This window comes from Cinclus cinclus, chromosome 20, assembly GCF_963662255.1.
Source record: "Cinclus cinclus chromosome 20, bCinCin1.1, whole genome shotgun sequence".
NCBI lineage: Eukaryota > Metazoa > Chordata > Aves > Passeriformes > Cinclidae > Cinclus > Cinclus cinclus.
This window is the reverse complement of record NC_085065.1, coordinates 5,763,728-5,867,631: the sequence shown is the minus strand read 5'-3', so window position 1 is coordinate 5,867,631 and position 103,904 is coordinate 5,763,728. Positions and strand designations below refer to the sequence as shown.

General features: G+C 46.0%; 4 protein-coding genes across 12 annotated transcripts; 3 read left to right on the top strand and 1 right to left on the bottom strand.

Moving 5' to 3' along the window:
- The first annotated feature begins 10,733 nt into the window (after positions 1-10,733).
- MYO15B (myosin XVB) lies at positions 10,734-34,063 on the top strand. Its single transcript, XM_062506555.1, has 41 exons — positions 10,734-11,898; positions 13,425-13,555; positions 13,661-13,756; positions 15,304-15,539; positions 15,612-15,790; positions 16,473-16,545; positions 16,945-17,151; positions 17,242-17,321; positions 17,508-17,605; positions 17,789-17,876; positions 19,165-19,275; positions 19,448-19,542; positions 20,094-20,318; positions 20,802-20,898; positions 21,246-21,425; positions 21,677-21,866; positions 21,984-22,074; positions 22,589-22,796; positions 24,228-24,343; positions 24,876-24,935; positions 25,169-25,244; positions 25,727-25,845; positions 26,048-26,166; positions 26,580-26,721; positions 26,858-26,969; positions 27,248-27,408; positions 27,651-27,763; positions 27,870-27,933; positions 28,173-28,245; positions 28,573-28,649; positions 29,014-29,090; positions 29,671-29,801; positions 30,042-30,136; positions 30,454-30,531; positions 30,675-30,783; positions 31,094-31,242; positions 31,581-31,708; positions 32,437-32,570; positions 33,058-33,191; positions 33,591-33,731; positions 34,004-34,063. The coding sequence occupies exons 1-41, from the start codon at positions 11,583-11,585 to the stop codon at positions 34,061-34,063; spliced, it is 5,169 nt and encodes a 1,722-aa protein (XP_062362539.1). The 5' UTR covers positions 10,734-11,582.
- Positions 34,064-35,214: 1,151 nt separating this feature from the next.
- Positions 35,215-72,878, bottom strand: RECQL5 (RecQ like helicase 5). 5 transcript variants are annotated; one of them, XM_062506032.1, is made up of 19 exons: positions 72,847-72,878; positions 72,235-72,365; positions 70,952-71,073; positions 68,752-69,270; positions 68,085-68,190; positions 67,387-67,498; positions 65,076-65,238; positions 64,625-64,707; positions 43,751-43,978; positions 42,227-42,326; positions 41,687-41,723; positions 40,868-40,926; positions 40,669-40,745; positions 40,094-40,187; positions 39,491-39,631; positions 38,416-39,077; positions 38,141-38,219; positions 37,033-37,284; positions 35,215-36,552 (listed from the first exon to the last, which is right to left on the bottom strand). In XM_062506032.1, the coding sequence occupies exons 2-19, from the start codon at positions 72,353-72,355 to the stop codon at positions 36,322-36,324; spliced, it is 3,186 nt and encodes a 1,061-aa protein (XP_062362016.1). In that variant the 5' UTR covers positions 72,356-72,365; positions 72,847-72,878; the 3' UTR covers positions 35,215-36,321. The 5 variants fall into 5 exon arrangements, with proteins under 5 accessions (XP_062362016.1, XP_062362014.1, XP_062362018.1 ...); XM_062506030.1 differs by lacking the exon at positions 72,847-72,878 and adding an exon at positions 72,772-72,789; XM_062506034.1 differs by lacking the exon at positions 72,847-72,878 and having other exon boundaries at positions 35,215-36,379; positions 36,480-36,552; positions 40,094-40,199; positions 72,235-72,398.
- SMIM5 (small integral membrane protein 5) lies at positions 46,926-62,468 on the top strand. Of its 2 annotated transcripts, XR_009933827.1 has the most exons (7): positions 46,926-47,713; positions 53,544-53,684; positions 54,047-54,187; positions 55,806-55,959; positions 57,348-57,649; positions 61,061-61,195; positions 62,456-62,468. XR_009933827.1 is itself a non-coding variant. In XM_062506036.1 (5 exons), exons 4-5 carry the CDS (start codon positions 55,833-55,835, stop codon positions 57,467-57,469), a joined length of 249 nt encoding a protein of 82 aa, XP_062362020.1. In that variant the 5' UTR covers positions 46,926-47,713; positions 53,544-53,684; positions 54,047-54,187; positions 55,806-55,832; the 3' UTR covers positions 57,470-59,657. The 2 variants fall into 2 exon arrangements, 1 of the variants encoding a protein (XP_062362020.1); XM_062506036.1 differs by lacking the exons at positions 61,061-61,195; positions 62,456-62,468 and having other exon boundaries at positions 57,348-59,657.
- A 157-nt stretch (positions 72,879-73,035) lies between the features above and the next one.
- On the top strand, positions 73,036-102,676 carry SAP30BP (SAP30 binding protein). Of its 4 annotated transcripts, none has more exons than XM_062506243.1 (11): positions 73,036-73,185; positions 73,345-73,454; positions 76,339-76,386; positions 89,015-89,057; positions 95,035-95,123; positions 97,516-97,607; positions 98,057-98,117; positions 98,624-98,675; positions 99,080-99,138; positions 100,316-100,400; positions 101,079-102,676. In XM_062506243.1, exons 1-11 carry the CDS (start codon positions 73,071-73,073, stop codon positions 101,258-101,260), a joined length of 936 nt encoding a protein of 311 aa, XP_062362227.1. In that variant the 5' UTR covers positions 73,036-73,070; the 3' UTR covers positions 101,261-102,676. The 4 variants fall into 4 exon arrangements, with proteins under 4 accessions (XP_062362227.1, XP_062362225.1, XP_062362224.1 ...); XM_062506240.1 differs by having other exon boundaries at positions 73,066-73,191; positions 73,348-73,454; XM_062506241.1 differs by lacking the exon at positions 76,339-76,386 and having other exon boundaries at positions 73,061-73,185.
- Positions 102,677-103,904: the final 1,228 nt, after the last annotated feature.

Sequence of the window (103,904 nt, the reverse complement as noted above, 5' to 3'; positions counted from 1 at the left end):
AGCTGGGTCTGTACCCATCCCTTCACATTTATCCACAGTGGGTTTCATGTGCCATTTTCTTGCTCGCTCACCCTGCACTATAAGGTCTATCTGCATTTATTCACAGCTGGCCTTCATCCTCACTACCCTGAATCATTTCATACAAGCAGGAAGCTTTGTCCCATTGCTGTTCAGCTCCTCTTCTAGGTCACCTATCAAATCCTCAGTTGCACTCCCAGGTCACTTTGTGGAACTCTGATAGTTGTTTCAGAGTGTTAAGAGAATCCACCTTTATTCCTACCCACATTAGGACTTTCCTTCTTATTCTGTGCTTGCTTGGTTTCCTAAGACGCACAGCTTTGTAAAAATATTTTGGAAATTCACGTAGCTTATGTCCCTAAGATCATTCTTACCTGCAGAGACACAAGTCTGCAGAAAACTTGTCCCCATCTTCTGACAGGATCTGTTGTCTTATGCTCAGTGGCATCGTGGTGGGAACATCCATCTCCCAGTACCTGCTGGAGAAGTCTCGTGTGGTGTTTCAGGTGAGGACCAGTGCCCCCCACTTCCTTATTAACATTTAATCTTAAATTTATTGTTAAATAACAGGGGTGGGAATTAGTATGAGAATTGCTTTTCATTTCTTCTACTAGCAAGAACTATGTCCCCTCCATGTAGCACAGGGTCATCAATAATTTGAATAAAACAGGTTTCTCTGTCTCAAAGAGAGTTGAATTAAGCCACTTAGTAGGGATTGCTGAAAGTTGAATCTCCCCTCAATTAGTTGTTTTAAATGTTAAGTTGTGGAAATTATCAAATATTAGAGCTGTGTGAAAAGGACTTCTCTCAGATGGAATATTCTTAAGGTAACAGTGGGAAACCCTGGAAACCTTTCAAATTAAGTGGTTCTGACTTTATCCTGCTGACCCCAGAGTCTGTGTCCAGCTCTGTGAGTGTGTTCTGGAGGAGTTTGGGGCTGGATATGGATCATCTCCATCAATGTGTCCCATCAGGCCCATGGTGAGAGGAATTACCACGTGTTTTACGAGCTGCTGGCAGGGCTGCCCCTGGAGCAGAAAGAGGAGATGTACTTGCAGGAGGCAGAGTCCTACTTTTACCTGAACCAGGTGAGTGAGCTGAGGGTGCTCTGCAGCTGCTGGCAGAGAGAAGTGGCCCAGACATCCTTTCTGTTTAGTTAGAGAGGCACCAACCACTTTTCTCCCCTTCCAAGGATACTCAGGACTGTGCTAGAGTCAGCTCTGCTCCTTCTCATACCTAAGAATCTTCTGTGATCACTTTCTCACCTTTCAGGCCCCTTCTGGTCCGAAAGGACAGACTTTAACGAGGAGTCCTTGTGCAGACTCATGGCTCCATCGTGTGGTGTAAAACCCCTTTTCTCATTGCCTTGGCAATTTACTGCGGGACTGCTAAAAGCAGGGGGGATTCCTTTCTGTCTTCTGCAAAACACTTGATTTATTGACTCATTCAATGGGTGCAGATTTTAAATCACTGAAATACAGTACTGATTGCAGTTGTTTAAATCGAATTTGTCAGACTTACATCAGGTCATAATTTTGGAACACATTTTTTTCTTTTTTCTTTTTTTTTTTTGGGGGGGGGGTAGGGGGTAAGTATGTGGTTTGCTTTGTTTGAATTTTTTAAGGATTGCTTTCCATAACCAAGGAGGTCACAACAGTAGCAAGAGATTTTTCCTATTTCAGCTTGAGTCAGCTCTCCCAGGTGGCAAATTCAAATTCTTCTCAGCAGCTGCGGTCAGGAGGAATCCTCGATAGTGATTGCGATCACCTCGGCCCCAGGCGAGGAATGGACAATTACCATTAATGACTCAAGGATGGAGGGCAATTAAGGGCCCAGCCCTTAATGGGTGATTAATGGCTCCTGGCTGGCAAAGTCTTCGAGGTGATAATTAGCAGGAATATCCCAGCTTGCTGCAGAGAAGGAAAGGGAAAAAGATCAGGTTAGGCACAAAAGAGTTAGCAGAGACTGACAAAATCTATCTTGGATCTTGGCAAGAAGAAGCCAAGGGCTGCCTGGACCTCATCCTTGTCTCACCAAAATCCGCTGGGAGCTGAGAACTATGGTGAAAGAATGTCCTTGAACACAGAGGTTCTGCAGAACTCCCTGACCCAAAATTTGTGTGAAATCTTTAGGGTCACAGGACACCAAGAGTGTCAGAAGCAGAGCAGTGATAAACCCATGCTGTAGTGGAGCTCCGTGGCTGAGGCTGTAACCCTGGGTGCACAGACCCCATCTGGGGCAACAACCCTGCCATGATTTACTTGGGAGTCCACTCAGGCACCACTTCTCTCAAATTCTGCCCGAGCAGGGGGATCCTGGGGAGCTTGTTCTGGAATTCCAGCAGAAACTTGGCACGTGTGGGTAAAAGAGATCTTAATCTCAAAACTCCTGAGAGTGAAGAGACTGACCCCTTACAAATGCTGAGTTTCCACTAGTGGTGTCTTCCATCTCTTCAGATTCCTCCAGTCCTTAAAACATTGAACTACTTCTCTGCAGATTCCTGATTCCTTAACCCCTGCCTGAGGCTAAAGGGGCTGACCACGATTCTCTGTCCCTTTTGTCTCAGGGCAGAGCGTGTGACGTCGTGGGGAAAGAGGACAGTCAGGATTTTCTGGTCTTGGTGCAAGCTCTGGAGGGAATCAGCCTCTCAGATGATCAGCTGAGCTCCACCTGGGCTGTCCTGGCTGCCGTTCTGCAGCTGGGGAACATCTGCTTTACCTCCTATGAGGTACAGTAACCCCAATAGCTTGGGAACGGGATATTTATGTTGAGTATTGCTGTTATCCCATGTGGTGGGACCAAGGATGTGATTCCTGACTGAGGATAACATCCTTTGAAGACCTTTCAGTGTTGGGCTCTAGGCAGGGACAGAAGGGAGGCAACCAGTGGTCATTAGAGCTTGGGTGGCTTTTTAAGGAGCCAGAATGAACCTGGTGTTCTGCCCAGGCTGTGACCAGCTCTGTGCAGCTGACACGCTGTTGGGAAGATTAATACAAGAGGGACCTTGTATCCCATCCATTGTTCCTATCTATAATATAGAGCAATACAGATAGTAATATATAATAAAGAAGGCTTTATTATTTAGAAAGAATCCTTTGAGCACGCAGCCATCGCCAGTGCCACTGAGATTCAGATTGTGGCCAATCTGCTGCGTGTGTCAGCCGAGCTCCTGCAGAGTGCTGTCACTCACCGTGTCACTGTGAGTACCTTCCTGGGCATTTCTCATTGCTCCTGCAGCACTGAATGTCCTGCCCCACTGCCCTAAACTTAGAAAGCACAAAATCTGGGAGGTAACAGCAGGAATAAAATGGTTGGGATGGGCTGAGCCCCTCAAGGCAGCTCTGTAAAGGTGGCAGAGCTCACATCTAGGAGGGCTCTTTTCTCACACGAGTGGCTTCAGGTTTATCACTTCAGCTAATTGACTCCCACCTCTGGCAGCAAAATTCTGGGTTTAGTTTGTCTTTTGATATCTGGGTAAATTCTGAGCCAAATAGAAAAAAAAATATCAGTTTATTAACTGGGTTGACTTCCTTGTGGATTAAAAAAAAAAAAAGAAAGAGAAAAGGTGGTTTTGTGAGATAATAAGAGTAAATTCTGTCTCTTTATGTATCCAGGTTACATCTTATGATCGGATCTTCACCCCTCTGTCTGTAGAAGAAGCCATTGATGCCAGGTGACTCCTGCTGATGTCTGGGTGGGTGAGATGCACCCAGAGGTGCTGTCTTTGCAGTAACTGGTCCTTCCCCCCCCTCCCACTCAGGGACTCCATTGCCAAGGCTCTGTACTACCTGCTCTTTGAGTGGCTGCTGCTGAGGATCAACGAGTGGTTGGCTCCCTGGGAGTCTGACTGTGCCGTGGGCATTGTGGATATCCATGGGTTTGAGGTCATTTTTAATGTTCTTTTGGTATGGCCTGGGCAGTGAGGACATGTGCTCACCAAGGCCTTGGAGTATTTTACTTAGGGCTCCTGTTAAAACCTGTGTGTCCCAATCAATGCTGAAAACTATGGAATACAGAGCTGTATTGGCTGTGCATCCAATGGAATACAGAGGTGGGGCTGTGCATCCAAGAGTAGATTTTTTTTCTTTATGCTGCTTCACAGCTTGTCTCACCTCTGGCTGCTCAGGCTAGTCAGTAAGCCAGGCTGAGAGCTGAGGGCTTGCAAACCAGACAGAAGATGGCTTGAATTGTCTGGGTTCTTTCACACCAGCCAGAACCAGCAGCTCAGCACAGCTCAGCCTGTGCAGCATTTAGAGGGAGCCACAGCTCCCTGAGCCTTGGGAGGGATGATCCCTTTTTGTCTTTGCAGGATCTGGGAGTGAACAGCTTAGAGCAGCTCTGCATCAACTTTGCCAATGAGCACCTCCAGTGGTTCTTCAGCCAGACTGTCATTGCCCAGGAAGAGGTAAGTGGAACAGTAGAATTCACACCACCTTAAGGCATCCTCAGAGTATCCCTCAGCAGGGAACAGGAAACTGAAGGGTCCTCTAAGCAATATCCATGGAATCCTAGTCCAAAGAGCTGCCTATTTAATACCTTTTATTAATTCTACAGTAAATTAAGGGAAGGAGATTTTGTCAGTACTTTGCTCCCTTTTCCAGATTTTTAAGTGAACTGATCTGGGCCAAAGAGCCCAGACCTCAGTGGGTAGTTTTAAAGCCTGTTTGGCTTCTTCATAGCAATTTTCTGTACCACTTATGTCAGGAAAATCATTAGTGGCTTTAGAGGAAGCTGCTGTTTTGTGAGACAAAACCAGGCAGTTCTAGGCAAGTTCCTAACAGGAGAGAAACACTAACTTCCTGATAAACAACCCAAATCCCTCTCTTAATTCTCTCCATTTGTCCTTGTTTGCATGACTGGATTTGGCCTTTAACATGCAGGAGGAATACAGCCAGGAGCAGTTAGCTTGGATTCCTATTTCCAAGATGTACAGCAAATCGTGCCTAGATTTCCTTACTGCAAAGCCCCACGGCATCCTGTGCATCCTGGATGACCAGACATCCCTGACTCAGGTGAGGAGCTCTCAGCCTCTCATGGGATCCCTTTCAAAGGATGGTTAAGGTGGGGCTGTTTTCCAGAATGACTGCATAAATATTCAATGTTTTTACCTTCAGTTTAACAGCAGCTTTGCAGCCTACTGAGTGTATAGCAGCATCAGGAAATTTCTTTTGCAGGCCACAGACCACACTTTCCTCCAGAAGTGTCATTACCACCATGGAAACAGCCCTTGGTACACCAAGCCCAAGCTGCCTTTGCCAGAGTTCACTGTGCAGCACTATGCTGGTCCTGTCACCTACCAGGTGAGCTGGCAGGGGCTCAGAGCAGCTGGAGAAATAATCCACCCTGAGGGTGTCCTGATGGACCAGCTCTGTGATCAAAGCTCTCCCCCTGTGGCTGCACATCCCTCCAGAGCATCAGTTCATCAGAGGAGAGGAGGTTGTTATTAAAAGAGCCAAGTAAGCTGCCTCTGGGCAGAAGCAAAATTGCAATTGCCCTCAGTGACACAACAGCCTCAGAGCCCTGGAAATGCAGGGAAGTTCTTGCTGCTGGAAAAAATAAAAAAGAAAAAGAAAAAAACGGAGGTGAAAGCCTGCTGAGTGATGTGATGTGATGGAGAAAAGGAGCAATCTCTTCTCAAAGCAGAAGTCATTGTGCTCTCTATCCTGGTGGCAGCAGGAAGAACCAGCTCCATTCTCCAGGGCTTTCCCCTTGTTCCACCTCTCCAGCTGCCTTTCCCCAGTCCCAGTGTGTGTAGCAGGGGTGTTTGCCTCTCTGAGTGGTCTGAATGGTGCTTTAAATCAGACTTTGCCTCTGCAGGTCCACAAGTTTCTCAATAAAAACCGTGACCAGCTGCGGCCAGAGGTGCTGGATATCTTCTCCCAGAGCAGCCTCAAGGTACAGCAGTGGATAAGGAGGAAGATCTCTATTGCAGACCCCCAATGATTCACTCATTGTCTTTATGTGAGAAGCAGAAAGCTGCTGATCAGGTGTCAGGAGAACCTGGAGAACCAACAGGTTTTATTTTACTGAATTTACTTGGGAACTGGGCAAATTGCCTTTGCCTGCAATTGATGCACTTCATATATAAAACACACAGACTGCCTGAGGATGCAGCTGCATTCCTGACACTGCCAGGGGCAAGGGAAATTGCCCCCCTTAAGTTTTAGATAGAAGATATCGTTCTTTCCACGTAGTTCGGTGAGTTTTGGTAATTTCTTTGTATTTGCAAGTGGTGTCTCACATTTTCCAGAGGGCTAAAGCTGCCTATGGTGAGCAGAGGGAGCTGGGGGGCAGGGGCAAAGGGCTCAGGCCTCAGACCTCCACACTGGTGTCCAAATTCCAGCAGTCTTTGCAGGATCTGACAGCCAAGCTCAGAGGGTGAGGGATGCTGTTGGCACACAGAAGTGTGAAGTCTTCCAGGGACAGCACAGAGAGGAGGGTGACCCAAGGCTCTTCCTTCTGTTTTGCAGGAGCCATGCTTTCTTCATCCGGTGCATCACCCCTAATTCCAGGAAGGTAGGGCAGCACCCCCAGCTCCTTATGGAGTCCTTCAGTTCCTTCATTCTTCTCCAACAGCTCTCCTTTCACAGCTGGGATTTAAACTTCTTTGTTTCATTTGATAGCTTGAGATTTTTCTTCCCCCTTCTCTGTCCCACCCTTTCTTGTGGCCATGTGAGCTAATCCTGTTCTGCAGAAGCAGAACCAGGGTCAGCTGGACAGGAAAGTATTCCTTGGGCTTTGTGTTCCATGGCATGATCCAATCCAAGGACAGGACAGGAGAAGGAGAACCTTTCTAAACTCCCTAAAATATAAACTCTAAACTCCCTAAACTCTAAAGTTTTTTTTGTTTGTTTGTTTGATTTCTTTTTTTTTTTATTTTCATTTTTTCTTCTGCTTTATCTTTGCAGCTGTCAAATATCTTTGATGTGGAGTATGTCAACTGTCAGCTGAGACATTCTGGGATACTGGAGGCCATCCACATTCAAAAGGAGGGGTTCCCAGTCCGTCTGCCCTTCCACAGCTTCCTGGCCAGGTACAGGGGTGTCCTGGCTTGGGATCCCCCAGCCCTGGATGATTTGCTCTCTGGGGGCTCCACGTAGAGCCCTGGTTTTTGTCACTCCTCCTGTCCCAGGTATGGACTCCTGGCTGGGGGCAGGCCCAGCAGCTTGGAGCAGAGAGAAGGCTGTGCAGCAGTGCTGGCTCACGTGGTGGGCAACCCCTCGGATCTCTATCAGATTGGAGTGACAAAGGTGATGCCTGCAGAGAATCCCATCCGGATTGCACAGCCCCACCCAGCCATTCCCAGGCTGGCAAAGCACAGAGAGGAGCTCAGCCTTGCACGCCTTCCCCTCTCACCTTTGCCTCTTGTCTCAAGTACTAAGGAGGCATTTTTAGCACTTCAGATTAACAGGACACTCCAGCTCCAGGCTGTTGTAGCACAGCCAAGTCGTCAAGTACATCAAACATTCCTGGGCTTCTGCTTTTGCTGCCTGCTAACCTCCATCACTCCTTGATTCCTTGTCCACCCCAAGTGCATCCATCTCTGTCACCTGCACCTGTGCCCTCCCCAGTTTCCTTAGCAAGAACCCTTAAAGGCAACAAAGGGATAAAGCAGCAGTTTTTGTTATTGATCAGCTCTGGGAGAAGCTGCTGCTTCCCTCATGGGTCAGCAGCTGTGCCTTTTTCCAGGTGTTTCTGAAGGAGGAGGCCAGGCAGCTGCTGGAGAGGAGATGGCTCCAGAGGCAGAGCTGGGCTGTTGTCACCCTGCAGAGGAAATTCCGACGTCTCCTTCACCGCCGGCGCCTCCGCGTCCTCCAGGAGAAGGTCACGGTGATCCAGGCTCACTTCCGAGGCTACCAGGCAAGGTCAGGAGTCAAAGGCCAGCCAAGGGACCCCCTTTTGGTCTTGCCAAGGGACAGCCAGGTGGGGATGTCCAGGTCTCTCCTCATATTAGTTCCTGGCCCACTCCATGGGTATTTGTGTGGCTGATGCATCCCTCGCTAGACGATTCTTTTCTTTTTTCATCCTCTAGGAAGCATTACAGGAGGCTGAAGAAGACTTTGGTGCAATTTAAAACCATGATTTTAATCTCCAGACCTTTGATTCAAAGGAGGAAGCGCTGCCAGGTAACAACAGTTCTCTGAGAGCAAGGTGTACAGGAGGGGCTATTTCTGCCCTGAGCAGGGCGAGCTGGGGACTGGGTGAGGCCAGGGCAGGGATGGCTTTGGAAGGTTTGCTGGGGATGACACAGTGAGGTGTCCTTCACCCTCTGTCTGCCATAGATGTAGTCAAATGAAGGAACCACAGAGGCTGGAGCCTTCTCTCTCTAAATGACATTCAGAATTTGCACAGGTATTGCAAACACAGCTGATTCACGTGTCTAGTTGTGTGAGCCAGGGTGGGAAAGATGCCTTAAGAGTTTAGTTTTTATATTTTTCAGATCCTGCATTAGGGTATAACTGTTAACTCCAATGTAGCATGTTAGCAAGCTGTCTTCACATTTTGGCCAGACAAAACAATCCTGACTGAATAGGCCTGAGAACCAAGGTCACCATCACAGCCTCAGGCCCCAAAAAGTAAAAACAAAAGTGAACTGGGGGGAGCAAACTGGGGGAATGTGACTTCATTACCTGAAGGTGCAATTGAAGGATTAATCCCTGATATGCAGATAGACCAAACTTAATTCTACCTGAAAAACTCATGACTGTTGTCCATTTTGGGTGTAGCTTCTGGAAGGCTTTGCACTGCCCAAGCTATATCTGTTAAAGACCTTTAATAAATACCCACTTTATTCTCTAACTCTGTCTAGCCTCTGTTCTAGGGAGCCATTCCAGGCATTACTCCAGGCTGCCCTACATGAGATAAGAGCTAGTTCCATCTGTGGTCTTCAGAGCTGCTGTTCTGCTCAAGCTGTAAGGGGCCATCCATCTTGCTTTTTTTGTTGCCCAGTTCAATTTCTGACGGTGACTGAAATGCAAGATTTTTTTCAGTCCACGATGATCCTGCCCTGATCCCTTACAGCTGCCTCTGGCTGCTTGAGCCCTTGGCCTTTGGAAATCAACTAGGGCAGATTTTTGACAGGATGAAAAATAATGTACAGGAGAGAGCTGTGGTTCTGTCAAATGGATATAAAGTACTCTGAACAAATTATTAGAATAAAATTGGAAAGAGGAAATCAGACCACTCATCCTTAGAGTAGAAATGAACATCTCATAGCTGCCAGCTCTACAAGGGAAGGACCCAGCACAGCTCCTGGCATGGCTGAGGACATGGTGGGGCAGAGGTTAAGGACACTGGTGTTGATACAAACCTGCAGAGGTGCCTCCTCTCCTGCCATGTTTAGTACAGCGTGAGTTTCTATTGTTTCTTGCCCTTCCCACTTGGCCAGGATCCAGCTTTTTTTCTCTCAGGTAACCACAACAGTGCAGCTCTTTTGAATCTGTTTCTATTCCTTCAGTGTTTGTTTGCTGAGGTCTCTTTACAAGCAATAGGAGCAGCAAAGGTATCAAAGTTCATCTGCTGCTAAGTTCCTCCTTTCCCCCACCCCACAGCCCTGCCCTTTGGACTTTAGCTTGTCACTTGTCTTTCTCAGCCCAGCCCTCCCAAGCTCCCATGTAGTCACACTGCTCTGCACAGCTGACAGGCAGGAGAGAGCAGAGACAGAGACCCTCCTTCCCCATCTCGAGTGGGACTCAGGTGAGTGATGAGGCTGGGGAACAAGAGAACGGATGGGGAAGGACAGAGCTGTGAGGGACTTTAGCTTTTGGTATCCCTCCCACCTTTCTAAGGGGTTTCCCCTCCACGGACGAATTCATCTGTCCGTGTTCAGGCTGTTATCCTGTGCTTTGATGCTGAAGGAGGCAGGTAGATACTTCTGGCAGCTGCTGGGTGCTTTAGTCCTGAGCCACATCAAATGTTCAGCAAGGGAAGGTGTGTCAGGGTGCTGGGCAGGTGCTGGAGGCTCTTGCTGTTGAATTGTGAAGGGCAGGAGGTGTTTCAGCAAAGCTCAAGTCTGTGCCTGGGCAGCCCCTTCTCAAGACACTGTGTTGGGGTCTCAAGAAGGCTCTGTAGCTGCTCTGACATTTTATCTGCTGCAGCAGGACACCATCTCCTGCCCACCCACAGCATCCGCCCCAGAATAGCTGGACTCGACTTCACACTCATCTTTTCCCACCTTCCATCCCCTTTTCATCTCTAGCAGCAGGAGTTAGAGGAAAGGAAACAAAGAAGGAGCTCCCTGGCCTGTGGTGACACAGAGAATAGTCCCAGCCAAGGAATGGTGAGTTGTCAAACGTTCTGGGAGGGGCCGAGATCAGAAACATCAGGTTCTCCAGGTGTTCTCCCTCCCTTGTTCCTCCTCAGCCAAGATTTGCTGGGGAACAGCAGAACATCTGGAGGGGGCACAGGTGTGTGGAACCCAGTACAGAATGCAGGTTAGATGGCATAAAAGGCCTTCTAATACAGAAATATATAATTGGTTCAGTGTTTCCCAAACAGTAAATCAGTCCTGAGTCAGAGCACTGTGTTTGTTCACAGCACTGGATCTGGTCTTCAGAGGTGGAGGGAAGATTATTTTTGGTGATCATCTTCTAATGGGAGGGGTGGGAATGAGACATTTCTGCATAAGTATATTAACAGAAGCTGATGTAGAGGAAGGGATGTATTAAAGGCTTCATAACACATTTAGCCTGGATCAACACTTCTAACTAGTGCCATTATTTATGTGTCTAGACTGGACACACATTTGCTGCAGTGTCTGTATCAAGGGAATCAGAAAGGGTATTCTCCACAATTATGTGTAGATCTGTCAGTAACAATAATTAGCCCCGGGTGCTCTTGTATCACCTGCTTCCTTAGGTGTTGATCCAGAACTCTGGAATTTCACAGTCCACTTCCTGAATATACCATTGAAAAGCCACACTTGGAGTCAAGTATCTTCTCATGAGCAAAATCGAACTGATAAAAAATGCTATGAATCTGTCTTTGAGTTTTATGTGGAGAGAGAGATGCCAGAGTAATGTTCTGGTGATAAGAGGCTTTACTGTGCAGATCTTAAAAAAAAACAAAAACCAAAAACACACATAAACAAAAAAAAAAAAAAAAAAAAAAAAGGAAGAAGAAACCAAAACCCCCCCAAAGCTCCAGTTTTGGCTTGGTTTTATAGTGCCTTAATCTGAGTAGTTCTGTCTGAAATGCCCTGAGCTGAGTCTACATGCAGTGATGCTGACACACTGTCTTGTATTGGCCCATTTGCTTCCTATCCGGCAGCAGTGTAAGGTGCAAACCAGTGAAAAATCAAGACTCATTGGCCAGATTCTCATCTGGATTTCCCAGGTAGAGATCTGAGCTTTCTTGGGAGCCTCCAACATATATCAAAGATCAGAATCTCAGGTCTCATTTTATGCTGTAGCACTTGTGGATACTGAAAAATCAAAAGAAAAATGTCAGGAAAGTGCAGGAAGAAATGGCCCTTACCCTTCAGGTGCAATCTCTGCAGTGCAATATGCCAGACTTGATAGGAATGAGGGAAAAGTCAAGGAAAGCCAACTTTCCTGTCACTCCCCATGTGGCAGTTGATTTTTTTTTTTTTTAAGGAATTGCTCCCTTTTCCCTCCTTTGCAGACCCATGTCACACAGCTGTGTTCATGCAATGCCTCCCTATTTCCAATGGTTCTGAATGTTGTGGAGGCAGAAGTCACTGCTTTGGCTCAGATGCTCCATCCCTGTCCTGGCAGCTTTTCCCAAGCAGTTTCACCCAGTCTCAGCTCAGGGGTTTTATGTTGTTTCTCTGCTGGCAGCCACTGATTTTTTTCTCTCTCCAGGACGTGGGGCTGCTGGAGATCCCCGCAGAGCTCTCAGCCCTCCTGCACTTTGTTGAAGGTGAGGCATCCTCTTCCTTCCCTCCCTTCCCTGCACTGTTTCACTGAGTATTTCCTTGTTTATATCAATGTATGTGTTTGTTCTCCCCACTGCCTGTCACTGGGTTGGATTTGGTTCATTATCATTGCAGTGTAAATATGGTAAAGGCAAATGATGGATGTTTCCTGACATGGTAGGGAGGAAAAGCAAATTGGGCCAGAGGGGCAGAACACCAGCTTAAAAATCAGTATCTTAGTTAATTTTTCATCTCTTCTTTTGAAATGGGCTGGTAGAACTGATGGCAGGGATGGTGCAAAACTCTTTGGTCAAAGTTCTGTGACAGCAAACTGCTTAATGAATGCAGGTCTCTGGCAAAGATGAGTATCTGGGGTGGAAGAACTTAAACCCATCTTTTACCTACTCTAAAATCTTTAAGGAAATTGAAGAAAATGACAGTTTTGACAATTTCAAAGAAATATTTTTAGTTTTCATTAAAAATTACTTCCTCAAAAGGAAGTTTAAAATAGAAGGAAAAACAGGGCAACAACTTGATTGTGGAACAACGTATTAACTTGAGGTATAACAATTTATCAGTCCAAGGATATAACAATATAATAACTTAAGGATGTAACAAGTTGAGCATGTGTTAATATATTAATTTAAGGATGCACTAATTGGTTTTCAAATCACCAAAATACCACTAACTGCAATAATTTCACAAGCTGTTGGTCTGACCTTGAGCATTAAGTTAGGGGCAGTTGTGTTTCCTCTGTAGCCCTCTGTACAATGTGAATATTTCAGCTGCAAATAGGTTGAGGCAGGATTTGCCTCTCTCTGTCCGTGTGGTGTCAAACCCAAAGCCAGCAGTGCCTGTGGCCTTCTGTGGAGGACAGGAAGGGAGACAATCAGTCTGGTGAACTGGAGCAGAACTGTTCTGGATCCCCAAATACCTCACATTTCATGGCAGAGCCCTCCAGGGACTATCAGCTGGTCTAGTGAGCAATGTAAGCCAGAGGGGCTCAGGGAACAGTGAGACTGCTGGAAATGAAAGCTGCTGGGATGTAAATGGGGAGGATGGGAGAGCATCAGGGGACACGCTGGAGATAGAGGAAAGCACAGGAGCTGTGCTGCACTGAGGAAATCCCTTCATTTAGTGATGTTTGCTCCTCTCTTATCTGTGATAAATCACTCATTACAAAGACCTCTCATTTCCTTGTGGACTGGGCAGTTGTCAGCAGTATCCCTGCATGGGCTCAGCATTTCCTGCCTGTAAATGCTGCGGAGCAGACTTGACTCTCCAGGTGTTCCCTGGGGAGAAGGCTCTGAAAGATCAGAGCTGTAAAATCTCCCTCCTGAAGAGAGTCCTTGTGGTCTCAGGGTGGTGAGGCTGTGCCTGCTGGGGGGGTCTGAGGCAGCAGGGCTGGGCTGGGTGTCCCTGGAGCTGGGGGATGCTCCAGGAGCTCGGCAGGGTGAGGTGCAGGTGAGCCAGGAGCTGCTGTGGGAATTGTTTGTGTCCTGCCACCACAGCAGACCTCCTTCCCTTGCAGGTCGACACCGAGCCCAGGCCAACCAGATAACTGAGACACAGCCCCCAGAAGTCAAGGTCAAGGATGACCTTTCCCTCCCAGCCACCATCAACAGCTATCCCTTCTCCTCCTTCATCAAATCACACTTCCAGGTGGGAACTCTTTTTAGCCCTCTTCACTGCCTCCCCTGTGGGCAGACACACTGGTTTTAGCAACACCAGGAGCAAATATTTCCATCCTTTTTTGTTTCTTTGTAGAAACCAGATTTCCCTGCCCCTGGTCAGCCTCTGCAGCACCCTTTAACCCACCTGGATGCTGAACACCAGGAGAGTGCACTTGAGATAAACAAACTGGTAAGAGATGTCGTTCTTGACCTTACTGAACAATAGGTGGGCACAGACAATGTTTTGATGCCTTTATACAACAAGTTGTTGGTGATGGATACTGTTCCTACAATTAAAAAAAAAAAGCAGAATAAATTGCTCCCTCTAGGCTCTGGAGCAGCCTGACAGAGCCCCTTAGGATTGCTGTGTTTTTGGGGAGGCACAGACCAGCCACAGACTACTGGGATCAAAGTGAATTGCCTGGTGATGGAGTCTCAGAATTTGGCAGGACATATAGCAATAGGACTGCTAAACTTTAATATCCCACTATTCCAGACTCTAGCAATGATAAGGGAAGTCTGTCTTCTCAACCACTTACTCATCTATCAGTCACAAAAGAAGTTTCAATTAACCCAGATCTTTTCCATGGTGTGGTTTATAGCAAACATCTCGATTGCACCTCGGGCTCACAGATGTGTCAGTTCCCAAGAGGGGACAGTGAACTGTTGTGTAAAGGCTGGAAAAGGGCAGGAACTTTGTCATCAGGAAAAGTACCCTTGTAATCACACCCTCACTGTGTAGTGTTTGTGTGAAGGGGATGGTGCTATTTCAACTCTGTGGATGTGAAACCTATATGTCTTTATATTTCCTCTTTAAAATGGTTGAAAATAGAATGAAAATCCAGATTTACTCTACTTTCTAAGTAAATCTGGTAATCTTTTTGGGAATTACGTAGAATTAAATAAACCCATTAAGAAAGTTAATACCTAAAACAGTCTCTTGTTTTGTCCTTGTGATCCCAATTATAGAAGAGCATAAGCTTCAATAAAATCTTGTGAATAGGATTGTGTTTAAGCAGAATATTATTATTTTTTTAAAGATCAAAGGCAGTTTTTCTCACTTGCTAATGAAGCAGGGATTTTCTACAAAGAATCCCATGAGAACTAAACAACTACCATCCCCTGTTTTTCTCAGTGACTCTCCGACACTCTTGGTACCATTAAATGTTTTTAGAAGTGTTGTTACTCTTAAATGTTCTTTCCAAAGCTGTACATTTTAGAAAAAAGTTAATTTGTGACATACTGAAGTGTAGAGGATGAAAGAAATAATTCTGTACCTAAGGGTGAGAAACACAAACTAAAAAAAAGCATTAAAGGTGTCGATATGCATAGCCAAGAAGCTGAATCATTTCTTCAGTGAGTGTATTGAGACACCACATCCCATAGTACTTGGTGTAATATTAACTGTACCAAAGGCTTTTAAACACTCAGTGAGCTCAGCAGCAAGTATCCTGTGGTAATTTACTTGTGTTTCTGAGCCCTGCCCAAGCGGAAATATTTTGCCCTAGACCAAATTCTCAGTCAAACCTCCGAAGAGACTGAAGTCACCCTGACTTTTAGTCAGGATCCATCCTCTGAAAACACTTCAGTGGTGCACAAAAACCTGAGGACAGACCCCAGTCTGAGTGTTGGCTGCTCAGCCTCACAGACATCCTGGCGTCTATAGCTCCTTACAGCACAGGTTGGGACACAGGGTTACAGCTCCAGTTCTCTCTTTCTTGCCACGAATTCTCCCAGATTTTACGGTTCATTGGTGACAAGAGCCTCCGTGGCTGGCAGGAGATCCTGCTGGGCAACTACATTGCTGGGAGAGGTTTGAGTGATGCTGCTCTGCGCAACGAAATCTTCAGCCAGGTGGTTTCCCAGACCTGGAGGAACCCAGACACGGAGCACAGCCGGCGAGGCTGGGTCCTGATGGCAACTCTGCTGAGCTGCTTTGGCCCCTCACCAGCACTGGAGAAGCCGCTGCTGAAGTAAGAGGAGAAAAGGCTAAGCCAGGTTTACAGGGGTTAAGAGCATTGCTACATGCAGTTTCCTTCCCCTAGGTTTGTGTCAGACCATGGCATGGAGGGCTACAGCGCTGTTTGCCAGCGCAAGATGCTGACAGCAGCTCAGGGCACAGAGACAGAGCCTGCACCCTCTCGGGCTTACCCTCCCACCCAGCTGGAGTGGACAGCAAACCAGAGGAGAGGGAAGATGGTGCTGGATGTTCATACCTTCAATGGTAACTCAGTCTTCTGCCCTCCTGCTGTCTTCTAGCCTCTAAGGACTTTTCCAAAGCAGAAATCAGCATTTGGGAAATACCCTCAGCTAAGTAAAGTGGATCAGAACACTGATTGCTGGTACAACCATGGGGGAAATAAGCATCTGAATTTAGACCCAAAACTTGCAAAGTCTAGGCCTGGTGGGACCTGCTTCTCATGCTGAGGGATGAGATTGGTCCTGACTTTGGAGCCTGCTTAATAGAGGGTTGTTCAGGCTGTGCATCTCTATAGGGCTGTTATCTATTATAGCACAGCCCATGCAGCAGTATTTTGTACAGGGACTTTCTGCCCTTCTCCCTTCTCAAATATTACCTGAAGCTGCTTCTTGAGCAGCCAGCAGCTCTGTGAGTTGAACCCAGAACATCCCTACTCTGGGTCCCTGTGAGTGGAGTGATCCCCAAGCACACCAGGACACTGCAAGGGTTTTCACCTGTCAGGTTGGAAATGCCAACCTGTGCCATCAAACAGATGTTTTAGATGTGAATGTGTCTATGTGAAGTCTTCCATGAGTTTCCAGTCCTCCTGTGGCCCTGCTCCAGGGAAAACTTTCCAGCTGGGCTCTGCCTGTGTCCCGTGGAATGCGGGTGTTACTTTGGGTCCTGCCAGGGAGGCTGTGGGTACTGACTTTGCTCTCTGTGCCAGAGGAGAAATTCTCAGCTGAGGTGGAGTCCTGGATGACTGGGGAGCAGTATGCAGCCTGGATCCTGAGTGCAAGGTACTACCAGAGGACAGGAGAACATCTGGGGGTTCAGACTGGTTTGGTCTGCAGGCTGGGATTTATGTGATCACATGTAGAATACTCACTTCTTGCCCACTCCAGCTTGTGCTCCCTTCTTCACCCTTAACATAACCCTCAGCCATAAATAATGGGCTCCTGTAGGAACAGAGGAACCACCCGTGTGATCTGTGAGAGCAGCTTCAGAGAAAAAAAATAATACAAAGGACAAATCTTGAATGAATCTTGTTTTTTTTCTAACCCATGGCACTTAATAGTTGACTCACACCCTAAATCTACAGGACTTAAGCCAGGATAGACAAGGCAAGAAGAAACTGCATGTGATGTTTTCCTTCTTCTCCCTTTCCCCTGCCTGCCTGGACACCTTTCCTCTCCCAGGGGCTGTGAGAAGAAGGCTCGAGGGTGGTCTATCTCCATGTTCACTGGCAACACATGGCAGGACCTGCTGGGCTGTGACTTTGTGCTGGACCTAATTGGAGAGATGGAGGACACCAGCAACTTCAGCAGCTCCTCCCAGGCCCCCACTGAGTACCCCATCACTCCAGAAAGGGACAGGAGCATCCCCCAGGCCTCTGACCTGGACATGTGAGCCACCTATTTCTGCTACTCCACCGCTTGTAGCCCTGTCATCCATCTTTCAGCACTGTGGTCCTCATCTCATTTTCCTTTTCTCAGGATCCCTCCTGCTCCAGGTATCCAGGCCCCTGCCTTCCCCCCACCCAGCCTTCCTCCAGAACTTATTGGTCTCCATCCAGGTGAGTTTTAGCCCAGGACTGTGGCTGACACTGGGAAGGGCCAGGTGGGTCCCAGCCAGAGCATCAGGGCAGAGAGGGAGTCAGGGGATTCTTCTTGTTGTAGAGCTCCACTCTGAAACATGACTAGGGACTGGAGCAGGGGAATATTTCTTGCCTGCCTTGTCACCAGACTTCTCTCTGTCCCAGATCCAAGGTTTAGAGATGACCTGAGGACCCCTGTAGGCTTGGATCACTATGTGGATGATCTCTTCAGCCCTGTGCTGCATCAGGGCTCCAGAGTGCCTGTAAGTCCCCTGATGTTCCCTCCTGCCTTCTCTCTGCAGCTCTCCTGTCCCTGTGAGTCCTTCAAGCTTTTTCCTGCCTATTCCCTGCTCCTCTTCAGCTCAGACATACCTTTGAATGTCTTTCCCTCTGGGAAGTCTGTCCCTCTGAGCTCAGATAAGTGTTTTGGGTTTCTTTTGATGCAGGAGATGGAGAACAGGGAGATTCTCAGCAGACGCATGAAAGGAGGGGGGAAGATTGGACCCACACAGAGAGGAATCCTTCCTTCTGCAGGTCTGTAAGGGCATGGAACACCTGGGAACACCTGGCACCACATGACCTTCAGTGAGCACAAGTCAGGGAGCCCTTTGAATGCTAATTATTGCATGTTCAGCTGCTCCATGCAGACCACTGGGCTTTAGCACAGGCTGCACTCCTCACTCCCTCTGAGACAGATTCTTTGGGGAAGGTGTTAGATAAGGCAACTGCTTTTTTGTGCTTTTCATTTCTCTTTTGAGCTGGTCTTGGGGTCAAGGCAGCAAGTAGCTTGTTTCTGACCCAGGCCACCTTTTCCCTAGAAAAATACTTGTAAGTCATGTATTCACCTTCTATTCACCCCATGCTTTCACAGAGCAGCTGGTGCCTTTATCAAGGGTGGTTTTAATCTTTCTTATTACTTCCTTACAGAACTTCCCATCATCTGTAGATATTCCGCGGGTTAGTAAGTCTGAACCCTGAAAAGGTTCTGGTTTGTGTGTTTGGTTTCTTTTCCTCATTTCTGTGGAGCTAAGACTCTGGCATTTGCAGCAGGGTGGAGTCAAACTCCAATATATTCATGGCACTGACAAATCTGCATGGGTAGGAACACACCCAGCAGTCTCAGAGAGGTGGGGAATGTCCAGTTCAGTCACTCCTGAGACAAGGACTACTTCTGGCTATTGGAGAGGCTCTGGGGCATGACAAGCCCTATTACAGATCACTGGCCTGAGGCTTCTTAGATGAGTGAGGTACATGATGATCTTCCCATTGGCATCCCAGGGCCATTTTCACTGGTGAGGGCATCACGATTCAGTAGATTTGTGCTGTGTGCTGACTCCTCCCAGCTGAGTCTGACCCCCACACCTCTTGCTCTGCTGGCTTTGCACTCAGTGGGGTTTGTTTGTGACCCCATATGGGACTTGACTGCTGAGAGCAGAGGAATTCCTTTCTCCCCACAGCTCCTCCCCATGACACACAATGTCATCCAGGCCAGGGCTCATTGTTCATTCAGCCTTGCCACCCACTGCAAAGAGACCAATATGGATGTAATTCTGTAATCATACACAGGCAGGAATTTTTTATAAGTTTAATCATGAAGAATGGTGGTGTCCTAAGCTAGGCTGCGAAAACAGAGTCTGGATACTGCTCTTTAAAATCTGGCAGGCCACACATTTTTCTTAGGTTTCCTTTTTCCATCTGAGCTTTGCTGTGTCCTGCCATGGTTGGTGCATGTGGAGAGCACCAGAAGTGCTCTCTGGGATTGCTCAGGATATTCCCCTTTGGGATTCTCCAAAGCACTGTGCACTTGGTATTTTGCCTCTAGGCTTCTCTGGAATGACTCAAACACCAGTTTACCAGCCCATGCCCTCCATGGTGGGGATGCCAGCAGCCATGCCCATGATGCCAGGGGCTGCTGGGATTGCACCTATGCCAGGTAATAGCAGCATTTCTGTAACTGCAGAGGGGAGGGGGTGGAAGGGAGTCAGAGGAGCCTGTGCATTTCAATGTCAGGTCAAGGTCTCAGTGAACACTCCAGGCTGATGCTCAGGCTCTGTAGGGAATGTTGACCTGTAGGATTTTGAAGATGTGTGTGTTGTCTTCCATAGCCATGGTGATGCCCCAGCCCATGGTGCCAGCTGTAGATCCCAGCCAGTTGGCAGCACAGCAGCAAGCCTTTATCAACCAGCAAGCCATGCTCATGGTGAGTGCAAGGAACTGGGGAAGAGCCACACACTGGTGTTTGTGCCTTGGGGGGGAGCCCAGCTCTCCTCCCCTTTGTGCCTGCTCTGTGCCATTCCATGCTCATGTGCTGTGATGAAAGTGGGCATTATTTAAGACCACAAAACTGGGAACCCTGGTTTTGCCCCTTTATGTCCATGGGGATACTGAGGCAGCCTCAATGAGTGAGGAGCAGGGACAAGAGCATGCTGTAATTCCCATGGGGTTTTTAGCTGGGATTTGCTACACATGCAGGTCTGCAGTGTTCTGCTTTCTGTGCAAAGTCCTGTGAGTGCCTGGCAGCCTCAGGATGGCAGCTGAGCCTTTGGGGGGTGTTAGGAGCTCTGCATTCTTGGCCAGGTGGGAGAAGACTCCCTGGGCATGCCTTGCCCACACACTGGGAAATTTGCCGTGCACTATGTGGATGTTTTGGGGTTGATTAACAGTGAAAAAAACAAAAAAACAGGACAGCCTGTGCCTGATGGCTGGGTTTGTGTAGCCTAGAGCTCATGGACATTGCAATTCCTTCCCCAGGCCCAGCAGATGACCCTTCAAGCCATGAGCATTTCCCAGCAGCAGCAGCAGCAGCAGGAGCTGCAGAAGCGACAAAAGTCTCTTGAGAATGCAAAGCCAAGAGTCTCAAGCCCAGCACAAGCCTCAGCCCCAGCCACTCTCCCAAAACCCAAGAATTCTTCCAGCAGCCAGGCTGCTGCAACACCATCAAATTCTCCAGAGCCAGCAGCTAAGGCAAAAGAGCCGGTATGAGAAACAAACAGCTGTGGTGGATTTGGTTTGGATTTTGTGTTTGGTGTTTGCTCTGTGTTCATCCATGTGTGGCTGTGGTTTGGCAGAGAGGAGAGCAGAGATTTGTGCTTACTCATGATGCTGAGACCTTTCAGACTCCGCTTGCTGAGACTTTAAGGATCAAACCCTAGTGGCTTTTGCTCTGTGGAGGTTTGGCTGCAGGGTTGGCCAATTCATTTCTAGTTAAGATGAATTTTTCCACAGGAGAATTGATTACTCCGAGTTCTTCATCTTCCAGCAAGCTGTGTTAGATCTCTAACATAATGCCCCTTCTCTGTGCTTGGCTGAGGGTTCCTTGTGACCTACTGGGACACTCCTGGATGTGGAGAGGTTCTAGATCAGAACTTTTTTTGAGACAAAATCACCCCTGAGCTGAAGGGCACTGCAGAGGTGTACTGCTGGCTGGTGCCAACTAAACAAGTTGTGCACTGTCTGCAGGATTATGACTACATGGAAGAGGAGTTCTCCAGCAATGAGGATGATGACTATCCTCGGGAAACCTTCCAGCAGAAGAGAGAATACTTCCAAAAGATGGGTGAGCATCTGCTACTTTGGGAATTTCACCCATCATAACACCTGGTTCTGCAGCCTTCCTGGCATGTCCAGGTGTTCTTGTCTCCCTGTCTGGAATTCAGCTAATCCCTGCAGGAGCTGCTGGTGATGTGTGTACAGGAGTTTGGGGTTCTTGTTCTGCTAGCTACAATTCAGACTGTGAGCTGTTGTGGGGCTGGTTTTCTAGAAATCTCTGGGCTTGTGACTGCCACATTCTCCCTCATTCTAGAAAAAGAGGTTTTTGCTGACTGAGGCAAGAGTGGGAACTGTGCCATCAGTGCTAGGTTTTCGGTGTGGGTTTGACTAGCTCAAGTCCCCCTTTCTATGCAGGAGAGCAGCACATTCGAGTGAAGAAAGTCAGACCTAGCAAAACCTGGACTCCTCCAGCAAAACCCCAGCCAGAGGAGGAGGAGGAGGAGGAAGAAGAAGAAAGAGAGGATCTGGAGAAGAGGAAAAGAGAGGAGCTGGAGAAGAAAAAAGAAGTGAAGCCTGTCCCTAAACCAGAGTCAGGTAAGATGCTGTGCAGCAGAGACACAAGCAGGCTGACAATAAAGAACATTTCAGGTACATCAGGCCAGGATTTAGGCAGAGAAGCAAAGGATCTGGCTCTTCTAGAAGTCTGCATCTTGACAAGAGAGGAAAGAAAAATGTCAGGCCATTGCCAGTCAGCATCAGAGGGAAAGAAAGGGAAGGTCAAATGAGATAAAGGGATTTCTCCTGTGTCTTTGCTGGTCTGTTGATTAAAGCTGTCATCCCAATAGCTCCTGCTTCCCCTCTGCCACCTCCTGAGCCAAAGCCAAAAAAAGAGACACCAAAACCAAAGAAGCAGCCAACTGTAGTGAAGCCTTCAGGCCCTGAGTCACGTCCTGCACCCAGCCGTGAGATTGGGAACATCATCAAAATGTACCAGAGCAGACCAGCCCCCGAGCCCCTGCCCATCGAGCCTGCCAGGTGAGAGTGTGGGATCCCCCCTCTGGGCAGGAGGGAGATGGGGGTTCTCTGTCTCAGCTCTGCCACGTGGCTCCATTGTGCCCAAACCCCATAATGCTTTTCCCTGTTCCCTTGCAGGCGAGTATCCAAACCATTTATAAAGAAGAACGACCCCAAAAATGAGGCTCTGGCCAAGCTGGGAATGATGAAACCCTCACCTCAGCCATCAGTGAGTTTTTTGCTCTCTGGTTACTTCAGGAGCCTGTCCATGCCATTTCCAGCAGGCTGGGATCTCCCTGGTGCTGCAGTAGCAGCCAGGTGATTCCTGCTCCTGTTGGGAGCTCACACCATGGTGCTGTCCACCCTGGACTGGGTTCCAGTCTGTAAAGTCATCTGAGATCCTGAAGAAAAGGCTCTGGAGCACAAGTCCTATTGTGAGATGCTTAAGGCTGGTCTGGAAGCAAGCAACTCATGTTTTCCATGTTTGGCACCAAGGCTTTGGCTTGTTAACATCCTTTTTCCTTTTCCAAAATGGAGGCTTTGATCTCAAATACTTGGTCCTCTCAGTTTGGTTGATCATCTCTTTGCAGATTTTGTGTTGATCTAAAGGCAGTGGTGGGCTGTTCACACAGACCTTGCTCCAGGGGAGGGCTGCTGCCCTACGATGATTTAGAACAGCAGTGTCAGGACAGAGCCCAGGAATGCAGGGAAAGACTGGCTCAAATGTTTTTGCCATCTTGCAGCCATCTCCTGTGCCACAGGAGAAGAAAACACCTCCACCTGTCAAGCCCAAGCCAAGCCCAGCTTCCAGCTCTATCAAGGAAAAGCAGTTGCCTCTCCTGTCCATCTTCAAACCAGAGGGTGCCCCACCAGCTCCCCAGGTCCCTTGTGCTCCCCCTCATCCCCCACCAGCACCTGAGGACCAAGGCAGGCAGGAATCCACAGGGAAAGGTGAGTATTGATTTCACCTATGTGGGGTTTGGTAGCAGGGCAGGGAGGGGATGGGGCTGGAATCAATCAGCCCAGGAGAGTCATGGCACAGGTCCTGGCACAGCCAGTGGGCAGGGACTAAGTGAGCTGTGTGAGACCAGGGAGATGGTGCAATCTGACCTGTGAGCAATCAGAGAGATGACACAGCTCCAGCCTGGCCCAGCAACCAGCATGGCACTTCCCAGTTCTTAACTCTTCAGCTGAAAAATGCAGCTTAAAATAGAAAGATCCTTTGGGCTACAGCTTTATCAAAGTCCGGCCCACAACACTTTTATTGTTTACCTGCAGCATAATTATCAAAGTGGCAATTAGTGGGTGGACTTCAGACCAGGGAGGGATGGGAAGCCAGGTCTTTCACCTTACAAACCTCTGGAGGGATCTTAGAGACAGGCTGCAGAATGAGGGAATGTTTCTCAGAGGGAGGCTGAGCCTGGGAGACCTTGGACACATAAAGAGTGTTTGGATGCTGCCCACTTTAAAAAAGTAGAGCTAATGCTTGTCAGCAGTAGTTTGCAAGTGTTATTCTGTCTTAGTTTTTCCTCTGAATTTCAGTGTGAGTCTGAATTAATTTTATACATTGGATACCTGTACCAATGTATTTTAAATTCTCATCAGCATCACATTTCGTGACCTGCAAGGAGCAGTCAGCCAAACACATGACTGAAGGACTCCATCCTTGCAGCAACTTCCCTGGTCAAAAAGAATTTCCCTGTTAACACCTCCTCTCTTAAAAATGATTCTTTAGGAAGTCCTGTGAAAGTAAATCAAAGTAACTGGATTAACCTGAAAAATTATTCCATGCTTTGGAATAGAGATATAGAAACAGCTGAAGTATGGGAATTACTACATTATTTATCTATGAACTCTGAAGTTTTGAAAGTTTGAAGTGCTTAAATGAAGACATTCCTACCTCATGAAGCAACAACTTTGAACAGTTGGCTTCAGACAGAGCCCATCTTTAACACATCTGCAGAGAGACAATCCAGTCCTAGTTTTGGGTGCCCTGTACCAGAACCTTCCAGCCTCCGAGCTCTGGGAAGAATTTTTATGTCCCTTTGAAACTTTCAGCAGCCTGTTTATAATGACATAAAATGGAACCTGTGTCTTCAACCTCAAGCACCAGGGGAGTATTTTGCATGTTAGGCTGAGTGCTCCCCATGCCTGGAGTGTTTCTGTTCTTAGCAATGAACTTACAGGAAATGTAAATGGTACCAGAAATTCTGGGCATGACTGGCTTTTGTGCTCACATGAGCTGGTCACTGACCTTTAGGAGATTCTCTGACAGGGATATTCCATCAGGAACTGTCCCCTTTCTCCCAGCAGGTCTTTGGTGCATGGAAAGGACCTTGTAACCCTCACAGCCCATCTTCACTGCTTTTTCTCCCCACACAGACTCTGCTGTGACAGTGGCAGGTGATGATGAGATCAAGACCCAGCTGTACAAGCTCACCACCAGTGTCAGCTTTTCCTATCTCGACCCTGCCTGGAAAATTTTTCTGCGCAAAGAGGTTCAGTTCCTTAGCTGAGGATTGGCTGTGGGGGGGAGCTTGTCCCATTTTTGGTTCAAATGGGGATTTTTGGTCATGGGCACTCAATGTAAGATAAGAGCACAAAGATAATTCTGGGGTCACGGACACAGGAGCTGGAGACAGGGGATCATGTCATGGGGAATCCTGCTCTGCCTTACTGACACTTGTGTCTCAGTTTCTCTACCTCTCCTTTCCTTCCTCTGTAGACCACTGAGAAATCTAAAACTGAATTTGTTGTTGCCCGGTGCTTTTCTGTTAAAATAGTACAAATGTGTTTAAAACAAATTACTGGAGAGTGAGCTAAACTCACCAGGATTTATCCCTTGGTCTGACTGCTCAGGTTTTGGTCCTTCACTCCTGGTCCTTCTGTTCACATTTACAATGTCTTCTCTCTGCCTATCTCTGGAGATGAACTCACTCCTCCCTGGCAGCAGGGCATATGGATTGCAAAACATCCCTGGAGAGCTCTTTCTGCAGTATCTGTAACACCACTATTGCCCTCCTCTTGCAGGTGTTTTATCCCAAAGAAAATTTCAGCCACCCTTATTGTCTGAACTTGCTGTGTGAACAGGTAAGCACTGGAGTGTGGCTCAAGGCCAGTTACCTCTCTGGAGACAAAACACTCCATAATTACCTTGCGCCAATCATCTTCACTTCTCCATCCTGAGCAGGTCTCTTCTCCAGATCCATCCAGTCCAGTCCCTGTTCACTGCTCTCTGAGACTCAGTTTAACAACCCCATATGCTCCAACACAGCCAGGTGTGGCCTTTGCAATGGAATCCTCTCTGTTCTCTTCCCCTGCAGATCATCCGTGACACCTTCTCTGAGTCCAGCTTTCGGATCTCCAGGGAGGAGAGGCGCAAGATGAAAGACCTGCTGAGTAATTAACAGCCCCATCACCCCTTCCCCTCTGTGCCCATCCCAGCATCTGGTCTGGAATGAGAAACTGGCCTCCAAGCCTTTCAGTCAGCACTTAGGGCAGAGGAGAGATGTTTGTCACTGCTGCAGGAAAGCATATTTGTAGAGTGCAGTGTAGGAATGTTTGTTTATTCCAAATGGCCCTGAAACTTCTGTGAGTCAGAAAAACTTAGTTATGAAATGTTTATTGTGGAGAGAGGAAACTGAAGCCCAAGGATAGGATTTTGCTTTGTTTCAAATTCCAACTGTCATCTCTGACATGATCTTCATGGAGAAAGGGATGGAAACCAGTAATAGACTGGTATGTGCAAACATCCTTTCCCCTCTGCATGTGGTTTGTTGTGCTGTGAACACAGAGGGATTGCTGGGAATGAACCCCTGGGAAGAGGGAGACTTGGCCACCTTTGTCTTTCTGAGCAAGTAACTGTTTTGTAACCTTGCTAGTGGAGTTCCGAGTTGGCAACAATGTCCAGTCCATTCAGGAGGAGGGGATAAAGAAGAGGATTGTCGTGGCTGCTCGGGACAACTGGGCCAACTATTTCTCCCGTCTTTTCCCTGTTCATGTGAGTCTTAATTCTCTCACCAGACCCTGGGCTTGTTTCAGCTGTGGCTCCAGTTCACTCTTTCTGTCACACTGCCGTGATTCTGTACTTTCCATGCATTTCAGGGTTTCACACCTCTTTTGTGGCATCTCCTTCCTCTGGTGCCACCACCTGTGCAGATGGGATGGAGGCTTTGATTCTCTGTGCTGCACTTCCCTTACAGGGTGAAAAGGGAAGTGATGTGCAGATCCTGGGTGTTTCTCACCGGGGCATGAGGCTGCTGAAGGTGGAGAAAGCAGCTGGATACCATCCTGAGCACCTTAAAATCCTGCGCAGCTACTGGTGAGCAGAAGGGCCTTGGCTGCTGCAGGAGGACAGTTTGTGTCTAGCGGTGTGTTGGTGGCAAACTGAATAGGAGAGCTGAAAATTCCCAGTTGTGCTGTGCTCTCTAGGATTATCCTAGGCTGGCTGTGACTCACTGACCCTCCTTTCAATGAGTCTGGCTTCTCCTTTTCCTTCCCACCTCGACCTTTGCTTACAACAAGTGAGCGCTGGGGGTGAGTCAGCTCTGTGTGTGTCATCACAGGGAGCTCCTCAGGGTGAAAGCCATGAGCAGCTAGTGGAAGGTCAACATGGAGAATGTTGAGGCATGTCCTTGGAACGGGCTTCCCAGTCCTTGGAATGGGCTCCCATCCCACATTCTGCATCCCAAGCTCTGGCAGAAGGAGCCTGAGCATGCTGGCTTGTGTTTCCAGCTTTGCAGATGTGCTGTCAGTGGAGATGAAAGGCAGCAATTTCCTGGAGTTCTCCCTGAAGACAGAGCAGCTCATCCTGCAGTCTCCAAAGGCTCCGTGCATCAAGGCCATGGTGGAACTCTTCATGCAGGAGCTGAGGCAGGTGAGGCAGCAGCTGGAGTGCAGTAGGGAATGAAGGTGGTTTCCCAGATGAACCTGAGAGTGCCCAGGGGATGACATGATCCCACCCCTTCACATCCTTGGGATGAGATCTGACCTGCCCACGGCCTTTTCCCCAGGACACCAACTATGTGGTGGCTCTGCGCAGCTACATTGTGGATGACAAGAGCCTGCTCAGCTTCAAGAAGGGAGACCTCATCGAGCTGCTGCCCATGCAGGGCGTGGAGCCAGGTGAGGGCGTGTACCGGGATTGGCAGGACCAGGATCAAGGGCCTGCTGGATCCATGGTCCCCAGAACCAGAGGAATACAGTGCAGGCTGGCATCATCAGCCTGCAGCTCTGCCCAACAAGCCTTGTCCCAGTTGCCTCAGTTATGGGAATATATGTTATATGTTTCATTAGGATGCAGGAAATCCTGGTGAGCCTGATGCTGTCCTTTGCCAGCAGAGAGCTTCAGTTCTCATTCCTCTGAGCAGCTGCCCTGGTTCCTGACTCTGTTTCTTTTCCAGGGTGGCAGTTTGGCTCCACTGGCGGTCGCTGTGGTCTCTTCCCCACCAGCCTGGTGCAGCTGGCTCCTGCCCCTGACTACCTCAGCACCAGCATGGACAGACGGGGAGAGCAGCAGAAGAGCATGAGGGCGTCCCCAGAGAGCAAGAACACCAGCAGGGAGGTGAGCAGTCCTGGGGAGGAGCACCCCGGGGACATGGCTGGGATCTGTGGGAGCTGCCAGGGTGGGTCCATGGCTCTGGTAGTGTCTGACCTCTGAGGGCAGAGGGGAGATGGTGAGTGCCTAGTCTTTGCAGATGAGACACTCAAATCCATCACAGTGTTGGAGGGGAGGCACCACGTACAGAATACACACTGCAGTTCCTCAGCTGATGTTTTAGGGTGGGTTTGGTGGTGTTCCTGCAGAGTTCTGTCCTCAGTCTGACACCAGGAGCCACCAGCACCACGTTAGTCCCTGCTGGTGACCATTACACAATGATTGACTTTGCCAGCGCCTACTTCCGAGAGGCTCCGTCCATGTGAGTAGGCTGTGCTCCTTCCCAAACAGGACCTGGACAGCCTGACCCACACCAGGCCGTTTCTGGGGCTATTTCTTGGACTGCATGTTCCCTCTCCTCTGTCTAGGCAGGGCCTGAAGGGGACCTCTGCTGAGAAGAAGAGTGTCACTGACCTGGTGCGGCACACCAAGGTGAGCTCAGCCTCTCCCCCTGGCCACAGCCAGAACCCCAGCTCCAGCACTGCCTCTGGCTTTGTCCCCACATGACCAAAGAACAGATCCTTGGCTGCAGTCTCTGGACAAGTGTAGGTGTCCCCTGCTCTTTGGTGCTGCCTGTGGGACCCTGGGAGCTCAAGTGTCTGGTGCAGCCTGCAGAGCACGGCTCTGTATGATCCACAGCTCTGGTTTATCCCTGTGCTCTGGCCCTGTAGGTCCCAATCCAGGCGTCTTTGCTCCGCTTCTCTGACAGTGAGCTGAACGAGCTGGCTACAAAGAACTTCCAGAGTAAGGCTCTCCCTGGGACACAGCACTGCAGAGGGGAGGAGTGGGAGTGGTGTGGTCAGGGTGGGCACACACAGACACTGTGGGGCTCTGTGGATGTGGAACCTGCAGTTCATAACCCCCTGTGTGCATGCTGAAAGCTTCCAGCAAATGGACTTTGCCTTGAGTGCAAAGTGTCCCAGAACACTCTGCCTGGGCTTTGGGCTGACTCCATATGTCCAGTGCAAGCCTTGTAACAGCAGAGAAGCTTTCAGGACATTTCCTTTCCCACTGCCAGCACCATGGCAGAACCACCCCTGCTCAGACTAAAGGCCAGGCTTTGCCTTGCAGCGCTGATGCGGTTCATGGGAGATCAGCAAAAACACAAGCACCAGACTGAGGTCCAATGCATCTATGAAATCCTTCAGGTTTGTGGGCTTCCCCTGGGAAAAGTGCAGAAGCACCAATGGGAATGGAGGGTCAAGACTTTGCTGGGAATGGGAAGAGCAGGGACAGCCAGGATGGCACCTCCTACTTGAAGAAGGGAGCTGAAACAGACTGTGGGGAGGGCTTGCATGTAAATGGTTTCCCTGGATATCACAGTCTGGATGAGAGCACAGCCTGCCTCTTCTCTTTCCCCCTTTGAGCCTAAATAGCATTAGAGACCAGAGGCTGCAAAGCCCAAGCTGTCAGAGCTCTGAAGCTGGGAGAGGGAGAGCACAGAGATGACCTGGGGGTATCTCTAATGTTCTCATCCCCTATTTGATGTTGTTTTCTCTTATCTGGGTGCAGCTGTGCAAGGAGAAGGAGGATTTGCATGATGAGATCTACTGCCAGGTCTTCAAACAGGTCACCCACAACCCTCAGCAGTGAGTACCAGCACTGCCAGCTCCTGTGTGTGCACAGCTGGAGAGGAACCATCTGCTGCAGGGACACCAGGGCCAGGGGAGATGGTGTCCCCTCGTGATGGGTTGTCCCCAGCTGCTCCTGTGCTGAAGCTCCTGCTGAGCACTCGGGAAATTTTGCCAGTCACTGGATCTGGCATTTTCACTTTAGTGGATATTTTTTTCCTTATATTTCTGGTTGCTGCTGATCTATCTGGGCACCAGTAAACATTCCTGGTGGCTCCTGATTGTGGTGCTGCCCAGAGTGCTGCCCTGATTTCCTCCTGCCAGCCTTGGGGAATTGATAAACACCAGTCAAGGACTGGCTTGGTCCCACTCTGCCCCGTGAGGTGGCAACAGTGGTATCAGAGTTGTTCCCTTTCCTTGCTTGCTGTTGAAATAACCGAATCAATCTCTTGCTGAGCACAGAAACCTCTGACCAAGGGCTGATACCTCCTTTTCTGCCACCTGCCAGAGGTGCTCAGAAGGGCACAAACTCACTTTGAGCTGCTCAGAGTAGGAATTGTCTTGTCCCAAGGTGCCCACAGTCCTTTCTGATCCACAGGGAGAGTGAGATGCGGGGCTGGCTGCTCCTAAACCTGCTCACTGGGTACTTCCTACCTTCCAAAACCCTGTTGCCCTATGCCACCAAGTTCCTGCAGCTGGCCAGCAGTGATCCATCCAGCACCCACCATGGTGAGACTATTTGTGTCCTGTAAAGCAAATATTCCACATCTAATCCCCCCATCCTGTCATTCCTCTTTCCTGGACACTGTCATGGTTTGGATGTGTCCGGGAAGGCTGGGAGGTGAGGTCAAGTCTCTTTGTTCCCCTAGCAGGTTAAATTCAACCCAGCCAGGATGACCCAACACCACAGGACACAATGTTCAGTTCTCTGTTTGGCTTAGCACATGGAGCTTTTTCTTTTTCCTGCAGATATAGCCAAGATCTGCCAGAGCAACCTGCGTAAAAACTTCCTGTACGGGGGCCGTCGGCACCTCCCCTTCACTGTGGAGATGGAGGCACTGCTGGTGTGGAGGGGCAGGAAAAGGGGGGAGATGGTGGGAAGGGGGAGAGGGAAGAGGCTTTGTTGGAGGTGCCACATGCAGTATGACAGGAGCAGCTGGTGGAGGAGCAGCAGCAGGAGCAGCAGCAGAGGAAGGGGAGCAGCAGCAGAGGAAGGGGAGCGTGTGGATGGATGGAGGGATGGATGGATGGAGCTTGGGAAATGCAGTGCCATGGGGGAGAGGCAGGTGCTGTGAACCAGCAGTGGAAGGCAGGGATGAGGAAGGAGAGGGAGAAACACACGTGGGGTTGATGGGACCTGCCTGAACATTGTCCTTTGCAGAAGGGACACGGTGCTCGGCGGCTGGTGGTGCTGATGCCTGGAGGCATGGAGTATGTCACCAGGATCAGGACATTCACTGTGAGTTTCCAGCTGTGAATTCCTTCATTGGTCTGCACTCTGAGCCACACCACAGAAATCCCTTATCTGTCAAGGAATGATGTGTCTACCTGCTCTTGGGCTTGCCTGCTCATGGTATTCATTTCCTTCTTTCCTTGCTTCAGGTGGCCAAGGAGCTCTTGCAGGAGATTTGTGAGCAGATGGGAATAGGTGAACAGCAAGAGATACAGGACTTTATTCTCTTTGCTGTGAGGAGTGATGACAAAAATCTTGGTAAGTAGAGACCAGCATGGAGCTTCTCTCTTCCAGCAGCCTTTGCAACAGGGAGCATCAGAGCTCCTGCTTGGAATAGTTCCTTCACCCTTGCTGGCTCCTGGGAGGGTCCTCTTAAGCAGTTTCCCTCTGTATTATGGTTAAGGACTCATCCTTCTCAGGGGCTGCATTGCTTGTTCCAGAAAGAGGTGTGTGTTTCTGTGTCTCTGGAATGGCTGATGGTTGGAGTCCAGGGCAGGGTAGAACTGAGGTGTGCAGCAAGACTCCTGTCCCAGCCTCTCCACCATGATCCCCTCTCTGTGTCATGTAGGTAAAATGGTGAGGCCAATAAAACTGGAGGAGTATCTCCATGATTACCTGCTGGAGGACAAGCTGGTCTCTGTGACCTTACGCAGGCTCACCTGGGGGACACCTCTGCACTTTGACAACCAAGTTTACACAGATGTCCATTACGGGCAGGTAAGCAAGTGCAGGACCCTCCCTAGCAGGTCCCAGCCAACAGGAAGGTCCTCAGGGGGTTGGAAAAGCAGAAGGGCTTTGGGTGATAGGCTTTGTGTGCTGTTTCTGGGAGTGACTAAACACTGAAGCTATGGATGGCAAGAAGGCTCTGTGCCTGTGGCCTCAGCCTGAAGCAGTGCTATTCTATGAATTGTGCAGCTCCCCAGGCTCTTCCTGAGAGCCTTTGTTTTGCATTATCAGCAAGGCAGGATGTGGGTCTGTGCAGCCTGGCACTGCCCAGACTTGCCTGTACCCTCTGGAAGGTTTAACAAAGGTCTCTTTGGTGTGCTGTCCCTCAGGTGCTGTGGGATTACCTGAATGGGAGGATCCTGCTGAATCAGAGTAAAGAAATGGAGACGGAGGTGGGCCTTTTGGCAGTGTTCCAGCACTGGGCCAAAGGGGACCAGCAGAACTCTGCTCCCTCCAGGTATGTCTGTGGTAGAAGGGATCTCCCTGTGATGGCCATAGGCACCACAGGAGATAGGAACAGGTACCTGGAGGTTCTCTCCGAATAATTAAGAAATGTCCAGTTCTGGAGAACAGAGAGGGTCGTGAGGGTGCCATGGTCATTTCATTTGATTGCCATGGATTTGTAACACCAAGAAGGAAGGGTATGAGCTCATGGTTTGGGTGAATCCTCCTTTGTTCTCTCTCACAAGTGCCAGAGGTTTCAACCCTGGACATCTGAAAACTGTAGTGAGATCCCCAATGGGAACAAAACTGTCCCTGGATACTAGAAACCTTCAGCCCTGCAGTTCCAAGCTGTACTTTGCCACTCCTTCTTTTCCTTATGCACTTTGGAGTTTAGGTAATGCCTCTATCAGATTCCCTTAAAGCACCAGCAGCAGGGTAATGGCATAACCCTCCTGGTCACTGAGGAGCTCTTGCTGTCTGCAGAAAGGAGGGATTTCTTTCCATGGTCAGTGGTGCACAGCTGAATTCTCTGTGGACAAGGGTGGTCTCACTGTCTCTGATGGCTCCTTCCACCTTACCCAATGCAGGCATCACCTGCTGTGCTATTCCTCTCCCCCTTCACCCTTGTTCCCAGATATATAATGGAAAATTGTTACCCCATCCCCTCCTTCCTAAATCCCCTGGCTGTTGTTTGATTTTTAGCTGGGCAGGGGGTAAAATGGAATCTGATTTTTGGCACAGGGAAGAGCTGAAGGAATACACTCCAAAGACCCTGCAGGCCTCCATCAGCCCCAAGGCTCTGCACAACAACGTGGCCACACTGCTGAGAACAAGGCAGCCTCTCCAGCCACTGGATGCAAAAATCCAGTTCATAGGTGAGGAGGCATCCAGATCTGCTTCAGTTTCTATGCTGTTTCAATTTCTGGAAGCTGCTCTGAACGCATTTTTGGGACAATTCAAGAGCTTGTTGATGATTCTTGGAGCCTGGAATGGGCCATGAGAATGGAATTATTCCCTGACAGCTCCTCACTGTGGATTAGATCTTGTACTCAAGAATGGTGATCATGGTAGAAGTTTCATCTCCTGTAGGAGTCTGCAATGGATTTTCAGAGCTTTGTATAAGCTGTGTTTTAATTGATATTCTGACTGCATGTCTGTTTTCAGGTCAGGAAAGGACAGGACATACACTCAGGCTGCTGAGAATTGAGTCTCAGAGGCCAGGGAGGGAGGCAGAAGTTGTCAATATTACTTTTTATTGTAGAAAATCTTGGGAACACTGGCAGCTTTGACCACCCCAGGCTGGTGCAGTAAATTGCTGGCTGAAAGCTGCTGCCCTCAGGCCACTTTTTGCTCTCTTTTTAGAGCATGTGATGAAATTGCCTTTCTTTGGCTACACCATCTTCCTCGTGGAGAGAATCAGTGATGAGATGGTCCCTGTGCCCTGTTTCTTTGGTGTGAACAAGGAGGAGATCATTATGGTGGATGGCACCAGCCAGGTATGCCAGACAATTCCCCCTGATGTCTGTCAGATACTAACTGTGACTTTAGAAGAATTGTGCAGGAAGAGGCTGGACTTATCACAGCCACTCTGACAACAGCCCTGGCCCAAAGAAAGACAGTGTAGAACAGGCATTACTGCCATGGGCTCTTTTCTAAGTCCAGTGTTCATGCTGACAATCCACAGTAAAACTAAACGTAGAGCACATTCCTGTTTGTCCCAATCCTGTGGGAGATCCAGGGCAGTGCTGGGCAGCCAGAGCCTGCTCTGTATCCTGCACACACCACCCTTCCACACAACCACAGACCTTTCCTGAGCTTTCACCAGCTCTTGAGGTGAGAATCAGATGGTTTCACTTGCAGGGACTGCTCTTGAGAGTGGCTCTTCCCTTTGGCAGGTGGTGTCCCGGGCCATTCCCCTGCAGGAGCTGCAGAAGATGCGCACCCTGAGGCCGGTCTCTGATGGGGGCCTCCCTGGCCTGGAGCTCCTCTATGGCTCCCCTGACAGCCCCAGGGCCATGTGGGTGGAACTGTCACAGGTGAGATCTGCCTGGACCTGCAGCTTCTTCCTGGCACCTCTCAAATTGCCCTCTCTTGCCCAGCTGAGCCTCTGCTAAGGCATGGTGCTACTGCTCCTCTCCCCTGTCCCAAAGGAGGAGGGGGACACTGCATTTCCAGGCTCCAAAGTGCAGCTTGGTCCCAGCACATGGCTGATATTTAATAATGGGAAGTGATTTATGGGGATATTTAATTAGGGGAAGCAGGTCTTTCTGGGCCAAAGAGTGATTGATCCTGGTTTGTGTTCTGACAGGCCAAAGAACTGTACCACACGATTGTTGTCATCCTGGATAAAACAGAGCTGCACTCCTAGAGCCTAAACGGAGGAGACTGGCCTAGGAAAACAGCACTGCTTCCCTTTCTCTGAACTTGATCAGTGCTCCCTGACCTGTCTTTGGGAGACAACTCTTCCAGAAGACACCCATGGCCTCAGCCAGCTGCTTTCTAAGAATGCCACCACAGTGTTTGTTGATGGAGTGACCATAACCCTCGTGACCTGCCCTTCAGTCCCCAAGCACTTCCTTGAAACAATCCACCCTGTGGCTAAACAAACCCCAAGGGCCTCTCCACACCACAGCCCGTTCCAACAAAAAGCAGCTGACCCAAAGCAAGCACTTGCCTTCAAGCTTTGCACTGTGCAATACCTCCTTTCTGTTTTGAATTAATTATTATGAGCAAAGCCTGGTGCTTGCTAGAGATTTTTGTATCCTGATGCCCAGCTGAGGCTGTGCAATGCCTGCATGGGCTACTGGTGTTTTCCAGGAGCCTGATTTTTTTCTGAATTGATATGCAGAGGTCCTGTAGCAGGACTTATGAAGCAGGAGTTTGTAGAAAGCATCCTAATAGAAAAGCAGATCAGTGTTAATCATGCAATTAACACATATGCTGGGGCACAGATTGAGCTGCAATGGTAAGGAAGTTTATTGTTAATTAATTTCTCACTGACATAATTATATGCATATGCTACCCTCTGCTACAAAGAAGTCAGTCATGGCTGTGCAGCTGTCAGGCTTCAATGATGGCTCCATGCCCCTGGAGGAAGCATCTTCAAACAGAACTTGTATTATACTGAAGTGTTCTGGGTTGTACAAAAATATTTATATTTATTGACACAGCTTTCCTAATGACCTGAGGAGTAACTGCCCTTTGGCAAATTGCAATAAAACAATCACAGACGTTTTGAAAGTATGATATGATAGATCTTACATCTAACCTGGGAAAACTTGACTGCAGGTAATGGGCAAAGCTTGTGGAAAATGTTGTCACTGTTGGCAAGGAAGGGGGATAGATCTGAGGGTGCTCAGTGCAAGCCCTAATGTACAATTAGACTTTTGTTGGTGAGCTGATGCCAGTGGGAACTACAGCATCTTCCCTGGCAAGGGCTTCCCTTTGAGTGCTGCTTAACATACCTCTGACCCGTCTGTGTGACTGAGTGGCAAGAAAAAGCTTCCAGGAACAATCCACAGCAGTTGTAATATTGCTTTATTGTCAGTTCTGCATATACCCTTCAGAACATTTTAAAAAATACAACTGTGGAATATAGTGATCCAAACCCCTGGGCAGCCTCTGAGGCTGTACATTCCTCTGGCAGCACTAGAGCCTGAGGCCACCAGCCCCTGTAGGTATGGAACAGAGGCAGAACCCAAGAGAAATCCAACAGGAAGGCTTATGCCAGGGATTGAGGTTCAGGTTCCATATAAACACAGCAGCAGAGGTACCACAATGTCAATTTGAGGGTCACAGCAGAACCTTGCCCAGCTGTAACAGCAGCACTGCTCCCTGTACTGCAGACTTTTGGTAAGGCACAGGGAGCAAATATGGCTTTAGGGATTACAAGCAAAGGCTGGAAGTGTTGCAGAGGTTAATAGTGAGAGAGTACCACTACTTAAATTAATGGGCAAACAGAACTGGACAAAGTTAAAGAAGTTCACATTAAAAGAAAAAGAATCCAAGATTTTTGTCCTTTAGAAAGGAAGCACTGCCTCCATGGTAATTACAAAGTTACCCTGCCCTGCCCCTCAAATGAAAATATTCCATCCAGGAACTCAAACACTGAGTTTGTTACTAGCAGCCCTGAGCAAAGCATGAGAACCTGTAGCATATTGGTGACACTGAAATAAGAGTAGGAGAGGGGAGCAAGGGGAGGAGCCATTTAGAAAGCAAGGTGCCATCCCAAAGCAGAGTCCCAGCTGGAATGTCTGAGCCCTGCCCAGACTGCTGCAGGTAGTAGAGGTTGGACACAGTGCAGAACATCCAAGGCAGCAGGGCCTAACAAACACAGCAGGTACAACTTCACACCTCTTGGTCCTTGAGGTTTCAGCACCCCATTTAGTGGGGAAACACCATGAGTTCACAAAAACTGGTTCCCTGGGAATGTGTGTCACTAAGGACAGAAATGAGCAAAAATGCAGTGGGGAAAAGAAAAATAAATCTCATTTCTGTAGTCTCATAAAATCTGCCATGGCTGAGTTCTTCCACATCCCCTGGTGGTGCTGCTGCAGGAAGGGAGAGCCAACAAGCAGCAGGGATCAGCTCTCCCAGCTTTGCAGCTCCTCCCAGTCTGCCTCACTCTCACACCTGAGCCTTGTTTTGAAAAATTCCTTGATGAGTCTCTGTGCTTCCTCCTTCACTGCAAGAGAGGAAACACCACCTTTTTGAGTTGATACTTAAGATATCTGCCCCCTCTGAAGCCATGAACCCATCTGGCATTGAAATAACTCCAGACACACCTGTTTTGCGGGAAGAGCTCTGCTCCTGGGTCAGTAAGTGAGACAGGTGCCTGGCAAAGCCCTTGAAGAGATCCTGCAGCATTGGGGAAGACAAAGAGCAGAAAGCAAACACCAGTCACCTCACCAGTCTGTTTTCATGTCTGTCTTGCCCTTAGCACAGACTGGCTGTAGCACAAACCCCTCCGAGACTGAACACGCACAGCTGGCCCTGCAGTGCTGGAGAAACCCAGGCACACACATCCTGCCTTGCAGGGCACAGCAAGGAAACTACACCAGCACTGAACCTAAGCTGTTCTACTCTACAGGTGGGAGTTAAAAACATGCCAGGGTTTAATGTGAAAATATGAACAATCACAAGGAAGCGTGGAACCAACACACACCAACCCTTTTGTGGGAGAGGGGAGTTGCTGCACCTGAAGTCACTAAAACTGCACATACCAAAACACAACTTGGAAATAAAAGGTGGGATCCAGATCATCTCCCCCTTCCCAGAGCCTCAGATCCCTAGAGAGATGAATTCTCCTGCTAAAGAGGGCCTTGAGCTATACCCTACCTTGGAAGCAAATTTGCCCCCCTTGTAGAATGGTGTCAAATACTTGACAACGATGTCTGCAGTCTCTTTGAGGGACATGCCTTTGGTCACTGGCTGAATGGTCTTGCTGCTTCCTTCTTTATCACACTGTACTAAGTTTGAGTCAAATGTCACCTTCTTCTTTGTTGAACCAACACCTTTGCTCTCTGGCTGGGTCAGAATTGAAGATTTTGCTGCTGTTCGGAGCCGCTTTTTTGCAGGACTTTCCATATCCTGGAGAGGGGACAGAAGAAAACCAAACCTTACCAATTCCTGTGGCAGCATTGCCCTTCCAAGCAGCCACCATCTTCCCAGAAAATGAATCTTTACAGCATCCTGCAGCCTCTTCCTCCAGTGAATACCAAGTAGGATTCTCTGTAACTCCTTTTGATCTGCTGTGCAGACACTATTTCCCACACGAAGGGACTTTGAAAAACAACCCTTTAAAGAATACCACATTTAGAACTACCCTGTGCTCCTATTGGGCCAGTTAATTGCTAGAGCCTGTCCTACAGAGGAAAACTGATTGGAAAAGATTTCTCAGGATGCCTGCTGAGAATACATCCCTCAGGAAGAATGAGCCACATCAGGAGAGCCACACTCCTGCTCAGTTTGAAAGAGAAAGGAAACTGCAGTGTTGCAGAGACAGCTGCCAGGCAGTCTCAGCTGCCAAATGCAGAAGCACAGACTGAATGGCAAAGCAGGCTGTGAGCAGGAGTAACTCCCTAATGGTCCCATGTGTCTCTAGCCTGTGGTTGTGCCCTTGCCTTGAGAAAGCAGCTCCCTAATTTTAGTTAGTGACAGATCTCAGGGGGTGGAGACACTCATTCCAGGCAAGTCACCAGCAAGGGCACAGTCACGAGTTGCACAGAGGAGGGAACAAAGCAGTGGAGGGGGAGCTCTCCACTGCAGCCCAAGGTGCTGGCACAGCAGTGAGGGCAGCAGGGAAACACCAGGAATGCAAGAAAACTGGGATTCTCCTTTCTGCTGCAACTGCAGCTGGGCCCTCCCCAGATAAATGACACTCTGAGAAAGAAATTTGGCACCAGATAAGCAGAATAGAGGAAATCAGCATTCATTGAAATCTTACCTCTTCTGATCCTGGCCGCTTCCCACTGTCACTTTCCCCAACAACAGGCAGCTCAGATTCTGCAACATTTTCAGCAACACTAGTGGGAAGAGTGGAGAGAAGGCCAATTGTAATCATTCCACAGTGAAAATATTTCTGCATTCACTGTCAGAGGCCATGAGACTGCATGGTAAAGCAAGAGTCTCCTTCACTCACCCGGAGACCTCATACAGGTTTCCAGAACAAGGCTGGTGGGGCTCTGGACAACACAGGGAACAGAGAAGTAGAGATTTTACCTGGACTTCATAACCACTTCCTCCTCAAGGAATTCAGATTCAACAGCCTGCTGGGTCTTAGAATTCTCCCCTCTCTCAGTCAGTGTTACTTCTGTTTCTCTCAGTTCTTTATTCTCGGCCTGGAACTGCCCAGTCAGATCTCCAGAGCCATCTTTGTTTTCCTGAGGTGTTAGTTTCTCTTGACACATGCTTTGAGAAGAAACCTGAGGTAGTGTGCTTGCAGAACAGCCATCTTCCTTTGCAGCACTGCAGCTTTGAGCTTTAGAGCCACTTTTGGGGAGGGAGAAGAATTTGGAAATATCTTGTGATTCCTTTTTGGCTGCTTCTGCGAGCATTTGCTGCTTCTTGCTAAGTTTGGACTTCTTAGCAGGGCTGACCCCAAGGGCAGTTTTTGTGTCTGGACTGGGTTGCTGCCCCTTCTTTTCTGCGGGTAGTTCTACCCTTGCACTCTCATCCACTGCTTTGGTTGCAGTTTCTTCCCTCTGGAGAACAGGGGTTCTGGTGTCCAGCTCCAGACTGCAGCTGCTGTTGTCTTTCCCACTTGGGCAGTCTTTTTTGACAGGCTTTGCATCACTCTCCTCCTTGATCTTCAGCAGTTCTGATGCTGTCTGGAACAAGCTGGATTTCTTTGGGAATCCTGCTCCCACACGCTTGGGTTTGAACTGGGGAGACAGGAAGAAGAAATTTTGGTTGTGAGACCCCTGTGTGCAGCACCATAAAAGCAGCTAAGTTTCTGCATACAATACATCAGTTTGGGCAGCTGTAAGCTGGAGGAGATTCTAAATCTGACTGATCATCACATCCTTTGACAGACACATGAGAGAAATGCACTAGGTGGAAGTCCTAGCCAGCAATAAGAAAACAAGGCAGCATCCTTGGATAGAGCAAGATGAGAAAAAACTTACTTAAGATGTGGCCTGCACACAGATTATATTCACTAATAACAACATGACAGACAGGAAAAAGCAATTACAATAGAAATATGCAGTTGTGGCCACAGAAAGGACACAAAATAAATGTATAAAAAGGCAGACAAAACACACCATTCCCTCATGTCTACCCCACCAGTACTTACCGAGGGAACCTGGGATGCAGGGACAAAGTCCCCTTCTGCTAGAGACACAGATTTTATTTCCAAATTGCTGTTACCACCCCTTCCAGATCCAAAGACTGAGAACAATTCCCCTTGTTTGGAGGCTTTATTGATTTCTGCCACCTAAAAAGAAAACAGAAATATTCTTTAATGGCCAGAAATCCTTATGTATTCCTGCCTTTGTACATACTAAAAGCCATAGTAACAAAGCAAGTATCTGCCCTGGAGAAGCACCTGCCTCAAGAACAGAAACATCTTCAGAGAGAATGATGGCAACCAGATAATCTAAACCAAGGCTTCTCTAGTGTCAGCAGCAGCCTGAGGAATTCCCAAAGCCCTGTATTGCTAGAACATATCTGGATAAACTTGCACTACTGTGTAAGTTTTCAGAGCCTGTAAAGCCAACAAAGATGTGAACCTGAGGTGATTCTGAGCCCTCCTGGAAACAAAATCAAGAGGAGAGATTTGTAAGATACTCAAGGACAAAACAGAGCTTTTCCTCCACCTTTTCCACACAAACTCTGCCATATTTACCTTGAAGCTCCCACATGCCAGGGAGCAGGAGATGTAGATGTTTGTCCCTACCTTCTTTAGCACAGCTGCCTTGTAGGAATTTGCCATTTTGCTGGACTGGAAAGCTTCATATTCCATTTCCACTGCACAGGCACCAGGGTCTGACCTGAAACACAGGCTGGGGTGATTCCTGGCAAGACACACTTGTGCATCTGCAAAGGGAACACTAATGCTTAAGTATCTCCCAGAATGTACAAAATCCATTCCCTCCGGTGCAAGAATAAGTGATAACTTCCAGTTAAGTCCCAAGGGATGTAGTGGTGAGTTGATGGAGAATAGAAAGGGTGATGACAACGGTTTTTAATGAAGATTCTTGCCCACTTCTCCGTTGAGAAGTACACTATCCCCATCTTGTGGGACAGACAAGAACTGCCGCTCCTGGGATCAAGCTGATAACATCGACCAGTCACAGGAATCCTCAGGTCTGATCTTCAACATCACTGCCACAAAGATGCTGTTAAGTAAAACTACACCCTTGGACAAAATAACTTAAAAAAAGCATTCCCTGAGAACGGTAATTGTGCTCAGGGAAGAGCAGGCCCTGTGCTAAGGGACTCAGTATACACCCCTTTTTCCTCATCTCATACCATTTTCCTTCTGCTGCTGGAATATTTTGGTTGTTGCTCAAAGCTTCTTCCAGCATCTTCAGGCAGTGTTCCCGGGCCTAGGAAACATGGGATACTCAGACATGCTCTACAGAAGTGTCAGTGCCTCTTGGACTTCCACCCCTGAAGGAGTAAGGACAGGCCAGGCAGAAGCCTTGCTGTTCTTTGCAACATCACTTACCTTCACAGTGAGCTTGGAGATCCTCCTGCTGGCAGCATCCTTCAGGGGACAGTCTGCACCTGCCACAGGAGAGGAATTTGGGAAAGGAGCCATGGCAGGGCTAGGCTGATGGAGAACATCTCAGCTGTCACAGGGAGGTGCAGGTCCAGGACTGCCTGGCTTTCTCCTCCCTGAATTGTCACCCCAAGGAACACTGTGGTCACCCTTTCTACCTGGAGAAGCTACTCCAAAAGAATAGGCAGAAATCAAAGTGAGAATGTTTTCTCTGATTGAGAACATCTACTTTGGAGTTTAGGACTAACAGCTTTCCAAAATCTTCCCACCTCAGAAAACCTTTCTTTAAGGCTCTTAGGAAACTCTAATCTTTTCTGCTTCCCACAACATCAACCAAAAAAAAAATCAGGCTGGACAGAGTAACCTATCAAGTGTTCTTTTGCAACAGTGCCAGACAGGGCCCCAAGCAGTTACTAACAGCAAAGGTTTTCAACAGTTTCCTTATAGCATTATTATTACTATTATTATTATTACTGCATAACCTCTGCAGAAACAGCCAACACTACAACGTCAGGTTAGACAGTTTTCCCTTTCTCTTGCTTATTTGGAAATGTTGTTTAGAAAGATTCATTCCATATCTTCACCCCAACCAAAGCTAAGCTGTGGTCCATCTGCTCCAGCCAAGTTTTCACAGTCAAAAACCTGACCTCTGTGCCTAGGGACTGATCCCTCCAGTGGTAATGCTGTACAAATTGCATGCAGCTGCAAAATGCAAGACTTTCTTCTCCCAAAGAAAACCCATTATAAATCAAAGAAGATATTTACTTGGAGGAACAAAATCTTCCTTTTCTGGTTCTTTGCCCTTGAAGAAAACAAAGATCAGTCAAACATTTCCATTCCTACGACACACATGCAGATCTAGAAGCACAAAAGACATGTTTTATATCCCTGCTCCAGGGAAAATTAAAGCTGAAGTTATAAAGGCATTGAATAAGTGCCAGAACAGGGCCGAGAAGACAAAGAATGAGAATCAAAGCCAAAAGTTCACCTCGGCTGTAGGAATATTTAAGAGAAGCTGAATGGGAAAATCTGTTTTTACTACTACCACGGGCATTAAAACCAACAGGCTCCTCTTGCTTAGCACTGCAGAGAAACCAGCACATGAATAAGCTGCATTTCTTCCTATTATGGGACTGGCCCAGAATATGGAGAACACAGCAAAAGCAGAGGTACAAGAAGTGAAAGACATCAAACAACACCAAGATGAAATAATTTACTGTCATTGATGCCAGGAAGCCTTTATGGCTGTCAGACAAGCTCACAGCAAACCCTCTGTGCAGCCCTTAAAAACTGACCCCAACTCACCTTGCGCAGACTCATCTGTTTCTTGTAGAAGTTGTCCCACTCCCGTTTCCGACGCTCCTCGTTGTCTTCATCCCAATTCCCACCACCCTCTTCATCATACCTGCATAAGGCACGAAAGCAAGTGGAACAAGCTTTTCTGTAGCTGCAGCATTAACTGGGGGACAAGTTTGGGAAGCCACCCCAGTGATGCGTCCCACATCCTTTCTGAACATGTCTCCACTTTGAGTTTCTCTGCCATTCCCCAACCAAAACAGCAGTGAGTGTCCTCCAAAAATTCACAGCATTTGTTAATCCCATAAACTAGTAGGCAGTGGCATGAACTAAGAACATGTAACTAGTGCCCTGAGAATGGAGGGCTCCATTTCAGAAGCTCTGCCAGATCCTCCCAAGGGTCATGTATCCCATCTGTCAGTCCCTCCTGCCCAGGGAGCAGAGATGGCAGAAAGGGCCATTCCTCAGTCTCACTTGTTCATAGGCTGCTGCAATAAATGAAATCCCCATCTCTAATACACTGAAATGCAGCAGCTGATCTTCACCAGATGTAGCCCAGGTGAACCCCACTGCTTCCTACAGCTGCCAGACTTACAGGTATCACAAATCTGAGCTTTAGAGCTGCTGACTACTACAACTTCCAAGGCAAAACTACAATCAGGTCATGAAAAGGTTCAATAAACCAAGTGGCAAACACTGTTCTGTACAACAGCACTGCCTCTGGCTTCTCAGGTCCTGAGACCAAACACAGGCTTAAGTCACAAGTCCTGGTTTCCTCTGACTCAGCTGGACTTGGCCAAAGAACAAAGGTACCAATCTCGAGCTTTTTAAGGTAAAGCAGAGGGCCTGGCCAGCCTACAGGACTGTGTATCCTGGCACAGCTTCATGGGCAGTGCCAGCAGAGAAATTTCATCCTGACACAGCTGCACAGTCACTGCAACTCTGCCAGGGAACAAGGGCAAAGAGAAGTTGTCACCTGCACACTGCCAAGCATTTTACAGAATTCATCGTGTTTCCCACTGCACATCTTCCTTTAGATGTCAACCTGATAGGAAAACACAGCAATCTGCAGAAGAATCTGACACTGGCACTTCATAACATCTGTGGTGACTAAGTCCTGTCAGTGGCCCCTGGCCTGCTGGCCCACAGACAGTTGTGTTAAATCAGGAATGAGCTCTGGACCATGTCATCTTGGTCTCAATTTTAAACACTTTTTGATCCTTCTGACTATGAACAGGCTGAGCCCACTTGCTGCTTTCAAAAATTTCAGGCTAGTTTCTTGAGCCAATTACATTGTGCAGGGCAATTCTTAGCACTGTCAAAACAGCTTTTGGTTCTCTGGGACACGAATGTGAACGAGGCTGCCAAAGTGTGTGGAAAATGAAATTCCAGCTGCTGCTGCCAGAAAGTTACAGGAAAATACCATCCACACAGAAACATGTGCTGAAAATAGGAGTGTCTGGGCCTGCAGCTGGTGGATGCTCTTCTCTCTGATGGCTCCTATGAGATGAGTGTAACCTCTCTGGTACAAACCTGCTGAAGCCTCTGCAGCCTCTCCTGCCGCCCTCGTACAGCTCTGGGTCGTAGCTATCCCAGGAGGATCCCGTGGGCCTGATGCAGGTATTGCTCCAGCTGTTGCTGCAGCGTTCCAGTTCCTCCAGTTGCCTTTTCACTGCCCCTGGGTTCTTGCAGAAGTCACAGCACTTGTTGCAAGGTGGGGTGACATCACCGAAGTACTTTGCTATGGCAGCGTGGCGACAGCTTGGAAACACAAGGCAAAATCATCTGGTCATCACTTCTACCCAAAAAAACTTCAAATGCAATGCTTTTGGAGAAATATTTGAGGTTTTTTTTTTTTTTTTTCACAGAGAATGTCTATTCCAGCAGAAATCACAGGGTTTAATCCCTGGAGTAGAAATTGGGCTCTGCTCCTGGCACCTTGCTTAAAGTCTCTCTGCCACCACCTCCTCACATGTAAAAAAAAAAAAACCAGTGTTAATCTCCTCTGCTAAACCCTTTCAGATCTTTGAGATCTGCAAAAGGAGCAGTTGATGAAATATACATATATTAGTTTTGTATCACTGGCTAAATATATTCCCTGTCTTGTCAGGTAAAGAGGCTCCACTGATCACTGCACCTCAGAATATATCTATATATCTCACACTGAAGAGCTTCTAGGTTTATTATTTGTGATTTAAAGGTGAAGAAATATATATTTGAAGATACAGGAACATAAAGCAAGTGCCAGAAAAAGAGTCCAGAGTGAGGTCACAAGGGAGGACCATTCAGATAACACAGCCTGGATCTTGATGGGCTCACACATGCTCCAGATCAGCACCCAAAGTTTGGGTAGAGTCCTACATGAAAACCAGTCCATTTGCTCACACAAGATTGCACAACCAGTTTACCAGGATTAGCAAACCAGCCATGTGAAGATGATTAGATTCTTCCAGAAATTTCCAAATGATTTTTGGCAGGCATCAGTGTTTTGGGGTACATAAAAAAGAATTTGGTGACAATATGCTCACTAACAATACAGGCAGGAAGTAATTTCTCTTCTAAAACATTCCCTAACTTAAACCAGGGAATACACTAATTTTGCCAAAGAATGATCAGGCAGTTACTTTGTCCCCTTTTTAAAAGAAAGCAGAATTTAGAGTTTTTTAAAACTAAAGTTTCACAGCAGAGGTGGCTGGTTATGTGTTAGTCAAAATGCTGATAATAAATATATGAAAACATTCACTTCATCAGGCATTTAGAGATCAAATCCTGCAGACAATTGGGAAAAAAAGTTATTTTAGACAAAAATTAATTTTATTACAAGGAAGAACAAGGTGGAATTTTTTTCTCCTCTACCAAGGTGTGCCCTAGCGGGCTTCCCAACTTCATCTGCAAAAAGTGGGTCACAAACAGAGTGGAAAAGTAAGAGAGTGAACACCTCATTTACTCTTATTCTAAACCCTTTAAGGCACGTCAGAACTTGCAAGAGATCTAACACAGTTTTCTTCTTCAGCTGTGTCTGTGTGTGTCTGGGTGTAACACAACTGCACGTTACCAAAGCATCACAAAGGGGCTGCAGTGGCTGCTAGCTCTCTCCTTCCCACGGCCTGGGAGGCTGATCTGGAAGGCAGCACAGCAGCAGGTCACAGGTTCCCACCCCCCAGCAGTGACCTGAGTGTGCTGAAGTGCCAGGGAGCTGGCAGTGCTCAGGTAAGGGGCTGCAGCAGGGCGTGTGCACTGTGCAGGGCACCAAAGCCTGGAGAGGGCTCCGACAAAGCTGCCTTTATATCCCCCTGCAGGGCCACACTGACTTGCTCTGCTCCTGCACTCAAAGAGCTCCTTTCACACGGAGGGCAAGGGTGGGGGGACCGTGATGGGGGCAACACATTCGATCCCCTTGTGCTGCCTTTCCAAAAGAACTACTGGTGCTGCCTGGCTTGCCAATGCAACGTGACTATAGAAATGTCAGCGAGCTGCAAGTCAGCTTTTTGTTTCCCCAAAAGAAAACAGGCAGGCATTCTCATTAGAGAATGAGTGGCTCTTCCCCTCGCACGCACTGATCTGTATTAGAGTTAACTGAGGCATTCAGTGAGGGACAAACCCTCTCCCCACTCCCACAGCACACCAGGCTTATGCTGGGGAGGAACAGCCACACACACCTCTGTCCTTTACATGCCCCATGAGGGCTTTGGTGGAAGAAGAGATGAGCTGTGAGCTCACTGGAATATACAATTCCAGTTTCAAACCCATCAGGCTTGTAAAGCCAAGCCCTTTCCAAGCAGTCTCCTGTAATTGCCTTTTTTCTTCCTGAAGAATTACCCAGACTGGGGCCACAGCCCCACTTTAGCCAACGGTGTTCAGGAGTTGGGCCATAACGGAAATTCAATTGCAAAACTAAAACTGCAATCCTATAATTAAGGTCAAAAGGCAAAAACCAGAAGTTACCAACAAGGATGCTGGGGTTAATCACTGGATTAATGCTTAACACAAAAGTTCCTTAAACATGGTTGGTTATGCATTAACATGTGAGGGGAAAGCTTCCCCAGTCGCACCAACATCTGACTGATGTCCACGAGATGACAATGTTTTACATAAATTAATGGTATTTTATATTATTATACATGTCCTAAAATTATTTCATCTTTTAAATATGCAACTGCATTATTTGTCTCTCCTCGCCCTTCAAAAGGAATATGTATGAGCTGACCATTGGTCTCTAAAATGTCTAAATAGAATCATTATGTCATTTCAGACACCCCCCCTCCTCCCCATTTGACACTATGGAATGGGATGAAGAGCAAATAACAATGAGGTTTATTAATGCATTTTTGGCTGTGACAATACATTTCAGGAAAGTGCTAAACTGACCACAAAGCTGCCTGCACCTCTGTCATTTTGGTAGTCCTTGATTTTATACACCACATAAAACAGGAGCCCTATTCCTGCAATTAGGAGAAGCAGATGGACAGCCAGAGAAGCAAAGTCACATATCCCAAAAGAAGCTCTCCCTTTCCCAAAAAAGCACCAGAACAAAGCATTCCCTTGTATAAACCAAAGGGTACAGAGCCTCATCAGAAATGCTTTGTGAAATAAATAACTCGGCAATTCTTGGAACAACATGAAGTTAAAGGGTTAAAGAATATAAAAATCATATGAAGGCAAATTAGTTATGCAGCTGTCAAGCGAAAGCCACTTAATGAGCTTTATTAAAGAGAAGAGCAAGTCATGAGGTTGATGAGAACTTCTAATTCTGCACCTCTCTGAAGGGCTGTGTCCTTTCAGCATCACCTGAGCTTCACCCTGAGACACCACAGCGACAGTCAGCTGTCCCCAGAATACAAGAAGTTTAAAGCTCAGCATCAAGAGAGTAAATGAGTTGGCCAAGGGCACGGAGCAAATTCAAATTCACTGCCCCAGCACTGTCCCTGCTGCCCTGCCCGTGGCAGGTCTCTCTCACAGTGCCGCACTGTCCTTGTGAGCACTTGCTCTACCCCTTCAATGAACACAAGAGAAAAACTCCTTCCCCAGGAGCCGGAAGGAAATTGGGCAGCGTAAAGAAAAGTTATTCTCTTTAACACTACCCCAAAAGTATCGCAGGCAGGGAATCGAATTCAAGTGTTTCACGGCAGAAAAAGGCGTCATTAAAAGGTAAAGAAGAAATTCTTCTGTCGGAGGAGATGCACGGAGGAAGCCAGCAACAAGTGCCGGCCCTGGGGCGCCCCGGGGAGCTGGCACCGGCTCTGGCTCAGCCTGCCGTGCCTCCTCTCCCTCCCTCTTTGGCACACATGTAACACGAAACTCCGCATCTCCAGGACAACCAGCAACAAAAAAAAAAAAAAAAAAAAAAAAGGCAGAGACAACAGCTGGCTGTCAGCAACGGAGCAGAGAGGAGCCGAGCGAGCAGCGAGCCGCAAGCCAGGATGAAGGGAGAGATGACGTGAAAGTTGAAGAAGACGGAGAAGAAAAACAAGAGGAGAAGAGCAGCTCGTGGTCGGGGTAAGGCTGAGCTATCGCTGCTGTTCGGTCAAGCGCGGCACCCTCCGCTGCTTAGCGAGGGACTGGAGCCTGGGGAGCTCCCCCTGCTCGGTCAGCCACGGAGCAGAGCTCGGGAGAATGAATTTGCTTGCCAGGGACACCGAGGAGCGAAGGTGGCAGGAGAAAAGCTTTTAATGGGATTGCGGAGAGCTGCGCCGCAGCCGCCCTGTAACAAAAGGAGCTCCGAGCCCGAGCGGGACTCTGCAACTCCTCTGCCGGTGACAAAGGCAGGCTGCTCGGGTTTCTGTGCTCCTACAGAATGTGTGTCCTGATAAGCTGGTGACCCGATACAGAAATAGTCGGTGTGGACAAGGCAGCTGGGTCCGAGGCTGTGCGTGCCTTTAGCAGCGTATGGAACCCGACGGGTGCCAGCCACAGCTTCTCCCCGGAGCTCCTCCCAGCTGCAGCCAAGTTTTATCCCCCAAATCCTGAGGCAGAGAGCTTAGAAAACAAACCCTGGTCGGGGAACTAGCACGCTGTGCAAGTTAAGCATCTGTGTCCAATAGAAATAAACGGAAAGATTTTACACGGTTTCTAATGAGAACATTTTGACAAGAATTCAGGCAGTGTATCAGGCACAGATGCTGGTTTAGTGTTCAAAGCAGCATGAGAACCCAGCTCTGAGAGGCACGTTCATGCACATTACACAGCTCACGGCTTACTGTAACCACACTGTCAACTTTGAATGCAGTGAGAAGGGAAGGAAGAGTAAAAAGATCACCTAAATACATGAAATTATACAACACAGAATCATTTAGATTGAAAAAGACATTTTAGGCCATTGTGTCCAAGCTTTGGTTTTACAGAGGTGTCCCACCGCCTGTGCTCCCATCTCTGTTTTGCTGTTGGGTACGGGAAGAGGGGCTGGTAATGGAGGCTGGCCATATAAATCCCCATTTTCTGCCATCTGAAGCTGACTTCTCTGTCTGGAAGCTGCTGCAGCTCCCAGCACTGAGCTGGGACCCCCAAGAGGCACATGGGCTGTCAGCTGTTTACAAACAGGAGCAGAAAGCCAATTCTCACAGAAAGAGGTCTTCCCAATCCTACACGTGCCCGTAGGGAGGAATGTTAAGGATCAGGTATTTCCACTTCTCTCCATTAACGAGGAATGGAGGGCACGTTTCTGACCTACGTGTTTTACAAACATGGAATTGGAACTGCCTAAGTGAGGAGATGTTCTAGTTCAGACCCACACCCTCCAGCCTGGCCCTAAGGCTCAAGGGGATGGAGGGAAGTTTCCACCCTCCTAATGGAGAGTCTCTCTAGGTTGGTTGGTACAGTTAAGATAGATTCTTTAAAAAGCATGTGAAAAAAACAAAGTTTAGGGAAACAACAAAAAAAAAAAAAAAAAAAAAGGAGGGAGGAGTGAGGGGAGAAGGGCAGGGGAGGGAAGGAGGTAGAGAAACATGCCAAGTTTTCCTGGCCAAAAGAAAATCTTAATGGGTTTGGCTGGGGGCTTGTCCAGCTGCAGCCGTGCTGTTCATGTGTGGGGGGAGAGGCACAGCAATGTGAAACACATGTCCGGATAAAAGCAGCAGGACATGGCTTGTGTTACAGCTGTCACAGTGCCTCAGCCTGACTGCACCCAACAGTGGTTGTGGGAATGAAGGTACAAAGTTTGATAGAGCGGCTCCTCTCTGTAAGATAACCCCTGATCACTGAGTCTGCAGTGGGCCAGAGGCACCCACTGGACAGCAGGGACTGTGAGGGGCTGGCAGAGAGCTGGGGCTGGGGAGCAGCACCCACCCCACACCTCCATGCAGGCTCTCCCCACTACCCCACGCACCCACAGCTGATGAGGTTCCAAACAATTCCTCCTGAGGTAGCAGATTTTGGTTTTGAGTTCCTACATCCCAGTAGCATCTTCACTAGGATTAGTTCAGGATATTTCAAAAAACTCAAAACTGCATCTAATTTATGAGACTTGTAGATGTGAGATCAAGGACAGGGTACAGAGGTGGTTGTTAAAAGGTAGAGGAGTTTCCAACACTCTCAGAGCCTCCAGATGCTGGATCTCAAACACCAACTACTGATAGATCCCACTATGTTTGTGAAGTCACTAAAAGTCTTTCACAGGCACACAGCTACCTCTCAATCAGCTTCTTGGGAAATGGGTATTTTGCTAATATTAGAATAGACTTTCAGGCTAGATTCAAGCATCACCAACCCTAAAAAAAGGTCTCTTGTAGAAGAGCTACAAGTTTATTTTTAAAATTGACCTTTTCCTTTCATTGGATGGCTCAGTGTTTTGGTTTCCCCACTTAAGAAATTTCTAGTAGTGAGGAATTATTTCATGGGGTTTTGTAGATGTATTTGTGGGATGGACTGGAGAAAACCAGGGTGATCTGCAGAGGTGTAAAGACTTCTAGCTCAGTGCCCCAGTGGGTACCTCTGCTACTGAAACTGGGAATTCAATGCCTTTTTATATTAATCTAATATTAGGTTGTAGGGAAGAGAAGGCACATTTACAGTGCTGCCTCAAAACCCATCTCCAAATAGTGGATGGTGGAGATGACAGGGTATTCCAGCCAAAGGGTGACCCAGGCAGAGCAGCTTTAAAATCTCAGGAATGTGTGGCCTTCTGTTCCAAACCAACTGACAAAGTCCCAGCTTTTCTCCCATGGCATTGAGCTACAATTTACCAGTTTGGGTGTGTGCTGTTAAAGGGCTGAATTCTCTTGATACTGGAAACTATTTTCATCTGCTTGGGAATGAATTATAGGTCTGTCTGGCTCTGTGCACTCCTGTTTTAGGAAAAATGGGCTTGTCTGAACTATAGTTAAAGATTCACATGGCTGGTCAACTGCAGTCATGGCAGCAAACACTGCATTAACAATGATGAGGGAAAACCATGCACTGATAATACAACTGCATTTCTATGGCCCTTTTCATCTCAGCAGTACACTGAAAGCTTAGAACAATGAACAGGCAGGCAGGAATTATGACACATTATGCCAAAATACATCTACACTATAGGCACACCTAGCAACCCAGCATTGTTTGAGAACAGGAAGCACTGCAGACCTTATCCATATAAAATCAGAAGGACATTTCAGGGACCAAGAACAAAGCTGGTACGTTTTGAAACTGGCCAAGCTTTCATGTTCTTTAGAAAGTGGCCAAGTACAGTCAGAGCTCATTTTAGAGTTTTAGACCAGAATAAATGTATCTCCTCCCATTTGGCTGCTCAGCACCCTCCTTCCATGAGGTTGGGCTTGCCTCACAGATTTCCTACCAGATAAGCCCCCACAATCCATACAGGCTTCTCATCCCTGTACAGGTCCAATTTCAACCAACTTACTGGATTTGTCTGAGTAGGAACACAACATTTGCTTCTTCAGAGCCACATTCTTAAGGAAAAGCCAAGGTTGCAATGAGAATGTTGCCCTGCCATTCTACTTGAAGGGAACATCAAGCAGGTTCTACTTTGTAAGGTCTCTGGAGCACTCCTGCTGTGAGAAGTGGAGGAGAGCCAACCCACCATCACTGGAACTTGCTGCATTAGGACTAGAGCCATTGGCAGCTTCTTGTTCCCCTGAAAATTCCCCCATCCAAAGCTTTATCTCCACTTTTAGGTTACAAGAGCAACAAACTCATGCAAGCACAGTAAAACCAATGGATCAGGATCATGGCAAGAGGGAGGAGCTCAACATGAGGAGCATGGTTGGGTTATGAGCAAACAAGAGTAGAAACCACACTTTCATCTACCACCCATCCTAAACAGGCTCAGTGAACACTGTCAGAAGTTCTGAGCAAAACAATGGCCACTTCAGTTTGGAACTGCAGCAAAACCAGGGACTTGTTGCCTTTCTATCTAAAGATTGCCAAGCATGCTGGAAACTTGGACACACAACAATTAACAAACAAAGCTCTGATGTGGTTCCATGTTCCGCTGTCTTGCAGAGATGAAGTCACCCAGCAGTGGGATGTGATGACTTACCAAAGTCACACAAGCAGGGAGCATCACTGGCAGGCCAGAGAGACTGCCTGTATTTACTAACTTCCAGTCCTTGGGCTGGAAACCACAAACTTAAATTTGTGCCTTTTGCACTAAAAAAGGCTGCTCAAATACCCCCAAGGTTATGTGTAAACAAGTGTCTCATTCTAAGCAGTAAATTTCAGCTCACCCACTCTCTACAGTTCACCTTTGGATGCAGCTGTCTCAACACACATCAGGACAGACCAAAAAAACTCTGATCAATGTACAGCAGTTCCAGAAGACTCACAGCAGCCTCACCAGTTTCCAGCAGACACAGGGATGTCAAACCCCATTGCACATGGTCACCCTAAAGCTCTTTTTCTCTCCATATGCAGCCAGTTCACAGCAAAAAGGAACCTTGATAGAGGCTTTTCTCTTGAATTTCTAGATTGAGGCTTTTAAATGGGTTTATTCTCCAAAGGGCTGAGCAGTCAACTTCTTTGAGTGCTTCAGCATGGCATGAGTCCATTAAAACAACTTGGAAAGATAATTTCAGTGCCATTATGGCAATTTTCACAGCTTTCTTCAGTGGGCACAGCAAGATGAATCTACCTTAATGCTTTCTGGGAATCTGAATCTAAATCTGTGTAGGTCCTAAACACAGGAACCTACATGCACTTTGGATTTACGGGGTCATGTAATCCTTGCAGCTGAGCAGCACACCTGCAGCTTGCCATTCCCCTGAATAATTTCTATGCTCTGTCCTTTCAGCCAAGGCTAGTAACTCATGGCACATGGCAGAATGGACATTTTTTTCATCAAAACCATATAAACCCAAATTAAATGATTTGCTTTCCCTCCTCCTTGTGGGCCTTGCAGCATTAGAGGAGGGCAGGAAGGTTTGGTGATCTGATTACATGAGTTATTTCTTAAGTCAAAACCATGAATTTCAGGCTTCCACTCCATCCCAGCAGGATGTCAGAAACTGCCTGTCACAAGACACTGTGTTACTTTCTTTTCTATGTGAGATTCTCATCTTTCCTCTCCTCATCTGATTTTCACTTCATGTAAGCTCTAACTACAGCCGTGGAGCAGAATTTCCTGACATCAGTCTAACAATGTATTATGAAGGGCACATTGCACTGTGGTCATTCAGGATTTTTTCCATAACACGGGGTGAGTTCCATCAGATCTGCTGCCCTACAGCCAAGTCTCCTGCTCTGGAGGGTTCCTATCCTCAGTGGGTGAAGTTTTGAGGAAGGACAATGATGAGCAAGAAGAAATTCCTAGTTGAGGAAAACACTGGCAGATAATTATGTTTGCTCCAAACCCCTGAGAATCTCTGAGGTACTAATTTGAGTGGCTCTTCCAGGCTCTAAAACAGCATTCCAGACCTAGAAAGTAAACTGTCAATTAAGGCCTACAACCTTAAGTTTCAAACCTCTTAAGATTTCCCTGTTTTAATAATAATCATCACAGTTACTGCTTCAAATTAATATCTTGCACTGCCAGGCCTTACTGCTGTTGGTGACCGAAAGCTTATCTGAACACAATATAATAAATTAATTCTCACAGCTTCACTCTGTTACTGTAATTAATGTCATCACCCTTGTGTTGTAAATAAAGCAGATGCATAAGACAACTGGCTTAAATCAAACCATCCTTATCCTTGTCCTAATCTCAAGACTAAAATATTGTTTCCACTGAAATCAGTTGGGAAAAGGTCACATCAAAAGTAGTCCTGAACAAAGATTTTTACACCACAAGTAGAATGGAACACACAAAAGTCCATGAATATAAGTGGCTTCCTTGAGGTAGTTTTACTTTTTTTCCTTTAAGAATTATTTTATTCTTCACCCTTTTGCCTTGCAGCAAAAACGGAAATCCCAAAGCAGAGAGCCCTTGGAAGCAGCAGAAAGTGCAGTCAAGCTGAAGAACATTTGCTTCCTCACGAGTAGGTTGGAGACTGCACCACCACCATCAAACTTTGTCCCTGATGTAATTCAGACCAAGGTAAACAAGCAACATTCATTGCAAGTTTTAGAACAAAAACTCCTTCACTTAGCTCCAGATCAGGCACCACTGACAGAGAGGAATGTCCATTATAGAGACAGGCTTTTATCATTTTCGACTAAGCACTAATCCACATGAAATTCTACAATCCTCATCAGTAATTTTACCCTGTATAACCAAACTTCACAAGCCTGGCTCTTATACCTGTTGCTTTTGGTGCAACCCAAAGCATGGTATGGAAATTTACAGCAAACTCCTTAAGAGGAAAGCTTCTGGACAGGCAGAAACACCTCCAAAGGGAACAAACATTTTCACAATGTTAGAGCCAGAAATTTTATTTTTTGATTTTTTTTTTCTTCTAGAGACAAGAAGAGAAAACAGAAATCACTTCACCTCTGCTTCTTCCACCATCTCTTGGAATGGAAACAGAATTGAAAACCTCCTGAAAAAGAATCGTGCAGCACTAAGGATAAAGCAGCAATTTCTGGAGCAGCTCACTTGGGGTATGCAATCATCTGGAAAGAAGTATTTAACCCTAGTCTCAAAAGTGACCTTTTCAGGTCAAAAGACCACAGCTCTGCCTCCTTCCTAAGTTGCACAGTGGTCTTTCTGTGGATGTAGATTTTCCATCCACCCCCATTTCTAAGAAACCAGCTGGTTCCGATTTTTATTCCTTAGCTTGGATTTAAAAGAACAAAGAAAACCCTTTTTGAATTGCATAAACATACAAAACTAATTTAACTTGGCACTGTAGTGCTTAAGCCCAGCATGCAAAGAAACAGCCAAGGTCTCTCTGTCCTCAGTGTGTTTAGAAAAACTGAACTCCAAGCATCCATTTGTTTGAGTAACCAAGCCAGATGTGCAATAAGGAACTAGCTGGTTTGTTCTGGAAGTGTTCTTGGTCACTTGGACTTGGGTTATCACCAAGATCAGGATATTAAATTGCAGTGTTCAAGTCCCAAAACCCAGTGTTGACTATTACAACGCACACAAACCAATACATTTTGATATAATAATGAAGTAAAAGTTACAACTCATTCAAGTGTTGACCTGTCCAAACACTTGGTTTTGGTGGAACTATGGGTATTTCTCAAAAATGTCAAATTCCAGTTCCTGACTGAAACAAAATTTGAAGATCCATAGGTCTTATACCAGCTAGTTTGTTGCAATGTCTCCCAAAATCTTGCTCATGGGATAAAAGAACAGCAAATATTGGTGACAAAACTGAGGCACTTAACTTAGCTAGACAAATAATATTTTCAGTAACAAGAGCTCCTGATGATCACTCTGAGAATAAAGAAGAGCTAAGATTACTGAGCAGGGCAGGAGGGATTAGCTCCACAAGGGAGATATTTCCCTGACAGATCCAGGGGCTTTTGCTTTGCTCATCATCAGCAGTGATGGGTGGAATCCACTGTTCAATTAATATATTGCTCTGTGGCTTGAAAGAAAAAAAACCCCTACATATAGCTTTCTTTATAAGTTGCATTTATCTGTAAGAACTTGAAAAGCATCCAGCTGTCCCTAGTGAATGCAGAATTTAAATTTAGTATCTCATACAGTAAAACTGGTTAATAAAACATTATTAATGCTCTTGTATTGAGGCGTTGAGGTAAATGCCTTTGTTTTTGAAGGGGGGCTCTGCAGCTCAAAGTGCAAGAAGCCTTCAAGGGAGTCTACTTTGTGTTACTCAGTAAGAAACAACTGGAGACTATGTACAGTGGAGTTCAGCATTCAGAATTCAAGCTGGGTCAGAACTGCATTTGTTTCTGGAAGGATAAGTTAGCAGAACTGGAATAAAAAGTACTTTGATTGGGTTAGAGCCAAGGGCAGGCACTGTCCAGTCTAACTCAGTACCTGCTGGAAAAAGTGTCCTTGTAGAAGGAACACTGTTTGGACTTTGCTTAACAGTGCAGTTGACAAAAACACCCTCAAAGCTGGATTTTGAAATTAAAACAGTCCCAGAACACGTAGACAATTAATAGTCCTCCTCCTTAGCTACTGGGAACAAGGACTGAGACCAGATAAACTTGTTTTCCTTGTGATCACCAGCTGTATAAGAAGGCTGGGAGCTCCCTTGCATTAGTCAGTGAAAAGGTTTATCCTCTGGTTCTCCTGCAGCATAAAGCCTGGAGAGGTTGTGACAGAATGTCTTCTGAAGGCTTTCTGAAGGAAGTTCAAGCCATTGGTGAGAAATTTCTCCTTAAGCTCCAGAGACTGCCCAAGGCTGAGCCAGTGGAGATTGTCAGCTTTTCTGTGGTTCTTCTGTTTATTGGTGAGTTTGTGGGTGGAGGCAAAGGGGTGTCAGAATTTCTCTCCTCCTCTGTGGGGGCAGTTTGCTCCACAGGCTGTGTAGGTGGGTTGATAGTGTTGGCTGTTGTTTTCTAGGCTGTGCTCTAAGGTCCAGGTTAATTCCTAGGTCATTTTTTAGCACTCAACGTGTACTTCTACATGGTTGCAGGGCATGTCAGGCAACAGTACAGCTTTCCCCAAAGCTCACATTTTAAACATTAGTTAAATCAGCAGTACTTTAACCAACCCAGAGCTGCTGTAATGTTTTGATGCATAGGAGATAGTTTATGACAAAAAGCATTAGAGCATCTCCCTGCCACAGAAGACACTTAAGAGAGACTCTGAGTGTCATTCCTGTATTGGCTCAGTGGAAGCCAGTATGCTTCAGATGAGCCTATTTATTCTCCTCTGGTAATGGCAAGATCCCTCCTGCTGCTCTGTGTGGGGATGGCATGGAAGGAATAACAGAAAACTGCTGGATCAAGTGGGATGAAGTTTGTTTATACAATGGGAAAACAAGCAGGAAGGAAGACAGGCCCTGCTCCTCAAAGACAGGGCTTGCTCCTGGCCAAAAGGAAGGGTGTGTATCCAGCTGGACACTCCTCCCTGGGCTGGAATTCACAAAGTCACACCTGCTGCTTTATTGGGTTCATCCCCACAGGTCTGGTTCCGTGTCAGCCCAGGTCCAGGCTTTAAAGGAACACATGCACACACAGAGGCATGCTCACAGTTTTACATGTTCTGCAGGCTGGAATATGTCAACCTTTTCTACTCCAGATAAACTAACACATTCCTGCCAACACCAAGCATCCTGACTAGAGTAGAGGACAGTAAGTTAGTCCACTGTTCTGTGAAACAAACCCCTGCATATGAAGTATCTTATTTTTTCAAGCTAAATACAGAAGAGTAAAGCCAACCCAGTCATGAGTCTCTATGCTTAAAGAGTATGTTGAACTCACTCTTCAGAAATACAACTGCCAGTTTGAGTAATCAAACTCCCTCAAGTTTGGTTACTCAAAAATACAAAGCTGGATTTTTGCCCTTTCCAGGCGCATAGCTGTGCTTAGGTACTGCGTGTCAGCTCTCAAACAACAGACCATTAAGTGGGTAAAGAAACCCTCACATGGTTTGGAATGTAGCTCTTAAGGTCTTGAAATGCCTGGTAATGATTGTCCAGATTAAATGGAAAACCAATACAAAGGAGCAGGAACCAAGGAGGAGGAAGATTGGGATATAGAGCAAAAAAAAAAATTTCAAGAAACCAGGCTTTGCTCATTTTACTGCTCACCAAACAACTTGGAGGAGACATAGGGTTACTCTGCAGGGATTGTTCCTGTGCTATGAAGTGATATCCTTTGTTTCTCTTTCCAGTTACTGTGCTGGTGCTCACAATCATTGCCTGCAGTTGCTGCTGCTCCAGCTGCTGTGGCTGTGATGGACGCCCTGACCCCAGGCACAGGAAGAGTCAAGTCCGCCCAGCTGCCCGTTCATGAGGTGACACAACCTGCTATGGAGGACATGCATGGACATCACGATTCAGTGCTACGGGAATGACTTTCCACACTAGCCCACTGAAAATGGCAATAACAATATACATTAACATGACTCAAAGGACCAGAAATCACAGCGTGCAATTCCTTCTCTCTGTGACAGCCACTACTGTGACCAGAAAGGTAAAGCTCCTTTACCATCACTGTCTCCCTCTTCTGGGCTGGGATGAGGTAGGAGGGCATGGACACATTGCTGAGGAAAGAGACAGCTTTCCCAAAGACAGCCTTGCAGCTGGGCCAGCTGAGGATCCCCTCTGGGACACGCAGCCAAGCAGAGGCCACGCACACAGCCACACACAAGGCAGTGCCTGCTCTCCTCACCAGAAGAATGGTACTGGGCATTAGCAAAACCCACTGACACCTCTGGGAGGTCCAATTGCTTAGGTCATCGTGGATCAAGGCCAAACCTGCTGCAGAAGACATGTTTAGCTGAGATATCTGCTGAGAACAACAAATGGTGGACCTTCTGATCCAGATGTGCCAGCTGAGGTTCTAAGTACAGCTGCTAACAACTGCCCCTGGAGTCATTTCATTGATGTTACAATGATGGGAAATTGCCAAAGAAAAGCCAGATCATGTGAAATACTCTTTGTAAACAGAAAGATGAGGGTAAAAGGGAAAAACTCACTAATCCTATGGCTTATTTTAATCATTCTCTGCTCAACATCCTCCCTTCTCCACCCCTGTGGTTCTACTCTTCTGCTTATTGCAGATGAATGGTTCCTGCAGAGCATGTGAGCTCCAGGAGATGAACAAATCCCAATCCTTACTTGAGGGATCTGTGTGCTTAACTCCCTGCACTATGTGCAGTTTATTTTAGTAGACATGAACATGACGCCAGGGGTGTGTTTATGAGCATGCACAGAGGCATTTCAGAGGAGTGGCCCATGATGGGAGCCATCACTTCAGGGTATGTGTGCAGCAGCTGACAGTGGGCACAGTGACAGAGCAGAGCCAAGAATGGGCTGTTGGGCTGGAGTTAACAAGTGCAAATAAATCCCTTTTCCATGCTGCAGCCAGCTGTGTATGTTTGGTTTACACTCTGGTGAACTTCCGGAAGGGATTTATGGATGTACGAGGCTGTGGCACAGGCCACAATCCCACAACTGGCACAGCACAAGAAGGCCACAGTTCTGCACTAAACTCTGAACCAGTGGTGTTTCAGCCCCAAATGGAAGACCAACCACCTTTGTGAGAAGGTATAAAAAATTACATACATATAGAGAAGTCATCTTCTGCATCCCAACTAAGTGTATGTACCAAAGCCAATGTCTAGCTAGGGAGAACAGAATCATCCACTTTTAACAGTGGGCTTTAAAATACTCTTTACACTTCAGAAGGTACAGAAAATAAAGAAAACTCTGTAAAGAAATGTATTTTCTCTGTTGCCTGCACCCATATTAGTAAAAGGCACATTACATCAGCTTCTTATGTATTTAATGCACTTTATTTTTTGCAATAAACTGGATCTAGGTATTTGGTATTTTTGTACTGCTGCACATTGGAATATATCTGCAGCCAGAGACATAGTGAATAGTCTAAGAATTACAAGAAAAAATAAAATTGCTGAAACTACCAGTGTTACTTTTAAATCAATAAAAAGAAAAACTTCCCAGTAGCAAATGAGGATATTCTTTAGCAAAAATACTTGAGAATCAACTGAGACAACTGTTCAGCCAAGAGCAGACTGCACTAGCACGAGGTACTGCATGCACAGTTACACAGGGACCAACAAAGTATAAAAAAAAAAAAAAGAATTTATTAGGCTGTCCCAAAGCTTTCACTGCCAACCTGCATGTTAGGGGGAAACAATCTCAAGCACAGCATCAATTTAAACATTCAGAGGTGCATCACACCACTCTCCTACCACATAAGTCTTTGCTCACTTCACTCACAAACAAGTGGCAATCAAAGTGACATCAGGAGCCTCAGAACCTCTTTTGCAGAGACAGACTCAACAGATGTTTTTGTATCTAGATTAAGTCACGAGACCCAGGGAAGAACAGAGCTCACTTACTTTCTGGGCTTGTGCTAGACAGTGCCAGCTGCAGACATTAACAGCATCCCATTGAGGGCTGTTCCAGCAGCACGGAGCCAGCCTGTGCTGAGACAGGGGGAAGCTTGGCAGGCTGGACACACACCAAGGGCTGACAGGTTGCTGTCACTGGGAACAAGCTGCCAGGCCTTATCTCAACAGGAAAAGCCACAAATGCATGTTTCCCAGTGATGGTACAAGTTAAACCACTGACAGATAGCAGGCAGAGGAACAAGAGAAATGGCTCCTGTCTTATCTTGACCACTGTGAGTTCCTGAATTAGAAACAGAATAAACACAGCACCGTTACAGAAAGGGAAGGGATGAAAAATAGGCAATCCTCTAAAGGATTCAGGTGGCTTTCTGGAGCAGAGGACCAGCTACCATGTAGAGGAGGCCAATTTCTACATACTTGTCTGGACCTCACAGGCCTATTGCTCTGGTTTGGACTATTTTGTACCATTGCACTCAGCTGGACTATTCCTACAGCTGGGATTCAGACATGCCAGTTGTTTGCCTGATCTGCTGCTTCCTTGCATGCATTCAGGCTAGCCTGAAAGATGCCAGCAAGTGCTTCCTGCAGCTCTTTGGCTTCTGCTGACTACAAACCTGCTGGTCCCTGGGCCCCTGCTCAGCACTCCCACAAACTTTTGTGTTTTGGCTTCAATCATTACTCAAATACAAGTACCTATAGGGAGCAGCAGTGAGGATGGATCCTCTTATTTCACCCTGAAGAGGGAGATTCAGAAAAGCACAGAATAAGGCAAGGCTGCTTCTAATACAGCAACTGCCATTGATATTGTGAAAGCCTAGGAGGAACTGCACAGGAATACCATCACTTCAGTTGTGATGATAAAAGTGTTGAAATAGGTTTTTTTTCCCTGAGGAACGTCAAAGAGCCAGCAAGGCCAGCCCCTCCAGCAGAAGTGGTTGAAGTTCTACTGATGACTTAATGGAATACTTTCTGTTCTGTAACAGAACAGTTTGCTTGGCTTGTGAAAAATAAGTTTCGTTTTACACACAGACAGTCACACACCTTACTCCTCCTTCTCCCCTCCCTCCTCTCTCCAGCACCATCCCTCTGGTCTTCTCCAGTCAGGAAAGTGATAGAGAGTTTAATTGCAGCTCACAGCAGTGCAGTGCTCTGGAATGAGTTTATTCACCTAAACTGTCACAATGAATTTTGGACTGCAGGGCAGATGTGTTGGCAGTCTCACTCCAGTCTCCTCCTGGAGCTTGCAACACAGACACAGTCAGGACCTGGGAAATAGAGCCCTCTTCTCTCCACCACATCCTGCAGCCTGCCCCAGACAGAGGCCACAGTGGGCCTTTACAAGAACTACAGCAGCTGCAGGAGTGTAGCAGTGCATAAAGCCACCAAGAGGAAGAAATGTCTGAGGAACAGCTGAATTAGGACTTTTTAGTTTGGTTCAAGGCCTTTGATTTGATTAGATTAGCCACACCTTTGCAGGAAAATAAGCTGTTAATCATTTACTGCAGCCTGAAGAGGCAACTTCCAGGCTACCTCCACAAGTCTCCAGGTACAGCAAGGGGTCCCTCACCACAGGCCAAGATCTCTTGGAGGGGTGAAGAGGAGGCAGAGGAAACACCTACTACAAACCACAACAGCTTCAGGTATTTGTAAAACGTTATACAGCTCTCCTGGGAGATGAACTGCAGTTAGCAAGACAGGAACTTTCTGGGGTGTGGAGTCCCATGGGATTTCTAGTTTTGGGTCTGTGGAACTTTGCCTCCTTTTTGAAGGCAAAGGAATCCAGAACAGCTTTGATGTCCTGTGTGCTGGTTGGTTAAAGATGGAGCACAGTGATCTGCCATCTACCCAGAAAACAAACCATGAACTGAGTAAATATGGCTGTTGAGAAAGAAACAAAAACTTCAGGAAGTGTGATCTTGTGCTTTGAGTCAAATCCAGCTTGCTGAGGATGAAACACTTTACAGGAGCAATTATTTTTCTTAAGAGTATTCAGGATACAGACATAAGAGGCAGCAAGTCAAGCAAATTTTCAAAAATAACCAGTATCTCTTCCTGTATTACATCTGCATAGTCACATTTGCAAGAAAGTGTGAGAAATATTCCATCCTCTCCCTTGACAAGCAAGGGAGCTTTAGTAAAACCACAAGCTGCTCACAGAGAGATGCTGGATGTTCTTTAGAAAGCTGACTGCCAAGTCATTATTCAATGTATCACTGAAAGAGCAAGTGAGTAGAGCCCACTGAGATTCCAGTTTAAATTATTACTGGACCTCCCTGTGGGAGGAAAATTTATGCTTCTATTGCAGAGTAACAGAAACCATTACTAAAGCAAACTCCATTAACAGGACACCCTTTTTAATATAATTGGACTATTCTAAGCCCTATGGAAGAAAGAAGTTGTAGATGATATTTGCTTATTATTAGTGGGGTTTTTGCTTTTGCTTGTTTTTAAATAAGTGTTCATTTAGTCTCCACTGTGTCCTCAGAGTTTAAGCCCCCAACTCTCCCTTTTAGAGATCCTTCCAATGGTATCAAGGAATTTCTCCCACTGAATACTTGTCTTTCATGTATAGGCTGTACAGATGAAAAAGAGTTCATATTGAACATGCTGGAGAGACAGTGTATTATTTAAAATATTGATAAGCTATGATTAAAATAAATTTCAACTGCCAAAATGCTGTAGAGTGAGCAGCTTTTCCTCTTTACATCTCTACAGATCTGATTGTCAAACAAGTCTCAGCTGTATTTCCTCTGACTTATGCTCCTATTTCTGTGACTCTCCTTTTGGAGGGGGATGCCAGCAGACACAGACACTCTGTATACCTGCAATGGTTTTGGGGCCGTGGCTAAGGGCATGGAGAGAATACAACACCTAACACTGTTATTGTCTGCCCCCAGCAGGGTGGAAGCCAACATGTCACTAGAGCAAGAGGCATCCTCAGTTCTGGAAGACCTAAAGGGACAGATTGCAACAAGTGACTGGGCTCTTGGAGGGCTGGTGGTGATTTGCATCTTCTGTTTTGTTTTTATTGTTCTCATTTTATTTGCTGCTATCTTTGGGTGCTGCACATCTCCAAGGCACAAACGGAGTAACTTGTAGACAGCAAAGTGGGAACACAGAACTTGGTACAGCAGAGCAAGAACCAGCCTGGGTACAACCTGATTGTGTTGTTCACAGAAAACTCTCATCTCACTCCCCATGTGGTTATTTCTCTCCCTGCAACTTCCCTGCATCAAGAGCAATGTCCCAATGCCAGCAAGTTGTTCTGGCACACAACAGCTGGCTGTCCACAGCAAACTGAAGAGATGAGAGTGTCTGGATTCAGGAACTGCAACATTTGCCAAATACCAAAGAAAATTCATCTCTGATTTTCATCTTTCAAGCAAAACCAACAGAGGTGGCAAATGGTCAGCCACTGCCTAAAGCTGATAGAGATGTGTTCTGCTGCTGCAGCTACAGGGGTTGGGGTTTTTTTTCCACCTTACAGAAGAGCAATAGGAAACTCTGAAAGCTTTGTCTGAACCCACTCTCTAAAAGCAGTTTAGACCATTGCTCTCCTGTCATACTCAAGCCTTAATACATTATGTAAAAACTTTCTTGCCAATACACAGTCTGACTTTATTTGTTCTTGTTTATAACCTTGCAAGGTCAGAGTTTGAGGTTTGCTTCCATTGTTTGGACAGTGAGTAGAACTGTATTAATTCAATATGTAAAAAAGAAATGCAACATGGCTTTGCTTTCCACAGCACTTCAGTTTCCTGTAGAGTTATGAGCAGGAAAGCCAGGCAGGGGTGCTGGGTGGTGACTCTGGGATGCATATCCCATCATCTACAACTGAAAGAATGGATCAAGCTGAGTAAGGGAAGAAAAACTCTGGGAAAGGTGATTTCTAATTAGGTCAGTGATATTCCCTTACTCAGATTATTACTTTGAGGATGGTGAGACACCGGCATAGGTTGCCCAGAGAAGTCATGGATGCCCCATCCCTTGGAAGGCCAGGTTAGATGGGGCTTGGACCGACCTGGCCTATGGGAAAGTGTCCCTGCCCATGGCAGGGAGCTGAACTAGGTCATCTTTAAAGTGTCTTCCAATCCAAACTATTCTATGATTATACATTACCAAGCCACAACAGCTATCTGTGAGCTGGGAAAACACCCCAGAAGGAGCAGAGCTCCTCAGACAAGTGGATCAAATTCTTAGAACAAGAAGCCTCTCAGCAGCTACTTCACAGCATCAGCCTGACATTGGGCACCCTTCAAGTGCCCCAGGGCTCAGTGTTGTGCCACACTTCAGTACCAGCAAGACTATCCCATAAACCCAGGATTTGTTTGCTAAACATGACAAGAGAACACTCTCACCAAGGCACCAGAAAAGCAGCATGTGTTACATTCATGCTGAAAAAGCTGTCCTAGACCCACATGTGAGAAATGAAACAAACTGAAGAACTTGAAAGCATGACATGCAAAGACCATTTTCAGTTAGTGAACATATACTGCTCTCTTCCTGGCAAAATTATAGCTTTGATGTTTTATCCAGCACAGAACAGCAATTAGTACAATTACAGCATACAAGGCATGAACTAAGCCTGAACAAGGCATGTTGTGGTTGCTAGTCTGTATTTAGATTGAGCACATCCATAATTTGAGCCTGTTTCTGAAACATTCTAAGCACCATCAGGTCCCTCTAAGGTCAGTGAGAATCACAGGCACTTGGCAGAGCAGAGACACTGAGATTTACAGAAACATTAAATCTAAATGCTTCGATCCCATGGCTCTCTATTTGCCCCCTTAGGAGAGGGGTGATGTACTGAAGGAGGAGAGTCAAAGCAAAAGCAAATGCAACTAAGTCAACCCATCATCAAAGACAGAATATTGTAAAATGCATCTCTAGAGAAGTTAAACATCATGACTTGGTCAGACTCCAAGACCAACATCTCAGCTAACTCAGAGGTGGGAGTGAAGAGAGATTTCTCAGGGACACATACAGGATCTCAGCTGTAACAGTTTCTTGGAAGAACAGGGCATGTTTTCCTCAGCATTAACACTGATGTTTGAAAGAAATGCACTCACCCCAGCTCCTCACAGAAGTTCACAATGGCGTCAAAAGCTGTCATCACAGCTTTGTCACACTCTTTTAAGGTGCCTTTTGTTTCCTGAAAGTAGATGGGAAAATGAACTGTAGTCTTCAATTTAAATGTATACAGAGTAACTCTAGCAATGATCAAACCCACCCCCTCTGAGCTACAGTGCAATCAGCTACAGACACCTCCCTGACTCTGCTCTAACTTCTGCTCACTCATTCCTCTCTAATAGAGCTGGCTCTGGCAGCCTTTTCCTTCCCCACTTCTCTTCCTTCTGCTGAAGGAAATGGGAGCCCCATCCCTTGAAATGGGGCTCCACACAGCTCTAGACTCAGAAAATTTACTTTGATCTTTTCATATTCAGAGGTTGCTGCAGGCAAAACCAGACCAGAGCCAACACAGTGTATCCAGGCAGGTGGGTACCATTCTGTAGCTCTCACCTGGATGTTAGAGAGCTCCTTCTTGATCAGGAAGCTGACTTGATCCCGGTCATTCCTGGAGTAATAGAGGCGGCAGCAGGATGGTTTTCCATCTCTTCCAGCTCTGCCAGACTCCTGGTAATATCCAGCCATTGACTTGGCAATATTCCAGTGGGCAACAAATCTGCATGTGGTAAAACAGAGAACACGAGGCTGCAGGTTTCTCAGAGCACTGCACACACCAGTGTGGTGTCTGTGGGCATCAACAACAGCAAAAAAAGGGTAGCAAAACATAAAAGAGGATGGAGCACAGCAAGAAAATTTGCACACTGAAGTTTTAGTCCTCTTAACACACAGACATGGAAAGCAGCAGAGCTGTAAGAAAACAAGTGCACCTGGACAGCATGTGAGCAAGGACACCACTCCAAATGGATGGAAGGGAATAAGCACATGAGTATCCCAAACATGCATACAAATGTGCAGCTATGAAGACTAAGAATAAAGACACTGAATTAAGGAGTTTGGGAGATTTTACCATAAATACAGCATTAATAAAAAAGTCATATTTATTTTGTGGGACACATCTGCACCATTACAAAACACATTTTGAAAGACTTCATTTTAAAAAGACAGCCAAAATCTCCATGGGAAATTCTACCTCACTATGCTTCTCAGATGAAGGCAACCTTCCTAACCAGCAAATATGACTAGAGGATCATTTATGTAATCTCTGCAGGAAGGCTTTCAACACAGCACTGAAAGATGCTTTAAACCTGCTTGTACCTGACTATTCAGCAATTCAGCTTTTACCTGTTTAGAGAGGATTTGACAGCACAGTAATGCTGCCAATGTTTTCAAGTCTTCCTCAAAGCCAGCATGACCCAAGGGCAGGTATGATACATATGGGTGTAGCTAAAGATTAAATGACAAAAGCAAGCAAATGTATTTATTCAAACACAAACAGCCCAGGAACAGGCCAAGCAGGAAGCATCAGAGCCCTACACATTTAAACCCCATCAGGAAGTTTGCTGAAGAAATTGATAAATAATTTAAGCAGAACTGAATTAACTGTGAAGAGAGAAGAACAAATTCCATCAGGAAAAAAAGGGACACCACCTCTGTTTTCCCTTTTGTCCAGAAGAGTCACCTCCAGAAGTTGTCAGACCTGATCTTATTTGATAACATATGCATGAATACTCAGGAATCTGCCAACACAGAGCAAAAGCTAAGCAGCAGTGCCTTGTTAACTAGGCTTGGGTATAGTGCTCTTTAAGTTATTTTTAAAAAATCCTGTAAAGTGCCATTTTAACTCCATTCCTTGTAAACTGATTAGATTACAAGTGTATTTCAGCTATATTTCACTTTCAGTCAGCCCTATACATTTCAGTTTCTCTTTGCCTTTTTAAATGACCACTGGACAGGACAGAGTGGCTTCAGCAGGTCATTAATTCATGTCCTAGGAAACTCCTCACTTCTCTGTTTGGAAAGATGCATCAAGGAGTAAAATTGTCACTGCTATGGGATCCTGTTTCCTGGCAGCACAGTGACACAGGCAGAGGGATGACACAGTTGTGAACTAATGGGATTGGCTCAGTGATATCCTACCCTTCTTTCACAATATTCAGTGCAACTTCTGTACGTGGATTTTAGAGATCAGGTTTGTTGTGGGTGTTGTCTGAGCTGCACCTGAATGATCCCTTCAGTAAGTGACAACAGTAATAACTCAGCCCAGCCATATTGCAGAGCAGAAATTCTAGCACAGAGCCCTGATGGGGACAGCAATCTCAGATGAACAGCAATGGAAACCATGTGCAAAGTGTCTGTCCTTGGACCAGAGCTGTATTTTTATATGGTTACTGCTATTTGTGAAGGGTTATTTTTTCCCCATTGCATGGCAAGAGATCTCCAAAAAAACCCCTGTCTCTGCCTATTTTAATAGAGGGTGGATGAATTATTTTAGGAGCAGATTTTCTTTCCACTGCTTTTTAATAGCAGCTATTGCACTAAGAGAAGTGCAAGAAACAGCTGTGATTGCACTGAGATGGCTCTTTCTGAAACCCTGGAAGGTGTGGCAGAAAAGCATTCCTCCAATTGTCTTGATTTTGAGGATGACTGGCAAAGAGGAGCTCTGCTGCCTTGTGTTTAATGTTTTCACAAAGCCCTCCCAGGTTTGGTTTTGCTGCTTCTAAGATAAAAGACTTCCAGCACTGGTTTTGTTGGCTTAAGCAAGTGTTCATCAGGGAGTTGAGTCAGGTGTATTAGGTAACAGAGCCTGAGACTCTTCCTTCCCTCTGCTCAGGTTTCTGATGGTGAAAGACACAGCCTCACACACCTGACATTTGCTTTGTCTACTCCCATTCCAAAACTGATGGTTGCAACAATGACAGGGATCTTCTCCTCCATCCATTCATTCTGGACAGAAGTCCTGTCAGCTGCCTTGAGCCCTGGGAAGGAAAAGAGAAGAAAAGTAAACACCACCACAAAACAAAACAAAAAAATAAACCAAAAAAAACCCCAACAAAAAAACCCCAAACAACAAACCAACCAAACAAAACCAACCTATGAAACAAAGAATCCCCAAACCCCCTAGAAACCACAAAGAAAACAAAATCCCCAAAAAAGCAAGGAAAGAAACAAAGAGTATTTTCTTGCTCATATATTCCCCCATTGCAGGCCAACTCCCTCACTAAAACTGACTGATGTACACACTCCTCTCTTCCCAGTGTTTAAACTGGCCTAGGACCAAGCAGAAGTCAGTAGCAGCTGGTTTTATTCCAAAGAAAAAAATCTAGCTCCCCACCCGGGAAAAAAACAGTTGTTATATTCAGGCCATGAAAGATCCAACAAAACCAACATCTCTGGAGACAAGGGAATGCCACTGTGGTGAAGGGCCTGCACTTACCTCACAGACCTGATGTGTGAGTATCACACAGAGAGCAGAGCATGCCCAGAAAGTTCTTTTCTAGGTAGCCCCAACCCAGGTGGCAGAGTTCAGTTCTCCCAGCTAGTAAGAGATGCAGACTCCAGTACCTGCATGGTAGGCTTTGGCTTTCAGCCCTCGGTAGCTCAGCTCAATGGCCAGCTGGTCACACACATCCCTCATCCTGCAGTACACGATGCCACAGCCCGAGTACACCTGGGAGCCAGGAGACAAAGGCCAGGACACTGCCTGAAGTCAAACAACAAAGCTGCAAATACAGCCCCTCATCCTCTCCTAGCAGACGCAAGGCAAGAAGCATTTCATGGACACACCCAGGTGCAGAGGTTATAGATGAGCTGCAGAAAGCTGTTTTGAGAATTAGTGTTAGAGCAGGAAATTTAACACTTCAAATGCTTCTGCTCACCCTCACCAAACCAAAAGAGCAGAACACAAAACACACAATGGTCACGGAGGATGTGACAATCCAAGTGGAAATGCTTGTTCCATATTCCTAGTCAATTTTCTTTCAGACTAACCCTCTCCTGAGGACACCTCTGACAGGTACACAACCATCACATTCTACTTGTTTTAGAGGAACTAAAAAACATATGCGTGCATTTTTAGAAGACTTAGAAAATACACATGAGCACTTTCCTTCCTGGGACCTCCTCCTTTCCTGCCACAGACCTGTCAGGGTCCCACCAACCCCTAGAAGGTCAGGGACCATCAAGGTAGATTTTGTCCAATTTATTTTTCTTCCCTAAAGGTAAAACCTACCCCAGTGTCGCCCTTCACTTCAAGCGCCTTCAGACAGAAATCCTTCAAGTTGGCGTACGGATCAGTCAGCAGCTCTTTGAACTGCACATCATAGAACAAGTTAGATCTGAAACAAGGAGTCTTAAAGGTGGAAAGTGGCTGCTTGAGCTTGAGTGCTGCCACCACGTCCTCTTGGACCTGCTTGGTGGCAGTGGCAGTCAGGGCAACGCAGGGGGTGTGGGGGATGCGGGCACGCAGGGAGCCCAGGCGCAGGTAGTCGGGGCGAAAGTCGTGTCCCCACTGGGACACACAGTGAGCTTCATCAATGACCAGGTAGGACAGGAGGTTTCTGGACACCAGGGAGTTCAAGGTTGGCTGGAAGGAAGAAGCAGCTGCCATCTCTGGAGTGATGTACAGGAGCTTTACTTGAGGCTTCTCACTTGCCAAGTCAGCCAGGATGGTTTTCTTCTCCTGGGCAGACAGCTTGGAGTTGAGAGAGCAGGCTTTGATCTTCAGAGCAAGCAGGTGATCCACTTGATCCTAGAGTAAATACAAAATAGAAATGAAAATAAAGAATAAAGAAAGTCACCAGCACCAAGAAAGATTAGTAGGGAGACTCAGGTGAGGACCCAGCTTCCATCTCCAGGATCAAACCCCAGGACAACACACATCTACAGTCCTGTTAGTTACAACTTCATTTCTAGATGCCTTCTTCTTCACCTGTGAGCTCCATCCAGCTCTTACATTCAACTGCATTTTTGTGCTTACATTCACCTTAAGACAAACTAACACTTAACACTTTAAGGTGTTCCCTTTTTGCTTCTAGGGAACACCAGCAGGGATCTGTGCAAAACAACTCAGCACAGGCACTGTGACCTGAACATGTCTCAGTATTTACAACATGGAATTGTCACAGATGGAAAATGAACACTCCCACCCTGCAAGAACAGGGAGCAGTTCAATCCAAAATAACTGAAGGATGTCCTAATGCAACTGAGACAGGACAAAGTACAAGGATCATGTAAATCACCACTGCAGCAGAACCAGAAGCATCACAGCCAGATGAACACTGGCCATACAAATTCACATCCCTGTCCCCTGCTCACTTGTACTTGAGTAGCACCTGACATTTCAGGACATGAAGAGTCCTGAAAAACAGGTATCTCATTATTTTGCTCAATATCTGGTTTCAGTCATTGATTTAATGTCTGTTTCTGTTTTCTTTTCACAGTCACCCCTCAGCCATCCCTATAATGAACTGCACAGGCTGAACTCTTCAAGTTTGGCTACATTGAAATACAACATTGATGATTTTAAGCACAGCAACCCCTTCTCAGGGCTTGATGAAAAGACTGGGGGTTTACTCCAGCTCTTTCCCCTAAGACTCATGAAGCCCATCTCAATCTATTTATAACTCTCTTATCAGTGATATATTTTAACCTCCATTTCACTAATACTGGCCATGCTGGAGTTTAACCAGTGGTCTTCACATGTGGAACAAATCCACACTATATAGTATCTTTCTCAGAAGTATCACCAAGCCTGCTATTGTCCTTAACATGTATTACAGTGAGAATATAAAAGAGCTAAAATAATTCCACAAATAACAAATCCCAAACCAGAAGCCTGCAGTACCAGATGTCATGCAGTTCTAGTGGTCTACACAAGTCTAAGAAATGCTACAGCTGCTCTTACAGGGATTTGTTTGTCCCAACAGGTGATGAAACAGTAGACAAGGCAAAACAGAGGAAAAAAAGTCTCACAGAGGAAAGTGCTCATGGAGCAGCTCTGCTAAAACAGCTTCTTCCCATGAAATGAAAAGACATTTTTATGCAGGATGAATTACGCCTTCAAAGGCAACTTCATCACTCCTGGAGTTATTAATTTATAGGTAAAATGGCAGGTTTTTGTCTGGGGAAAGATCCATTTTTTGGTGCATTTGAGTTACTCTGCTTTGTTGCTTATGTCTGGAGAACATAAAAACCACCAGATTATTATTAGAAGGCAAAACCATTATTTTAGAGAAATGCAAAGTATCATACCAGAGAAACTCTGCTGTTCTCACCTATCCCAGGGTAAGGAAAGCACAATGAGACATTAAGAGAATCCAGAGGCAGGTCAGCAGCAGAGACTTTGGGCAGAAAGACAAAAGGGCAGCTGCTGTGCCTCTCATGACCCCTTTTCCCTGATTGCTGTGCCCCAGCTAACAGGAGACAGTTACCTGAATCAATGCAATCAGAGGTGAAATGACAATGGTGATGCCCACTGCCAGAACTGCAGGAAGCTGGTAGCACAAGGATTTCCCTGCCCCTGTGGGCATGCACACAAAGACATCCTTCTCTCCTGCAAAAACAACAGAAGAAAGCTCAAGGCCTCTGAGTGGTGTTGAGTTCCTGGGGCTCGGGCTGGAGGGGTAGGCAGAAACAGCACATGTGTGCATGTACCAGATGGCATAGCAACAAAATACTTCAGTTTAGGTTCTAAAAGCACAGCAATACTTTGCATGCCAGCAGTGGTTTCCTTCGAAGAACCTCAGATTGCTTTGTAAACATTTAGAGGCAGCTGTACAAAAGTACCAGAAGATACACAGAAACCAAGATAAAGAGAAGTTAAATTGTTCATGCTGAATCTCCTCCAAAAAAGCTGCTTTTGCTAATTTTACAGACTTCCACTTAACACATTACTAGCCCCATGACAGAACTTCACCACATCCTCTTAAAGCTTATCCTAGAAAGGCCCCTCACATGAAACAGAAGTTGGAAATCTCAACCACATTGATAGTATCCTGTAGTGAGTGACTGTTTCTGCACTAACCAGGATCCAGCTCAAACCAGGAAGGTGCTCAGGACACCAGAGACATCCTGCACGCAGAATCCCACTTCTGACAGGTCTGTTGTCAGCAGTGAGTGGTAACAGATGGAAACTGAACTGGGCACTGGTCTGATTCACACTGAGAGAGCTGCTGGGGGAGCTGGCAGCTTGTTTGTGTGAGCTGCCTGTCCACCCCCAGCTGGCTGTTAGGGGGAGTGCCAACATCAGCACAAAAATGTTTCTGATAATAGTCCCATGATTCTGAGGATCTCAGCTATGCCAAGAAATCGAGTCCTCTACTGGTATTGTCTTTAACACAAGGACAATTTTACTCTGAAAATGTCTGAATGTTATCAGGTTTGATGCCATCTGACCACAAATACACAGGCAGGTGTGAGGAGACAACTAGGAAAGACACCAACAATGCTGCACTTTCCAACTTCCCATTTCCATGGCTGCTGCAGTGGCACTGTTACAAAACAAATGAAAGGAAAAGATGCAGAGCTCGTGTGCAGCACGTGCTGCTGAGCCACCAAAACCATCTCAGAGCAGAGGAGGGCATGGAGGGCTGGGCACTCCTTAGTCCAGGTGAGGTCTGCTCACATCAGGCACAACAGCAACGCCTGCAGTGTCACCCCCACACGGAGACGGACACCCAGCCGTGTTCCACACGTCTCCCATGCCAAGCCTCACCTCTCACCACAGCCATGGTCGCACTTTCCTGCAGGGAAGTCTTGAAGGACTCGAACCCGAAGACCTTGTGCAGTGTTTTCCGGACCCTGCCCTCCAGGCCCGGGGGAGCCTTCCCGCTCATCCTAAGGATGCTGCGAACGGCGACAGGAACCTGAGCTAGACCCGGACGCTACCACCCTCCTCTGCCCCAGGCCTGCCCGACCCCCTGCCACCTGCACGACCTCGCCCAGGGCTTCCCTGCCACACTCTCCCCTTTTTCGGGTCTCTCAGGGATGCTTATCCAGACCTCCTCACTGGAGAGGGACACGATACGTTTACTCCGAGTCAGCCCCCTTCCCATGGGGGAGCAGAGGGGGCTCATGGCGGGGGGGCCTCAGTGCCCACCCACCCCTCCCGCACCCGACATGGACGGGGGTGTAGGGGCAGGCAGCTCCTTCTCACCGCCCCCCCCTTCCTTCCCAGGGGCCTGTGTCCTTGCACACTCCTGATCCCCTGTCCCACCTCCGCCCTGTACCGGCCCCCACCCTCCGCGCTCACAGCAGACACGGCAGGCGCTGTCGCGGCGCCACAAAATGACGTAAAAAACTTCAATTAAAGGGCCAGCCAGCTCACTTTTCATCCCCTCTCCTCCCCCGAGACACTCCACTCCGCCCCGCTGAGGGTTTTCCCCTCCGGCTGTCAGCTTCCCCGACCAGTTTCTCCCCTGGCTGCGAGGACGGGAATCCCCCGAGGCGCCGGGATCCCGCTGAGGGCGGAAGAAGGGCAGCGTTGCCATGGTGACAGCGCCGCGCGCGTCATCCCCGTGCGCCGGAAGTGCACCGCGGCCGAGGCGGAAGATGGCGGCGGCGAAGCGTAGCGTTCTCTCCTCACTGGCGGTTTACGCCGAGGACTCGGACCCGGAGTCGGACAGCGAGGCTGGCACGGCGGGGAGCGATGGGGGAGGACCCACGGGTGAGGGCGGGCAGGGAGCCGGGACAGGCGGCGGGCTGGGGCGCCAGAATTCCCTTGCGCGGCCCGCGCCGACCTGGCGCTTTCCCCTATGTGAAGGGAAGGCCCCGCACGCTGCCACTTCCCCTTTCCTCACCGTTTTCCTTTTCTTTTCCTCCTTAGGAGAGAAAGGAGGCCTGGTCTCAGTTGGGTATGGAGAAGATGACTTTACCCGCCTGGATGGAGACGAGGAAGGGTACGAAGAGGAGGACGATGAGAACAGCAGGCAGTCAGTAAGTACCTCCCTGCTCCGGAAGCTTGTTTTGACCCCTTACACAGGTTGTAAAGGCTTTTCTCTTTCAAATAAAAGCCCCGAATAGTGACCTGTGATGGAATCTGGATTCCTGGTGTGGGTTTCAGCACTTTCCACCTACTCCTTTCCACTTTGTTTTCAAGTAGAAAGCATTTGCCCTGAAATCCATCAGCAGCTTGGCACAGCTCATGTTGTTCGTTACTGTGTTGGTGTTGTTGGACTCTTTTATGGGAGAAAGGCTATTACAGCCACTCCAAATAAAAGCTATTTTTTAAACATAGTTGTCATATAAGAATCTTGTAAGAGGACCACACTGTCAGCTGGTGGATTAAAAAGAATAAACTTCTGTGCTGTTTTAAATGATTCTTTTATGTGTAGCTCAGTCCGCTCCCTGCATCAGGTCACTGTGATGTAATAGTGTCCTGTCTACACGTGGGTGGCTTTTGTCTGTCATGGGTGCATGGCATGTGTCAGATATCACCTGAATTCTGAGATAATGACAGGGTGGGGGAACAGGACACGGAGCTTACAGTCTGTGAATGCAGCTGCATGACACAGAAATATGTGTAGTTCTGCCCTGGGTCTGGGGGAGTGGAACAATAAGTTTGGAGGAGAAAAGGGAAATTTTTCATCTCCTTTCTTTATTGTCACTCTTTTTCTTACCACTGTGTTACCTTCTCCCTCTTCCAGTTCCTTCTTCTACCACATAGCCAAAACTCCAAGACTACTCCTATAACTTTTCCTCGCTGAAATCTGCTTTGTTTGTGTTAGATCAGTCTCTTAGCACACACTGTTTTCTGCCATCTGTCTGCCCAAGTAGCAGCCAAGAAATTCCTCAGTCTTTTGTTCCTGCTTTAAGTTCTGTTCTGTTGCCCCTGGTGTCTCCCTTAGCAAAGCACTGAAGCTTTTCTACTGCTCCAGTGATTCTTCTTTTTATATCTATCCAGCACTTGTAGACTGTTTCAGAGAGGTCTCTCTAGTTCAAAGGAAGCCCTGTGTGTGATCCAGGTGCTTGCCAAGGTCAGCTGTGTTTAGTTGGTATTTTAAAGGGGTTGTAAATGGAGTGCATACACATACATTTATGGCATACACAGCTTTTGGTGCAGGTTGCAGGTGTCCATCATCTGCTGCTTCTCAGGAAATGACCATCAGTCAGTAACTCTGGTGTCAGACAGGGGATCTTGCATAGGTTTGTGGTTATAGTGCAGGTTGCACAAGTTACTCTTCTTTTTTTTTTTTTATTAAACATTCTCTGAGCAGGCTTGAAAGCTTCCTTGGCATTGTTTTTGCTGGTAGCTCATGGGGGTTATGAGCTGTTTTAGAAAGCAGGATGAGATGGACTCAGGCTGTCCTGTGCTTTGCTCTGTACAACTCAGTGGATGTTTTAACTACTTTAACAGTGACTGAAAAGCCTGTTTTTACTCAGAGTCAGTTCTCAGTAATGCTGCTTTGTTTGTTAATGTTGTTACTCCCTGCTAGGTCAGAAGTTTTTGAGAGCTGTTTCAGTTACTGTCTACAACATTATGGCTTTGATGTAAATCACTTTTATTTATATAATAGAGACTGTAGAGGGGAGAGCAATCTCATTTGTGGTAAACACCAAGTTAGTTGCCTTTTTTCTAGTTACAAACTCACTGTAATAAATCTTTGACAGGCTGGACTCAATGTCATATGTGCATCTTTCAGAAAGGGAAAGTGGAGAGTAGCTGAAGTGAAGGAGTTGTGTTTCACATCTGTAAGAGAGGCATCTTAATTCAGTCAGTTAAAATTTACTGAGGTTATTGTGTCTCTAGCTTGCCTTATCAGAACTGACTCATGTGCCAATCCTTTGAGGTAGGCAATTCCTTGTAAACTTTTCCTTTCAGTTGCACCTCTCTTTCACTTTTTCTTTTGTTTCCCTTTTTGAAACTGAAACACCAAGATCTTGTTTTGGGGCCAGCATTGAAATTTGTGGGAAAGTTTGGAGGAAAAAACATTTTGCTGAGTTATGTGAGCATGAAAAACACTTTCTGCTCCTCAAACTTGTTTTGAACCCAGAGTATGTGCTTATGTCTAGAAACAGGGGTACCTGGAGGATGCCCAGTGAGGGGAGAGCAGCAGGTTTACTGCCAGTGGACCAAACCGGAGCTTCCTGCTCACCTGGTGTGGATTTTCACACAATGCTGTGTTCAGTATTTTAAACTGTCACAGGGCAGAAGTTCCCCCAGTTCTTTGGTTTATTTCTGGTTCATAAAATTAAATGTTATAAAAATGGAGACTGACACCTGAAATTTGTCAGTGTTCCCTTCTGTGGAGGTTCACAGCATCTGCAAGCAAGGCACAAGAGCTCTCTGCACCAGCAAGGAAGTTGTGTCTGCTGGATCCCTGGAACTTGGTGCTGGGCCAGACCCTCTCCAAGCCTGCATGTTTGGTTTTGGTGGCAGGCCAGCTGTGTGTCCTGTGTGTGTTGCTGATGCTTGGGACTATCACAGGTCTTGCAAATGCTGCTTTATTTTTGCTGAACAGAGGCCCTTCAATCACCACCTGCTAACTGGATGGGACAGAATTACCAAAGGACAAATGCTTTTTTTCCCCAGTTCTGCTGCTTCTAGTTGTCTAATTCTGAGCATTCCAGAGCTGCATGAGTTTTTTAGGGACAACTGCTACTGAGTGATGCTTTTGCCTACAAAAACCCCCAAAACCAAACAAACACTTCTTCCCCTGACTGTAGGACCTATTTTGTGGTTATGAGTGGGTGGGCCAATACTGCCTTCCATGGAAAGGGTCTTGGACTGCTGCTGGGCTGCTGAATGCCCTTTGCTGTAAGTTCAGTTACTTGCCAGGCCTGGTCTTTAAGCTTAATCCTGTAAATTCTTGTCTTGTAGGAAGATGACGATTCAGAGACTGAAAAACCTGAGGCTGGTGACCTAAAGGTATTTGAAAGTGTGGTCTGGTGGTGGTGGGGAAGCTCAGTACAAGAGGAGTAAGTCTTAACAGCATGGCTTGGTGTTCATTTGTGATCTGTAGTTAGTTCCACACCTTTTGTAGCTTTAACCTGTGTTTCTGACTTTAGTTCTGGCTTCTGCCAAAGGCAGTTAACAGATCACAGGCTCTGAGTCACAATGAAGGTTGGTCTTCATGAATTTGGTCATGTTGTACATTAGAGCTGAAGTTTGCTGACAGCATCTCACCTGTTTTGCAGTGATGTGGGAGGTGCAACATCCAGTACAGAATTCTGCATGACCAGTGTTAGTTGGAATAATTTCTTCATTTAGAACAACTTAATGAATAAATCATCCTGTGCTCTTAGAGGCTGTGGAAGGTGTCAAAATCAATTCAGTTCTCTCCAGCTCTGTCTTTCTGAACGAAGCACTTTTGTAAAGGTCATAGATAAATTTAAAAATTGAAATAAGATCCCCAGATGATAGCTATTATCATAAATAGTTGAAATCATCTTTATCTTGGGATTTCACCTTGCTTCTGCTGAACAGCAGGTGTTTAACAGCACATAGGACATAGGTCAGGCTAAAAGCTGGAGGACAGAAGACCAAATCCAGTTGAAACTATAGACATCTGTGCTTAAATTTTTTGTTAGTTCAGTAGAAGCAATCCCGTTGATCAGGGATGCCAAGTGATGAACAATTGAAAGGGCATTTATGTTATCCAGCATCTTCCTCAAGGATGCAGACAGTCCCTAAACTGCTACAAAAACCAGAGAACTGTGCTGCAAAGCAAAATTCTGTAGAGAATTTAATTTACTACAGGGCTTTGATAGGCTAAGATGAAGGCAAATGGATGTGTTTAGCTATTCTGTTTGAATTAGTTTCATAGCAGCATCTTCTTTCAGGTCCCACAATATTCTTATGGACTTACAGTGATACACAACTGGAGATGTTGGCAGCTGCACTGCAGCTGGTAAAATCTCAGAAATTGGAAATGGAATGTATTGACTCCTTTCCTTGTTGCAAGATTTCTTTTTAAAAGAAAGGAAGATGTAATCTCTCACTTTAATTCTTTTTCTGCTTCTACATTTTTGCCATGGTAAGCATGCTAGCAAGATGTTTCTGTAAAAACTGCTGGATTCAAATGTGTACTATGAAATAAAAATATGGAAATTCCTTAGAAGATAAATTTGGTGTAAATCAAGTCGTTGAAGTTGTGTAGTAGAGCCCTGTTGCAAATGTGTGCATTTCTGTCTTCTCTAAAAGGGCTGCAGGACTTCAGGGCAGTACAGAATAGGTCTAGCAGAGAGAAAGAACAGAATTAGACTGTGGTTGCTCTTATCTGAGTAATCATTTGTGACAGAAACCTCACCCCTGAATTGTGTGGTTGCTGCTTTAATATGTCACTGACGTTTCATGTTGGATTGTTTAAAAAGCCTCTTGCTTTCAGTGAGTTTTTTGTGCAGCTGTCCAGGTGCATTTTGTGCTTCTGAAGAAGAGCCACAAGTGGCCACAGAGCAGCATTTCAGCTTCAGTGAGGAAGCAAAGAAATAATGAATGTATTAAAAATAAAAGGCATTTTGTATCTTTGTAGACTGTGCAGTAGTAACTCTGCAGCAACTGAAAATGTGAATTAAAGGAAATAAATACAATAAAGGTAAAATGTAATTCCTGCCATCCCAGTATGACATGAAAGGTGAGGATTTGAGAAAAGTAGGAGGGAGGCAAAGCTGAACTGAAACTCAGAATTTCAGACTTCCTTTGGCCATTTGTTTTTTTTTTAGTATTAGGTCATAGCTGTAAAGTCAGTTGGCACTGGGCAAGGTGGGGCTGTGGAGGCAGCCCAGTGCCCTGCTGGGGTGTGGCTGTGGGGGCACTGCTGTACCTGTACCAGCCATGCTGTTAAGAAATTCACTTGGGATGGAGAGAGGTGGAACATCCCTGTGGCATTATTTGTACTCGGCACTGTTGCAAATGTTTCCTGTCCCCTTTTTCCACCAAGTGGCAGTGTTCTCCTCCATCCTCACTGCTTGGAGCTTGCAATGTCTGTGACAGCTAAGTCTTGTAGTTACTGTAAAGCCAAAGTGCAGCAAAAAGGGAGGCCCTTGATTATAACTTGCTATCACTTTTGGGTAACTTAATTTTGTTTTGAACCTGCAGAGTGCTGTAGTTGTGCCTGCTCAGTTTCATGGAGACACCAGAGACCTGGAAACATGTTTGAATAGATTCCCCATGCTTCTTTTTATATGGCTAGAGCTTTTCCAAGGTCTGAATCTGACTATAGGCAGAAAGTAAATAATTTTAAAAGCATGAATGAATTTTAAAAATGCAGTATATCAGTTAATTATAGTAATTTCAAGTCCTGAAGATACCTATATAAGTATAGATATATATATATATATATATTTTTTTTTTTGCTGGTGTTTTGCCTCTTTGTACATATTGTGAATGAACTACCTAGGGTTTATACCTTGAATAATGGAGCCAGGCTGTGTGAAGCAGTTCCCTTGTTGCTGGTGCATACCTGTGATTTGGCCTCATTGTACACTTGGATAGTGCCAGACACAAAACCTCCAGAAGGGTCAGTTGGTGTCACTTGTGGATGGAGCCAGAGGAGACAGAAAGTGGGGAATGATGTAAAAATTCTTTGGTAAGGTGATGATAGGGAGCTTGGAATTTGGATCCTGCCTCAGATAGCCCCACTGGGAAGATATTTATTTTGTATTTGTCTCAGGTTTTTCTCTTGATTCCAGGGAACCTGCCCGTCTTGTTTTGATGAAGGGGCACCTCTCTAGCTGTTCAGCCCTAGTTCCTCACTGGAGGGGAAGCCAATACAAAGTGCTGGTTGGGACTGCAGCTTACCTGTGGGTTATGTTTTTGCCAAGGAGCAAGTCAAAATAAGTTTCCCAAGTTCTGACATTGTGATGTCAAACCACTGTTTTCTCTCTGCTGTTGGTGAGATAGAGAAGTTCTTATACACCTGTTTGGAGGAAAGGGTGTGCCAGGAGGGGGAGAACATTTAAGCCTCATCAGTCACCTAGAAGCATTCTTCCAGAGCAGACTTCTGACCCACAGAATTCATGTCACTGAGCATCTGTGAGTTATTAAGAAACACACCGTGCTTGCAGCAAAAAGCAGAATCCTTCTCTTTAGGCAGCAGATTCAGGTATATTCAGATGTATTCAGTGGCATCCTGTAACTGCATTTTGAAGTGCTGTAGGCACTCATGGGGAACTGGAGATTCAAATCTGGGTAGAACTAACTGCTCTTCCAGAAATCAAATCTGGATGGATGTGCTCAGGCTCTAGGACAGGATAGGTTTGTGAACCACCACAATCACTTTTACCTGAGCAGTCACCACTCGTAAACAAGCATCTGCCTGAAAAGCACTTTAGAAACAAAACCTTCTGCTTTGAAGGAAAAAGAAATATGCAACAACATCTGTTGTTTAACAGTGATGTTAAAACAGTGAAATCCATGATCTGGATGAGTTCTTTGTACCCTTTCCTCAGCTGATGGAGCCCTGGGTACAGACTGAAGGAGGTTTGGGGTTGGGTGTGAAATGTGTTGTGCTGGTTTAGAAGGACAGGGTTAAAGGGCTGCAGGTTGCTGGGGCTCTGGCCAGCAGCTGGCTCTGGTTATAGCCTTTATGCAGTAACAAGATACAGGCTTTCAGAGCTCACTAAATGGACCAGCCCTGCTGGAAAATGAAAAATGAACCTTAAAATATTGACCTTATGCTCCAAGCCTCACCTGAGAGGTTCTGTGCTTCATATTGGAGGGCTAGATGAGTAACAGGTTGTAAGTGTTGATCAAGGACAGAGCCCAGCCTTGCAGCTTGGCTGCTGGAGCTTTCCCAGAGGGAAATCATTAACTCTAGAGCCTTGATTATTGTATCAGAACCAGCCAGTGCAGGAAAGCTAAGAAATTTGCCACTCCCTTGGCAGGTGAATGCCTGACCTGTGGTAGAAGTTTTTAAGAACAGGTGGCTAGTTTGGTGTTTTCCTTTCCTTTTGGTTTTGTTTTAAGGGTCCCCTCTGCATCCTCGAGGTGTTTTATGGAGAGGCAGCCAGACTGGGATCTAGCAGAAAGCTGTCAAATTTTCAGAGGAATACTGTGACTCTAAGTATGTCTAAGTACCTCAGCTCTTTATTATGTTTAGCTTTTATTGATCCAGTATACCTGTAAAGTAATTCTACTGTTATGATGTGTAGGTGTGTACTAATACTTGGAGGCTTTTGACTGCAGTGTTTTTTTTTTATCTTGCCTACCCACTAACCTGTTTAACTATCAAAATTATCTTGATTTAAAGTAAAAGTGGTAAGTGCTGAGAACCAATAAATGGGTGTGTGCAGTTTTGTAATCCATGAAATTAACTCTTACTATGATAAGTCATATTAATTTTTCTGAATTCTCCATACATTCATCAAGCCAGGTTTTCAAAAAATGATTGAACCTACTCATTAGCTTCCATCTCAGGTATAATTATTTTGCTGCAAAGGGGAAAAGTATGTTTGGGAAAAGTTTTGTCCTTAATGTGGCCTTGCATTATGCATGGCTGTGAGCATACCTCCCTAAACACTTTCAAAGCATGAACTGTGCAGTTCCCAGGGTCGGGGTCAAGGTTGGAACTCCAGTGGTTTGTTTCCTCACTCATTCCTTTGCCTGGAAGCACAGCCTGAAGGTGCCAGTGATAAGCACTCAGATTCTTTTTCTGTGTTTTAAATTCTTTTTAATATAATTGTGTGAAATACTGTCTGTGCTTCCAACTCTGTGTGGTTTTCCCTTGTTTTGAGTTTGACAGACACTTTTTCAGAGCTCTGCAGAGAGAACTGGAGAGTTTTGCAGAAAGTTTAGAGGGGAGTAGAGGTAACCCAGCTGCAAATGCTGTTCTCTGCACTGCTACAGTGAGTGCCCAGACATGAAACCAGCTGATACCTGGTTCACATTTTATCTGGGTGAACCTTGGTTATTGCCAGAAAATATCACAAGCAGTCAAAGCTGTTCTGCATGCAGGAAGTAAACAACACTTGGCATCTTGGATTATTTTGCCCCTTGCCACACGTACTCCTGTCTCCAACTCAGTCTGAGAGGGAGACAGATCACAGCCTTGGAGCTGGAATACCTCCTGGAGAGCTCCTGGCTTCCATCCAGCTCTGGAACTGTTTGGAAGATGAGACATGTCCACGGACATGCTTGTTCCTTCCTCCCCGCCGGGCATACATGTTGCAGCAGACTCTTCACTCCCTGCAGTACTAAATACCAGGGATTATTGACACAGGTGTGGCTTGCCTTCCTCCAAAGAAGAGCCAGGCTTGTTCTATTTGTCTTTAAACTTGAAGAAAAGTCCTCTCTGGAGCTGCTTCCCCACACATTTTTCACCTGATAAAGTTCTGAGTTCTTCAAGTCCAGCTCTGTAGCTGCAATTATTTCTGGCTGCTGTTCTGAGTGTGCAGGTCTGTGCATGTCAGAGTGAGAGGCCAAGCAGTCAGCACAGATGGAGTATTGCCTCCAATAGCAGCAAATAGCTGAAAATAGCTCCTTCCAGCTGCCCTGTTCTGAGTACAGAAGGAGCAAAATCTGGATAAACTCCGTGGGATCCATTCATGGAGGAGTGAATTTCTCACTGAGGAGACTTGCTCTTACACCTTGCCTCTACTCCAAACCATGAATAATTTTTAGTACTATGTGCAAGGGGAGAAAGCCTGTGCAAGAAGTTAGTTCTGTTAGCTCTCCTGAGCCTTTCCTTTGCTGCTGTGAGGCTTCAGAATTTTCACAGCCCACCTTCACCTTCTGCTTGAGTCTCCACTGCAACAAGCTGTAAAAGATAAAATCATCGGAGTAGCTTGACACCTCCAGCCTTGTCATGTCTTGCTGGTATTTCACCAGTGAATTTCTGTTTCACTGTAGGAAGCAAAAGTGACTTGAAAGCAGAATTTTTGGTCTGTGCAGATCAGGGGCAGTCTGCTGGGAGCTGTTGAGCTCCTGGGGCTATGAAGGGAAGCAGGTAGCTTTGGGACTAGTCTTGACTGGGAAGCAGGTGTTATTGACTGTACCTCCACATAGCAAAAGTTCTGGAACACAGTTCCTTCACTGGAAATTACTCCTAACAAATAATCTTTGTCAAATATTGAGATAGCATATGTCAGGTGTATAGAGTCAAGTTTCAAAGAAGCTATTTAAGGGCTTTATTCTATGAATGCTTCCTTTCTAAAGCACTTTCTCACTGAAATGTTTTGCCAGGTCTTGGTTGGGATTTTTTCAGTTGGTTTGTGTTTTGTTTTTTATTTTTTTTTTTTGTCCCACTTCATTAATGAATATGGATTTTTAGATGTAATTTAGCTGGAAAAGTAAAAGGCAGTGTCAGCGAGACACATTTTGATAGGGAATGTCTCAGGAATTGACACTCTGATTTGTTCTTCCTTCCCTTTCTCTCTGTGACTGTATCTCCAAACAGATCTGTAAAGCCTGTACATAAGTGTCACTGAAGGGGATGTATCAGGGTTTTTTTTCTGTGGTGGCTTATTTCTGAGCTGTTGGGCTTCTCTTGGTATCTAGATCATGGTCCCTACAGGTTTTTCTTAGTTCAATTCCTTACACTGAACTGGGCACTTTGCCTGGAGCTAGGTAGCAGAGCTGGCAAACAGGATATGGCTGTAGGAAATGTGCTTGTTTCAAGCTTTCTCTTGGGATTCTCCTCTCTCACAATACAAGAAAAAAAAAAGAAGGGGGGGAGGAATAAAGGCATTGTACTTTTGTTGCCTGGCTTTCTCTTTCCCAGACTCTAAATGCACTTGACATGCACTCTGTTTGCTGCCTTCAGCGTGGGTGCACACCAACATCAGGCAGATCTAGGGAGCAAGAAATGAAATCGTTGTCGTTGTCATGAGCTTTCAATATTAAATGAGACATTTCTGGTGTTCTGTTCCCATAAGCACTTCTGATCTTTGTAGAGGAAAAGCAAGAACATAGTTGCTACCATGTTCCTTTAAAAAAAAAAGAAAATAAAGGGGAGGGGGGAAAAGCACAATGCAGGGTTTGGGGTTGTCTTTCTCCTGCTGCCTGCATGATGTAGATGTTTCACCTGTTTGCTCTGGCAATGCCATCATCACTAATGGCTTAGACAGCTCTTCTAACACTTTCTGCTAAGTTATAGTTTCTTTCCATCATACTCAGCCAAGTGAGGCTGCTTGTGTGTTGGGACTACAGCAAATACTCTGAATTGTAAAGAGGAGGGAAAATTACAAAAATTTCTTGCTGGCTCTTGCTCAGATTAAAGATTCACTGTAGCAGCTGTTAAGAACCAGATTCCCTGGCTGCTGGTGGAAGGACTGTACTGAAAAATTCTCTGCAATATCTTCAAACTAATACACTGCTTGACAATGATGTGACTGGTCTGTACATTTTGTGGCTGACAGTTTAAACTGCCATTAAATTTATGTGACAGCAATCAGGGAGAGGGAAAAAAATCTGCAACACAAGAGCATTTGCTAAAAAAAGAAAATGTTGAGGGGGAGATACTGTCTGAGCTAGTTGTTTTTAATATTACCTGGGAGTCGGTGGAAGAACAAAGCTGTAGTTGACTGCAAATCTGGGAATGCAACTGAGTGGTGGCAAATCTGGCATCAACATCACCATTTCTTAAAATTTGCATCTTAGTTAAAGCCATCAAGGTCTGATTTTGTATCTTCTGCCTCCCTCTTGAACCCTTCCTCCTGACAGTTTGAAGTGCACCTGCATGACATGTGCACCTGCTTCTGCAGGAATTGCTTGAATTTGTACCTTGTGACAGTTAATGCCAGCAGTTATGTTAGATGTGAGCATTGTGCTGGATTTATGGATCTTGTTTCAGCAAGTATGTAGTGAGCATTGTTTTAAGTCAGTCCATTCTTTCCATTAAATAAAGCTGTTCTGGGCAAGCCTGCCCAAACTGGAATTCATCAGTCTCAGATTTATATTGTTTTGCTTCCTTCCTTTAATCTCTGTTCCATGCTGTGATGACTGTGTTTGGTTGTTTTTATTTTCCATGGAGCCTGAGCAGACACTGTTTTTTATGTAACTGAATGGAGAAGATGCTGTAGGACTGAAAAGATGGTCTGTATTTCACCCCAGTGAGGTGGAAGCTTCAGGCAAAATGCAGCACTTTTTATGTGTGTGTACACACACTCCTTCCTCTTGCTCCTCTTTAACTGATGATAACACATGAAAACTGAACCAGCACTCTGGGTGCTCATGAGCCAGGTTCTTGCAGGCAGAGTCATCTTGTCCAGGCCTTGAAAAAAAACATTTGTCTTGGGAAGGTGGAAAAAGTGAAAAAACCTTTTCCTATACTCGAACAGGATTAGTAATAGCATAAGCATTTTCTGCTATCAGTGAGCTGATGTGCACAGTTGTTCTTAGAAGCACAGAAATCTATGAAAAATGTGTGGTTTGGGGTTTTTTTAATACTTGTCCACAGCAACTTATGCTCTTCAGAGTCTGCTCTTTATTAGTCTCCAGATCAGAGGAAAGGAGTCTCCCTCCTGCTTGTTTTTGTGTTTCTGGTCTTCTTCCAGCTTGGCTCTGGAGCACTGTGGCATCCCTTGACTCCTTTCAGTGGCTCTGTTGGAGTGAGGCTATCTGGCTTTGGGCCCTTAAACTGTTGGTCTTGTGAGATCAAGGCTGCAGAGTAGATGGCAGCCAGAAAATCAACTTGCTGAGTGCATGATAAAGCACAGTTCTGCTATTTTTTTTTTTCCCAAACTCAGTCAAGCTGTAAGTGAATTTATAGTTGCTGCTATACAGATTTTCAGGTGTTTGGTTTGTGAAAACTCTGTGGTACAGATGCCACTAGCAAAGCCTTAATCTTGTTATTCTTTGAAATGCCCAGAAATCAAATGGAAATGAACCCTTTAAGTGATGCCTTTAGCTCTGGGATGCTTGAAATCCCTATTCATTTCCTATATTTACACTGATATGGAGAGTTTTGACATAAATTCCCTACTGCTGGAGCCACTCAAATGCTTGTTTTTTATGCTTCATACGAGATACTGATACATAACACAGTGGGTATTGGTGATTTAATCTGCAGAGAGAGATCATCTTTGCCTAGGTGGATTTAGGTAACTACCCTATATAAAATTCAGTTGCCTTCAGATTTTTCCATTGTTTAAATGCTTTGGAATTCCTTTGGAAATCTCTCATCCATGCATAAATATTTATTCTCTTTCATAACCAAAATGTATCAACATTTCAGTATTTATTATACCTTATTTTTCCACTTGGTGATTCTCCATTTCAGTCCACTTAATGGATTAGATTAGATTAGATCTGCAGATCTGTGGTTTTTATGCTGTCTTTCCTAATCAGTTTATTGTACTCATCATTTGTCTCAAACTTAAATTAGCCTAAAGGAGTGTAGAACAGTTCTTGTGTGATTGCTCCACTGGTGGTTTTTAGAATGTTCTGGATCTTCAGCAGATACTCAGATGTTTGAACAAGACTCCTTAAACCTTGCATCTGCCAACCTTTGGTCAAGTTGTTGATACTTGCCTCAAACTGAGCAGATATGAACAAGCACTGTAGGAGAAGTTGGTCATCCATTTGTTGTTTGAAGGCATTTAAGAAGTTTGAAAGCAGCCTGAGTTAGTGTTGATGTCTCCAGCTCCTTCAGGATGGGTGGAGGTATGAAGGAACTCATCACTAAGCAAAATTCCTGTCCCCTGGGAAGTGAGGTGTGGCTGCAATCCAGTGCTGAACGTGTTTGCTTTTGCTTGGTGTAACTCTGGGCTCTCTGATGTCTTGGCTGAGACCTGCAGTTGTGGGTTCTGGACTTGCTGGAGCAGCTGTGGTGGGAAAGTGTGGGCCAGGGCAAAACAGTGGGGCCTGATTTAGCCTGTTACAAATGGGACAGACTCAAAGGATGCAAATTAAAGAAGAAATTCTGGTAAAAGTAAACTTACTGATGATTCTGGAAGGTCAAAGAACATACTATTAAAACAGCTGACATTGCAGGGATCTTTGTCTCATATAAGGTACATGACAGGACAGGATTGGCCATCAGATTCTCTGTCAGTATATTACTTCATGTTTCCTGAGAGCTGTGTGCTTATGCTTGGTGCTAATTCCAGGCATACAGGAGACTTAAAAATGGGCTTCTGGAAAAGTCAGAAATGCTGCACAGCCCTTTGCAAAGCTGTTAGTGGCCCAGATAAAAAGGCTGCCTTTTTGGGGCCATGTAGCCAATGTCTAGTGCACCTGAATCTGTCTGTGCCACTGGGTTGTTAAAGTGTCTGCTTGGCAATTTTGCTATTTTGGGGGATTGAGGACAAGTGAGCAGAAGGGGAGCATAATGGAATAATAAATGCAGTGCTGGGTATGAGGAAGGATCAAGAGGAGCTCAGGGACACAGCCTGTCTCTTCCACTTCCCTCTCAGTTCCACTTAAAACTTTCAAGAGATGAGAGTGCAGGATGTAGTTTAGTCAAGCTTGGAGCTGAAGCAGTTCCCTCCTTTCACCTCAACAAACATTTGCTTGTTGTCTCAAGCCAAGGTGAGAAATAGTTTTAATTACCCTTCTATCCAGTTTCTCCCTGAAAGGGAATGAGCAGCCTCCTGACCACATCCATTTACTGCTGGTGAGTCACTGTATGTGCCTGGACAGATATTACCTTGCATCTGCAGCTCTGTGAGCTCCTCCAGCCTCGTGTTCATCTGAATTTGTCTTCACAGCCCATCCGTTAGCACAGAATTGCTTCCACTTCTCCAGTGGAGACCTCAGTCACCATTCTCAGGCTGTGAACTCCCCAACCACATAGGTTTGTGGAGAACAGTTTGGATTCCCTGGATTCCTGTCCAGTGCTCTCACTAAAGAGACCTACTGTTTTGGCATGAATTTTTTACTTTGAAATGTCATGTTCCTGTTTAATTTTTTCTCTGTCTGTGCTGCTGGAGGCCCTGGGAGAAGAGCTGTTGATGCAGACACCAAAGGCATTGTCTCAGAGAGGCTGGAGCTGTGACTCTTCAGCCCATCTCAGAGGGGCCAGGGGCCAGCTGGCCAGGGAAAGATGTGTGTTCCTCTGTGTACTTCTTTCTTTTTCTAGAATAGCTTTAGCCTTGTATTTGTGTGAGCCAACTGTACTAATGCAGAAATAGTGCTTTCTTTTTTTTTTTCTTTTTTTTTTTTTGTGTGTGTCTTCCATGAATGCTATAAAAATGCCCTGTAGCAGTTCCGCACAAAGAATTTGTTTTTCTGCTTCCAGAGGGCTTTGGCTTCTCTGAAAATGGGTCATTTTCAGAGTGAGTTTGGCACAGGCTGTTCCCACATCTGGCTTGGTGACCTCACTGCTCCTTCCTCACCTGATGCACCTCTCACCTGACTGGAAATAGAGAAAAGGAGGGTGTCAGGGTGCAGTTACCAAGCAGCAAGGAGGCAGCATTCTGTCAGTGTCAGGTTCAATGAATGGCTTCAGTGTTTGGAGGCACCGAGGAATTTTGGACGAACAGTCCAGTGAGTCACAAAAGGTCTTTGGGAGGGAGGCAGGGAGAGAGGGCAGTGTTGGGATACAGCTGGTACTGTTTCAGAAACTTTACTTGTGCTGTGCTTGATATCACTTGTGACTCTCTTGGGATCTCCCAAAAGCACCAAAATATTTGGGTGTTGGTCTCAGTATGGTGAAACCATACTTAAGAGTGTCTTGTCCTACATAATGCCTCCTACTCAGCACACTCTGCTGCAAACATCTGCAAATGAAGTGTCTTTAATTTCTATAACTAGGCAAGGATTAGCTGTGTGGAGATCTCCCATCAGAGCACTGCAAGCCAGTGGAGATTGCCCTTGAGTCTCTGGTGGAGCAGGTTGGCTGTATCACTCTTGGAAAGCAGCTGCAAGAGAACTGACAGTGGGATCATGCTTATAAAACAGGATCTGCATCACCACCTCGCTCCCTGGCAGTTTGGTTTGGAGAGGGTTTGTCAGCCAAAGCCCTGCATGGTACAGTGGCAAAGATGAATTTAGCATCACACACACATACATCTGGCAAACCTCTGCAGCCTGGGACCCTGCAGAGCCCTGGGAAGCTGGAGAGGCTGATGAGTAGCTGCCCTGAAGTCACTGAGCTCTGGCTCTGTTGTCACATTGCTCTGGGGAATGCACCAGGTTCATCCTGCTCAGAGCACTGGGAGTTGCACAGGCCTCTGGTCAGCATTCCCAGGACTAAGAGTCACCTGCAGGTTGGATCCAGCCTGTGTTCACATTACTGGGCTCTAAAACACTGACTCCTGGTTGGTCCCCAGGGTCAGTCACCAAAAATGAAGAATCTGTAGCTTGATCTGTTTTGAGGAAAGGCTTTGAGTACAACAGTTTCTGTGGAATTCCAAAGGAATTCAGCATCCAAGACCTGGTGACACAAAGCCTTAATTCTCATTAAATTTAGCTTTGCAAAGAAATGGAGCATCCTGTTAGACTTTGACTTTCCATGGTCCAGACATTGTTCTCTTATCTAATAAATTGAGTTTCATTCTTAAATTTTATTCTCTCATCTCAGAATAAATTTGTAAATTTCTAAATTAATAAACAGCGAAGCTTTTTAGGTTGGAGGCATAACTTGATTAAAATCTGTTTCTACCTCCTTTTTTTGCAGGAATTCTCAGAAGTGGAGAAAAGAGATCCTCAGGAGCTAGTTGGTAAGTTCACTCAGAAGTATTTATTCACAGGGTTCTTTTCAAGATAATCCTTGTAAAAGTCCACTTTGTAAAAAGCATCTTCCCTCTGCCCTGGCAATGCTGTAGTTTCACTTACTGCCTGAATATTTTCAGTGACCTTATCTTCTGGGAGAAAGGTTTCATGCCTAAAAATATGAAAATAATTTCATGTTTAAAACATGTATGTAAAGGGCAGTGTTGGTGTTTTTCTAGATGAGCTTATAACCAATAGTGTAGCTTTGTCTAGGCAGAGGCAGTGGAACCAGGAGTGATGACTCTTTTTTCTGTGGCTTTCAAAACTTATCATTTAAATGTGAGCCACTTAGAGATTTACAGCTGCTGTGCTGACATAGTACTCTATGTTTTCTAATGGTTACTAAAACTTAATTGATTTTTGTAACATCTCATTTATTCATTGCACCTTTATCAGATTTGTAAAGTCCAGGGTTGTCAGCTTGAAATAACATCCTCTACTTGGTTTCTTTGGAGCTCCACAGAAACTGTATTTTATATTGTATTTCTGACTTTCTTGAACTGATCCTCTGTTCCTGAGGTTACTCCTGCAGGTGTATGGTATCATGTAATAATAAAATTAAAAACTTAAAATTTTGGAAGTTGCTTCATCTCTCAAATCAGTTTGATATTTCAGCCATAAAATGTGGTTAAGTGTAAATTAAGGTAGTAACTGCTGAGGTGCTCAGCTTTGATTTCTACAGCAGCCATTATTGAAGTCTGGAATTTTTAAGTCCTTTTTAGTTGGCCTGCCCAAACTTTGCAACTGCTGTACTGGATTTTCTGCCTTTAGAGGGCAAAACTGCTTCAACCAATCTCATCATCAAATGCAACAGAAATCTTTCCCCAATCTACTCATCTGCTTCAAAATGCACCCTGGAAACATGGATGAGACAACAGCATTTGGGGTAAAAAGTACAGCAAAATCTCTGGAAGCCAACTGCTCTTCTGTATTTTACATATGGGTGAAGCTGTGCAGTTGTGAATCAATGTAGTGAGAAGTACTTTCTTAATGAAGGTATAAGACTCAGGTTACAATTCTGTTAGTCCCCTTTTCTCCCAGTGACTGCCCAGACTGGATTTCTTTTTTTTCATGAACATGGGTTTGAAAGCAGCACAGGGAGCACTTGGTAGTGTCACAACTCATGGGTGAACAGTATTGGAGGGTCTGAGACCTGGATTGAGATCTCTGCAATCTTACCTTTCATACTCTTTCCCAACAGCAGTGTGCAGGCTGGCTTTGTGCAGATCCAGGTTATTAGAGGTCAGCATACTTGCCATGCAGGATTCTGTAGGTCTGTTCCATTAGACCATATCTTATCTAGTTGAAAAGGAGCTGTTGCAAGACATAGGTTGGAGTAATGTGAGAACCACTCCCTTTCTGGAAACTTGGACTTGCACAGTTAAAATTCCTTAATGGAAAAAGGTGCAAGATTTTCTGACACAAAGCAAGTAATGGCTCCAATCTAGGCACCTCAAGTTTTGTCTATCAATCTGTGGAAGTCAAGATCCTCCTTGGACAGTTTTCCACAACTGCTTTTTGCATTGAAAGTGTGGAGGCCTGCCCTTCTCAGAAGATAGTCCTACATTTTTCAGCATCACCTTTATTAAAGTCTGTGATGGTGCAGTTGCTGAAGTATTAAATAAATGTAGGCTCCTGCCAAAAGCACTGTTTGTATTTTACCTCCCCCGGATGCACAATAATGTTGGAGCAGCTCTGGGAATGGGAGCCAGCTGGGATCCATCTTCACTGCTCTTTTTTGTTGTTTCTTTTTTTTTTTTTTTCCCTCTGAGGCTTCCAGCTGGATCCATTCCCTGATGTGCTTAATGCATGCTTAGGTGGGCACTGAAGTTGACACAAGGAAAACAGTAGGGATGAGCTGCTGGGAGGGCATGGTTGTCCTGACTTATGCCAAAGTAGTGATCACATAATCAATGGCTGACAGAATGAGAGTGAAGGTTTCAGCCCCGTGTTTGAGAAGGAAATATGAGTGAAATTTATTTTCATAGATTCCTACATCAGCATTGTCCTTTTGGGCTTTTTGTACCATTCTGAAGAATTCATGGTGCTGCCACAACATTGCATTTGCTGTTTCCTGCAGCCTTGCAAAATAATGCTTCTAGGATGTAGGGTATTTTTGCCCTGAAGTTCTTTGCAGCATGGTTGTTTACCTTTTGGATCATAAGAAATGTTCTCTCCAGCCCTTGGGATAGCTAAGCACAAAGTCAGTGTTCATAAGAGCAGAAAGTATGGCTGAGTTGCAGGTCTCCTTCTGCATTTCTCAGCCCACGGAGCAGAAAGGGACCTGGTGTCCTTCCATGGATGGGTGACTCACTGGCATGTTGTTGTCTCCAGTTCTTCCCTCTGATTTGGCTGTTCTGGTGCCAGGAAATCAGAACCCCCCACACCCTGGTTTATGCCAAGCAACCTTGACTAGAGTGCCAAGGAATGCAGTTTTAGAGACCAGGCACCACTGGTTTGCATGTCTCCAGGGGAAACCCTTGTCACCCTGATCACTCTTTCCTTGGTTTTTTTTTGGTTTGTTTTTTTTTTTTTTTTTCTATAGTGTGACCTTTAGAAACAAACTGGCACCTGAACTGCCTCTAATCCCTTGTGGCTGCTTCAAGCACAGCATATAAGTGACCCCTGAAGGGGACAGGAGTTCTTCATCCTACCTGGGAGCAGCATTAATCCAAGAGCCATGACCCATACCATGTCTGTCCTGTACAGCCAGCTCCTGTGCTCTCTGTTACTTTGGTTTCCTCTGCACTAGGAAAACATTCCTACCCATCTGCAGGAAACAAAAATCCCTCTGTGCTCTCTGACAATGTCTCCAGCACAGCCTTGGGGCTGACAGCAGTTGTTTCCTTCTGGAAGTGGAGCTCACAGTTTGCACTGTGCCACTTTCTCTCCTGCTTTGCAGATTGTCTCCTGCTATTGGGTATAGGTCACATATAGGTCATCTATCTCAAAATGAAGCACATTAAATGTAGCATTTCCATTTAGTTTTCTGCCTCACCAAGATGGGGTGAGCAAATATCCTTCACTGACTGCTGAGGTGCTGAGTCTTTGCAAGGTACCCCTAATATTTGCCTGTGCTTTGGCCTGGGAGCAGAGGAGTGGGTCTCCTTTACTACAGAGCATGTGCTAACTGCCCAAAAAGCTACAAACATCTCTTGCTTGTGCTGATGAAGGTTTTAATTTTTAGGTCAGCTTGTGAAAGGAGAATTCAGGACTAAGCACAACCAACAGTGTCCTTTAGCAGCAGGATGCTTTCAGGGGCAGTGGCCCCTGCTTTCTTGAACCCACATCTGACTCATGGGATCTGCTTCACAGCCTTGGATCTTTGTCAGGGCTGAGGACCTGATTGGGGAAGATTTACTTACTGTGAGCCAGAATCTGGGTGTGCCTGGGGTGATTAATTGTGCCAACAGCCACTTCCTGAGGTCCACTCTTGGAGATCCTCTAGGCTGTGAGCCTGCAAATCACAGGGCAAATTAGGGGCTGAAGCCAATGTCACTACCTGTGACTCACGTCAAAGTAAAACTTTGATCTTGGCAGAAATAACAGGATGCACAGAGCAGTTGGATATATCCTGTGAGGACACACCTTGTTGTGAGCTGTTCATCTGCAGTTATTGCTGTAGAGGTGGTGGAAAGCTGCCCTTGGGACTTGGAAAACACAAAATGTTTTATACAGGAGTGTGTGGCCCTACATGCAAGTGTCAGGATTTCTAGGGAAGGAGCTGGTGTGAAGATACTGTGGGTTCAACCTTCTGTCTCTTCAGGGAACAAGTTTGAGGACTTGCTGGAGGGCATGAATAATTTGTACTTCCTTACTGTAAATAAGCCCAAAGGGGTTAAACTCGCCCTTAAACTCACCCTTTTCTTCCTAATGATGTGGCATCTCAGTCTGACTGTAAAGTGATGAAATAACTGAGTAATGCTGCAAGTTTGTGCTCAGTTTATGAGATGCATGTCCTGCCTTGCTGCTGGCAGTGTTCAGCTGCCTCCAGCTTTGGTGGAATTGCAGGAGGCAGAGATTCCTTAGTTCCAGTCCCTTGTAAACCATTAAAAGATGCTTCCCCCTATAATGCTGATAAAAGATTGTTTTCACAAGGCTCAAACAAAAGAGGAAAGAAGCACCAAAACTGAAAAGTCCTGCATCAAAATATATTGCCTCATTGAGAGCTCTTGTTCTGCCTCCAAAATTATTTATTTTTCAAGGGGGCTTTGAATGGATTGCTGAAGATACTCTTCTGGCTTCAACATTTTTTGCTGGTAAAACAGAAATCCTGCCCAGAGTTCCTGAGTTTATATGAGTACACAGTTCCCCTTCCCATAAATGTTTTGTTTCTATGTGGCTGATCTGCAAAGACAAGGGTGCCTGTGGGGTGTCTAGTAGGGAGCTAGACTTGATTGTTTTTTTTTTTCAGGTGCTTTCTTTGCCTTATGAAGTCTGGATTTAATGGCCTTTTTTTTTTTAATGTTTCTGCTGATGCTGTGGACCTCTTAAGCCATTAATCAGCTTTTACCTTTCCCAGCAAGCCTTTTTTGCTGTGTATTATCCACACTTCTGTGTCTTTGCCACTGTCTTCCTGGGTTTCCTGAAGCTCTAATTAACCCAGAGGCCTCCCCATCCCACCAGCAGCTGTAACCTGTAATAAATGTGTTCCTTGTTGTCAGGGGGCTCCCTTTGCCTGCCTTTCTCTGGGGATTCTGGCAAGCTTTCCTCCTTCCATAAAGGCTCCCACTTGGTAAATGCCAAAGGACACTTTTTGTTCGTTACTGGCAGCTGCTGAAGAATTTAACCCTCAGCAACATCTTGATCAAATAGAATGAGTGGTCGCCTGCCAGCTTTTCCTTTCCAAAGGATATTGTCCTTAGTGCTTCATATTTTTTACAAAGGACATGGAAACTGTAGCAGCACTGGTCATGTGTGGTGTTGTTTATGTGTAGCCTCAGCTCTCCAGAGTTCCAGCAGCCCTGTCTGGCCTTTGGGCCCTCCTGGCCTTTATTCAGAGGAGCTGAACTCTGGGTGCTGGAGCTGCAGCTCAGGCAGCTTTATTGAGGAATGTATAACTGAGGAGCTGCACATGTGAAAAACTCAGTTGATGTGACTTCTGTGTTGCTCTCAGGTCTCTTCTCCACTACAGAGCAGCTCTGGGATGTGTTCCCTGGACAAGTTATGCTTGAAAACAATCCCAGCTGCTTAAATCCCAGCTGCTCCAAAGCTTGGCCAGAAAACTGCCTGAGTTTCCCATAGTAGTGGGAAGGTAGCAAGCAAAAGGGGAAAATGTGGCTGTTTCTTTTGCTGATAATTCTGTAAACTAATCTTTACAGGACAATCAGGTACTTCAGTAGTATATCCTAGTACAGACAGCTGTGGAAATTTGGCAGTGTGGACTGAGCTGTTCACAGTCCTGCAGGACTAGTTGTTCTTTTGAGCAGTAGTCTGTCTCTGTAAGCAAAGATCAAAGTGCCTGTTAAGGAAGTGTTAACTTAAAAATGAAATGTAATTTCTTGTGGTTAACTCCTGACAGCCTTGGGGAGTGTTGTTCCCTCCTTGAACCATTTTGGTTCATCCAGGTATGTCCTGAACTAAATAGTCACCAAGTGATTATCTCCTCCAAGATGGCAAGAGCCAGACTGCAGAAAATTGATCCTGTGCTCCTCTACATGTATGGTCCAGTTCTCTCTCCAAGAATCTAGGTATCAATAAAACAAGCATCACATCTCTCTTCTAATGACCCAACCTTTAGGTTCTTTAGTTGCTTTCTGCTCAGCACCTTGAAAACACCACAAGTACCAGTTGTCAGCATTCTCACTGCCTTTGCCTTGGATTCCCAATGAGGGAGTACTGTTGACAAAGACATAAATTTAATGACTTGTATGGCTGAAATTCCTGTCAGTAGTGCCAGAACTCATCCCAGTTTGCTCTCTCCAGCTTCTTTTTCAGAGAGAGTGCGGAACATGTCCCCAGATGAGATCAAAATCCCTCCTGAGCCTCCTGGCAGATGTTCTAACCAACTGCAGGTTTGTATAAGTTCATTTTTATTTTTTTTTTTTAAGACTTGTAGTTCAGGGCATATTTGGGAGCCCTGCTCAGTAATTTTGCACAAGGCAAAGCTCCAGCATTAAAGCTAGGTTTTACCACTCTGAGTTTAAGCACCATGTTAATGCTTTAGGCTTTGCAGCAGTTGTAGTTTAGGAATCTCAAAGTACCTTTAAGTGTTTTCCAGCCTCTGTGGGTTACTTATGCTTTAAAACAGCTCTTGATCCCAGCAGTGACACAGAAGCAATGTTTGCTGTCAGGGCTGCTTTTTTCTTACCTCAGCAAATTCAGCTCCCTAGCAAAGAACAAATTGTTTTTCTATACGGGCCCAAAATCCCCTAAACTGGAATAGTTGAGGCAGCAATGCCTGGATTCCTTTTCCACCTACATGTCTCTGGATGGTAAACATTTAGAGGGAAGGCTGGTAGCTTAGAGGCAACAAAAGAACACAAATGCATGTTTTCTCTGGTGCACACCCAAATAACAGCAGGGACCAAGTTTGCAATAACCTTCTGTGTTCTCATTGAGTGCAAATGAAAGAGCAGGGACTGCTGTCTCCTGACAAACACTTGAGTTTTAACTGGTTTTCTGCCCAGCAGTAATGCAAGTAAAGAATCATTCCTGGACTGCTCTATAAAGTAGCCCCTAACATGCAGTGGTGATTCAGAGTGACTCACCATCCAGATGATGCTTTCTTGTCCACACACCATACCTGGGCACACCCAAACCTCCTCTATGCTGTAGGAGGATTTTACTGTTCTGATATCAGTGAACTGGAGTGTGTTCAACCTGAGGAATGCACAGAGCTTGACAGGGCAGACAGGATAAAGCAGAGTTTTCCCCCTTTGACAGCAGTTTAGTGTGTTACATCAAAGGGGAGCTTGTCCTCTGTTGGTAGGTCAAACCACATCTTAGAGCACTTTGAGTAAGGAGATGGGATTGTTCCTTAAAAATGCAAAATGTTCTGGGCTTTTCACTGGTGGTTTGCTCTTTTGTCAGTTTTTTCCTCTGATAAACTGTATTTTGGACTCTGCCAAAAGGAAGATACCTTATTATAAAGTTGGCTGAGTAGTTGCCCATCTGTGGACTTGGGGAACCTCTTTGCTACTCCATGGAGAGGGGATAAAAGGGAGCACCTATACAATCATTTCTACTCCCCAGATTCACCTTTTTGCAGTTTGTTCCTTCAAACCTCACGATGTGTGTGCTGGATGTGGAGATTGTGTCATTTCCTCTTGCTGATTTTGTGACAACCTGATGAAAATTTATCTTATAGGTGTTTTTTTTTTAAGGTCGTTGAGTTTCATATCAGCTCTTAACAATCCTCCTTTATTCAGGCTGCAGCAAGCCCTTAAACAATAGTCAGCTCTGTGTTTGACTGTCCAGGGAGGGAGACATGAAGTTACTTAGCCAGAAGCAACAAAGGAAAATTGACTCAGCTTCTCCCATCCTGAAAGACTGAAGGCCCAGCCTCTGGTCTTGTTTTGTGTGCCTCTTGTACATGAGAAATTGCTGTCACAAAGAAAAGATGATGGAAATTACTGAGGATGTTTTAGCAGTACCACTTAACTCTGTCTGAAAGCTCCTGCCTCTGCTGTCCCTTCACCATCACCAGAGTAGGAATACTTTTACATACTTTCATCCACCTTGCTGGAGGAAGGAGAAAATGAAGTTTCATTTGAAATCTTTTAACCTTTTTGGAGAGTAGACTGCTTGACATCTGTAACCTGAGTCAGTTAAGTTGACTTTGGCATGGGCTTGTGCCTTGTGGGGGATGTGCAAAGAGAAGCTGATTCCATCTGACTGGTACCAAAGCAGGGATTTATGAGCACATTGTTCCTAAGAGCATTTGGCTGCCAGTGGGCACCCCCAGCAGTATCTGATGATCACACTGGGTTTAGTTCTCCAGCAGAACTTGGCTCTGGCTCTGCCTGGGTAACATATGAGCAGGAACTTTGCCCTGTGGGCAATGTAGCTCAGCTGCTGTTTCTCAGTTGCTCACCTGAGGCTGCCAGGTGGGTGTTGGTGGTTGCTGTGAGTTGTGGGACAGCCTCTGGATTTCAGAATTGGCTTCTCTGTGTCATGGCTGTAAAGGGAAGCAACAGTCTGGGAAGGAGGAAGTCTGTGCCTTATATGCAGATCTTGAATCACTAAGGCCTTCAGTAGTGCAAAGACAATTCCTTTTACAGTCAGACAGTTTATGAAGGTACTTCAGACATTCAAGGAAAAAGTGTTTCTTGAGTAGCCTTGCCCTGGTGTAAAGGTCTGTTCAAGGAGGTCACTGGTTCAGTTGGCTTCTTTCCACATGTACAGTAGTCAGCTGGTGTGCTCCTCCTTTTCATCATGGCTCACCCTATAACCTTTCTCCTTTAGGATAAAATTCAAAAGCTGTATGAGAGGAAAGTGAAAGAGGGCATGGATATGAACTACATCATCCAGAGGAAAAAGGAATTTCGTAATCCCAGGTGAGCCACCATCTTTTCATGTGGCCACAGCACCACAGAGCAAATTTGATGAATCTTCTTCTTTATTGGAGTTGTAACAGAAGGATCCTGAACAGGAAGAACTACTGCTTACAAATTGTCTTTCTCAATTTTATGACTGAAAAACTCTTCTTTGTGTTTGGTAAAGCAGCAGCTGGAGGTGGTGTGTTGGTGAGATGTTAAATGTGAAGGCTTGGGATGAAGTACTTTAGAAGATGTGACTGTTCTGGGAGCTGGGAGATGTTTTGGGGTGTAGGAAATACTGTGGATAATGGGGTGTCAGATCCATCATAGCAGGTGTAGCTTCCCAGGTTTGCATTTCACTTTGTAGTATGAAAAGGAGACAAACTTTCTCTGTTGACACATCTGAAATACCTCTGTTCCCTTCTACCTCACTGCTTTTATTCTGACCTCTTGCATTTCCTTTGCAGCATCTATGAAAAGCTGATCCAGTTTTGTTCTATTGATGAACTTGGTACAAATTACCCCAAGGTGAGGGGGCAGTGCTTTGCACTGGGAAAGGAGTGGGCAAAGGTAACATAGAGGTGTAAAGTCTCACCTCAGGCTTTCTTGAGCTTGCTTGCTTAGAGATGCTGTAGGGCAACCTCAGTCTGAGCCTCTGCAGTGAAGTGAATATTTCTGTGTAGCACTGAGCCTCAGTTCCTCAGCCTTTGCTACAGTGATTCTCCACAAAAACTGCTGAGGTGTGGAGGTCTGAATGGAACTCCTTGAGGGGGGGAAAGAAGCAGAAAAAGGCATGACTTACCCCAGCATCTTTTTTGCTTCAAAGCTATTTCTTCATTCACAACTGAACACAGTCCCATACAGGAAGGTCTAATGGGATCTTTGTGTCACTGGGATACAGGAAGAAATCAGTGATGATTCTCAATGTCACCTCTGATTATCATCAGAGAACAGAAATACGTAAAACATTTTTGCACTGGGTTTTGTGTTTCTGTGGGAATAGCCCTAATCTGATTTATTTCTTTTTTTTTCAGGACATGTTTGATCCTCATGGCTGGTCAGAGGATTCATATTATGAGGCACTAGGTAATTCCAGGAAGTCTTTTTTTTTTTTTTTTGTCCTAGCTTAGTTCTTTGTGTTTTGTACTTAATTAACTGCACTAGAGTCTTCACTTTCTGTATAAATGAGAAGTCATCACATACTGCTCTTCAGTGACTCCATTCTGGTTGGATGTGCCTGAATGTTATTGATGCTTCATCAGTTTGGAAAGGCTTTTAATTTAAATTGGTTCTGCAGTGTTTTCATCTCTCAAATCATTAAATTGGTGCTGCAATGCTTTGATTACAAAGCAGCAGTTGCTTTCAAGGCAGTTTAATTTTTCTATATAGAATTTGAATCTATATATTTTTTTTAAATCATGGGAAGTTTGTGAATGAGAACTATAGAATTTTACTGTTCTCAGTGCTTCACATCTTCTGCTCTTTCTCAGCTAAAGCCCAGAAGATCGAGATGGACAAACTGGAGAAGGCCAAGAAGGAACGCACAAAGGTACCCACTCAAAACCTAAAGAGATGCAGGTGCAGGGCTTTTGTTTCTTTCCCTGCTGAATTTCAGTCTATTGCTTTGCTATTTCTGTGCTGGAACTGCTTGTTTTATCCCAGATCTCTCAGTTCTTCTTGCATGTCTTTTCCCAACTGTACTGATCAAGTTATTTGCCCTTCCTTATAGGTCCATTTATAGGTTGTTTATTCCACTGGATTTCCTGCTTGTTAGTATTTTAAACCAGAGCTCTAAAAATGGCATTCAGCAAGTCAGATACAGGCTAGATAATGAATAAAGAACAGCTTTTTCCTTAATTTATGACATTTCGCCTGGTGCCTAGCCTAGTTAAAGCTTAATTTCCTCACCATGTCTCAGTGTGAGACAATATCTGCTTTTTGTTCTCCGTGATACTGCCTTGTTGCATCCAATTTCCAGAAAAGCTGGGCCTATTTTAACTTTGTGCATTTTGTGACAAGCCCAGTTATTCTTAGATGTGCCCCAAAAAGAACACAGACATGCTTTGGAAGAGATTTCATTCCTGTCCTGTTTCCTTTAAGCCAGTGGCTGGCATTAGAACATGTCTAACGTTAGAGATTTGCCACCTAAGCTGCAGAAGACTCCTTCCATCTCCAGTATATGGAGGGCTTTTTGTGCAGTGCATGTTGTGTCTTGCTGCTTGTTTTGGTTTTTTTTGCACAGTAGCCCAGGTATCTGATCATGCCCTTGCCCAGATCTGCAGTTCTGAGGCTGCAGTGCTGTTGGAGCTCTTGTTGCCAGATTTCCTGATGTGATGCAGTCGCAGTAAATTGTGCAAGCAGGGACTTGCCTTGCATGTTCCTTAAAGGAAAATGAGTAAGAACTTCTAACTGTATAAATACAGTGTTTAATGACCAGGATCTATCCTGTCTGAGTTGTATCAAATCTTGTGCTTGTACCAGTTGACACATTTTTATTGTATCAGACTTAGGAGTTGGGTTGCTGCTTAATTAATTCTTAATTCTTATGGCCTGAAGTCTGTCTTCCTTCCTGCATGATGGGCAGCTCAGAGGCCAGTCCAGTGTCTTACATCACATTAAAGCTGTCTTTAAAAAACATAGGTGCTCTGGGTTAAAAAAAGCTGTGTATCTTAACACTTCATTTTTTTGTCTTCTCCCCTTTTGCCTGTGTGTCTCTCCCTTCCCAGATCGAATTTGTGACTGGCACTAAAAAGGGTACAACAACAAGTGCTGCTTCCACAACCACCACAACATCCAGCACCACTGTGGGAGGTAAAGAATAGCTGTGAATGTACCCCTTAAGCTGCAGTAACGATGAGATTAGTGCTTCCTGAAGCCTGAAGGCTCATTAATGATCCTGCAGATAATGCAAGGGCTATTTCTTCTAAGCAGTGTAGGACTAGCTTTCCTCTGAAAAGGAAGGACATGGCTGTCCTTCTGGAATGAAAGACTGGGGCCAGATGGGATGATGAAGAGACTTATTAGTGGGTCAAGAAACCTGCTGCTGTCTGTGGTTGTAGAGTATTCCTGGGACTGATAGATTTTGAGATTTGAAAACACTGAAGATAATTCTCCTGCCTTGGAAACTGAGGGGAAGGAAGAAAAACCACTGGAGGCTGATGAGTGTGTCCAGTGCCTGTAGCTGAGCAAGTGGGGTACATGTGCTCTGTTGAAATTAAATCTGCCTGGGGGCAGGGAGTGAGTGATCCTGTCTCCCCTTTGGCTGGAGTTCAGGTCTAAAGTTCTACTCTGACTCCTGGTACCCCAAGAGAAAAGTTGCTTTTCCTCCTCACAATTTACTGCCAGTGTTATGCTGAAATTAATGTGAGGAGAAGCTGTCTAGTCAAGCAGTGGGATATTAAGGGTTGACAGGACAGGGAGTTAAGAAGGGATTGGTGACCTTCTAACATAATGCTAATCCTCGTGTGCTTGGTTTAATCAAATTCACAGATGCCCAGAAGAGGAAGAGCAAATGGGACTCTGCCATCCCTGTAACGACGATAGCTCAGCCCACCATCCTCACCACCACTGCAACACTGCCAGGTGTTGTCACAGTGACAACCAGTGCCAGTGGCTCCAAAACCACGGTGATCTCAGCTGTGGGCACCATTGTGAAAAAGGCCAAGCAGTGACTGCTGTGCTGGGCCTGGAGTCTTGGACTTGTTTGTCACTGAAGCCATTGTCCTTGGAAGGGAGGGGTGGCTTTCTCCTTTGGTAAAAGATTACAGGATTCTTTGAAGCAGCCCACAGTTCCCCTTTGGAAGGCTGGGGGCAGGAGCAGGATGCCAGCTGTGTGCCCACAGGAATGGACCTCTGCCCACCATGCCTCTGCCTTTGCTTGCTGGGAGAAGAGCCAGGCTGCCTGTGTTGTGCTGGAGGAAGGTGGTATCTGGAGTCAGCTTGTAAAAGTCTGCTTATTAATTACTGCATTGGGGTCTTACCTACTTGCAAGTTTGGTTTAGGGAGAAAAAAGAAAGTAAATTAAAAGGGCAAGCAGTGAGAGACTGTCAGTGTTACCCCTGTGTGTGCCAGGTGGTGCTCAAGGACTGCCTGCAGCCTGTGCAGGTGCCTCCCTCCAGAGTCAGCTCAGTTCTGAGGGAGTTGAAGCAGAGACAACCACTCAGTGTCCACGTCCAGATGTGTAGCAGAGACTTGAAGCAAACTACATCAGTGAGTGTAGGCTCACTCTTTGTTCTAGCACTGACACCTGTACCCTGTGCTCTCTGTGTAGACCTTAGTGACCATGTGTGAAACTGTGGAACTCTTGAGGAAACTGTGCTGGAACATCCTGTTACCATCTCACAGGGATGGAGATTTCTATGCAGAACCCTCAAGCTGTAGAGGTTTGATTTGTGAACTCACTTGCAAAAACCTGTGCAGAAAACACTTCCATTGCCACGGAATGAGGCTGGACAGCAGATTAGCAGAGGAGAGTGTCTGATCCTGTTTGTGATGTTGTCCATCTTTGTTTTTAGCTTGTGATGTTCTGTGAATGCACACATGGCAGTTACTGCTTGCTCCACTGTTGTGAAAAAGTATTTTCAGTTGAAAATTTTGTTGTATAAAAATTGCAAAGTCTTTTTAAAAAAACCCTGGTGTCATTGATGTGTCTGCATTACTTTAAATTTCTACCCAGAGCCTCTTTGTCATAGTGTATAAGCAGTGATAGGAGAGATGGTTGCCAGATCAGCAAAAGCATAAGTTTCTGAGAATTCAGTGGTTTGGGGTTGCTTTTACTTTTTTTTCGTTTCATTTTTTTATGTAGCTTGTGTCACTCCTGATGAAGACTTTGCATTTATGGAGACTTCAGGTAGAAATAACAGGTTGATACCCTGCTTGTTGATATCCTGGTTTTAGATAATTTTAAAACATGTTAAATAGTTTGTCCTGGTGGTCATTTAAGCTTTAAAAAAAAAAAAAGTATCTGTGTATCCAGGAATGCTCAGGGGAGCTAAACCAGAGGTCTGATGTTACTGTAGCGTGGGAAGTTTGGGACATGGTGGAATTGTTCTTTTTAAAGCAATAAAATATCAAAAGTCATGACAATAGTTAGATGGAAACATCTCTGTTAATTTACTTTGCATTGGGCCGCTGGCTTGGCTCCTGCAAGCTTGTAAATGTGCCTTAACTCTATCCCCATCCTATGGAGTAACAGCTCTGCCCTGACACTCCCTGGGGGTCAGCACAAACTGGGAGAGCCTGATGCAACCATATTAATTGACCAGCTTTCCAATTAACCCCCTGACAGGGCAACTGCTGGAGTTCTTGGGGTTGAAATCCACTAGAGAAGGTACTGAACATTGTTTAAATGTATCTTACTCATATCACACAGCCTGGCACCCCACTCCTTCCATGTCCCCTCTTCCTCCTTGCTCTGCGGCATCCATAGTCATTCCAAACCTCTGGATTGCTTTGTGGATTTTAGGATCAGAACTGAGAAGTCATGGTTCAGCTCCTGCTTTGCTCTCGCAGCAGGAAGTGGCACTGAGTGACACTGGTCCAGTACCTGGAGCAATGGGAAAAAGCTGATCACAGAGGGTTGATGCTGCTGTATGAGGGATGAGGAGAAATCTTCCTGAGCTCTGCTGAGCAGAGTTGCCGTGAGACCCCTGGAGCAGCAGTTTCCAGACTCCTGCAGTAACAGCTTCTGCAAGAGACCTGCAGGACTGGGCTGTGCTCTAGCAGTTCCCTCCTGAGCTCCCAGGAACTGGTGTTTGCTGTCTGCAGTGGAGAAAGCAGCTTGAAACAGGTGTGGTTTGGGGTTTTTTTCCCCCAAAAAAGCTGGAGTGAGAATGTCAACCCCTGTGTAACAAAGTTTCAGCCAATAATTCACTGCTCTTGTTTGTCTTGCATGTTGTATTGGAGGTAAAAGATGGATACTCAGGTTGGAATCTGCAGCTCTGAGGGAAAAGCCTTTATCCCTGCTCTGAAAATGGGATTGGACAGGTTGATGACTTGCACTGGGCTGTGGTCAGTCAGTGCCCCTGAGAAGCTGGAGGGAACATCAGGCACACAGGAGTGATGTCCTGAGGGAAAAGGATCCTTCCCGGCCTGGGAGCCATGGCCTGGAGCCCTCAGACAGGATTTGGACTGGTTTGCTTTGGAGCTCTGTCTGTGTGAGCCCTGCTGCGTGTGTCAGTGCCTGTGTGCTAAACAGCCCTCGAGCACTGCAGCTGTGCCCCAGCGTGCCCTGAGGCAAACTCGGAGCTGACACTGAGAAAAAGTTCCTTATGCTGCTGCAACAGTGACTGCTCAGGCTGCACTTGTGACTCCAAA

Bases quoted from the DNA above. Each gene is read 5' to 3' on its own strand.
- MYO15B (XM_062506555.1), top strand. From the start codon at position 11,583: ATGTGGCAGTTGATTTTTTTTTTTTTTAAGGAATTGCTCCCTTTTCCC. The intron at 13,556-13,660 runs GTGGGAACTCTT...GTTTCTTTGTAG, and splicing joins TCATCAAATCACACTTCCAG to AAACCAGATTTCCCTGCCCC. The intron at 31,709-32,436 runs GTATGTCTGTGG...TTTTTGGCACAG, and splicing joins CAGAACTCTGCTCCCTCCAG to GGAAGAGCTGAAGGAATACA.
- SMIM5 (XM_062506036.1), top strand. From the start codon at position 55,833: ATGTCTTCTGAAGGCTTTCTGAAGGAAGTTCAAGCCATTGGTGAGAAA. The intron at 55,960-57,347 runs GTGAGTTTGTGG...TTCTCTTTCCAG, and splicing joins TGTGGTTCTTCTGTTTATTG to TTACTGTGCTGGTGCTCACA.
- RECQL5 (XM_062506032.1), bottom strand. From the start codon at position 72,355: ATGAGCGGGAAGGCTCCCCCGGGCCTGGAGGGCAGGGTCCGGAAAACA. The intron at 41,724-42,226 runs GTGAGTTGGGGT...GTTTTCTTCAAG, and splicing joins AACAGATGAGTCTGCGCAAG to GGCAAAGAACCAGAAAAGGA. The intron at 40,746-40,867 runs GTAAGTGATGTT...CATGTTTCCTAG, and splicing joins TCTCCAAGCTCACTGTGAAG to GCCCGGGAACACTGCCTGAA.
- SAP30BP (XM_062506240.1), top strand. From the start codon at position 73,071: ATGGCGGCGGCGAAGCGTAGCGTTCTCTCCTCACTGGCGGTTTACGCC. The intron at 98,676-99,079 runs GTAATTCCAGGA...GCTCTTTCTCAG, and splicing joins TTCATATTATGAGGCACTAG to CTAAAGCCCAGAAGATCGAG. The intron at 100,401-101,078 runs GTAAAGAATAGC...TCAAATTCACAG, and splicing joins ATCCAGCACCACTGTGGGAG to ATGCCCAGAAGAGGAAGAGC.